This window comes from Abrus precatorius, unplaced genomic scaffold, assembly GCF_003935025.1.
Source record: "Abrus precatorius isolate BTA unplaced genomic scaffold, Abrus_2018 Scaffold9, whole genome shotgun sequence".
Lineage (NCBI taxonomy): Eukaryota > Viridiplantae > Streptophyta > Magnoliopsida > Fabales > Fabaceae > Abrus > Abrus precatorius.
Window position 1 is genome coordinate 22,112,196 of NW_020874439.1, and position 133,800 is coordinate 22,245,995.

Sequence of the window (133,800 nt, forward strand, 5' to 3'; positions counted from 1 at the left end):
CCACCAACACCACCATCCAAACTCCACCATCAGTAAACAATGAAGTTCAAAATAAGGATATTTTAGAAAATAGGAAAAATACGAGGTGCAAAATGTAATTCCATCAAAATTAATCAAACAGTACAAAACGCTATCTCCTTCTTTTTTGGTCTCAAAATGGTACCTAAAGCGGCCCAAACATAGGCCCAAAAGATTACTGCCCAATGCTACGTTGCATGTCAAACATACAACAATAGATTAAATTGTTGACAAAAAAAAAAACATTGAATTAAATGAAATGAGACATGAATGCTATATATACTACTCAAAAATTTCAAAATAAAATTCTGGATATATTAATCATTTATAAAAATTTATTTTTCAAATTTAATTTCTAAAAAAATGGTGAAATAATAAATACCAACCTTTGATTTCACCATTTTTGTTTGGTCTAAATTTTGTCCATCATTGTTTTTGGGGTTCAGCCCATCTTCAATTTAGGACTAGCATTCCATTAATTACGATATATTCCTATTTATATATTTTTTTATTTTCAATATTATTTTTATTATCACTTTAAATTTTCAATTTATAATTAAAAACATATTTAATGGTTTTGGAATAAGTTTGTCGTCAATCAATTTAAAGAGAAAAGAAAGAAGTATATGCCCCGTAATTACTTTTTCCCATGTTATGTATCATTCAAAAAATATTTATGACAAAAGCAAGCTATTCTTCATTTGCAATGCTTATTTGTATAAACTTGATTTTCTTATTTAAAAATATTATCATTTTTTAAAAATTGCATTATCTTACAAATTGGCTATAATTAATGTTTGGAAAACCTATCTCTTTTGGTCATAGTTGCGAGTTATATATAAAACGTTAGGGTTTAGGGTATTTGTCAAAATATTTTATGAAGGGGTTTTTTCTCAAAGAACATATAACAAATCTCTATTTATAAAATTATATATCAATATCAAAGAGAATATTGCTAGTTGTACAATGTCACATTCACAGTTCCTTTGATGACCGAAAATAAAGGTAAATTAAATAATCTTTATCTTTATTTTTCCATTTACTTAAGTTTTGAATCAAAACAATTAAATGACCAATCCACACACACATGTATAATCTTTCACCACAATACTATGAAAAATGATTAAAAAAATTCCGATAGTTTGTAAGCATCTATTCAACCGATTGGCAAGTCAATGGAGCTATTTTTTTTTTTTCAACTTTAATAGATTTATATGAAGAAACATAAATTTCCACAATCAATACATTAGGAGCAAAAGCAAAGTAGCCAAAAGAAAAATGACACAAATAAAAAAAAAAAGTAGTACATAAAAAACGTTAGACCACTCAAATGCAATGAAACTCAAAGACCCCCCACTCCATCTTTTCCCATAGTTTGAAACTTTGAATTAATGTAGTTCAAACCTAGTTTCCTATAGAGACATTTTACTTCATTATTTTACATAGTTTTGTTGGAAAAACGGCACATGCAAAGCCAAAAGACTTGAGTAAAAGAAGAACACTGTAGTCGCTAACTCTTGGCTTTTTCTTTCATTTTCTAAGCAACAAAGAGACAAACATATATAGGGGTCTTCTAGGCGTCAGTTGTGGGTTCATTTTGTGTACTAAGTTGATTGCATCCTCAGAATGAAGGAATTTTGGTTCAACGAGGCTTGCATGCATCCAAAGAAATTGCTTATTTTTACAATGTTAAATTAATAGTACAAGTTCTTTGAATTGGTCTAGGGATCGATGAGTGTATTTCAAGATGATATTGTGGACGTTGACTTGGAAATTAATAGTACAAGTTTATAATTATTATTATAAACACGTATGACTTTTGGTCTTTGTATAGGTTAAGAAAGAGCTGGACTCTTTAATTTCAATCTTAGTTAAAATTCAATGAACAATTTGCTTTCCATTTTTTCCTAGCATATTTCCTCTTAGAAATTAAAACTATGTAGTAGTACTCTAACATCTCAATAAGATTTTAAAAAATAAGAATGCATATGGTTATCGTTTGAAACATGCATCTTGGAGATATCTTTCTAAGCAATTGTATTAGGTTCTTCTGTGTATGTGTCACTGCTTGTAGTGTGATATCACTGATCACAAATGGTATTCTGGGAAAATTAAAATGCAAAAACTGATGTTCTACATCTTACTATATATTGATAATAATAGTTGAAATTTTGGGCAATTATTTTGGGGCGTAAACCATAATGCATGCAAGAATATAACATCCACAGAATCAAAGAAAAATTTTGACTGGAGGAGTAGCTAGCAACGTTTTCTTCACTTCCTATAGTTTTATTGGAATGGCAAAAGCAAAGCCAAAGGTCTTTTGTAAAAGAACATATAACTTGCAAATTCTTGGCCTTTTTTTGTTTTCTAATGGAAAATATTTTGTAGGCAACAAAATAAGACAACTAATTAAAAATCATCTCATTTAATTTGTCAGTAAATTATTTATTCATATATATAATAGCAATAAATAATAGATAAAGATCATGTCACATTTGATTTTCATTTTAAAATATATAAATAATGGCGAAACTGCTTTTTTAATTTAGTAAAAAGATCATAGACAAAGCTAAGGATCTCGCTGTTCAAAAGTGGAAGACAAAATTAATTAATTAGCACCATTCACGGTTCATTTTTGTCTGATTTGGAGGCATTCATTTAATTATTAATTTAATTTTTTATTTAAAATTAAGTGTCATTTTAACAATCTTTTTTATATTAAGCGATATTTTAGAATTTTAATGAAATATTGATTATTTTATTCTAATTTTACCCTGAATAAATTATAAATATATTAATTTAAAATATTGTGAGTTGAATTTTCAGCAAACAAATAAACAATTAACAAGGATAATTTCATAAAATTATTCTACTAAATTAAGATATTTATTACTTTTCTTAGTCTTTAAAAAAATAACTTTAAACGATAACCAATTTGAAATAGAGGAATATATGATTGCATTCTCAACAGGGAAAAAAAAGTGTGGTTCAATATATTCAGCCAACGAAATTGCAAACTACTTTGTCTACTGACAATAAAAGCTATTTCTTTGAATTGGTCTTGTATGAATAAAAGCTACTGACAATAAGTGATTTTAAAAACAATTTTTTTAATGTAAGTATTATTTTTATTTTCTTCTTAAAAATAGTCTTTTAAAATTGTTTTAAAATAAAATTTTTAAATATTAAAAATAAAAATAAAAACAAACAAGTGGTTAGTTTCGAAAGAGCTGGAATCATAAGTTAACTTAATATTTTTATTAGTCAAATAAATTATAAGTTAGCTTAAATGATTAATTAAGTACATTCTAAGTGATTATAACTAATAAACCTTTCACAGATTTTAGAGTTTGATTGGTTTGTTATTGAAAAATTCTAAAATCAATTCTAAAAAAAAAATAAGAAACAAAATCGTCAAACTTACATTATAATTTATGCCAACAAATAAATTATTATTGAATTTATTGGGATAAATTATGTTGCGTTAATTCAATGTAAATTCAAATAAAATCTTAATTCCACTGTGAAATAAATCACTTTTTTTTAGTTAATGAGCTAATTTTATAAATTAATTATAGTAGAGCATTGATATTAGTAAATGGATTTTTATGTTGTATCGTCATTCCTTTATTTTAAAGTTGATTTGTTTTTTCAAAAATGTTGTTGAAAGTCAACTGGGCACATGCAGCTAACATTTTTTTTTTATTGTTTTTGAGTACTAATGCTTGAATTTCTTGGGAGCTGGGAATAATTTTTACATTTTTTCAATGATAAACACACTCCATTTATATCTTCTAGACTGCATGCTTATGATATATATCGATGAAAGTAAACTTTCAAAATATAAAATAAAAACGTTGTTGAGAACCTTAATATATATACATCAATCTTTTTTATTTTTATAAGAACTTCGTACAATTATATATGTATGTTTTTGAAAAGTAGATCAGCAATTAATCTATAGGTTTTTCAACACGAAAAAAAATAAAAAATTTGTGGCTGGTGATAATATTGTTACCTCAAAATTAACCTAGAAGTAATTTCACCCTGAAATATGTAAATAAAATAAATTGTCAAAAAAGTAATGGTTAAAGTAAACCTTAAAACTGTAAAAGAAAATTTGTCACTAAGTAGATCTTTATACTACTGATGATTCAAGTGATAAATAGGTTGGTGTAAGATCAGTAATTAAAAAGTGCACGCAATTTAAATAAGGAAAAGAAAAAAACTTTAAACTAGAACTAATTTCATACTTAAAAACATATATAAAAGACAATAATTCAAGATAAAAAAAGTGATGAATAAATATTAAGAAACTTAAATCTAAATCACTCCTAAAAGTTAACTAATAAAAAACAACTATTCAAACTATTTTAATGCATACTTCTCATGCCACTATTTACCATGTGAAGTTTACAAAATTCAACATTTATGAATGATCTTACAAAATTAAATAATTTAATATTTAAAATACACCTTTAATAAAGTTTAAAAATATACATAACTACTAAAAGTTAAAGAAAAATATTTTTACTAATAGCAGCTTAATTAATTACTCGAAACAACTAGAACTAATTTTACGTTAAAAATAAGAAATTGGAAAAATCAATTTGACAAAAAAAAGTAATTTTTTTCACTTATGTGATGCATTTAAATACCATGCTTTTTTCGCTAGTTAATTTTTGAAGTATATGATTAAAATTTTAATTTTAAGTAAAAATAGCTTGTTATTAGGAGAGATGAAAAATATTAACAATGATCTTTGAATCAAAATAAAGAGTTTAAATTTGATGCTGTTATTTCACTTTTCACTTTTTTTTTTTTTTTTTACTAATGACTATTATTAATGTCTCTCACTTCCTCTTTAAAATGTTCATATATATATATATTTCAAAATTTTAACCTTAAACGTATTGATCCAAGGTTTAAAATATTTTTTCATTGAAGTAATATATATTAGAATTATTATAATTTTTAATGTATTTTTTTTATTTTTAATTCTTTAATTAATAATGGAAAGATCGAGAAAGATGGTCCCATGTGTTGTTTTTCGTGGCAAGTATCCAATTATACTAATCTTGTAATTCTCGTTGACTTTGACTTAAATAGGGCGCACACAGAGTACACCGCGTAATATCCTGACCTATAACCCCACTAAAATTATTAATTCTATACAGAGTCTTGAAGGCATTGTGCCTACCACTACCTTGCTCTCCTTGTTAAATGTTTATGAAAATATTACATTTATTTTTTTAATTTTATAAGCATTAAATCTTTAAAATATAATTTATTATATTATCTTTTAATTTATTAGCATTCTTTCATTTTACATAATGAAATATAATTTTTTTTATTTTTTAAATAATAAACACTTTAAAATAAATTAAATTCTCTATAGGTTTTATTGAATAATTGAAAGTAAATTATTAAAGACTTATCTTTTGATCTCGAATTTAAGTTTTAATAAATACAATTATGATAAATATTCGAAAGGAAAACTTTATCATAGACAGTAATTTTACTCAACTTAAATACGATTATTTTTAGTAAATAATATTTATAGTTTAGACTAACAATTCTCTAATGTTTCAATTATTATAAAAAAAAATTCAAATATTTATTCAATTATTACGAATACTTCAACTTAACATATTTGTAGGTAGTATTTATTACTAAATAAAGAGTTTTTTATATTCCTTTTGCATTGCACCCAAATTTATATACTTGTGTTAAAGACTACTGTTGCAAACAAAAGCAGATAATAAGAAATATAATTGAAAAAGAAAGAGATAAAAAGAAGTGGGAATGAGAATTAAGAATTAGTTTGAAAAAGAAATGTGACTCTTCATTACATGCACTAATCAATAAACATAGCGTGAGTATCATCCTAACGATACATTCTTTTAAATAATGCTTATATACAAGCTAATTTATGGCTAAGAAAGGTTGTGTAGAGACAGTATCTCTTAAGAATAGTCCTAAACCACCAAACTAACTATATTGCCGGCTAAATTACTGCAGAAGGAGACTTTAGCAGTATAAATGATTATATGGAACTCATATTTGTCATCTTAAGCAAAATATGATACAACAAACAATGATGCCAATGTCACTGCATTTTCCTTTAGTATTGCTTGAGGTCCTTATTGCTGTGGTTCTGATTCAAGCTCAGGATCAACTAGGTTTGGTTATGAAAATTTGAAGAGTTGTTTAAAGTTACATTAATATCATGTATTAAAAGAAAACTCTTTGTTTCTATCTCTCAGGATTCATAAGCATAGATTGTGGGCTACCTGCAAATTCAAGCTATACTGAGAAGAGCACGGGCATATTTTACATTTCAGATGCTAAATTCATAGATACTGGTGTAAGTAAGAGTGTACCACCTGCAGAGAAGAGTAATCATCAACAGCAACTAGGAAATGTGAGGAGCTTTCCTAGTGGAGTGAGAAACTGTTACAAAATAAATGTAACCAAGGGTTCTAAATATTTAATCAGAGCTACTTTCTTTTATGGAAACTATGATGGTCTAAATCAGGTTCCACAGTTTGATCTTCATCTTGGGGCTAATTTATGGGACACAGTGAAGTTCTCTAATGCATCACTCAGCACAATCGATGAGATAATTCACACCCCTTCACTAGATTACATACATCTGTGTCTAGTTAACACAGGCACTGGGACTCCATTCATTTCAGCCATAGAATTAAGGACTTTGAACAATGCTTCTTATGTCACAAAACCACCTGCATCATTAGCATGCCTCCAACGATTTGATTTAGGTTCCACCACTAACTTAGAGTACAGGTGAGTCTGTTGTATTGATGTATTTGGAAACACATTGAAAACCTGTATATATGAATTCAACACAAAATTTATAATCAGTAGTGCCAAAGTAAACTTGAATCTATGACCAGTTAAACATGAATTCAAATGCACCCTGATAACATGGTTGGATTCACGTTTAAATAGGCATGGATTACGTTTACTTCAATTAACTTCTGTGTTGAATCTAAGTTATTTTTTTACATGTTTCCAAACTTGCACTGAATCATATTAGCTCATTTATATTACGTGCCTACTTCATATTTCATTTTGTAAATTAATATATCAATCATAAAAAAATTGTGGTATAGGTATGGATATGATGCTTATGACCGAATCTGGATGTCTGTTGCTTCCAAAAGGTGGTCACAATTAAGCACCTCACTTAGCTCTGGTGATCTTGCTGAAAATGTCTATAATCTACCAGCAGTTGTCATGAGCACTGCCGCAACACCACTGAATGCTAGTTTTTCCTTTGAGCTCAATTGGGATGCGGATAATGTAAATGACCAATACTACATCTACATGCACTTCAATGAGGTTGAAAAGTTGGGACCGAATGAAACTAGATCATTCAGTATCTCCCTTAATGGCAAGTTTTGGTATGGACCTGTGATGCCTGTATACCAAGTAGCAAATAGCGTATTTACTACAACACCTTTGACTGGACTCTCAAGGTATCAATTTTTGTTATATAAGACATTGCTTGCTACCGTTCCACCCATCATCAATGCCTTTGAGATTTATAAAGTTACAGATTTCTCACAATCAGAAACTGAACAAGATGATGGTATGTTGTTGATCTGAACTTATGTTTTTCATTCAATGTCATTTGTGATTTAAACCATGTATGAATTGGGTTGAGATTCTTTTTGAAAACCAAATATTAGTTGATGCTATCACAAACATTAAGAGCATTTATGGGGTGGCTAGAAATTGGCAAGGAGATCCGTGTGCCCCTGTGGCATACATGTGGGAAGGTCTAAATTGTAGTTTTGATGGTGATAACTCCCCAAGAATCACATCCTTGTAAGTTTTCTATTCATAAAATAAACCATTCATAAATTCATGAACTCCTACCATCAACTGATGTTATATTTGGAAATGCAACCAGGAATTTGTCTTCTAGTGGACTAACCGGGCAGATAGCATCTTCAATCTCCAAGCTCATTATGCTACAATACTTGTGAGTACTTTATTTCATTTGGTTAATAAAGATGGAACCAAATACATTCAATTTTTACTTTTTTTATCCTCTTGAAGATTCAGAACTGTTAACAAGGATCTGAATTTCTTCTTTCAGAGATTTATCAAACAATAGCTTAAGCGGGCCAGTACCTGATTTTCTAACACAACTGCAGTCACTAAAAGTCTTGTAAGTTAAACCGTTATGGGTGCAATTTAATTTCCATGGTTATAAGAAGAGAAAAGGGTGTCATATTTGTCCTATTTTGCAGAAACTTGGGGAATAACAATCTTACAGGTTTAGTCCCAAGTGGACTCGTTGACAGATCAAAGGAGGGTTCTCTGTCATTGAGGTTAGTACACCTCAAACTCAAGGCTATGAATTCACAAGACATTTAGTGTTGAAGATGATTGTAACTTCATTTCTTTATTATACCATTATATTGTAGTGTTATTTTTTTGGTCCTGATCATATATGCATGCTGCATGGAACTAAAACTCATACTACTGATACTAGAAATATTGCCATTTCCTTCACGGTTTCATTTTTTAGCAAAATTATTTCTAAGAAGCTTGAAAATAAGAAGTATCAACGAAGGATATTCTTGTGAATTGTGATAATAAAATATGACTGTTGCCTTGATCTTATTCTCGTGTTAATAATGCTAGCGTGGGGCAAAATCCAAATCTATGTGAACCTGATTCATGCAACCAACAAACAGATGATCATAATAAAGGGAAGAAGAAACATAATATAGTTATTCCGGTAGCAACAGTTGCTGGGATTCTGGTGCTCCTAGTAATTGTAGTTGCAGCTATCATCTGTGGCCTTAAAAAGAGAAAACCACACGGTAAAGCCGCTGTAAACTACCCGTTACAATCCTTTTTTGGTTAATCACACACTTGCTGATTTCATTGTAATCTGTAAACATAAAATCTTTTTCCATGAAATTAGCATCTGTGACCATTGATGTGGATCACATTACGCCAAGTGGATCACAATTTGAAGTCAAACAACGGCAGTATACGTTCAATGATCTTGTTAAGATCACCAACGACTTTGACAGAATTCTTGGTAGAGGTGGATTTGGAAAAGTTTATCATGGATATATTGATGACACTCAAGTAGCTGTCAAGATGCTTTCTTCATCCTCAGTACGAGGATATGAACAATTTCTAGCGGAGGCAAGTTGTCATTACTTGCACAAAAGTTTCTCTCTGAACTCAACCAAATCTTTGGTTGGCATGACATAAAAGTGTCCTTTGAATTGCAGGTTAAACTTCTGATGAGAGTTCATCATAGAAATTTAACTTCTCTTGTTGGATATTGCAAAGAGGAAAACAACATAGGACTCATCTATGAATATATGGCAAATGGAAACCTGGATGAAATTCTTTCCGGTATGTACGCTCACAGCTTATTCTTTTTCATTCAATCAACTTACTCCAAAAGCTTCCAAAAGTACTAAAAGGGCATTTGAAAGAAATTATAGGAATTTTATAAAAATAACTTATGACTCTTATAAACTACTAATTTTAATAAATTACTTGGGAATTGGTATAACTTGTCAAAATTATTTATTTTTAACTTATTTTAATAAATTTCATGATAAAATTTATTTTCATAAACCTTCTTGTAATAAGAGTTTATTGAATAAATATTTAATTAAGTTGCTTACACAAACTCAGTTGTATAGGAAAAAATAGAAGGGCAAAGTTCTTGTCATGGGAAGACAGGCTCCAAATAGCACTGGATGCAGCCCAAGGTTAGAAAGAAAAATAAATACAAGAATTTCTCCTTCAATCCTTTGATTCTTCCCATCTATTTATATTGAGAATTTGATATCAGGACTGGAATATCTGCATAACGGTTGTAAGCCACCAATAATCCACAGAGATGTAAAAAGTACAAATATTTTACTAAATGAAAAATTTCAAGCAAAATTATCTGATTTTGGCCTATCCAAATGCTTTCCCACTGATGGGGGCACACATTTGTCCACTGTTGTTGCTGGCACTCCCGGATATTTGGATCCTGAGTAAGTGCTTCACTTATATAATTTACGGTTATATCATTTAAATTGGAAAAGCATTCTACATGATCCTAAGATAAATATCAATAATAATCATTAGTATTAAAAGCTTATAAAAGTTAAAACAATCCTCACATTACTAGCTTTTCAGATTGAGTTAACCCCAAATTTAATGATTAAAAAAATTTATGAGAAGTGGACTAAACTGTATGATCTACCTTGCAGCTACAGCATATCAAACAGGTTGACAGAGAAAAGTGATGTTTATAGCTTTGGAGTTGTTCTTTTGGAGATAGTCACAGGTAAACCAGCTATAACGTCAAAACCAAATGATAAGATTCACATAAGTCAGTGGGTTAGCTCCATGCTTTCTAATGGAGATATAAAAAACATTGTTGACTCAAAATTACAAGATTTTGACACTAGTTCTGTCTGGAGAGTTGTTGAAATAGGCATGGCTTCTGTGTCCATTAATCCTACTAAAAGGCCAAGCATGAGTGATGTAGTCAACGAGCTGAAGGAGTGTTTGGCTACAGAATTAGCTCGAAAAAATACTAGTTGTGACACTGAAAACAATGATTCAGTTGAGTTGGTCACTATGAATTTGACAACTGAATTTGGTCCCCCAGCTAGGTAGTAGTGTAGTCCCTTCCTGATGCTAAAATAGTTCCTGTATGCTGTGGTAGGTTTCTATTTGCTAAAATAATTTATTGCAGTTATTCATGCTCCAGTTCTTGGCAGTTTTTTATTCAGTGGACTACTTGTTCTTCTGTTTTATTTTGATGTTCTGTAACCAAGCAACTGTACTATGATCATATGTATAAGCTAATATGTTTGCTTCTTTTTCTTTAGAAGTGAACCTGCTCAAGAGGATATCTATTTGTGAAACTTGAAAAATTTACATATAATGTTCTTTCACTTTCACATAAATATGAGCATAAATGATGCAAAGGATATTAATGTAACATATCCATTTCATGAAATGGATTATGGTTGATAAAATGAGAAATCTAATCTGTCAATGTCCACCATAATCTTCATTTTTGTAACCAAACCTAATATTAATTCCTTGTTATAAAATTAATCATGAAGTTTCTTGCCGCCAATACATTGTGAATGTTATTAATGTTACAATGAGTTGGTGTCAGCTTACTGAGGAACACTCATACAGTAGTCAATGTATTTATTGGCATATATGAAAAAAATAGTTTACTTTACATGTGGACGAATTTTTAGTGTTAACTGTTCTTTTTAGTGTGCATTATCCACGAAGAATTGATGTTATTATGTATTGCTATTTTGAAATTTACTCATTAATTAAAAGGTGAAATGTATTTCATATAGACGAAATCAACATTTGTCGTAGAAAGTTTTTGCCTTAAGAAATTGGATTTGCTCATCGCAAGAGAATGAGAGCAGAATACATTATACATTCTTTCTTAATCGTTTTCTTATTGCTAATCTGTTTTCTCATATTTATTTGGGGGTTTTCAATCTTTGTATGTCAGTGTATGAAAACAATAAGACATATTTTTACGGATATATTATTTTAAGGCTTTAGATTAATGCTATTACATTTTTACTTCTAGTTTTTTATTAGTCCTTAACTCTCTTTTTTAGCACAAACTTGTGAATTTGATGAATAATACTATAATGAATAATAACTCAAACCATTAACAATATCTTTAACACACTATTATTAAGTGATCAATCTTACATGATTTTTATTAAATTATAAGTAAAATTTACATAATTTACTAACTCAAATTTCACTAAATGATAAAAAAAACAAAAATTAATGATATATATATATATATATATGTAGCCGAACAGGACAATGAACTAGGAACAGCTTAGCACAACTGTCTGAATTAAGTCAAATCTTTGCCACTTGCAAATGCTTACAAAAAATTGAGTTAGCGAGAAGATTTGCAACCTCAGCTTATACAATAGGTCATTTGGAGATCCTTTTTTGATTGGAGAAAAATAAAAAAAACAAAAAGATTAAAAAAGGAGACAGATCAAAAGCAGAATAATGTTCCCTTTCACAACAGAATGTCTAAATTCAGCAAGAAACCTACGATAGCCTATTTTGATTGCATGTTATTTCTCTTAGTTTAACATATAATGCACCGATGTGAATGGGAAAACATCATATTCAATATTTATAATATATTGTAATAAATTTAAGTGACTAAAACTGTATATAATGAATACACTTTGATTTCTGTCCAACTTTTTTTTTATGATTATTTATTTTTTACCTGATAAAAAATTTAGAGACGTAATTTGTAAAAAAAAAAAAACTTTCTTCTAAATCTCTCCTATGTATAACATAACTCTAAATTTAATATTTGTAACATAAGACGGAAATGTTTTCAATATTCTTAGAGTATGTACTCACTTTTAAAGTAATTAAGATACCTAATATGTATGGTTGTATATATATATTATTTTTTAAAATAAAAAGTAAATGAAAAAAGGCAACTATAAGGAAGTAAGTGTTATAGAAATACCAAAATTGACTCCATACACAAAATCTTCAGGGTATGATCTTGAGATGCATTTTAACAAACTAAATGTCAGATTTAGTGGTAGATTATATCTAATTTTGTTGTTTATATTTTATTGAAGAAGGTTTTTTTAACCCGAAAAGTTGGCTGATTTCAAATCAGTCAAATGAGTGAAAATTAGTGTTAAGATAGAGATAAAAAAAAACTGACTAGAGTTTATTGTTGTAGTTTTTTTTTTTAATTGTATATTTTTATTCAAAAGATGTTTTTAATTGAATAAAGGTCCAATAGAAACTTATAAAGTTCGATATAAGAAGATTGCTTATAAGTTTTTTTTATAGTCACTTATAAATTATTATTATTATTGATAAATTTTTAATTGAATTTTTATAATTTTTTTAGAATATTACTTAAAATAATATATTAATATTAAAAGTATCTATTAATTTATAATTATTTTAACCATAAACATGACTCTTGCGATAATCTCTGCCCATAAACATGTGTACTCGTCATAACTAAGAGTGTATTATTAGTAATTTTTAGATAATTTTCTTTTACTTTAATTATCTTCATTCTATTTTTATTAATAAAATATTAAAATTTTAAAAATTACACAATATTTTTTTTTATCATATCAAATATAGTTGGCCAAGTTGGAGAATCAACATCTTCTTCACTCTCCCACTTGTGAAAGATCACAAAAGAATGAGCTCACAAAAACATTTTCAAGAGAATTATTTATTGACATTTCCTTTTTATATATAAAAAATAAAAGAGACAAACCAAACTAAAAATCCACTATTCCATTTCACAACAGAATTTCTAAATTTAGGAAGGAACTTAACTAAGTATTATATCCCCTTTTGATCCAATCAAGGCCATGCTTTCCCCCATAACCTTCAATTCCAATTTCCAATTACAATTTGAAGAACAAAACAAGCAATCACTGGAAAAAATCAGGAGCAGGACCCACGCACCTCAAAACCCTACACAAGTTGAGTTCAGTGAGTCTCTTGTCTTTGCTGTTTTTAGTTTTGAGAGCTTGGAACTACAAGAACAAAACCCAATTCATTTTCGTTTATAATGTTTTTATTTTAAAATAACCGATTAAATTAAATGTTTTTAGCATATAAATCACATTTAAAAAATTTATATTAATTGAAAATGATTAGATGAGAAAAATACTTAATAAAACGACAGAGGACTCGAGACAAAATTAAAGAGTTGGGGTAATGTTGGTAATTTACAAATGAACAAAACGTAGAAATGTTTCTTAAACAAAAGAGACAAAATTTCAGCTGAAAATACCACATGCTCATACATTAACAGTGGCACAAAGACGTGCTTAATGAAGATATTAGAACAAATTAAATAACCATGTTTGAAGACAAAAAGCACAAGACCCCCATCACGTTTTGTTGTAGCCATCGTTGTCATAATCATCATCATTAACAATATCATTAGTTACATTAATATGTGAAATTTTTTGATACGTTTAAATAAGACAGAGTTTATAAATATATAGTATTGCTTATGACAAACAGTGCTGCCAAAAAAGAAGAATATGCACGTGCTGAGCAATGTGTTTGGAGTGATTTTCAAGAGCACGCGTTGGGTTGAATCAAGGAGACAGGACCACTGACTAATGCTCTCTAATCGTAAGGGAATGTCTCTTGCATTGGTTAGCTAACAAATCACATTAATTTTTAAATTTTCTTAAGGGTCTCCAAGAAAAATGCGCCTAATATAAAACTAACTTCAACTTTCAAGTCACAATCACTTTCTAGCCTCATCTGTAATGTCTTATAATTGCTATGCCTTTCTGCATGCTAAAAGTTAATTTAATTAAATTCATCTTTCATTATTTTCACTACTTCTTTTTAACTAATCAATCTATGAAAGAAAATGCAGTGAAAGTGTTAGCATGATAAATAAAGAATTTAATTTAACTATACTAATATCGTAAAACTGTCATATTAACAAGAATAGTTAATTTTTATAATAAGTAATATAAGAATTATATCTATAATTTTTTTCTAAACTACATGTATTTTCACTAACGATGATCATATTCGTGATGGGTAGGATTCATGGCAGTGGCAAAACTCGCTTCCCATTATTTTATAAATAAACAACGCTGTACCCAAGAAGATAAAAAACAAAGACCAACATTTGCTCGTGCATGGTGGTGCACTAGATTAATTATGATAGAAACGAGAGAACATGATCATTATGGTAATTTTAAACAAGTCACTGATGATTGATTATACTGAAGAGAATTACAATACAATGATACATGTCAACAATTAGAATTTTCCTGCAGCTTTGGCTAGAAAACGAAGATCAGATATGTTAATCATTGTGTTTGGTAATGAAATGATTAGAGGTCATTCATTGGTTATTTGATTTGACCCCATGACAGAAACAAGCATTTCAACCCTGGGAATGATGAATGTGGCTAAGAGGTGTTTGCATGGGAAATGAAGGGTTGAAAGAGAAAGCAATGCTAGTAGGAGGACAATTCAATGCATCAACTTTGTTTCCTAGACTTTCTAATGCCTTAACTTGTGACCTTAGAAACTTGAGATAGTTTGCAGCCTCATCAAGCATGGATGCAGTGTCCATTTTGCTTCCTCCAGGCACAAGCTTCTGCAAAACCCTAATCCTCTCACTTATTCTCTCCCTTCTCTGCCTTGCAGCCACTGTTTGTGGATCAGTTGATATCCTCACATTCTTCCTCTTAGGCTTTTCAACCACTTCCAAGCCCAAGTTCACAGGCCTAAATGCTGCAGCCCTATATATCATTTCCTTCATTTGTGCTATGGCCTCTGGATCAGGCTCTTCAATGGAACAAGACACGGATGAATTTGGTTGCTGGAAATTGATATTTGATGAACAAGAACTCCTATCCCATCTGGGTTTCTTGCATTTTGGTGGATTATTTGAGATAAGCTTGAAACCACCTTCAATAGAAGAATTGTTAGCAATACTGAAGCAGGAATCACTGGCAGTGGCACCAACTTTGATCATTTCAGCTTGATCATTATTCCTCTTTGAACAAATAACCTTTGATTCTATTTCTTTTCCTTGATTGACATGTTGATCTGAAGAGCTTTGAGAAACTGTTTCATCAAGTTCATTAACTGGACACTGCATGTCTTTGTTTTTTCCATTGGAAGCATTACTCTCAGATTCACCAGTGGAAGTTGCTGCACTGCCATAACTGAAGTTCCATAAGTTTCCACAGTCAGACAAAATCATTGAAATTCCATCATCTTTCACAGAAGTGTCTGTGTTGCTGTTTGTATCTGAAAGCAAGCAATCAAAAGACTCAGGAGAGAAAGCACCTTTCCCATTTTTAGAACCATTGATGAGTTGTTGTTGTTGTTGTTGTTGTTGGTGGTGGTGGTGGTGGTGGTGGGCCATGTTGAAATCTGGCATGTAGTTGCTAATCAGGTTCATATTGTGAGGTCCATTGACTGATAGAGATGGGCATGATTGAGATGTTAAAGCCTCTCTCCAACTGGCTCCAGCTCCTGATTTCCCTTCCATGGTTGATGCATGCTGTGACATATTTGTGTTTGGCATCACATCAATCATCTCTGAAGTGGTAGCATCAACTGACTGATAAATCACTCGTTCAGAATTTGCATATGCATGACATGTTGGAGCCTTTTGCATCTCTTGTAGTTGATTAAGAACACTTGAACTTATGTTGGGCATGGAGTAGCCTCCTTCAAAGTCTTGTTGCTGAAGAGTACTCCACAGAATTGGTGTGTTTGTTGCAAGTTCTGAGGCATCCCAACTTAAACCATCCATGGATGATTGTAAATTCTGATGAAACTTGGAGTAGAAAGTGATCCTTGCTACCTGTCATGTTGAAGACAAAAATAATATATCAGATGAAATAAACAGACCAAAAATATTTATCCTAGTACAAAAATAAATATTTACTTCAAGGCTTTACCAGTTCTACTTGTAGATCCAACAGCTGCAAGAACCAGAAAAATATCCCAATAATTAACAGGATTAGAATCCTTAATTGTTTGGATCTTCAATGTCAGAAACAAAACAGAGGATTGAGCACAGGTTTTTTGCCCAATTCTGTTGTTAGCTTCCTTCTTCAAATTCAATATGGTGAAAACTCTGATGAAGTGAAAGTAAACAACCAACGGTTATGTGAGAATGGGCAACTGAATTTTGAGTTCTGAAAAGTACAAGAATACAAGTAGAAGAAGGAGAACTTTTATGCAGTTTTAAGGATAGTCCAGATACATTTAACAAACTGGAAAGAGAATTGAAAGTGAGATAATATGGTTAAGGTTGTACCTTCAGCTGCCATAGAAGACCAGAACTGATGCAGTGTGTGTTATGGAGAACCTTGTATAGGTAGGAAGAACAAAAGGTACATGGTTTTATAATAAAACAAATATTGGTACTTGTGCAATTACGTCAGAAAATTTATATAATAAATGAGCACTAGAACATGAATATGCGAGAAAAATAGAAAAGGAGAGGCTATTATAATATGGTTTTAATTTAACAGTTTAGAGCAGCATAGTGTTTTTTTATAAGCTAGGTGGGTCTGTTAAGACTATTTTTGCAGATGGGGAGCATGAGACTTCAGAGGGTATTTTGAATCTTAAATCTTAAACTGATTAAATATTTTATTGTATTCTTTTTAAGTGCGGAAAGCTGTGACCTCTTTTAGTGAAAACTGCACTGTAAGTGAAGCATCTTTTAACAGAAATACCCTCTTTACAAAAGCTCTCTATTAATCATGGTTTTAATCATAGCCACTATGTTTTCACTTTCTACTACAGTACTATATATATGTATGTGTGTGTATATATACAGAAGAAAAATATTTCTATATAAAAATTACTATATTCTAAGGATATGAGAATTATATCTCTATATAAAAAATATATAATATAATGTTATAGTCTATGGTAACTCCTAAAATTTGGTGCCAAATTAAATAATATATGAAGTGTATTATAAGTGTAACACCTGAAAAATTATTAGAAAAAACCACATACACAATCAGAAAAGATCTGGCTTACAAAAATATATTTTGTAGGATTGGTTCTTTTAACCTGATAGTGGAGAGAGCCAGAGAGGACATGAACATGTTGGCAGCAGTCAGATTATTAGATGAGAGAGAAAGTAAGTTGGCTATTCTAATGTGTCTCATCACATTGTAATTTTATCTTTTGCTTAGATTTATTAGGATTTCCAGAGATGTTGAGGGTGGGTTCTGCTGATTTCTGATCAGTCCTAACCCTATTGCTCCTTCACATGCACCCCATTATTAACTGTTACATGTTATATAGTTCAGTGAGTGGATTTCCATGGCATTTTGCTTAACATTGCTCATGTTTTTCTGATATTCAAGTCGTTTTTACGAATGTCAAACTACTAATTCTTCATCACTGAACTCGTTTGAAAGAGCAAACAAAACTTTGGAGAATAGGACAAATCCGCCACAGTACTATACAGGTATGTATCAGAGTTCGGTGATCTTTTATTATATTACATGCATATAATTTCAAAAATTATAAATATCAATCATTTATTTGTGACGTTTACTTTATGTTATTTTTAACAAGTTTGAAATGCATCATGGATTTATCCATAGTTTACCATTTAAAATGTTACTATAATAAGGTCAATAATCTATTTGGGAAGATATCAATGATTAGAGAAATAAATGCATTCACACATTAAACAACGTAGAAAAAAAATGTACTATCCACAAATATTAGATTATTCTAATTAGGATTTAAGGGATTTTAATATAACTTCAACTCTATTGTGCGTTTTGATATCGAAGTGATGTGAGTAAATAAATTTACAAGTATAATATAATTTTTTTATTTGCAGTTAAAAAAGCAGACACTATTTCATCTAGACAAAGTCATTTTATTCAACTTAACTCTATTAATTGATTATTTTTCAAAATTAAAATCCCGTTCTCTAATGTCAACAATGAAAACAATTTCTTATCAATTTTCAATATTCTTGGTTTTTGTACAATAATGTTCCCGAAGTTTCAGTCAAATATATTGTTGGGAAAAGCTTCAACTTTGTTTATATATATTAAAAGGATAAAAAGTAAACGTTAACAACTTACTTTTAACATATACTTTTAATTATTCAATAAAATTTATTAAAAATTTTAAAATTATTTTTTTCCTTACTCCTAAATAAATATTTTTTTTATAATTTTTATGTATTAGATAATGAATTGCGAATATTACTCAAAGTAAAAATCATACCCCAGAAAGCACTATTTTAAATTAATATTAATCTCATTATAAACTAATTTATCATTTTTTTAATTATTTTATAAAGTAAGAAATGAACAAGAAATGGATGAATCGGGAACCTGCATAGAATTCGGGCATTTGGGTGGGCCCTGGAATTGGGCCTAGTGGTTTGTCTGAGATCAGAATGTCAAAATCTCAATCAATGTTCTGTTCACATCATGCCGCATTTTTCTGCCAAACAGGACGTGAGCTGTCGGCTTAACTTGACGCCATCTTCTCTTGTCTTGTCGGCTCGGCTCGGCTCGGCTCGGTAGCTTCAATCATAAACGACTCGCACGTGAAGTGAACGCTCCTATTCACACGTGGAGACCATGGATTGGTGCAACCCTTGATGAGATGGTCTTGCTCACGTGGCATGAGATAAAAAAAGGGACCATCTCATCCATGTCATGTAATGTTAGACTTCGGCTTTAACAATTATGAAGTTTTCCAAATGTTACAAATTTATTAAGGGATTTTGTCTTATGTGATAATCGTGGATGCTGATTCACTATTAATAATTAAGCATATGTTATAACCCAATTTGTGATTGGTTCGTTGTCATCAACCCTTTAGCAACCATATCGATTATTTTATATTTGACATGTGTATTAAGATATGATATATGATCAAGAATTAAGATCATGTGAGAATCACATATCTATCGTTTATAAATTCTATTCGTGGGTTTAATGTGGCAGACAGATTAAGATATTTTTCAGATAAAAAAAATAAAGCTTTTACAATATCTTATATATAACAACTTGTTAATATGTATATATTATGAGATATAATTTGTTATAATACCTTCAAAAGTATAACTTACTAAATACTTATTCAAAAGGGGTGATGATATATTACCATTCAAGTACGTTAATATACATTTTATTTTAGAAGAAACGTTTTGATAATTTGTAATTTGAATTTACTAAAATACTAATGTGTAACTTACTGGTATAGGTTATATTTTGCAAAAAAAAAATGATGAATTAATTAAAATCTATTAAGTTTACTTATTAAATTAAAAATGGTTGGTAAAATTATTTGTTAAATTAGTTAATAAATATAAAATAAATTTGTCTATATTTTTAAGTAATTATATATAAATTTAGGTTTCTTAGGTCATTAATTTTGAACTCTCCTCATTTTTCTAAAACCGAATATTTTCTTAAACAAAAATATTATAATAATTAAAGTGAATAGAATAATAAAGAAAGGTTTTGTTACAAATAAATAACATACATTAAAGAGGACAGTAAATGAAGAATTGTATCAGACTATCAAAGATTAAAATAAAATAAATAAAAATTCTATAACATAAACGATTTTTTAAATGTGTGTGTAAGGACACGTGTTATATAAAGCATTAAATATATCTTATTAAAAATTTAAATTATTATAAAAGCTATGTATTGAAACAATAAATGTCTGCAATTTTAATATAAATTTTTTAAAAATTTTTTAATTTGTGTCATTGGACATACATTAAAAAATTATAGTATAAAAAATGTTTTGTTTATTAATAGTTCTATTTTAATCTAACAAGCAAGAATATAAAAAAATGCCATACTATTTTCACAAAAATTGTGCTACCAAGTCATTAGTTTTCTGAATGCTATTCATTCAACAGAAAGTTAGAACTCCGACCAAAGTAACTACTCATACGTCAGGACGAAAATCTACGTCTAATTAAAAGAGTAATGTTGATCTATATTATTTTTTTCCTATATCTTTTTAAATATCTCTGAAAGATAATTATTTAAAAAACAAAATATAAATAAATATAAGTGATTCCTAGATTAAAAAAACAGATAAATAAAAAATATCAATTCATATCAACTTTCTCTTTTCAACAATTGCAGCCAAAATTTTTAGCATTAACATTTTTGTTGAAAATATAGTTCAATTATTGAATGGCTGAAATTCAAAGTAAAAGGGTTGATTGGGTGAATATATATTGTATAAAGATAAAGTGATAAACCCAATCACAAACCAGCCAATTGTTGAAGACTTGACTCAAAAGGAAAGTTCAGTTGTACATAAATATTAATAAATAAATTGACTTGGCGTATATTATGACGTGATAGACTATGTCTATACATATGCAAGTTGTTTTACTTATGAAATTACGTAAAATTAATGATAACTTTAGGTAAGAGTTCTAACTTTAGACCAACTCGAGGCAAATATATTTGCTATAAAACCTTTGCAGAAAACGAAGAACAAAAAATTGGGAAAATAAAAGGGATAAAGACAACCGAACAAGATGAAGAACAAAGGAGAAAAGGACCATTGGACATAGACCTTTTTTTACTTATCCATGTAAACCCATAACCTCCATAAATGTCCCAGTTTCGAATCATTCTCAAACTCTTGAGAATTACCGTACATTGAATGAATAATACATATGAATTATTTGTTCATCTTTTTATTTTATTTTAATCATACAAACACATAAATATTACATTATTTTAATCTAACATGAGACTATTTACTTATACTTGATTTCAACACATTTATACCCTGTTAAAAAGTGTGAAAATATCATCATTGAATGAACAATGTGGTGCCCATTGCCAGCTCCTCCATATCTATATTGAATCCCTCCAAGATGTGCTAAACGTTGCTAAGGTAGCTATTGGTACAGAAGTGTGAATGAAGATGTCGGCTAAGGATCAGATAGGAAAAGGGGTGTGACCACCATTGTTGACAAAATGGAATTTACATCAACCATGCATGATTGAAAGATCAATTCCCCTCTTTTTCATGGCATTGTGTGCTTTCATTCCTGCACATGCATGTACAATAGGTTCTCACATTCAATGGCCTTAGGTCTACAACCAAATAAAAGACACTCTATCATCACTATCTCTTAGAATAAACCATCATTTTCTCTTACCTTTAATAGAAATGGTGGTTTTATCCTAGAATTTCCTAATCTAGCTTTGCCCATTGCCAATGCTCAAGGGTGATATGATGTTGACTCCCACGTGCACACAACGGGTCCACACAATCATCTATCTTTATCCTCTCTTTTTTTTTTCCCTATTTGTGTAATTTCTAGTTGTGGAAATTATTGATAATTGTTAATGACCATTACAATTATTTTGTACATCATTTTTCTCAAACTGATGCATACACGTGCCATGCACGCTATATATATTCATAATCATATGCTCACTTCATGCAACCTCCCATATGGTATTTTTTTTATTATTATTAGGATATAAAATACATTCAAGTTGTGATTCCTCTTATATCGAGGTACCATTATCAATTACATGGATTGATTTGTTTATAACATCTTAAACAATGGACGAAGCATCCCGTTTCCTACAACGTCGGTGTACAATTCAACCAATCTATAATGTGCCTTCTTTTTTCTTTTTCATATTTTTTATTCAAAATAATATGAATATGTTGAAAATCATTATAGAGATAACAAGGTGGGGGCATAAAACGGGCTCCACAAATTATACCCTTATTAGTTCAGTAAAATCATTATAGATTTAGTGTTGTTAGCATTCTTCTTATGTGAATCTTTTTCTTTCTTTTTTTGTGCGTGTGATTAGCACGTTTGTTTGAATCTTCTGTAAATTGCATGTCATCTCAATATAATGACTAATTGGAAGATTTGGTGGATATCTATAAGAAGATCGAAACCAAGAGTGGAGGAATTAGAACTAAAAGGGGGTGTAGCAACAGAGGTTTTCAATCTTAACTATATAAGCTGGCATATTCAAAAGGGATCTAAATCATTACTATATATAACTAGTGTAAAAGCAGCCAAACTCAACATGATACCCTTTTCTTTTACATTTCAAAACTAGTATTTTCATGCCCAAAGTCTCACTAACATCTATAAATGCAATTTTTTTTACCAGAATTAACTAATAATTTACAAGAAAATCGAAGGAGTTAAGCCAAACATCGGATCTTAGAATCCAAGGCTTGGCAAAATAAGGTGTTGAGTCCAATTCATGATGAAAATGTATAATATAGTATACATTATTAATAACAAAAAATTATAAAATATTAAATTAAAAACTAGTTATATAATAGAACGTTATTTTTTATTCAAAAACTAATTTTGAGTTAATAATATTCGCAACTGAAAACTTTTTAATTCCCATAAAAAGTATACTTTAAATTTTACATTGAAATCAACATGATGACAATAGCACTAGACCATGGCAATGCCTGCCTCCAAAGAAAAAGACCAGCCTAGGGTTATTGTGTATGGATTACAAAACCCAAATACAAAAATCATTTCGGACCAAAAAGTTCACCCAAGCTAGTGCATGGACTGCAGCATTTGGGCTTCTCAGACCTAAAATTTTCCTTTGGGCTTGTATCCTTCGGTCCTATAATTTTACTGTGTCCTTCAAAATCACCTGATTCAGCCCGTCTTCTAGTCTAGTAATTCAAGTCATCAGGCCATACAATTTCTGATGAATTTTTAAGCAAAAAGTAACTTTCGACCCAAAAAATGAAAAAAAGAAATTGAAAAGGTTTCATATGATTTTTTTATTTTTTTTTACAGTTAGAACTGAAAAAGATAAAAAAGGAATAAAAGAAAAAGGAAGTGTGGTGATCTGCTTTAGTTCAAATTAAAGAGGTTGGTAAATATGTATTGCGTACAATAAAAATAAAATTTTTGCAAACATATCCATTGTTTTACCCCAAAAACCAAAAACATGCATTGGCTTTAAAAAACTTAAGAAAAGTATAATTCTTTCTGAAAATTTTTGGTTAGTCCTTATTTTTTTTATCATAAGAAGAATGAATTTATTAATCCAGCGTTCGCATTTTCCATCACCTTCGTGAGCCAAGATTTAATAAAGCAAGATTACTATGGACTAAGATACAAATTCAGCCCTTTGATTATTATCCCTATCAGCCTTTTATAAAGGCTGGTAGGGAAAAAACATAATAAAAAAAATTAAAACAAAATTGGTATACATTTGGTTACATAGTGCTTACTTAGGGTCTAGATGAACGCAAAGTGTCTATCTGCCACCTAAGCAAAGAAATTCTCACGTGTTTCACACCAAATATTTATTAAAACTGCATGCTGATTATCTTAACCAAATTAATCACGTGTTAGTAAAAAATAGAAAGTTTAAACAAAATCAACCACAGTCTTCGTTTCCTCAAGGAGGTCATGTTGGAGAAGACCGAGTTTTTCACCCACGCGAGGAACAAGCGATTGTGAGAAAACGCACGTTACAAGGGTGACCCGGTTGGAGAGTGGCATGCACGGTAGGAGATAGCATATAGGAATAGAAGTGATGACAGTTGTGTTAAAACCTAGAATACGAGGAAACACGATTTTTAACGGATTTTTCGTGAAAGATTAGGCAAATGTAACATGTGGTAAGCATTAAACATGCACGCACCTTACCCTTTGGTTTTGCCTTGCACTTCGCCAAAGCCAAAACAAAGTGCATGAGAAAAGAGAGACTCGGTCACTGCATCTATCTCCAATCATCAATATTGAATATGCCATGTTACTCTCCCTCCTCTTATAGTCTTTCCCTCATTCTCCTTTTTCAATTCAAAAACATGGTAGGGTCACTCACAATGCAGGTGTTGCTGCTCTCTCAACTCAAAGGCCAACACTTTCAATTCTCTAGATATTTGGATATTTCACGTTTGTGGGGTCCTTACTACTACCCCATATTACCCTTTAGCTAGTTTGCTATCACTTTTTTTAAAAGAAAGAACGAAAATTGATGGTGGCCTCGTGGTTTCATGGTGGCCTTGTGTTCCTATTCAATCTATCGTCCTTCAAACTTGTTTTTTAATATATATTTTTTCTTTCTCTAAGTGTTGTTTTCTGTTCTGTGATGAGCCTTTATTTGTTGTCCTTGTTTACCTCTTAACTTTCATTTGGGTTCTTAAGAATTTTTTTTAAGTAAATTCATTCTTGGGTTTGTTGTTTGACTATCTTTGGTTTTCAGCTAAAAAGTTGTTCAATTTTTGAGAACTTGATCGGGAACTTGTGAATTTTTGTTTTTTCCTCTCATTTCTCATGTTTTCCTCCCTTTTGCTAATAATGTACAATCAGAAAAACTGTTTCTATGAAGCTGGTTGATCTTTTTGTGTGTTACACCATGAATAGCTCTAGAATTAAATGATTTATTTTGACAGGGTTGGGTTTTCCACCTTTTTTTGGCTAAATTGTGCCATCAGAACTTGTTTCTGTCGTGAGGATTTGGGTTTGTGATACTCCGGAAGTGGTTTTTTCTACTGAAAAACACATGTTCAACTGGCAATTTTCTATGAAAGAAATGAGAATAATGTTAGGTAAATTTGGCAGAGATATGAACCTTTTGTGAGTGGATAGTGTATAGAGAAGGAGGACTAGGATGAGGGGAGGAATTGATGAGGGAAAAGAGTTAAGCCCAATGTTTCCTAGGTTGCATGTGAAAGATGCAGATAAAGGAGGGCCAAAAGCACCCCCAAGGAATAAGATGGCACTCTATGAACAACTTAGCATCCCTTCTAGAAGTTTTGCCTCAGGATCAGCATCCTTGTTTCCTCTCCCACTCAGAAACTGCACAGTTCCTACTTCATCTAGCCACGTGAGTCAAGTAACTTTCTTTAAATTTTTACCTTTAATAATATCCTGTATCCTCTTATTTTTTTACTATTTTCATAGATGGAACAGAACTCTATTTTCTTCTCTCTTTACCCGATTCATAAGCTATATAGAGTACTATTAACTTTTGATGGAACTATTACGTTGAATAAAGGCATTAAGTTGCATGAATTCATGATACTACTACATAACATTGTCAACAACAATAGCCTTATAATCTTATGCCCTTAGAAGTCGGCTATAACTGCTACATAGCATTGTCACTAAAAGAAAATAGAAAATTTTCTGTTCATCCTTCATAGCCATTTTTAATTGTGATGATTGCACTGTACTACAGGTCGATAGCAGTCAAAGGATCCAATTATTCACCTTCAATGCATCTTCTATTCGGGATGAGAAGATTCAAGCCTATAATTCCAGAAAGATTAACTCAACCAAATTGACAGTGAGTCATGATCGATAACCCATGAAACCTACAATTATCAAAATTTAAATTTTTGCTCATGGTCATTTACTTACTGGTAAATGTAATTTGTTTCAGCAAGATGATTCCATTAATAGTAAGAATTCTCCAAAAACACTTGATGTTGAGGATGCTTTCTTAACTTCTGGTTCTGCCCTTGAGAAAAATTCTCGCTGTAGCATCATCCAAAAAGATAAAGATGAAGACAAACTTGCTCACAGTAATTTGAGATGTTCAGATAGAAGTCTAAGTTCAATAAATAAAGCGAATTCATTAACTGCCATAGAACTGAAGGCAGCAAAATATAGGAAGAATCAGCTGCAAGGTGAGCACACAAAAGTGAAGGAAGGGCATCCTCACCCATTAGATGGTTTGGATGATATGACAGATGCATCATTAATCTCATTGGTCAAAGGTAAAATTTCTAAATCAATTAATAAAGAGCATAGATCTTTGAAAGAAGAAATTAGAAGTATTTCAATAGATAGCTTGAAAACACTGCAAGGTAGCAGAGTCCATACACATGAAGAGCATGCAACTTTTGGTAACAAAATCAATTTAAGGGACCATCACATTGAGAAGCCAGCAGTGAGTGATGTCCACAAAAGTTCTTGTGAGTTAGAAATTGGTAGAAGGTTCTGCTTCCAGGGTAAGGAAGATGAGAATGAAGAAGAGTGCACGTTGGGTATGGATATTTCCCCAGACAATGTAGTAGGAGTTATAGGTGAAAAGCAATTTTGGAAAGCTAGAAGGATTATCATCAAGTAAGTTTCTCTGTCCAGCAACAAGTGTTTATGATTTGGCCTTTCTCTCTTTTCGATGAACTACTTATTTAAGTCTACATCTGAACCATGCTTAGTTTGTTACCGTTTCAATAAGCCCTATAAATTTCTGAAATTCTAGTGCATAGTTTTCAGTGTGATCCGTTCTATTTTTTGTTCACCTTTATATATACAGCAAAATTTTATAGCAATTTGTAGATATACATGGGTTCAACAATGCTATTTTAAACCTTAAATGATGTTTTGGGATTTCTTTTTATGGGAATTAGAGAAATTTTGTACAATGATGGTTTAAGATTTGTGACATTGGGAAGTTATCCCGTCAGGCAAACAGACTGATTATTTGAAGGTGAATTTAAAATGTGATGAAATCATAGTAGATGATTCATGAGATTGAAATAGAAAGAAGATCTAGACATCATGTCCAAGATAAAGAAATGCACTACCCTTTTTGTGGGCTGTGGCTAAGGATTCCTTGAAAATGGTCCCTTCATTCACTAAGTTTTGTTATCTAACTAGCCAAGCACCACTTACACTGGACTACGCTAACTTCGGGATCAAGTAGTACACATCTTAGGTCCTTAATTAATTAACCATCCTCCGTTGAAAATACACAAAAGCCTAAGTAACAATAATAACTTAAGGGAAAGCCTGAAAAACCATAACTAATCATATATTTACTAAAGTAGCCTTATCCTTAAAGCTAAAAATAGAGTATATTGGCTTGTAACAATCATGCCCAATATCAATTCATCAATAGAGTAACTATTTCTTGAAGTACTGATATTTCACCCATTCTCTCTTTTTTTTTTAAAAAAGGTTTTTTGTTTTTTGCTCCCACTTGGACCAGATACTAACATTGCTATATTCAGTCAACAGAGACTCTTCATCATTCAAGTGTTTGAGTTGCATAGACTGATAACGGTAATTGTCACAGATATTGTTGACTATTATGTTATTTACTCAGATTTCGCATGAGAAGCAACTAAATCATTTCTTAAAAGCAGGTGCAACGACTAATTGCAGGGTCACCCCATATACTACTTGAAGGTAACGTTACACCTAACAAGCCACCACCAAAAACATCCACACCAAAGAAATTACAATCTGAATTTGTGAGCGAACAACCATTCTCAGTTGTCAAACTAGACAACAAGTCTAAGAAGGCCTCCACTATTGAGCATGCTAAGAACAATGCAATTGGGAAGATTCCCATTCCTTTTGTCAACAATGTAAGCAAAGGCCATGAACATCAGCTATCAAATTATGGTCATCATTTTGGAAACTTTGCAATAGCCTCTCCAAATATAAATTCCACACAGTCTCCAAGCTATGTCTATCCACCACCAGGAAACCAATGGTTAGTTCCTGTCATGTCCCCATCTGAAGGTCTTGTATACAAGCCAATCATAGGGCCATGCCCTCCAAATGCAGGTTTCATGGCTCCTATATATGGTACAATGAGCTTCAATCCAGGAAGCAAGGATGTTTCAGATGCTCCAAGTTCTCACCAAAACTTTGGAATCCTTTCTAGTCCATCTTTACCTCAATTCCTGCCACCACAATTCATGCATCCATCTTCTGTATCAACTTCCGTTGTTGAGCATATAGGGCAGTCTAATGGTCCTGAAAATCACCACTCATGTGGAGAGGTTAGTTCTGCCATATTGTACCAAAGGCAAGGCTCATCTAACATGTCTAGTCAAACTAGTCAAGTCATGTCAAGAAACATTTCAACTCATCAGTCATTGAAAGATAAAGAATTGCAAAGAAGCACAGCTAGTAGTCCATCCAAAAGGGTGAAAGGAAATGTGCTTCCTTTGTTTCCGTTGGCACCAACATTTTGGCCATCAGGAGATAGTAAAACACAGGTTGAACAGCAGCCAAAAGTGATCAAAGCTATGCCTCATAATCCAAAATCAACATCAGAATCAGCTGCACGGATTTTCAGGTCAATACAAGAAGAAAGGAAACATTTGTAACTAGTGACTCACTAGTCTATCTCATGACATTTCCATTGATTTGAAATATTCTAATTTGACAATATACCTACCCTTACTCTCTAACATTGTATCTATAACCATTTTTGTCTGATAAATATACCCCACAAAATTGGTAATAATTTCTTAAGACTTTCAAGGAAGAAAGCACATGGGTGAAGCTAAAGCAGGATTGTAATAAATTCATGAGATGAAAGGAAACAAAAGAAACGTATTTGCAATTGTCCTGACCACTCGCACTTTCTCTTTAATTTTTTAAGTGATTAGTGACTTTAACTTATAGCTTACATAGTTAAGGTATTCTCATTTTACTCACATGAAATTAGTTTTTTCTCTAGATATATCTCATTCATTCTGATGATGGCATTGTTTAAGATTCTTTGGGTACCACTACCCCGCACTCATTCATGCTCATACAAACACTATCGATTAAGGTTTTGTTGAATTATTTTTAACTTCATAAAGTTAGCATTTATCAGATATTTATTAGTAAAGATAACATAAGAAAATAAAATATATCATACATGCACTAAAAAAGGTTGTAATTTATTAACACATAAAAATTTTAAGTGATAGAATAAATTGTTAATATAAACCTTGTCTAACAAAAATAAAATTATTTGTAAAGAATTTGAAGGTTTATGCTAACAAATAATATATTATACTAATATTTGTAAATTGATAATATACATTAGTGTTTTGTACTAATAAAATTATTTGTTATACTATAGATTATTATTACAAACTCAAAATATTTATACTAACAATTTATATTAATAAAAACTAATTAAACATTAAATCATTATCAATTGATAGCTTTTATATAAGAAAAAAATAAATAAAATAAAATTATTTACGTAAATTCATTAAATAAAATTATAACCCTTAAGTAATACGCACATATACTAATTTTAGCAAATTAGTAATATTAATTTTATAAACTGAAATATAACTTATTTGAAAAAAAAAGTTTAAATTTTAATTTGGTATAATAAATTTGAATAACTCAGTTCATTTATATCTTTAATTTCATTATTATTTTGAAATTTGTTTGAATAATTTATTATATTTATATTTTTAATATTATAAGTAAATAAAATGAAAATATTAATAAAGCGAAATGACATTCAAAATTAAGAATATTCAATGTTTTCAAATTTACACAAATTTTAAACGTTAAGTGATTGAAAATAAGTAAAACATACAATATTTTCATCTCTTACATAGGTAAGATTTCAAGCATCAATTAATGAACTAGCAAGTCATTTTCTGGCCGTTTTAACCAAAGAATCTTAAATTGAACGTTGCCATCATCACCACCAAAACGTTGAAGGAAAGTAAAAGAATAATCTGCAGAATACTTAATGGACTTAAAAAGTTTGGTGGTCCTCCAATTATACTACCTTGTAACAATATGATTGGGGGAAATGCTCCAAAGAAGACAAAAAAATAAAAGAAAATCAAACACTGACCCTCCAACAATTTACTTTCTCTAGAAACTGCTCCATTCCATCCCTAAGGAACTTATAGAAATTAAATATAAAATAAAATTAAGAATGTATCTTACTTTTGTTTCATTATATGTTTATTTAGTTCTTCTATTATATCCTTTTTATGCTACCATGTTAACAAATGAGCAAACAACAAATAAGGTTATTCTACTAATCAAAATTAAATTTTTTAAATTATGTCATAACATCAAATATAAATATTTTATTAAAATAAAATTTAAATTTATTAATAATTATACTAATAACACTTAAATAACAGTATGGGTATGGTGGTGAATTTTCAACCACAGCATATGGTGGTAGAAAACTCTAACAGCAGGACATAACGGCCTAGCTGAAAACGCCAACACGTGCCCCTACACGACACCACACACACATAAACGGGTAAAAAGTGAAAGCAAACGGCAACTGTATGGGCCGAACCGAACCCACCAAACCCAAAACGACAACAACAGCTTACACTCAAAAAGCAACAGACAAAAATCCAAGAAACTTATAATTAGGTTTGAAAGCACTAATGTCCCATGTTACTGTTTTTTGAACTTTCTCTTCCCTGGGAGCACCCGTTTCCACTTTCCTTAATTATTCAGAGCCAATAACACAAAAAGTGAAAAATTAATTAAAAATAGAAAACACTTAGCACGTTTTCTACACAGTGATGAATGAAAGCGTAGAGCTTGCTTTGATACACAATTCCCACTTCCATTGAAATCTGGCGCAATTCAAGAATAGGGGAGAAAAGTGTGAAGGGATCCACCACTTTGTTCCTCTAACGTCTTTGTTTGGCGTTAATTGAACTGTGTATATAACTTCCTTTAACATGGGATCATGGTAATAAGGTTCTCACGCTTCTGTGCTTATTGTCACGTTTTTCTTCATTCTCTAACCCACTGTTCCATGCCGTCCCAGAAAACAGGAAACTGAAGTTTTGATTTTGTTCGTAAATTTATGATTTTTCAATGATATGATCATGGTTGGTTTTGTGGGGAGCTGATTTTCTCTCGTTATTTGATGTGATCTCGGCCTTTGTTTGGTGGTTTGGTCTTATTTTTGAGATGGGTTGTGATTAATTCTCTCTACAAAGAAGGAAGGGTGCCCCGTGTGGTGGAATGGTATGACACGTTTGTTTTGATCTGATTTTGACGTGAAAAGTGAGGTTTTTGATGCGTATAAGGTGTTTGTGAGATTTGATTATGTGTGAAGGCACAGGAGTTACAAGATCCTAAGTTTGATTGGAAGAGAGCAGAGAAAAAAAAAACATGCTTTCGAGGTTGGAGGATGGGAAGGACCCTACTGCGTTAAGAACAAGTCCATCTAGGCCCTTCCCTTTGAGACTTTTGCAGTTTTTCTTGCTCTTTTTGGTTATTGGATTGGGTGCTTCGTTTCTTAGCATGTACATGATTAGGCATTTCGGTATTCATAATGTGACTTTGGTACAGTCTACGCTTAAGCCTTGCTTTGAGCAGCCAGCAACCATAGAAAGTTGGACTAGGCCTCCATCCAGTTTGCTGCATACGATGAACGACGCTGAACTCTTCTGGCGGGCTTCTTCTGTTCCTAGGATCAAGAGTTATCCTTTTAAAAGAACTCCCAAGATTGCCTTCATGTTCTTGACCAAGGGTCCCTTGCCAATGGCTCCACTCTGGGAGAAGTTCTTTAAAGAGCATGAGAAGCTTTATTCCATCTATATTCATTCGCTGCCATCTTACATAGCTGATTTTTCGCCATCATCGGTTTTTTATCATAGACAGATCCCAAGCCAGGTATAAGCGAGCTTTATTTTATGTAAATTTGGTTTTAAATGTTTTATTATCGATATGTATTGTCATGTGCTCAATTGTTCATTGGTTGTCTTTCACCAAGCATAGTTTGATCCATGTAGCCAACCCTGTGCAGTGGGAAAATGCTTCGTTGTGCTGCTGTGGCATGTCTTTCATCAAAGTTCTGTATTTTGAGCTTTAGGCCATAGCATTACCATTTATTTGTTGGCATGGCATTTCAACCCATCCACCCATATTTATTATGGAGTTTTGGGATGGGCACTAATTTATGGCCATATTAAATGATGGTTAGGTCCCATTCCTTTGTGTCATATATGATCAGTAACAAATCTCAATGGTTAGGTCCCATGCTTTTTTATGTCAAAAAAATGTTGATCAATATAATCCAACATGTGGATCTAGGAGTTGTTTTCTTATGCTAGAATAAGATACTATTTGGAAAATAAAAATCATAGTCCTGGTTATTCATATATGAATTATATCATGGTAAAAGGGAAATTTCTTTGCTTTGACCAATTCTATAGATTTTTCTTAGAAAGGAGAACATTCCAGCTGTATTTTGCTATTTCTATCCATATAATATGTTCTAGAGAAGTGGTCATTTTTCCTGGGATAATTTGACGACTGACTTCCTTCACAAAATTTATGGCTGTTATTTCTGTGATTCTGTACAAATTTATAACATGTAGCAATTAAAAAGTGATAAAGGACGAATTTAGTTTTTGAGTTTACAGTGCTCATTTATGCTTTCATACTTAGTTAAAAAAGAGGAGAGTTTTTTGTCATTTGTAATTTTTCACCACCTCTAGAAGGTTTTATTTTTCCTACACTTTTTGAGTTGTGGTTATGAGTGCTGAGTGCTGAGTGCTGACTATTATTGTATCATTTTTTTGGAGAGATCTGCATGTTTTAATAGGTTTTATACAATTTATTAAAAAATTGTAGTTGTAACTTTTTTTTATGAATTGAAATTATATTCAATGAAAACTGTTTCAATAGATTCAGTCTGCCTGCATTTTGTCTATACAAAGTATAGCATGTAGTCATTAACACAGATTATAATAGAAAGAAGTTTTTAGATCATCAGACTTCGTTTGAAATTGAAAGCCTACGTAGCAAATAATTTAGAAGAGGACATTGAAATGCAGAAATAACACTGACGGATGGACTAGGTATTTATTGATGGAAAATGGAAATAAAACAAATGTTTCTGAAATTGGATGTTTTGCAAATTATTACAAGCAGGGAAGTTTGGGAATTCATGATATGATAACTATTGGACCAGGGAGCTGGAACTTGAGAATTTCTGTGGTTGTGTGTGTGTGTCTGTGTGTGTGTGTGTGAGAGAGAGAGAGGGGGGGGCAGGGGAGAGGGGGAGGAAGCTGCAATAGCTGATTCATGGGTCGTCCACAATGAAACCATCATCACTACCTTCTCATCTGATATATATGGCTAGGGCTCCAGGTGGAGTGGTTGTGACTATGATACTTAGTTTTAGGGGTTATTTGACCTTTGAGTTTTAAGTTCACATATTCTAAGGGATGTGATTCACAATCAGGTACATGGCGTGTTGTGCTAGATAGAAATAAGCAGCTAAGCAATATTACTATTGATTTTGCAGTGTGTTAGCACAAAGTGAGTAGTAATGATCTATCATTCGTTATTGGAGTCCCATTCAAATGTAATACACCAATTGCTGAAGGAAGGCACAGGCTTTGTTTTCTTGAAAATATTTGTTTCTTCATAGTGCTATTCTATGGTTTTTCTTATTATCCAGCAATTCATCGGGAGAACATGCTTCAAAACCAAACCAGCTTGATGAGATATATAAACTCCCACTCCTTAAGATGCTCCTCAAATTGTGCATGTTTTTCAATTTTGAAAATGTGACTGCTTTTCAGGTTGAATAGTTTTTGTTTTCTAGAGATTTCTGATTATTTGTCTCCTTTGCAGGTGGCAGAGTGGGGAATGATGAGTATGTGTGATGCTGAAAGAAGACTTCTGGCTAATGCATTGCTTGATATCTCAAATGAATGGTTTGTCCTCCTATCTGAGTCCTGTATTCCTCTACAGAACTTCAGCATTGTGTACCGTTACATATCACGTTCAAAGTACAGCTTTATGGGTGCATTTGATGAACCTGGTCCTTATGGGAGAGGACGCTACGACGAAAACATGGCACCTGAGATCAACATGAGTGACTGGCGTAAGGGATCTCAGTGGTTTGAAATTAATCGAGAACTCGCGGTCAGGATAGTTGAAGACAGCACTTACTATCCTAAGCTCAAAGAATTCTGCACACCACACAAATGCTATGTTGATGAGCACTATTTTCAGACAATGTTAACCATTAATACTCCTCGTCTTTTGGCAAATAGGAGCCTTACTTATGTGGATTGGTCAAGGGGTGGTGCTCACCCAGCTACCTTTGGGAAAGATGACATCAAAGAAGAATTCTTCAAGAAAATTTTGCAACATCAGACATGTCTTTATAATAACCAGCCATCTTCCCTTTGCTTCTTATTTGCAAGAAAATTTGCACCTAATGCTTTGGGTCCTCTTTTAGATATAGCACCTAAAGTTCTAGGAATTTGAAAAATGCCTAGCATCTGGGCTGCATCTTTGAAGGAGCTGATTGGAGCGTGTTAGTTAGCTATCAGCTAACTCCATCATAGTCGTACAGTTCATCTCCTTGTTCTGCGAAAATTTTGAGTTGCTCCTCTAGTGTTTAGATGTGTAGGACATTGAATCTAAACCACATTTTATACAAGTCGTAGCCAAATTATTGACTAATATTTTATTGGATTACTTCTTAATTAAATAAATATTTTAGTTTCAGATATCCTTTTGAAATATGTCTTGCCACTAAGAGTTTCCTTTTCTTTTATGGGAACTATATGATCCACTATCACCAACAGTTGGATATTATTTTGAGGCATTAGGCATTTGGGGAGTTTGATTCTTTCAATTGGCTCTTCCCTCTGATCCATATTTATGGCATGTTTGATTTAGTTCAAAGTTGGGAAAATATTTGTCTATATTTATATTTTATGCACATCGCCAAATATATTGAAATATCTTAAAACCATAAAATAAATAACTAGTAGTTACAATTAATGTGCTGGCTTATATTAGGTGTGCTTAAGAATTGAGGGGGGAGGGGGCTTAAAAAATTATAATACCCATTTAGTTTACGTAAAATTAATTTTACACTATTAAACATAATTAAAATACACATACAAATTAATCTGAATTACATATTTTTATTGGAACATGTGTCCTTTATTGGAGTGCAGAATAAATTTTTTAATTATAAAACAGACAAGTCCATAATTTAGTGATTCAAAGCTTCACTTCCAAGTAAAATATTTGCATCCTATGATTATAATTGTATTTTTGTAATTAAACAGTACATGAGAATAGTAAAACAAAAAATAATTTCTTCCATAATCAATTTCATTTATTCAAAATAACTCAATTTTCAGTTTCCTTTTTTATTTTGCATAATAAAAAGTTTTTCCTGCCACATTGTCTTTATTATTCCCACTTTGTCACAAGAAATAAGACTACGTTCCCTTTTTATTATCAGTTATAGTTCATCATGAGATTTCCCCTCTACCACGGCTATGTCATGCTGATGTTTTAAAAGATAACTAGCAGCAAATGATGCATGAAGTGCAGCCCCATAAGGAAGTCCATCTTCGTTGATTCTGAGATAGGGTGAGTGTAATGACTGAAGCGGTTCATGGGAAGCATTCTCCACTCCAAGAAAGGCGAAGTAACCAGGAATGACCTTTTGATAGAATGCAAAGTCTTCAGCTCCCATGATTGGTGGAATGTCAAGATTAACTTTATTGATTCCAAGCAAACTCCTAGCAACATTACCAAAATGCTCGTGCAAGTCAGGGTTATTTACGGCTGGAGGATAGAATGGTTTTTCTCCATCAAAGAAGTTGACAGTTGCATTGCACCTTTGCACAGCAGCTTGACCAATGATAACCTGTATAAATGAAATAGCCTTAGCCCCTACCACAAATGCAGTGGCAAATACAGTATAAGTGCAAGTATTTATCTAAAACAAACAGCTTCTTTCCAGGATTAGAACCCATGACCTACTAGCCACAAGGCAGCACCACAATTTTACTCTTATGGTTGTGTAAAGTTTCATCCTCAAACTCTTGATTTGGGCTTTGACTTGACTCAACTCTAAAAGCTATCTCATACAATGAGGATTGTCTTAACCTTTATAAACTCTACTCTAGTCATATTTGTAGTTGATAAGGATCTCATACCCCCTCACACTTAAGATTCAATATTTGGAGCGTGAAAATTGTAGGAGTGGTTTTTAATTAATTGCATTAGGGAAACAGCAGCGCCAGTTTTTTTTTTTTCTAGTCAAAAGTGGCACAATATTAGATACCATCTCAGCACAAACCAATAAGTTTGTCAAATGTCAACAAAAGGAAGAGGATCTAGAAGATTTTGGCCCCATTTTAGTAGGATGGGGTTTTAAGTATCTATGTGCACTATGAAGAAAAGCTACCTTACAAGAATTTAGTTCCCCAAGTTTGTGTAACGATCTATGCATCTACTTTCAGTTAGGTTGATTAGTTTATTGTATGACAATGATTAAGATACAAAACATGATGTAAATGTGACATTTGAGTTGTGTTTAACTTCCTCTTATAATTATACAAGCTTATAATTGAACCTATGAAATACAGTATAGCTTATTAATAACTTAAATAAGTATTTTCATTTATAGGAAACTAACCAGTTATTCATCATGTAACATTCTCTCTAATACCCAATAAAATCATAATCAAGCAATTGGGTTTAACAACCAAAAGAAAGAAAACAACAGATTATTGTGAGGTGATGATGTGTATTAAAGAAGAATTCTTAATTACAAAATTTCAGTTTATGCATATAAAATGAATATATTCTTCTAATGTGACATACCTGCTCAATGCGCTGTTTTAGTCGCTCAAAGCTTTTTCCAGAAAAAGCTCGGAAGGTGCCACCAATTGTGACATAATCTGGAATAACATTGAATGCACCACCCCCTTGGAACTTTGCAACCGTCACAACCTATGGACATGATTTATGCAAGGAAGACACAGAAGATTATCACCATAAACAAGGAAATTCATTCAGGAGACAACCCTTTTATATCTTTAGATAATAGCAATTATCACATACACAAGTGTCCACACACACGTACACACGTCCAAATCAACTGGGTAAAAGCTCTAATAAGTTCTTCATTTCAAGCAACAAAGCAGGTGAAAATCTTCCATTAATAGGTTGCAATCTTAGGGTCTGCTTATAATTTCCTTTCATTTCCTCTTGTCCTTTCTGATTTCGACATACAATTTCAGTGAACATGCCAATGACAAGCTGAATGCTTAGCAATTAGCAATTTTATCATAACCATGGATTCAGAACATTGTAAAAACTTCTCGATTTCAGCAATAAAATAAGTGTAAGTGATTAGATCACAAGGGAAAAAGCAGAACTATGTCTTAAACCACAATCACCTGGGAGTCTAGAGGATCAGCCTCGCGAGAAACAAGGTGTTGTAAGCTAATAATCACATTAGAAGCTGCCAAAATAGGGTCTATAGAATGTTGAGGAATAGCTGCATGACCTCCCTTTCCACTTATTGTTGCTTCAAATGAACCACTTCCTGCCATTATTATACCAGTCCTAGAGGCCACTTCACCTACTGGAACGTTAGGTGCCACATGTAATCCAAAGATAGCAGAAACATTTGCTAAGGCTCCAGCATCTAAAATTTCCTTAGCCCCTGCACTACCTTCCTCTGCTGGTTGGAAAACAAGAACAACAGTTCCCTATTTAGACAACAAAATAATGATTTATCAGGTATCCATTAGATGATGAAGACAACAGAACAAGACAATCCAGAGAAAAGTAGCAGACATGAGTGAGTATCCTGGTATACTAGAATATAACAGCAATTATTTAAAGCATAGCATTACATTACACAGAAAAGAAACGGAAATTAAGAAGGCAATAAAAAACAGCAAAACCTGTATCTCTTTTTCATGCTCTTTGAGAATCTTTGCAGCACCAAGAAGCATAGTAACATGAGCATCATGACCACAAGCATGCATCCTTTCAGGTACTTTACTCTTGTGCGCCCACTCCACCATTTCCTAAGGATAGATACAAGAGCATCAAATCCATAGAATATAGGACAAAAAATTTAAAAACTTGAGGAAAGGAAAACATAACTCTTGTTATCTTATCCTAACCCCACCCCCCACCCCAAAAAAAAAAAAAAAAACCGATCGTAAATAAATAAGAGGTATGATGAGCCTCAGTCCTGAATTAAGTACTTAAAAATATTATATTTTTATTTAAAAAAATATTTATATCACTGAAAATGTGAAAATATAATAAATATATTTTTTAATGAAAATTGATCAAGTTAACATTTTTTAAAAATCAAAACTCCAGTTCAAGCATATGCAAATCATATCAGAGAATAATATATAGAATTTATCTAAACCTGAATGGGAAGAGCATCCATATCAGCTCTTATGGCAACAAAAGGTGAGCTACCTGTCCCTATGAAGCCAATAACACCAGTGACTGCAACCGAGTGATTATAGGGGATTCCCAATTTATCCAATTCATCTCTGATCAGTTTACTAGTCTCAAATTCCTTATAACCTAGTTCAGGATTCTCATGAATCTTCCTTCTGATTTTGACCATCCAATCAAAAACATCAGGCTTCTTGGCAATGTCTAGAAAGTTTATGGAGAGTTGGGTTGAGGTGAAGGAAGAATCAGTGGATGAGAAGATGGGTGTTACTGCAAAGAAATGTAGAACGATGAAGAAATGGAAGCATTTCAAGAACATAGTTTGGCGTTTGAGAGAATGAAAGGAAGAAGAACAAAGTGTACTGTCTCAAACACCAAACAACATAGTTTTTGTTTTCTTAGAATGGTATGTCCCACTTCAACCTGTTTCACCACATGCGACTCATGTTTTATAAATGAATTTTAATATTTAAAAAATAAAAATGCTTTTTACAATAAGACTTTCTAATTTAATTTTCTAATCTGTATAGATGATTTTTAATATTTAGAAATTTTAAAATTAATTTTACAAATTTTTTATTTGAAATATATTTTTAAGATGTATGTATATTTCTGATAAGTAAAATTCTTAGATCTGAGATTTATGCAATATTATATATAATAAGAATATGAGTAAATATACCAAGTTCTTATTAAAAAATTTAAATTAATATGATTTTATATATTGATATTGTTAAATATTTTAATTTTAAATAAAATTTATTATTATTAATTTTTATTATATGTACAATCATATATTACTTTAAAAATTATAAAAATCTTAAAATATAATTTAATTTAAATATAATAATGTAAAGACATTCTTATCTAATTATGAATTTGATCTCAATAATAATTTATATAAAAATAATATCTATGTATTTTACTTAGTCGATAATGTATTAAAATTAAAATTATATTGTGCCTATATTATTATATTATTATATTATTTAATATATTTTATTCATTAATATTTTTACATTTTAATTAAATTATAAATAAATTACTCTTAATTTTATTTTATTTTTATAATTTTAAAATTAAAATTTAATAATTTATAAATATAATATATAATTAATTGATATAATCTTTAAAAATTTGTATAAATAAAATATATAATATTTATTTTATTCATATTTGAATTTTAATATTTTTCCTTTATAAATTTAGATAAACTAATAATATTACACATCTTATTATATTTTTATCAATTATCAAATAAATTAGATTTATTTTAAATATTAAAATATAAACATTGACAAGATATTAAAATTTAGAAATAAAATTTAATATAAAATTAGAAATATAATTAAAATTTTTACAATTATTTTATATTTTTATTTTTAAATCACATTAGATATGTTGTTTTTTATTTTTTACCTTTTTCATTTATTAATGTTAAGTCTTTGTTTTATTTTTATTTTTTTCATCGACTACTGTGTGAGAGAATCGATATACATGTTGAGAATATATTAAATTTAGATTCTCTCGTTCTAACGGGAATTAAATTGTTCAATTTATTTTTTTTAAATGAATAAGTGAAAATAAAATTAGATAATAAATTTTAGTAAAAACTTATATATTCATTTAACAAATTTTATAATTTTTAGCCATTAATAATGATATTTTAGTGTTTTTAATAACCATCAAACTAGATAAAAATAAATGAAGTGTTGCGTTCAAGAACAAAATTTGTGTACTTCCTTGTGAATTTTAAAACAAAAGAGGATTTCTATGCTAAAATCAAATATGTTGAAACTTTATTCTATAATTTATAAAATCACATGGGTAGGCGTGGCCACATGGCACGCGATGCACATGTTTATATAAGTAAATAATCTTTTGAGTGAGAACATGTTAATATTAAGTATAAGTTACATCTTTTAATAATTTAATTTAGTGTATTGTTTAAAATTTAATCTTTATTTATATTTTAAATTCATAAAATATATTAAAAAGGTAATATAATTATGTATCTATTAATTTCAATTTTTTATAAAATTAATTTATTCTTAAATTAACTGTTTGATCAGTCAGTCTTATAATTTATAAAAAAAATTATCAAATAATATAAATTTCTAAATTTAATATGTCTAGTCGTAATATTTTATTATCACGTTTAATAGTAATTACGAGTGAACTCACCATATTATATCTCTCATTAATTGAGAATATCCATTTCCCAAGAAATAGCATGTGAGTTGGGATGTTTCAAAGCTAAGGGTGAGAAATATACTAATTACCTTCTTATTTATTCAAATTAACATGTTGGCAAAAGCATGATATTATTATGCTCCTTTCACTCTTTCCAATATTAAATATAAGCATAAAATAATCAAATTATATTTATTAAAAAAATTAACTAATCTTATACAATATCTTTAAATTTATTTAAAACTAAAATTAGTTTTTAATATATCACCCATAATATTTATTACATAAAAAAATAAATTATTTAAAAGTTAAAAAGGTTGTTAATGTCAATATTGAGAATAAAAAATAGATTAAAAAATTTAAATTAATAAAAAATATTTTAAAAATAAATTTATTAAATAGTATAAAGTTAATCAAAATTTACTTATATTAAAATCATTATACCTTAAGTTACCTTTGTTTATATTTTATACGGAGAGATTACAGTACGATGCAAAACATCATATTATTACACTTTTGAGATATGAGAATTGCATAGAAATGGAATACACTAAAAGTGAAATAAACTTTTGTAAGACTTTTATTTTAATTAATACATCTTCTACAGCTTTTATTTTATATTTGATACATATTAAAATGATAAATTAAATACATTATATTATTTATTTACTTTTAATTTAACTATTAAAAAATAATAAGATAAAATTATAAAAAAAATTATTAAATCATATCAATTTAACCATCATAAAAAATAAATAAATATCACATGCTGTTTTTTTTATTATTATTGTAATTTTGTTATGTGATCTGTTGTATTTTTCTAATGCATTATAACATAGCTGTAACGTGTGAGGGCATATACAAGTCAAAAGTGCCTATACATGTGTATATATATTGTTATACAACTGTTATTCATAATAAGAAAATTTTAATTGATACATCTTCCACAACTTTTATTTTATATTTAATACATATTAAAATAATAAATAAATTATATTAATTGAAAAATCATAAAAAATAAAATAAATATCACATGGTGTTTTTTTATTTTGTTGACCAAATATACTCTCAAAAACTATTAACAATCCAATTACAATTCATTGTGGTACTTGGCATCTAGAATAGGTACATCTTGGGAATATTTTAGAAGATAATTAACAGCTAATGAGGCATGAAGAGTAGCCCCATAAGGAAGAACATCTTCATTGACCTTGAAAAAGGGTGTGTGCAGTTGCTCAAGCCTTTCATGTGAGGCATTCATCATTCCAAGCATGGAAAAGTGGCCAGGCATAACCTCTTGATAGAATGAAAAATCTTCAGCTCCCATCAATGATTTCATGTCATGAACTTTATTGATGCCTAGCAAATCCCATGCAACATTCTGAAAATGAACATGCAAGTCACCATTGTTTATAGTTGCTGGAAAGAAAGGCTTCTCTTCTTCAAGGAAGTTGACCGTTGCATTGCACCTTTGGACACTAGCTTGCCCAGTCACAATCTACATAAATGAATCACCCTTGTAAAGCATCAAAATGCAGTACTTTGATTACAATGTCTCTTCAAGATTTTGTTGAAATGGTATTGTTTATTAATTTTCTGTTAAATTAATCTATAGGTTCTATAAGTATTGGATGACAAAAAACAAAAAAGATTATTGTATGTATCAGTTTGTGCATCTAAAATGAAGTTATCTTTCTCCGTAACATACCTGCTCAATGCGCTGTCTTAATTGCTGAAAGCTTTGTTTAGAAAAAGCTCGGAAGGTGCCACCGATTGTGACAGAATCTGGAATAACATTGAATGCAGAACCTCCTTCGAATTTTCCTACTGTCACAACCTTTGGGGAAATGCTTTTCATTAGGATCACAAAAAAGGATTGCAAGTACTTCCTAAAACAGAACAAATCTCTCTCCATTTATTGGATGATTCATTAGAAAGAAACAAAAGCCATGCATTTCACGTATAATTTAAAGAGAGTTCTTTAAGAGTTGGTAGTGTTATTTATTAATTAAAAATGATATTTTTTTATTCAATAATTTATAATATATTTTAATTAATAAACAGAGGAATATGAGTAACATATTTCAGTTATTGACTAAAATATATTAAAAATACAAAGATATGAGAGAGAGAAATTAAATGAAAACTTAAAAAAAAAAGTAAAATTTACATAATCTTTATAGTTTTTAATCTATTTAACTAAACTGAATAGTTACAAAATGTTCTAACACATGCACAATCACCACATTACCCAACTTCTATCATTGTCATAGAGTTAAAGGGAAAGAAATGAAGTTAAAGCAAATTTACTTGGGAGTCTAGAGGATCAGCTTCACGAGAGACAAGATGTTGTAAGCTAATAATCACATTAGAAGCTGCCAATATGGGGTCTATAGAATGTTGAGGAATAGCTGCATGACCTCCTTTTCCACCTATTCTTGCTTCAAAAACACCACTTCGTGCCAACATTAGACCAGATTTAGAGGCTACTTCACCTATTGCAAAGTTTGGTGTCACATGCAATCCAAAAATAGCTGTAACATTTTCCAATACTCCAGCATCTAAAATTTTCTTAGCCCCTCCACCTCCTTCCTCTGCTGGTTGAAAAACAAGAACTACAGTTCCCTGTTTATACATCAAAACAATGAAATTATCACATATCGAAAACAACATAGCAAGTTGGCCAACCTTTTTTTCTCTTTTCATTTTTATTTATTCTTCTACTTTGTGTTACCAAAGCAAAAACCAAGAGAAAGTTTTTTCTTTTAATCATCAGTTTAATATGTATGCCATATAATAGATAGTCATTTAATAAATTTATAATCTAGCAAAATAGGAGGTAATGGTAGCATTATTCAGATGTACTTTAATTAACAAACACCATATAAACAGAGCACATGTTTGATTTTGACATGATCGGAATTATATAACAAAAAGTTCACGTAAAACAAAGTATACAATTGTTAAGGGAGCCAAATTTATGAGTACAATGCATTTTGGAAAAATCTTTATAAAAATAATTAATATAAAAAATAAATAACTTTTTTTTAATAAATTAATAACAACTTATGTTTTTTTAATAAGTTTTTTTTAACTTTTCTAAAATTTAGAATTTCATTATTTTTAATTAAAAAGTTACTTATTATTCTGATTTTTTTTTTCAAGAACTTCTTTATAAGATTACTCAAATAAAGCAGAACATAGCAATAACATTATATAGAAATAAAACGGAAACAAAGAAGGCAGAATAAAAAGTCTAACTTGTATTTCTTTTTCATGATCCTTGAGAATCTTTGCAGCACCTAGAAGCATGGTAACATGAGCATCATGGCCACAAGCATGCATCTTTCCAAGTACTTTACTCTTGTGCTCCCACTCCACCTTTTCCTAAGGTTAGATATGGTAATACATCAACGTCAATTAAAATTAGAAGAAAGCCAAACAAAAGAAACAAAACTCTATTATCTTGGCCCAAGATAGAACCAACCCATTAAAGTTTTGAAATCATAAAAAATCATACATTATCTTTCTTAAATTTTATTAAAATTGAAAATTTATAAAAATGTAATTAAAACATTTTTGTTTTTATATATTTCAAAAATAATTTATATCGTTAATTTTCATATTTTGGTAAATAATAAACAAAAATCATCTAACCTGGATGGGAAGAGCATCCATATCAGCTCTTAACGCAACAAAAGGCGACATTCCTGTACCTATGAAACCAATAACACCAGTGACTGCAACTGGGTGTTTATAGGGGATTCCCAATTTATCCAATTCAGCTCTGATAAGCTTACTAGTCTCAAATTCCTCATAACCCAGTTCAGGATTCTCGTGAATCTTCCTTCTGATTTTGACCATCCAATCGAAAACCTCAGGTTTCTTGGCTATGTCTAGAAAGTTTGTGGAGAGTTGCGTTGAGGCGAAGGTTGATGAGTATATGGATGTTGCAGCAAAGACATGAAAAATGATGAAAAAACAATGAACCCAGTTGAAGGAACCCACCATGGTTACTTTGAAAGAGCAACAGAAGAGTGAGAAAATTGATGTATCAGAGAATTCAGAACGTGAGGGACAGAGAAATCTTAACGACAAACTTTCATAGGAAGTGGCTAAGGAACTAGCGTTGCTAATATTCTTTAAAAAATATAATAAATTTTTTACAAAATAATGTATATCTTCTTTTTCTTTCCATTAAATATAATAAATAGTTACAAGTACTCTTTTTTCTTATACAACAAACAATTTTTCTAACTGAATTTACTTTTTACAAAAATTAATGTAAGAAACTAAGATGAAACTTCCATATAAAATGGCCTTAGGAGATATTTAAAATATTATAAATAACATATAAAAATAGTTTGTAATTTTTATAAATATTTTAATTTTTTTAAAATAATCTTATAATCATTTTTAAATAAATGTTTAATCAGTACCCAAACACATTCTTAATATTTATAATCTATCTCTAATCTCTAATCTATGTGTATGCACAACATAAACGATTCTACAATTACAATTGGGTGGTGAGACTGTGAGGTTTTAGTAGGAAAAACTTCAATGACATATTAATTTTGGCTTGATTTGAATAAAATACATCATGGTAGTTCTACGTAACTTTCGGGGGGGGAAATATACCTTTTTCAATAGTTTAAAAATTAAAATGAACAATTTTGTTAAACTAAACAAACTATAAATAAAATATTCAAAAAATAGATTTAATCAACTCTGAAAAAGTTATACTCATAATTTTTTTGTTTACTCTATATAAGAAAATATTATTTTTATTTTTTGAAGTTATAAAAAGTATCAATTTTTATTGAGTTAATTTGGTTTAGGAAATTAATTGAATATTTTTTAAAAATATTACAAAAGATTACAACTATCACATTTTAAAATTGCCCAAATTTTTTGGTTAAATAAACTGGTTACCAAATTATTTCTTGGATTTTTGGTTGAAACATCTATTTTTCTGATTCAATTTTTTAGCTAGGAATCGTAATAAAAAAAAAATGTTAGGTCTCCATCGACAAGTACACATAAACTAACTACATCCGATTAGAACAAAACAACTGAGAGGCCTTGCTTTCATTTATTTTTAACATTGTTCAACATATTGTTCACTAATAAATTATAATATGAATATTTTATATAATAAAAATAGATAAGAGAATAAAAAATTATTTTCTAAAGATAAAAGTTTAAACGATACTTTTTTAATTAGGTTATATAAATAAAAAAATACAGAATTTTTTTAATATGATTTTTTACCATGTTTAAAATTGTGTTAAAATAATAAGTTATTTTCTGTTCCTAAAGTTATGATCATTTTTTAAAGTTTATTGGTCATTAATAGTTTTTATTTTTAGTCGACAAACAATATAATTTTTTTGAGGTCCTTAAAAATTATTTGATAACAAACTAAAAACATATATTATTTTTATTAAATTAATAAATTAAAAAGAAAAATTAAAAAACAATTCTAAAATATTTTTAAAGCCTAATCAAGACATATTTAAATTCTTAAAAATTTATCATACTAATTCATATTTAATAAAAACATACATGTATTAAATGACACCAATCATATCAATGCTTTGTATAAAAAATGTAATAAATAAAAATAAACGATTAAGCCTTTTAGACAACATTCGTTAGTACGGATAAAATACTATTTCAAAACAAGTTTACATATCCAAATCGGCTTGAAATGTTTATATAAGAACCAAGTTTAAAAAAAATATCATATATAAGAACCAAAACCCTAATCAAACATAACATAAAACACGTAAAATTTTAAAATCATATATTGTACCTCACCGGCTTATAGAAGGTCAAATCCCTCCCACCAGCCAAGCAAAAGAACATATAAATTGACAAATTTTGATGATCGGTGGCTCGAATATAATTCTTTAGAGGACATGACAGGTACGTATGATTTGATAAACAAATCATCTTAGTTGATATAAACATTGTTTCAATCAAATAATAAGATGACTCAAAATGAAATTTTGAATATATAGGTTAATAAAACGAGGTTAAGAAATTTTTAATTTATATTTTTATTATTTAAAATAAAAGCATATGCCAATTGATAATATATATTTAAGTAAGAGTGACAATGAAAGTATTTTTCTCCATATATCGTTGATTTAATCCATTCACGTTTCTATTAATAAAACCTATCTGTTATAATCCATAAAATTATTGAATACAATAAAATTATTTGAATAAAAAAAATCTATATGGATCTAATAATTAAGAGAATGTAAGAATGATTGAACTCTTATGAAGATGTTGAGGACCAATCTAGTTATCAAATATTTGGAGACAACCTAGATACTGCAAGTGTTTGAAAACAGCGAACGTGTGTTTTGGCATGGACACTCAGAGAGTGTCGAAGCCCTATCATGCGTTTTAATGAATCAAACATGATGCAGCACGTCCAAAGCATGCTTAGATGTTAGAGAAACGTTTTGATATTTTAGCTACCAATTTTAATCGGTGACTATTTCGGTAGCTAAAAAAATTAGCAACCGATTTTGATATTTTAGCCACCAATTTTTTCGGTCGCTGTGCTGGGTTATAGTTTGTCACCCTTTTGCTTCATTCTCAAACACTGCATTGAATTTGTCTAACTGTTAAGTTAGATTGTTGTGGAGATATTAGCTACCCAAAGTAGCAAAAGTTCATCTATTCGATGTTGATAGGTTGAAGGTTTTGTTGAAGGGTTGTTACATGCATGCCCTTTGCTGTGGATATTGAGTATAAGCAATTGTGACAATTTAACAAGTACTGGAGTCTCGGCTCTTGTTAGGCTCAAATGGGTTGATGTAGAGGTCAAAATTAATTTAAAATATTTAAAGTTGAAATAAAAGTTTAAGAATGAAAGCGAAGAAGAGGGGGTGCTGATAAGAATGTGATGATACCGATAAAAAAATTTAAAAAAAAAAACCTTAAAATGGTGGTAAATATGTGGACTACATACGAATTTAAAAAATAAAATTAAAAAAAACATATTGAATTAGTTTCTAAAAATTTGTCACAATTAGTCGTTAAAAATATCAATATATCCCATATTATTCCTAGGCAGAATTGGAAGATGGGTTGCATCACATTCGTTTCTTAATTTGTTCTTCCAAATCAAAATCTCAAATTTTTTTAATGTTTTATAAAAAGAGAAAAGGATTAATGGAGGCTTGAAGAAAACTAATCCCACTTATATAACTTTTCAGACGCTATTATTTATTTAAGTTCACTCATACGAGATTGCATGCTTTAAGGATAAACGTTGAGATTACTTTAATATATTTGGGTGGCATGCATGCAACGATCATCTTTCTTTTTCCTTTTAACGGCTTTGTATGCAGAGCCCATTATATTACAATGGGTTTAATTTCTGACACAAGTTCAAGTTAACTAGGCCCACTTTGAGTCAGCAGCAAGTGCCCGTGTTATTTTTTAATGGGTTATTATACTTTTAAACAGGTACCAATACAATTTTTTAAACATAATGAAAAGTAAAAAATTATTAATTCAAGATTAAAAGCATTAATAATATTATATTATAATTTTAATAAAATACATTATTTTTTATAATGTGTTTTGATAAGTTAAAAAAAAAACATGTTTATGTATGCTAAAAACACAGCCAACTAGGAGGAATGATAAATGAGATATGATGCAAGTGATATGCATTGGAATCCAATAAGAGAATGAATTGGAAGCCGTACCAATCTATTTGCTGTAATGATTAAACAGATCACGAAAAAAGATCAGCCAGATAATTTTTACTTTTAGGACGAATAATATTACCATAAATTGACTTTATATTATAAAATTATACTTTACAATCTTTTTTTATAAAAGGCAAGTAAATTTTTTTTAAAGAAAAACTCATTATCATAAGTATTTCAATAATAGGGGATTAACAAACCAAAATATCGATTTTAATTAAAACTAATAATAATATCAATAATTTAGATCGAATGATTATTAAATAGTGATACTATGGCAGAGTACAAAAAACCTGAAAATTTTGTCTGAATCCTTGAACAAATTTCGGTGGAACGGTGGAATTTTGTCCCTTTGATATTTAGCTTAGTCCGGATTAAAATATTTATTAAATATTAAGACATCTCACTGTAAAAAAATTAATTGATTTTTCTAAAATTATATGTATTATTACATTAATTTTTTAAAACTTTTAATCACAAAAAATATTTGATAGCATTTTTATCATCAAATTATTCTATTAGAAACAAGTATCAATATTTCAATTTTCCATAAGAATTAATATGTTAAAATTAACTATTTTTATTTAAATATTTGATTTATTACTAAATTATACCTTAAAATATTATTTATCATTTTATATTTTTATGAATATTTAAAATTTTGAAAAAACAATAATAATAATAGTAATTTAAATCTTAATTGTTTTTAAATATATTCAAAGATTTATAATATAAAATCATATGTAATTTTAATAAAAATTAAATATATTAATAATATTAAATATTATAAGTTTTAATAAAAAAATTATTTTTATTCATTTTTGTCACGTATTTTAAAATGTCCGTTAAAAAAATTATTTAAACATTTAAAAGAACTTTGTGGTGAATAATTTTTTTTTCAAAAAATCACAAAAAGTATAAAGCATGCACGTGGACAACACCGTATGTTGATGTTTGTGTGTCCCTCTGCAGAGCTTCTTGTCGAGAATGGCCGTTTCATAGGACACAACACCTTCCTCAAACTCAATCCAATTCTCATCGTATTTTCCTTCTTTCTGTCTGTTTCCTTACCACGTTTCTAGTTTGTTTTTATCATCACCGCTTCCATAGAAATTCTCGTCATTGACCCCACAAGATCCCCTCCCCCCCCCCCCCCCCCCCTCTCTTTTTGCACCCCTTAGGGGTAGTTTTTTCAAACAGAAACACCCATTCCATTCCTCTTCAAATTTCTTCATTTTTATGCCATTTTCTTCAACCCCTTTTTCCCAAAAAGGGATATTTCTTCTGCCCATTTGAAGCTTTGTTTTGATCCTTAGATTTGAATTGTTGAAGAGGGAGGGAGTGGGGTTGTGTTGTTGTCATCTGCCTTTCTCACGTGCATTGGGTCACTGTGGTTGAAGATGAATGAGCAGGGAAATGAGGAACTTGCATTTGAAATTGGGGTGGTGATTCCAAGGAGAGTGGTTCAGGAAAAAGATGAATCCTGTGACTGTGCTCGCGTCATTATAAAGGAGTTTGAGAAGGTGGGGTTTGTAGTTGAGAGAGTTATTGGCATTGCAGATGAGTTCGTCAAGGTTAGGTTTTGTCAATGCTCAAACTCTCTATGTTTCATTCTATACGAGTCACTTTCATACAACCTCATTATTTACAATTAAGTGGCAGGAGTGTTTTTTTTTTTTTTTTTTTTTGGAAATATGATTTATGATATGCAAATGTTTCTTAAATAGTATTTTCCCTTTATATTTTTATGTCTCTCAGAATTTCCATTGCATGGTGATTGGTGTTTGTCTTCTGAAGTTAATTCTGGTTCTATTTGTTCCTTCTTTTTCCTTTTTCCCCCATATACCAGAAGAAGAGTTTGAACTTTGAACAAGAATCTTTATTGTTTATTCCTAGGTCTATGAATCTTGTGGTTTTACTCAGTTCTGCATGTCCAATTTAAGTTTTTGGTTGAGTAACTGAAACTTAAATGTCATTTGTTTAGTTGGCTGCACCTTTGGAGACACTGGGGAGGGCTGCAGCTGAACTACAAATCAAGAAACGGACTCATATTGGTATATGAAATCCCCCAAAAGGGACATGTGTTCTAATTATTACTATTATTTGAGTTCACTGTGTCAAATGGTGCTAACTGGAATGTGACTGATTGTGCAATTCTTCTGTTTATGTTAATGTGTTTTGTTCTCAATGCCAGGTATGGACTTGCAATTTGAGGTGGAAGAGGTTGAAGCTTTTGTGAAACAACCTGATGGTTCTGTTTTCAGTTGGTGTGAGCGTTTTCAGTGCTACTGTCACTTGATATATGGAATAGTGAGTTTTTTCAAGCTATTAATTGTCTCTACATATCTAAATCCCTCTTTATTGGATTAGGTATACTTATTAGCTAGGTTCACACATGCCACTTATTGTTTCATCTGATTAAAAGATTCTAGATGCTTAGACTTTCTACTTTAAGAAATTCTTATGAAATTGCATTCTTTATTGAAGAATGAACAATAAAATTTATGGCTTACTATCATGGAATGACAGTCTTCTATTAATTCACCTATTGACATGTCTTGAACATTTTGGTTCTATTGTAAATTGAATTTTCAGGTAAACAGCAGCATGTCCGCCAAAACCCTTAAATTTGATGGAAAAGAAATCCATTGGGAAATTGGGGAGAATCTGCTTCAGAAATTGGAATCAGAGAACATTGTTAAGCAAGTCTTTCCTTTGCATGGTGTTTTTACTCACATGTGCCATCATTTTTTTCTTTAGACTAGTGTGACTTGAAACTTGAACTAATATTGATTTTGGTTGATAGATGAAAAGAAGAGAAAGAAACTTCTCAGAAGTTGGGCACTTCATTGGTGGGACTTCACTAGTCAGCCAATAGATGAAATTTATTCATATTATGGGGCAAAGGTGAATGTGACTATAACTCTATGAACTTTATAATATAATTTGAAAATGATGTTGTCCATTCTCCTTATCCCATGAACAAATGAATAATCTGCAGATTGCAATCTATTTTGCTTTTCTGGGAATGTACACACGGTGGCTGCTCTTCCCTGCAGCATTTGGGCTAACTTTGCAATTCATAGATTTTGGGTACGTCAGTCTGTTTGTTAGTGTCGGTTTATATTACCACTTATTCTTTAGTTTTACATCTTGTTAAATGGTTTTATGACTTTTTATTACATTTTAGGTCTTTGAAATTAGTAGTGCTCCCAGTTTTCTTCATCATGGTCATACTTTGGGCTGTAATGTTTTCTCAGTTCTGGAAACGTAAAAACGCCGCTCTTTTAGCCAGGTAATGTTACTTTTTTACTTCTTTGGGATCAGTACAATCACTTTAACTACTTCCCTTGCCGGGTTTTTCCATCTGCCCTCACACCTTTGCTCCATGTTTTGGTGATGCAGATGGCCTATTAGCTCTGCAGTTGCAGCTGATCCAGGGTACAAGATTTCGGGAAGGAAGGCCAGTTCCCTACAGCCTCCAATGGAACTCATAAAAGTCTTTGAGATTGATAAAGCAAAAGGGAAGGAAGTGTTCCAGAGATATGAGTGGTTTGGCCGTCTCCTGCGATTCAGAAATGATGCGATCATTATCTTCAGCATCATATGCCTTCAGTTACCATTTGAGTTGGCATATGCTCATCTTTATGAAGTTATTAGTTCTGATATAATTAAGTAAGAATCTGTGACATTCTTTTCTGAGGTTCTACTTTGTACTGTTAATTGAATATTCTGTTTTTTCTTTTTTTGAAATTTCTTTCTATGTGGCGTTCAGCTATTCCAATATTTCTATGATGTTCTTTTGTTCTTGAGTTTCAACAGAAGGATCATCTGTTCTGTTCATATAACTATTAATTCTTGCAACTTTTATTTTCTCATCATCTTCTCTGAGATATTGTTTACTATCTTGCAGAAGGATTTTGTTTTATATGTCAGCCCCTTAGAGTATTGATGTGACTATGTTTTTTATCCTCATTTTTCCTCTTTTAACTCCTTAGATGCAATTACCTTACTTTAGCCTTGCTGTTTCTGTCAAACTAATGGCTGCAAACTCCAAATTTTCTCTTGAATGTACTATTTCTCTTTGAATACCTGTCATCTTTTCTGTTGTGTACTTTTTGCTGGATGTAGTTCATTTCGTGATTCTTAAATGCCAATGTGAACTTTCTTCCTGTTGTACCAGAGAATATCAACTTGAAATTGGGATCATTTTGTTTTTCATTAGTCCCACTCCCATAAGCCTCTTGTTCATCCATATAAAACTCATGAATGCTGTTTTTGTTAGTACCAAAATAACTTGGATTTGGATCTTATTAGAAGGGACTCGCTTGTTTCTACTAAAAGATCTAAATCAGTACTAAAAAGTATCTTTTGTTAATGTTAGTCATACAAATTATTGTAGTTGGTTTTGTCCAATATTTGATTAATATGACTCTTGTTTTAAATGTTGGGGTTCAGGTTTGGGCTCACTGCTGTTTATCTTTTCGCCATTCAGTATATTACCAAAATCGGTGGCAAAGTGTCTGTCAAACTTATCATGTATGAAAATAATGAGAACACAGAAAAACGAGCTGACAGCTTGGTCTACAAGGTAACAATGGTGAATGAATAGGTCCCACATTACATTTTTTCCTTGCACTAAACATGGAACTTAAAAGGATTATTTTCTCGTGCAGGTATTTGGCCTCTACTTTATGCAGACATACATTGGAATTTTTTATCATGCCTTGTTGCACCGTAATTTTTCAACTCTTCGCAAAGTGTTGATTCAGCGACTCCTCCTATCTGAGGTTGAACCTCTTGTTATCTTTGTCTCTTCCTTCCCTTCTTTTCCCCTTACATTTTTACTTTTGCTCCTCTCTTTAGTTTTGGATTTTTCATTTAATTAAGCGGAGTAAAAGCAAACAGTTTTTCCAGGTGTTTGAAAACTTGTTGGAAAATTCATTGCCTTATCTCAAGTACAGCTATAAAAAGTACAGGGTTCGGTAAGCCTTTTTATTCCCTTACACATGGATTATGGTAGGTTTACTTTGTATACCGGATATTTCCACCATACAGTAGCTAATTTGTCTTTTGTTTGTCCAGACACAAGAAGAAGAAAGAGAAAGGAGAATCAACAGATAGATTCCAGTTTAGTTCTAGAGTAGAGAAAGAATACCTTAAGCCTTCGTACTCTGCTAGTATTGGGGAGGAGCTTGAAGATGGGTTATTTGATGGTACTTCTGAATTCGTTGTATTCTGAAAATTCATCTGATATTCAATTTTTGAGCTCATGGAATATAAGTAATTTCATTTGGATATGCATGTGTATGAAGTAGTTAGATCTTACAACTGAAAGGGCTTACTTTCTCATCATGTTCTAGAAGGCATCACATAACTGACATTGTTTTATTAATTTAACCGAAAATCCCTTATTGCAGATTTCTTAGAGTTGGCATTGCAGTTTGGAATGATTTTGATGTTTGCTTGTGCATTCCCACCTGCTTTTGCCTTTGCTGCTGTGGTATATATGCTTCTGGCTATCTTTTGTTTTTGTTTTGACTTGCCTTCACCATTGGTATAAGGCTCTTTAATCCGTTTTGGACTTCTGTAAAATATTATGTTGTTGACAACTTAGTCCCTCCCTTTTCAGAACAACATTATGGAAATCAGGACAGATGCATTGAAGCTGCTAGCAATTTTGAGGCGGCCTGTTCCTCGTGCCGCCGCAACAGTAGGAGCCTGGCTTAACATATTTCAGGTATTTATTTACCGGCAAAGTAGTTAAAATCCTGATTTGAATCATAAAATATTTTGGAAAAATATTTTGGAAGTCTCATAGATTTAAATCATGGATAAATTCCTAGTTAAGTAAAATCATTGTAAAATCCCGATTTGAATAGTAAAATTCCTCAAATCATGGGATTTCACGATTTCACTTCGATTTTGAAAATTCCTTGCAAAGCCTCTTTTGTTGAACCCTTCGTAGTTGACTCCTCTTTCATATATCTCCTTTTTATGGAATCCAATTTGCCTCTAGCAACTTTGAACTCTAACATCATTGTCAACCTTCAACAGTTCTTTTAGTGCGTGCAGCCTGGTCTGCAACTAAACCCAGCAATGTGCTACTGCTCTGAGTTTGAGTCTAGTGCTACTGTTCTTGTATCTTTTATGTTCTGGTCTATTTTTTACTCACGTCAATGCATTACATTCTTATAAAATAAATTATGATTTGTGATGCTACTTTGTTTAAGTGTTTTTACTTATTTGAAGGTTTTTTCCCTTTTATAAAATTTTATGATTCGATTTATGATTTTACAATTTTCACTTCTTTACGATGATTTTAACTACCTTGTTTACCAGACTTTAGAAGGTTCTTATCAATTATTTTGGACGATCCACTTCATATTAATTATAAATAGAACACGTTTACCAAATAAACAACTATATATATGGTAGGTCCATCTACTGAAAATTTCAGCATACAAGCTTTTAAGTTTTAATTGTGAGGCACCTGGTTAAGAATTAATTGCCACTGTCATTAGATGCTTGTATTACTATGTCTTTAAACATCCAATGCTTCATAAGTACATTCTACTCTTTCATATGTCACACAATTAATTATACTTGGTTTTCATTTCATACTGATTTGAGGATATTCTTCATTTTGCAGTTTCTCATTGTGATGTCTATATGCACCAACTGTGCTCTTTTAGCATGGCTATATGATGAGGAGGGAAAATGGAAAATAGAGCCTGGACTTGCTGCAATTTTAATCATGGAGCATGTCCTCTTATTGATTAAGTTTGGTTTCTCTCGCTTAGTTCCTGAGGTGATAGCTTCCTTCCACAATTACTCCTCCATTTCAAAGATAGTATATGAGATAACAGTTTATGGTACTGTTTTTCTTTTCAGGAACCTGCTTGGGTAAGAGCCAACCGTGCAAAACACACTACACAGGCACAAGATATGTGTTCTAAGAAGCTTTTAAGGACCATTTCTGGAGGAGACAGGGCTTTTGAAGAGGAGAAAAAGTTGGAATGATGCTTTTCCACCTCTTCATTATCACTTCACCACGAGAAAAAGAAAGCTTAAGCTAGATTGTTCTTTTTATTATCTCAGTTTTCCATGGCTGATTTGTATATTAAGAAGGGATTTTGCTTTTTTTACCAGTTTTGTCCTCCCTCTTTTGTGCTTAAGATAACTTTTTATATAGCCGTATAGTTTAGTCCTCCCTTTGAATTGTGAATACAAAAGGAACTAGTTACTTTCAAATTTTGTTAGTGTTAGTGAAACGAAGATTGTGTCTTTTGTTAGAGGCATTTCAACTTCATTATAGTTGTAGTACTCAGTGACTCGGGATTGCATTTTATGATTTTTCTTGTGTGGTGCATCTCTTGTAAATCATTATACTTTGGATTATTTATTCTGAAACGAAAGACGTACTTTAGTATAATTAACACAACGTAAATACTATTTTTTTAAAATTACTGTATTTACACAATGATATTGGATTAGAGTATACACAACGGTGAATTGGTGGTAGACAGACAACAGTACACATCAAATGTAGCACAAACCAATGACAGATATTGACGTGTCCAAAATATATAAGTGTGGCAAAGGAGTATTTTAATTATTTGATTAGGATACGTTTAGATTGAAGATTTAATATTTGGTATTTTTAACTAGTCTGTATATTTTTGTGTAATTCACCATTTCATAAGGGTATATATGCAGTTAAATGGTAGTAGTTTATTTATTTGACATGGAATTGATCAAGATCCAATTTACAAACACGTTGTCTTTTCAACATCAAAATTTTATGGAAACTCACATTGGAAAAAAGAACCAAGCTAAAATGAAAATACAGTTCATGTGCTGCAGAATTTATATACATTTCACCAGTTCCAATATAGTTTAGCAATTCAATCTAATTCCAAAAATTTACAGCACGTCTTTATGTCATTGTAATTTGGTATTCTACCATCAGAATGATAAGGCATGATTCTTGTCATTGCAATTTGCAGATTTGCAGGGATGTGAATTCACTTCCCATTATTTGATCCACCTTGTTTCTGACAAACATATATACAACAATCCCCCCAGTAACATCAATACACAAATTCTCAAGGCTACAACGACTTGATGTAATGTTCTTCCATTTACCAAAACCCATGTTTGTTAAATGTTCCCTTAGATAACAAGTTATTCCATCAAGTTGAATTTGTGACTTTGCCATGAGAGTTTCCAAAACGGCCACTAACCTGGCGTGCATATGCAACAACTGCCTTAGCCCACCTCTTGATCTCGGCCTTCAACTTGTTGGAATCCATGTCTTTTAGCTGTTTCCCTGGCTCCATAGACACCTCAACTGAAGAAAAACAACGATCAAAACGCCTCCGTTTTGCAGGTTTTTGGCTCTTAAATTTGGCAATGGCATTGCCACCATTAAGAGACATAGATTTCGTTACAGACATGGCTGCTGTTGTTGATCCGCAGCCAGAATAGTTTGTGAAAGCTATGAAGCACAGTGCCAAAGGAGCAATGAAACTGGACTCATTTATAAGGCTAGCGAATTACACCGAGACAAGTTACATAGTATTCCAATGCGTGTAATAATATGCTTTCATTGACTTTAGACTTTGTCAACACTTTTAGGAAGGATTGCTTAGCAAGTTTAAATTAATTAACATCTTATACCATTCTATATTTGAATTTGTTTGGTTCCTTCTTTTTTTCTTCCGTTTGTTTGAGATAAGTAATTAGAATTATTAAACAAAAGCTTAAACCTGATTATTTTGATTAGGATGAACATAGTTGTTTTGAATATAAAATGCAGCACAAAGGTTGGCATCAATAGGAATAGTTTTTACCCTTCAAATTTTGATATATTCCGTTCTGTACGAATATACCAATGACAAAAACGGAAAACTTCTATGCTAATAGTAAAGACCGCGTTAACTTAACTATGAAGAATAATTAGAAGAATAATAGACAGTTTGATTGTTGTACCGAAAAGCTAATGCGTATCAAATTCTTCCGTGGTTGGATTTGAGAGGGCTCTTGATTCAAAACAAACATAAATAGTTTGAAAATTATAAATAAAAAAACTATACATTAAAAAAGTTAATATTAAGCCTCAAATGGTTTAAGAATATTGTTAATTTGTTATTGTCACGTATGGACGAGCTAGCCAATCCTTGGGCCTAATCAAAAGAGGACTAACTGTTACCCAATACCCATTTACAAGATTAACATTCAGAGGTAAGGAATATGCAATCAAGCTAAAAAAAACCAACAAATTAGTTTGAACTCAAATTTTAAAACTCAAATCTAATATTCTTGATATACCCTTGGTTTGGTGCGTACCAATGTACCAAAAGTTCTCAGTTGTTCTGTTTAAGCCGTAGAAAATAAAGGTATTTTCATTGCGTATCCGTTTTCCTTCTCTATAAGCCTTTCAGGTTTTAACGATAGAAAAACTTTACTTTTTCATGGTGTATCCCGGCTTTTTCATAGTTGAAGATCTAAACAAGTCAGGTTATGTTATGCTTACCCCAAATTAGAATATTTATGCAGCTTTGTGTTTACACTTTACAATGTTTTAACACTCAATCTTCACGCCAACTTTGGTTTCAAGGAAAGGTCTCAAAAAACTGTTCATTAGGCAAAAATAAAAGAGAATAGTAATGAAGTAAAATGCTCTTCTCAATCAAATGTTTCAAAATTAAGGCACGAATCATCCCTCTTTCGATACCAACAGCCAGCTACTCATTGTCAGTTGACTTAAATCAACAACCATAAGGCAATTATACCAAGACAAAAATCAACCAGGTTGAAATCTATAACATGCTAGTTTAAGTTTATATTGAATACTAAACAAATAATTTCATTTTAAAACATGACAGGAAATCTAGACTGAAGTTCTAAAAACACAAAAAAAGAGGGAGCAAAACGACATTTGAATGCAATCTAACTTTTCTCAATTCACTTCCTACCATGGACCTTCACGGCCTGCCTATTCCTCTTCTTGACACCAGACTTGGCAACTTTGAGGCTTCTATGAACAGCACTCAACCTTGCAAGAGCTGCCTTCTTGAGATCAGGCCTGTAGTAATTATTTGCCACCTACAGCACATTGCATCATTAGGAAACATAAATCAGACAAAAGAAGCTATAAGATATAATGACGTGACACCTCCACCATATTCGTAGAAGCAAGAATCCACAGAAAAAATATGAACACCGATTGAGTGAAAATATTGCAACTGGAAGTATAGGAAGAAAATGATTACAAATTAAAACATAAACGAGACATACATAGCCAAATCAATTAAGAGTAAAAACAGACTGACAGTCTGAGGACAAGCCAATTAGGCTTACTAGTGGGAATTCATGGGAAGAAGCGACGTATTAGTCAAAATTCAGACCAAGATCAAATATAATCAAGATAATTAGGCTGCAGATATTTGAGCAAGAAAGGCAATTCCCTTTATTAACAACATCCGGAGATCAAAAGAAATAATTCATGAATTTATGAATGATGGAAGCTCAGAAGCCAAGCGTAACAAGTATATTTCATTGAAGAAACCCAACAGAGGATTCTTCTTACATGTTAGAGGCTCATCACCACTGAATCTTGCTGCTAAAAGCCCAAAAAGGTTTCATTTCAACTTTAAAAAGACACATTCCCAAAACATCCAGATCCTCACCAAGACATAACGATAATTAGGCTACTGATATTAGATAATGATAAACCATCACAGGAAAGAGAGCCAATTTCCTTTAATAACATCAGGAAGTGATCAAAAGTATAAATCCATGAATGAATTTATAAATCATATAAGCTCAGAAGCCAAGCGTAACACATATATTTCATTGAAGAAACCAAACAAGGATTCTTCTTACATGTTATAGGCTCATCACCGCTGAATCTTGCTGCTAAAAGCTCAACAAGGTTTCATTACAACTTTAAAAAGACACATTCCAAAGCATACACAAATCCCAACAAACCATCTTTATCTTTTAAAATGAAACCATCGCCAGCTGGGGATGGTGGAGTTCAGACACAGACATAAAATGGTAAGGACAAGTTCAAATTGACATTTAAATATAGCAGCAAGGAACTCAACTCACAAAAGATATAAATTCAAATCTACAAAGAAGAATAAAATAAACAAGATCAAACAGATATTTAAGATAGGAATAAATCAAACTTTCAGAAATAAGAACAAGAATATCCCGCATCATTCACATGTATCAGATGTTAACCTCCAAGACATTTATTGAATTTTTTTTAAAAAAAATTACCTGGTTTTCAACAGCCTTTGCCATCCTCCTGAACTCTTTCTTCATCACAGATTTGTGAAGCAAAGCAGCAGGCTTGTTCTGCTTCTTTGTCTTGGTTGTAGCCAACAACACAGACAGATCCTTACCCACAGGCTGAACAGTAACAGTTTTCTTGTTTGCCAAACCTGTCATGCCAGTGTAAGGAGAAATTCAGCTACAACCAATTAAAACACATGATTCAAATCATAGAAGTTTAACAAATTAAATACCAGCCCAAGTCCTATCTCAATAACACAACAAACATTCTCACTTGCTTTGATAGTGAAGTAAATATTACATTAAAAAATAATAATAAAAACACTGGCAACTAAAAATTTAATTTTTCAATTACCCATTTTCAAAAATCATTCAAATTTCTTTAAAAAAAAATTGGGTGGGAGGGGAACATACCAGAGTACTTGAAAGAGTTGAGATTGTAGAGATTGTTGCTTTCTCTGCTGAATTGGACGCTCTGAGTGCCCCTTCCAAATTGTTTGACCAAAAAAGAGTTGTTTTCCTTCACGATCTCCCACACGAGTTGCCCAGGTACTGTCGCCATTTTCTTCTTCACCTGCAACTCGCAACTAGGGCTTTGCTTTAAAGACTTTGTATTTATATATAGGACAATGAAGAAACCCTAATATATCAATCTAAGTAAAGCGGGTTCCACAAGTTTAACCCATTTATCCGTTTGCAAGATCCGGATATTGTGGGTCGGATTTGGATCTTGTTATTACTATTAGACCAGGATCCCGTGGCCCATTAACTATGAACTTTACTATTTTTTAACAAATTCTTAAAACAATTGTCTCACATCTTAAATAATTATTAATATTAATTTTAATAAAGAATATGTATAATAGATAGTAAAATTTAATAGTTTATTCAAAAAATATATAAATATTTTTAATTTTTAAAATATTATAAAAATTATAACCATTTATTTAAAAATAATATAAAATACACTTTCAATATGTAAATATGAAATAACTAAAATAAAGTTATTCATATTATAAATTTTATAAATAAAAATAATAATATTTTTCAGATCATTTTAATTAAAAATAATTTGGTTAAATGAAAAAATATAAGAGAATATAATTATTTCATATAAAAAGAAAAATATAAAAAAATTATATTTATTATATTACTCTTTGATTTTGTCTAACTAAAATTTCAGATAAATTCAAAAAATTATCTAGCTTAAGAAAAATTATAATTTCTGTAATATTAATATTTTTAATAGTATGTACATCACTGAAAGTCTTATAATAAAATATAATAAATAATTAAAATTTTACTTAAAAATATAAGTATAAAATATTATTAATGATTATCTTAACAATTTTTTTAAAAAAATTTCATACCCAAATGAATGTAAAATAAGTATCTTTTTTATGTCAAAATTGACATAAATATTTGTTAATATTAATATAGAAATAGAAAATTTATTATAATTTATTATAATTAAACAAAAATTACATTTATATAATTTATTTAAATAAATAATTTTAAAAATTTATAATACAATCATTTTTTGTCTAAATTTGTATCAATTACAAATTTATAATTCATAATAAATAATTATTTCTATTTTTAACATTATACAATGTAAAGTTTTTATATATAATAATTCTAATAAACTTTTTTTAAATACAACATAAATTTAATAATTATACATTAATTATAATTTAAATTTTTAAGGTATTTAAAGTATTAAATAATAGTACATAAATATTTTTAATAATCAATCATAGATTTTGTTATAAATGCATATTGAGTAGATACAATAAATTTTATAAATATATATATATATATATATATATTTTTTTTTTTTATTTAAATAAAAAATTATGATAATATGATTAACTTAAAATTCTTTTACAATGTTAGATGTACTCACTCCAACATTAACATTTGAAATTTTAGACAATTTTCTTTATTATTTATTTAAACAAAAAAATAATTATTTTATATTATTACTTTTATTTTATTTCACCTACAATGAAAATTGAAATATTTTTTGTAAATAATAGTATTTAATTAAAAAATATCACAACTGTTATAAAAATAAAAATTTAATAATTAAATTTTTATTATTTATATTTTATTTATTATTAATACATTTAAAATATCTTAAAAGAAATATACTTATGAACATGAAATTTTATTATTTTTTTCAATTATTTTTAAATATTTTTTATAGATTTTAAAATAAGAATATCAATTCTCTTACATTATATGTAACTTTATACATTCTAAATTTTAATAATAAATTTTACATATAATAATAAATAGATATAGTCAATTTTATATATAAATAAATAAATAACAACTATTTTTAAAAAATTTTAACATGTTTACATTTCTTGAAACTGAAGATCTTAGTTTACTAATTGATCTAAGTTTACGCAACGGTGATCTAATTTGTTTGACATTATAAGATTTTTTTTCTTCTTTTCCGATTCAATTTGTATCTTCTATGCCCAACCTAGGTTTTGCCATTCAATGAACAAGAAACTACCAACTTAATATATGAATCTTATTACAATTCCAAATTGTACAGTTGTTGTCATCAGTATCCTTTACTGGGGCAAAACATGCACCATAACTTCAAACCAACCAAAAATAAAGAAAATTAAAGGTTTAAATATTTATATAATTTTTATTTAAAGATGTACATTTAGAATAATAAAAAAAAAGGATTAACAACAAAACAACTATTCTTTTTCGTCTTCTACACGTTAGTTAAACATAATCACATCCAGAAAACAACTTATTAACCACTTGCGCTAATGAAATAACACCCACAATAGAGAATAAACATACACAACAAAAAAAAATGCTAATAATCTTGGCAACTGGCATATATATTGATTGCAAAACAAGGTTCCATACAAACACAACAAAAATGAAATGGTGATTGATCCAAATGTTCTCACAATTGCAATATACTTTTGTTTTAGCCTTCTAGGATTCATAGAGGTGACTTTGAAATAAATTATGGAGTACAATATGTAGTTATTGAACCTCGGAAACATCCTAATTCATTACTTTTAAAGAACCTAATATCAGGTCAAATACCTAATACTAGACCATCCATCTTTACACCTCATCCAATGTTACATTATTTACAGAGCCAAGAGAAGCCTCATATGATTTAACTCCTACTAGTTCTACATGAAAATGTCTTGAAATTGTACAGAAGATTCAACCTTCATGGCAGAATATGGGGGGCTTGCAAACTGTGCATATAGTTAAAAATAAGTAGATAATATTATGGTCTGCATAACTATACCAAAATCTCTCAAATTACCAAAGAAGCAATTCTCCGCATCATCCATTCATTGGAACTCCTTTCCAACAACACAAGTCATGGGTTGGATGTTGGCAATGCACGGTGTGTCGACCGCGCCTGACCACTCACTGCTTCATTTATCCTACTGAATACTACTTTAAGGGGAATACAAGCTATAACAGGACCTTTGAGCTTATCTACCACTGGTTTTCTCTCCTCTTCTGACTGCCTGTGACCAGTCAAAGAGGATAACTTCCGAATCTTTTTATTCAACAGCCCAGATTTTTTCATCTTGGAAGATTTACCTGATGAAAAACGTGATGAATTTTTGGAATGTATTCTTCCAGTTACCGAGTTTGGCTTGGCCACACGATAGATGTCACCAGCTTCCATGTCACATCCAATGCCACTCAACATGTTATCACAATGACCTTCCTCCAAAACGTCAATTGTCAAAGGGTGTCCAATAAAGGCTTTGCCATCCAGTTTACTCACAAGAGAAACCAAAGGGACATGTTGAGGCCGGTAGCTGGATTTCACTTCTACCTTGACATCATATAAGGAAGCATCGGAACAATAATTTCTTCCAGGGAAATCTGCTGTTTGATATCTGGAGTTAACAGTGAACCGCGAATGGCGATAAGGAAGCAATCTTTGAGGTGTGAGAGATCCATCAGGTGATAGCTTTGCCTCTGCTGTTGACCCCCTGATATGCTTGTTCAAGTCCCGAAACCCATCCAGTGGGCCCTCAGCAACATGTTTGCTCTTAACCTGAGAAGTACAATTGAACGAAGCATTCGGTGAACCCAAGCCATTCCAATCATTTTTCTGACCGACACCCTGAGAGAATCCATCCGAGTTCCCAATTCCTGGCAAATATGCACTGGATCGATGGTCCATATCCACATATTTTCTCGAGACTTGTTTTCTATTTTTACCGGTGTGTCTTGAATTCCTTTTTCCTTTTGACTGCCACTTGGAACTACCTTTGTCTGCTCTATGGCCAACAATATTGTGACCAGCAGCTGAACTGGTACAACCAGGCTCATTCTTTACCTCATTCAATGACGGAGCTTCAGATTCACTAGCATTACAAGACTGTTGTCCCAATGCACTAACTTGAGGCTTGCCAGCTGAACAAGAAACCAGTATGGACGCCAATCCTGGCAAAAGAAATTACATCAGTGCATGTTAATTATCCAGTTCACGTCCTTTCAACCACAACATCCAAAAAGACACAGTTGCAGTATGGGCATGGCTAAACTGAAGCACAACAGATGAATGTAGCTTAACTATATTCTACTGCTTTCAACAAAAGTTAAAAAAAAAAGGTTTTATTTATTAAAGACAAACAGATGGGAATGGGGAAGGAAATAGCATGGATATCCAAACCTCAGGAAAATAACACAATCACATACACAACTAATATATTTACGGTTATTCTACAGCTTAACAATGCAACTTTAAACAATCAGTTTGTAGTTTGTACTTTCTACACATAATATTAGGACATAAGAAAGCAATAATCATGGAAAACCAGACAAAAGCATGTCACAATCTCACCGGGAAGGGGGACTAGTTATACACTTTTTCAGATCAATTTATTCCTGCACCACAAGTATCATGAGTGCAACTTGCACAGGTGCAAAAGTGAAGGTCAATGAATCCAAGATATTTATTTCCATAGAAAACAACCATAAAACCATGTTTCAACTTAGCTCATTCAACAGTTATTAATCATTATGCATGATCACCATGCGTCTTCCAGGCTCCACATTCAATTTCCATTCCTCTTTTTCTAAATTCCATGTTCTGAGTAACGCTTCATAAATTATACACCAAAAACCTAAATCTATCACAAAACCAAAAAGGAAAATTAAAATATTGGGGGGAAAAAGAAAGAAAACAATAATGTATTAGTGAGGAAAAGGGGATAATAAACTGCAAGGCACCCTGATGACAATTGTAAGCATTGTACATACTACATAAGGAAGACCCTAGAATTCAGAAACTGTAACATACCTGGTGTATGTTTCTCCTCCCCTAGAACCCCAACAAATGGCACATCAAATAATTTATCAGAAGAATCATTGCCAACTAGCCCTGGTATGCCAGAAGTCTCACTCTCCTTGACCCTGTGATTGATTTGGGAAGCATCATTACCATGGTCGTGAACAGTTAATGAAGTCCCATTCTTACAAGCAGCCTCAGCATTATCTGAATTGTGCGTTGCCATTGGAAAACTTTTCTTTCCATCATTAGAATCTAATCCTGAAATCCTTCCATCAGTTACCCCACATAGTGGAGAACTGCTTGAACTGGGAAGCTGATCACAAATGACAGGAACAGACACCATGGCTGTACTCTCCAAAACCTTTGTTAAAGGCCGGCGTCGATTTTTCCTTTTCAAGAGTTCATGAGCATTTCCCACTTGTGATCTCTTCCTTTTCAGTGTTGAGGAATAACCTTTGCCACCATTTACAGAGGTTCCATTAGCCAGGCAGTTCCCTGCAGTTGAATTGTTGAGTGAAGCACTAGCTTGCTGAACTATCTCAGTTGTACCCATACCATGGACCTTTCTCTTTGACACTATACCAATGCCCAGGTCCTCAAGTCCTCTCATTCGCTTGACTCCTTCAGTTCCGTCATCTTCTGAATCATTGGGTGTTCTTCTCCTTCTTCCCTGCACAGATTGCACCTTTAAAGAACCATTATGATTAGGCTCTTCAAAAGATATACCAGATTGTGACAACTCTGGAGCTGAATTAGAATTGTCTTCAGAGTCACTCAGATCATTGGTCATATCGTCATTGTCATCACTAGAATTAGATATGATTGGTAATTCTCCAGCTGATCCTCCATGTTCACTCCCAGGTTTATCTAATCTGGAGCATAAGTTTAACGGTTCCTTGTCCAGGTGAGCGCTCTCTAACTCAAGAGCATGAAGAATAGCATCCTCCCTGCGAGCATACTTCACTGCCTTCTTGTTTGAATTAGCAGCAGATGCCTTTGCCTTCTCAATACATTCATCATACTCTCCACAGCGAAAAGCTTTTACCCGCTTCGACTTTTCAAGATTATACCAATCCCTATATCACAGAGAAGTATTTCCAATATCAGTCTAACAAAAATCAATCCTTTTTAATAACTCAACAACAAACAGATTCAAGAAATACATTTCCTAAGCTTCACCTAAGAGGAAACAATGACATTTCTCTTTTCCACCTTTTAATACCTTGTACAATTTTAAATAGAGAATACCAATGATATTTATTTTTAGGGTTTAAAAGCTCCATGGCTCAATGCCCGCAAAGTTTCCCAACAAGACAGAAAAAGAACACACGCTGAGAAAACAATCCCATCCCATTATAGCTCCAATGACATATACCACAAACACCAAAACGCGTACAAAAAAACATTTTAAAACAATGGTGCACAACATTAGCATAAACCCACACATCTCGTAAAATTAAAGAAAAGCTTGTCAAAAACATCCCAATCCATTATCTGGAGTGAAAACAGCACCTCAGCAAGGAACTGTCCCACCTCCCCCCATAAAAAACAAAACCAAAACAACAATTATATCAGTGATCAAACCAGTTTCATATAGCTACAACACCGTCCAGTTAAGGACACGTTTGGTAAACATGAAAAATCGGATTAAAAGAAAGTTTTAGACCAGAATATCAGCAAAGCATCAAAACAAAAACCATGTCCTAAAATCATTTTGCAAATTTTTTTATAAAAAAAAGAGCTAAGAAAATAAGAAGAAACACTCACACGCTTGCATCCTCACGACCTAATAGCTTGACAGGAGTACCCGATCTCGGTGAAACCAAACAACTCTCAGACAATTCATCGAGACCCATTATCCGACCCGGCCACCACGACCCGTTTCGCCGTCGGACCCATACCAACCCACCCACCGACGCATCGATTCCGTTGATATTCGACTCTCCGGAACTACCCATTTCACACCCAAAGAAAAAACCCTTAAAACTTAAACCCCTTTTGAATAATAATAAAAAAAAAAAACAATCTCAACGCGCCATTGCAGAGCTACCCAAGTTCAGAAAGGGCTCAAAGTTTTCACTTTTGCGCATAAGAGGTAAACCCCACAAAGCCTAAAAGCGAAAGCTCGGAGAAAAGGCATTAAAAATGGGGAATTTGTAATGGTGCATGCAAGAGAAGGGGGGAAAAAGCATGGAGCTTGATGGGGGTAGAAGATCTAAGAGAAGATCTAATAATAAGCTGTTGGTGTGTGAAGAGTATTTGACATTGAGTTTGGTTTTGTGTTGTTTGGAGTTTGGTTGCGCTGTGATTTCATCAGAGGGTCGTGGTCATCCGTGGCAAACACAGAGGGTACGGACACCAGAGAGAGTGAGAGAGTGAGTGTGTTGTTGTGAGGGTAGAGAGAGAGAGAGGGAAGCGGTTCTGAAAAACTAAGAGAGAGAAAGAGAGAGGGGTTTGTTCCTTGTTTGGATCAAAACGTAACTTTTGGTATCTTTAGGCGATGGCCCATTAGAAAACAAGAAGCAAAGGGAGGCACTGAGGGGATGTGTTCGTTTTTGGTGTTTTGGTTTTTTCAAAATTATAAATTAAAAATATTCTGTATACGGTTCAATGTATACGTTTTCTCAGGTTGTCAGCATACGTGTATTTTTTTTCGTCTTTAAGAAATTGTTTGGGATAGAACTTTCTGGAAGGGAAATGAACATAGGGTAATTTTTCTTTCTTTTTAAGTTCATTTATTATGTATTATAAAATAAAATAATAAAAATATGGATAAAATTAAGATATGATAAGAGAAAGATAAATTCTAATTTTATTATTTGATGTATATCATTAAAATAGATACTATTATAATATTTTTTAATGTTAGAATTAAATAAAAAATTATATGTATGTGACAAAATTATTTTTTATTAAAATTAACATATTTTAAATTTTTTTTAATTAAAAATTTTATTTTTAACATATATGATTAAAATTTATGCATATATAATATTAAATTTAATATTAAATTGTATAATTTTATTCAATTTTTATAATAAATTTTTTTGAAATAATAAATTATAATTAAAATTTTATTTTAAAAAATTTCATCAATCATTTTTAATATTTTTTCAAAAAAATAAATTTAAAATATATTTTAAAAATATATTCATATAAATTAGGATAATTCAACCAGATAAATAATTGGAAATAATCAATAAATATTGATTACAAAATATAATAGAATAAATCTTATTGTGTCATTGTATCCTAACCATTAAACAAACTATTAATTTATCAGAATTATATGTTATTATAATAATAAATAATTAAAATATATTTATTTAAAACCTCGAACAAGAATTACGTTATGTAAACTTTACATCATTAACTCTAAATTCCATATCACCGTATCATGTAATCTTTTTCTCATGTTACCTTCCTTGTTATAAGAAAACATCGTGCAAAATTAGGATAAATTTATATATATAAAAAGCAATAGCAGAGACTATGTTAAAATTTAATATCGATATTTATAAATATTAATTTTTGAATGATAATAATGTTTAGAAAAAAATTTGAATGATAATATATTTTAAGAGTATTTTTAAATAAAATATTTTTAAATGGTTAAAATTTTAGAAATTTTATTTTTTACATCGTGTATTTTTAATTTGACATTTTAAATAAATTTCATGATTTGTTTTTTATTTTATTTAATATACTAAAATAATTCATTACTTTTAATTATAATATTTAATATTTTAATTTAAAAACATTTTTTAATATATTTTATAAATAATTGAATAATGCCATATAAAGTGTCAACAAATATTTAATTTTATACATTTGTAAAGTTGAAAAATAAAGAAAATGTAGAGATCAAAGTCAATGATGAAAACTATTTAAAAAGAAAATTAAGATATATATAGCATGTGTGTGTTGTGAAAAAAAAAAACTCATACATTGTTAATCGAATGTTTAGTTAAACATTATCATGATTTGAACTTAAATATTTAACACAGTTTATGGTTAATTTTGAAAATGGTATACAGGATATTGAATTAAATGTGTGCCAATAGGTTATAATAATTTACAAAATAAATAAATTAATTAAGATTATATATAGATAAATTATTTATTTATTTTATGCAATTTAAAATTAGTTAAAATTTGTTGAAATGATAAGTTGTCAATTAATTTATTGTTAAAAGTAATTATGATGAATTTGTAAAAAATATGAGTTTTTGAGTGAGTAGCTTTAAAAAAATATTAAAAATATATAACAATGTTTGAAATTTAAGATATTTTTAAAATTGAGAAAGTCAACTTAAACAAAAGGGTAAATAAGGAGTTTGTAAATTTTAACGAAATTGAAGGTGGGATGAAGATGTTAAAATCAAACACACAAAGGTCATGGATACAAAATGAAGAAAAACGTTGACTTCATATAGATCATTCACATGATATTTAAGTCATTTTCATGTAAGCGAATATAAAGAGTGTTAAACCGCAAAAGTAATGAAAATTTCTCTTTTCTTACATGTAAATTAATATTTATTTATTAATTTTTTAATAAAAATTAATTAATAATAATAATTATGTTGCTATCATTGTTCTTTATATAAAAAATTAAAATTATCATATTAACACTTAATAATTTTATTCCATTTAAAAAAAATCACTAAAAAAAATATATAAAGTTAGTTTGTATACAAACTAAAAAAGTATTTATAAGAATAAAAAATTATTTTTTATTTTAATTAAAATACATTAAATATGAAGTATTTAATGCATTACATTAATAATATTAGTTTACCAATAAATTATTTAAAATATTAAATGCTTTATAAGATTCTAAATTAAAATATTAATAGTTTTGAATATTATTATAATTGATATATCAAATATTAACTTAGTTATTAAATAATTAATTTTATAATTTTTTTTCTTTTCAATTTGTAGTTTTATGATCCACACTTGTGAAGTCATATTCACCGGATAAATTCTTAAAAAATATTTTTGCTTTGCTTTAAAAATAATAATAATAATTTCACACTTAAAATTACCTTTCATTAGTATTTTAAAGAAGTTATATTTATTTTTTGAATTTTTTTTAAATGTAAAAATAGTCATTGTCCTTAAAAAACAAAAACAAAAACATTACTATTAACTACTTCAATTTAATAATAATAATATTAATATATATATATATATATATTTTGTTATATAATATAATTTATAACTTAATGTGTCTTTAATAGAATATGAACAATTTGATAATATTATTAATTTTCAATAATAATATATTAAATATTAATAAAATATTTAATTATATTAAGTATATTTTTTAAGTGTTATAACACGATTTTTAAAAATATTGATTACATATGTAAATTGGATTAATAATAACTTAATATGTATTATTATTATTTTTTAAGTTATAATAGATAAAAGTATAATTTGTATTTTAAAATTGTCTTATTTAAAAAGAAAAAAAAATATAATTTTTAAAAAAAGATTCATTCATTTTAATGAGAGTTTAAAAACTTCATAATTATTACATATGTTATATATTTTTTAAAAAAATTATTTAAATACTTGTTGCATAAGATAAGTCTAATAAGGTTGAATGTAAATTTGTTCAAACAAAACGTAATAATTTACTATTGACTATTGAACCATAGACAACATACTTAAAAGACTAATATTTAATTTGATTATTATTTTTTACAAACAACAAATATTAATATCAATAAAAACTAATATTAATTTTCCACATTACTTATGTAGACCTAAACAATTTGTTATATATTTCTAATTTAAAAAAATCCTTAACAAACAATAAAGAGAAACATACAGTAATAAATTTATTTAAAAGAGCTCAAAAAATAATTTAGACTCATAAATTATTTATGCTTTATTTTAATAAATTTATTATACGACTTGTAATTGTATTTATATAAAAAAATAAGAATTTAATTATATGTCATAAATTGATACTTTATTTCATAAATATTTACAATATTAATTAATATCTTATATGTATATATAATAAGTATTATATTAACACAAATAATTTTTGATAAATAAAAATATAATAAATAATATATTTAAAAATAAATATTTATTATTTATATCTTAGACTTAAAAAACATTGACAATTATTTTTTATAAATAAGAAAAAAATTAAATTATCATTTTAAAGAATTAAATAAATACATATTATTTTAAAACTAAAAAGAAAAAGAGGTCGGATCTTATTACTACTCGTGTCTGGAATTGCTTGTTAAAACGGACCGTTTTAAGAGAAAGTGTTTCAGTGATTAGGTCTTGTTTGAGCTAGCTGCACCCTACCCTTGTAATGGTGCCGTGACACCTCTCTCTCTCTCTACACATCTCACTTCACACGCATCTCCCAATTGACTTTCAACCATGGCTGGTACTCATTCATTCTCATCTTCTATTTTCCCCTTATACCATCATTTGCAGATTTATCATATTCCGTGGTTTTGGTTGCAAACTTATTTTCACCCAAATGTTGCTGTTTAGCGATGCGATTCTTCGATATTTTTATCAAAATTTTGACGATATATGAAAAAGCATCGAATGGATTGTGTTTGGACAGTGCATAAATTACCAAAAGTGTTGTAACTACTGGTTTACTTAATTAAGCCTTATTTGACCATGTGTATTATGCAGACTACAAACAAGAACAAGATATGGAGATTGAAGCATTAGAAGCTATACTTATGGATGATTTCAAAGGTTTACTATATTTCTTTACGTCATTTTATTGCGTATGCGTTGTGCGTGCTAATTTGCTTCTCATTTGATTTTCCCACTGCGAAATTAGGGTTTAATTTTTTGTTTGTAATTTCATGGTAGAAATACATTCGGGTGAAAGTGGCCTAAGTACTTCCAATCGGTGCTTTCAAATAAAAGTTGCTTCACAGGTAAATGTTCCTCATTCTTGTAGTGCAGTTTCTCATGTTATACTTTTTTATTATTGTTTTTTGTCTGAAGAGTTTGTTTACTCGTCAGACAGTGGGGCTATTTTATCCATATAGCTGACCTTGCCGAGTTGAAAGTACTTTTGTTGTTGAAGTTTGTGGCACGGATAATTATGACTGTTGCTCTAATGCAGCTTATTTTACTGAGAAGTCAATTTGTGTTAATGTTATTGTAATCCATATATTTTGATTAGTAGTTTACTTTTGTTTTTCTTATTTAATAAAAAAATTTCTATTATTGAAAGTTAGAGCAGAACATTTTCTTCTTGTATGTGATGTTCTGAAACGCTACTAAATGATTTGGAATAATATTAATGTGTTTTTTGCTGTAAAATATCTTGTTGAGCACAGTTTGCTGGAGTTTGAGCCTTAGAAGATTTAGAAGTTGGGTTTTTTCCAAGATTTTCTATTACTTTTCCTCTTCCTTTGATTTATTCAATGTACATAGGCAACTGAGATGTCTTCCACTTCAGATAATTTGACAGAGAGTTGCTATTATATTTATCTGAATGTTATTCATTTTTACAGGATGATGAGGAAGATGGGTTAATCACTAATCCAGGTTTATTTTACTATTGGAGATTATTTACTTATTTTTCTACATATAATATTCTGATGCATAATAAACAAAGTACGTGGTTGATATTTTCTTTTTGCAGCTCAACTGGCTTTAATCTTCACACACACAGAAAGATATCCTGATGAACCTCCACTTTTGAATGTGAAAAGGTCTATTGCTATCATAATAATCTAGTCTTTTATATTTTTGTCTATCTGTCCAGTTAACGTCAAGTGCACTACATATGTTTATTTATTTTCATTATTATTCACTAACATTAAGATGCTTTTGCTATATTTAACCCATACTCAACAGTTTGCAAGGAATACCTGCCGAAGATTTAAAGATTTTGAAAGAAAAACTACAACAAGAGGTGGTCTTTTACGATGCAGTTTTACTGTTTAATGTTTGGACAGATCTGGTCTTTTTGCTATCTGTGCACTGGTTGTCATCCATATTGAAAGACATCACCTTAATGCCATTCTGAATTTAATGTTTCCAGTTGTTATATCTGTTTTTAAATGTGCACAATGGCTGATGGTTGTGGAACTCTAGATTTGTTGTGGATATTTGTCAGGTTATGGAAATTTTGATACAAAACCTGTGTTCCACAGGCATCTGAAAATCTTGGTATGGCTATGATATACACACTTGTTACCTCAGCTAAAGAGTGGTTGGCTGACCGGTTTGGTGAAGACTCTGCTGGTGGGAGTGCTGAAGCAGAAGAGGCTGCCAAAGATGATGTAAGACTGTCTTCTATTTTAAGAATTTTTTAAAGAGTTTTGGTTAGTTAAGTGCCTTCTACATTACAAGGATATATATATATATATATTTTTAAATTACTGAACATTTGCTAGTAACTAAGTGCACACAGTGGAACTATTGGAATCTGATAGTATTCAATATGGGTATGTATATTTAGCGTGTGTATGGAACTGTATCAGAAAGCTAAAATATGTGCATTTAGTAAATGCTACTCAGTGTAGCTTCTGTTCAACATGGAAAAAAATGTGGATACCAAAGTGCAGCTTATCAAAGGTCACTAGGTCAGTGCTAGCTGCTGACATTTTCATTTACTGGAACGTTGTTTAGCAGAGATTTTTCAGAAGATGTAGGTATTCAGTGCTTGTATATATGGAAGGAACAAAGTTTGGCTGCTTGAAAGGAGAAAATATATGCTTGTACATCTTGGGCAGCATGTAAAAGTGGGGACAATTATGGAAGGGTGGTAGTCAACATAGACATATTTAATAACAGCACTGATATGATCAAAGTCCAAAAACATGCTATAATTTTTTTACTTTGAAGGAAAGTAAACATTTGAAGAAATTATTCTCTATAATATATTCAGTTAAATAACAACTCTTAATGATTATTATTCCTACATGTTAAATGTTTTATTATCAGACTCCCTCTTTTTTTATGTCTTACAAAAGTTTTTCCACTAGACTGCACATGGTAGATTACCTTATAGACTATACATTCATTTTTATGTATAATTACTTGTTATCTGTTTTAAATTTTTAATGTTTTAAAGGATGATCCATTAGTTCATAATAATCGTATTAGTAAAGATAGTAGTGGTGGTTTGCCTATGTTCTGATTTTCTTACCTGGTCTTCATTTTAAGATGAAGATGTTTTTTCTAATGTAATATTTCTTTTTATTATTTTATACACTTGCCTCTGAAGTTGTGTTGACTGTTGAAAAAGTTGCCTGACAATTTTTTATCGATCCAACATTTTTAGATAGTGATACCCCATGGGGAACCAGTTACTGTTGAAACATTTTTGGCATGGAGAGAAAGGTTTGAAGCTGAACTAGCACTGGAACGAGCCAAGTAAGCCCCTTGTAGTTGTCTTATTCTATGGTACACATTTCTAAATCTCTTTGTATCTACAATTTTAAAATACAAAGGTTTCCTGTGGACTGATGAATCCCCATGTGTGACGTGTTTATCAATGGGGGTAGAGGCTTTAAAAGCATATGCCTGGCAGGTAGAAAATAGATACAAAAGGGGGGTCGTAAATTTGGAATGTGGCATTACAATAATGAGAAATTTAGAAACACTCTTTTGAACACTCATGTGATTGGTCCATTTTTAAAAAAATCCAAGTGTTTGTCTCATAAATTGATATTTTTTAAAATCTACTGACTTTTTAAAATATTGACCAATCACAAGAGATGTGTTAGCAAGAATGTATTGCTAGTATTCCTCTTAGCAACAAATAATGTAATAGAATTGGGTGATATTTTAAAAATATTAGTCAATCTCTAACAAGTAACTGTAAAGTTTAATAGCCTGAAGTAACAAGTCCCTTTTAATGCCGAAACAATTTGTCCTAATTTCAGGCTAATGCCCGAGTCTGCCCTCACAGCTCCCAAGGAAAAGAAGCTATCTGGTAGACAGTGGTTTGAAAGTGGAAGAGCGGTACTCTGCTATCCTTACTATAGTTATAACTTGATGCCTTAAATTAATATTTTGTGTTAAATGTTCTACAATTTAAGCATACAATTTACTGCTTGCAATTAAGATAGATGTTGTTGAACCATAAATTGTTTCATATTTGATTAAAAAGAAACCACTACGTGCAATTAATAATGTCTGAGAAAGGTCCCGTGGGCTGTAAAATTCCATGTTGCCCCCAAGATGAGACATTAAATGTTGAGCTAATTATTAGAAAGGACCCCTGGGCTGTAAAATTTCTCTGAAGTGGCCCAGTAGTCTCTACTTCACTTCCTAACAAGACTATACAATGTTGACCCCCTATAAATGAATCTCACGTAAAATACTTCATAATTAACTGCAATCTTGATTTTTGGGCCCTGTTTTTGGTTTGTGTACAGAAAGGTGCAGCTGCTGTCGCTGAGGAATCTGATGGGGAGGACGAGGATGATATTGACTTTGATGATGACAATTTTGAAGGTCTGTGTTTATGTTTATGTGCGTGTCTACACACGCATGTCATTTCTTTGAACAAATGTTTTCTTATTTGTAAATAATGATAAAATACATGTTTCATGTGTCATGGCAGATGATGAAGAGGATATGCTTGATCACTACTTGTCTGAAAAATCTAATCCATTTGTAGAGTCTGGCACGAGAGCTAGATAAAGTGCGAATGCAGCATTATCCGGCAGAGATTTACAGTTTGCCTCGCTGAGTGAGGGAGTTTATGTCATCCTTTCTAGGACAGGAGGATTTGGTTTTATGATGTAATCGAAGGTAAAATGTAGAAGCGTTTGATATGCGACATTGTATTTCACCTAAACACTTTGATATAAAAGAAATACTTTTTCAGCAGTCGCATCCATGAATTGTATGAAAGGAGTTTCTTATGGATAAAACAACTATATAACTCAGTTTGAAGTATAATAAATAAGATGAATTTGTTTCACTGTGTGTATCTATGTAGTAGCGTCCTGTAAGAAACTAAGAATACTCTTCTGCCCTTTTGACCTTTTATGAATTTGATGGTCTTCATTTAATACGCGGCTTTTAAATTTATGCCATTCACATGTAATTAAGGAAAATGTTAATCTTAACTGAAAAAGCAATTAAAGTTAGTAAATTTTTTTAGAAAGGAAATTAGTTAGTATACTGAGAATATAAGAGTAATAAATGTTATATTTTTTTTAATAAAAAAATTACTATTTATAAATATTTGAATTCAACTTTAAAGGTTGACATTTACGAAATCGTATAAAAGTTGTTATCAACCAACATGTAATAACTCATTTTGGATTCGGTACTGAACTCATAAAAGTTGAAAGAAAAAAAGTTGTTAACCCCCCTTAAGAATTTCAAGGAGCCTAAGTTGTTATCAACCAACATGAACAGTTATAAAGAAAATGTTGCTAAGTCTTTGAAAATATTATTTGTCATTCAAATTAGTTCTGATGTTAATTATTGTCAATTCCATTAACATGAGAACACATGACAAGTGAGAAGAAAATAATAATATTGTGACAGACGTTTTTATACTTACATTAAAAGTATAAAATCTTTTGATTAATTACTATCAAGGATGGTAATATGTGCTGAGACTGAAACTAATCTTATTAACCCATGAAATAAATGTGTTTTGGAGAAATAGTATGCAGTACTTGCGAGAATGAGATTTTTTTTTTCCATCGCATTTTTTTTTTAAATATCTCAATTTTCAACATTTTAGTTTTTAAATATTATTAAATACGTTAACAAATTAGAAAACCGAAAAAAAGGAGAAAAGATTCGTTAATTATGGTATGAGCTTGATTGTTTTTGTCTCTCTGTGTTTCTAAATTCTTTCTTCACAGTAAAAATAAATTGCTGTCATTCAACCTCATTTTCAGGGTATAAGAATTCGTGTGAATTGATCGTCAAGAGTTAAATAAAAATGCAGTAAATCGAGTATCGATTGAGAGAATTCGCATATAATATAAACTAAATTAAAAGATTTTGTAATTCTAGTCGAGCAATTAGGAAGTGAGTGAAATTTTAGATAGACTAAAGATCTTGGGCAGCACTTAAATTTGGGAATTGTCTGCTAATGTAGAAAAACCTAATAATAATACTTCAAATTTACCTGCAAAAACGATTGCTAAGAATAGAAGGAGAGCAAACGATGCCCTTAAAAGATACAATCCATGTATTTAATAACATGATTGGTTACTTAAGTTCAATTTTTTAATGTATTCATACACACCAATTAAGAAAAAAATATTGAAAAACATTTATTCGACATATAAAAATATTCAATACTTATGGTTTTAAGTAACTAAAAGCATTGAACGAGATATATTTTATACTTCATAAAAAAATTCTTGACTTATATTAGAAAAACCGTAAGCGTAATTTGGAGGTCTAAAAAATATTGAAATACATACCATTTACAGGATCTTTTGAGGGAAGACTTCTAAACAATAAGGATATTCAGTTTAGATGCTAAACTTTTATTTCTAATCTCAACATCCAAATATTTCTCAGTTTGGAACAAGCATCAAGCTGGGTTTAATAAGCCAAGGACAATTTCTCCTTTTTCTTGGCTATAATCATGATGCCCTTTCTATTATGAAACTAAAATCTTTCCTCTAAATATTTTTCTTTTCTAAGTCTAAATTCTTATATTGCATATTATACAAGGAAATATGCTTTGACAATATTGTGACATCTTTTCATTGACACTCTGGTTTCAGCATTGATCCTTGGCTCGAAACTATATAGTGAATGCAGATTTTCAACCGTACTGGTAAATATCAGTATTTGGATGCATTCAAAACTTTGCAATATCAACTTCTATACAGAACCCTGATCAGTCATAGCTTGAGCAATGGTTAGAAAGGCAGAGATGACTGCTCCATGTACCAGAGCCCTGACATAACAAGCATACAATATTAACTAAGCGACATATTAGAAAAAAGACATTTCATGATTAAGGATCATTCAAACAAATCCATTGCAAGGGAATTGCACCCACCAGAACCTACACTTGCCATTCTGATGACTGGTTACCCAAGAATGTGTTTATTTATTAGATCAAAAGTTAATACAAGGATAAATAAAAAAGGCATTTTAATTTTATTTTTTTTAATAATTGAAAAAATTTTCTCACAAATGCCAACACACTATCTTGTTTGTAGAATAAATCTGGTCAATTGTCTTTTTAATAAGATATATAGCTGATTAACAGCTTTTAAGACAGTAAAAGTATGATTTTCTTTGCAATTGCTCGTATAAGAATCAGTATCATGAATTCATGATCACTATAATTCTTCAAAATGAGCTCAGAACATGAAGACATCATCACAGGAAAATCATATATATGGTTTTGAGGGAGGACAGCAAACTGAAAGCGGGAGAAGAGGAGAACTAAAAAATTTGGATGCCTTGCAATGTTGAGGAAGAAAGCACTTACTCAGGGTCTTCTTTTTGATAACCAAAATCAGTTGCAGCTTTGATAGCTCTCTGATAAGTCTGTTTCATTGCTTCCTGCCCAAAGTAACAGCAAATTTAAAGACAGAAGTTGGTATAAAACAGTATGCGGATGATGATACCTACCAAAGTACGAAAGAAAAAATAATTAAACATGAGTAACTGTCAGTTTCCACAGCCGTACCTAAAAATTATCAACCCCACCACACCAGGAAAAAAAGAGAAGAAAACCACAAATACAGGCACAGACATACACTTTATATTGTATTCCTCTGCACACAATAAACATAATTTATGGAAATTGTACATTTCTTTTCAAATAATGTGAAAGAATACAAGTTTGACTCAATTTGAATACGAAAAAGAGTCAAAAAGAAAATGGAGTACAACTAGTTAATAAAAAAACCTAGCAACCATTTACAATTCTTAAAAGGCAAACTATATGATTAGTAAGAGCAATTGGTTTCAAAAAACTACCTGCAATTTAGATTCAAAATCCTCTGGCGACCAGTGCATCAAACTGCATTCATGATTCAATTCAAGTTCTCCAGCCACAACCTACAAGCAAGGAAAAAAGAAAATTAAAGGAAGGTCCATCCAAATGAGTCTAATGATGATGCAGAATCTGCCATAAGTTAAACAGAAGATCAATTAACTGATGCTAATCAATCTGACATAAGCCTATGATCATAGTTCCAATTTGAATTTTTACATTGCGAAATGATAAATGTTTAAATAAGCCTATCCTGGCAAGGCTTAACTAGAGATTCTAATGGTTTCTATCTATTTAGTTGTTTTGCGTGATACCATAGCATAAAGACATCAACGCATTGCTGAGTGCTAACCCAATGAATTTATATAATTAGAAGCAATTAAATCATCATCAAATGAAACCTTTCGGTTAATGATGGCATTATTTTAACAAGTACAATAGTGTGGGAGTGCACAAAGCTCTCATCATTGTAGGGGCTGAAGAAGGTCAGATGTACACAAACTCTCTCTCATGGGCAGCAAGAGTGTTTCCGTGACTAGAACCAATAACCATCGGTTGACCAAAAAACTTATCATTGGGCCAATGCTTGCACTCGTCAATTTACCACGGACCCAGTAAATATTAGCATCTAATGAAGACCAAATACATCAGCAAAGTATTCATTAAACAATGAATTCAATGCCTGAAATATGGGGGGAAATTGAGGCAAAGGAAAATGAGGTTAAATTCAACACACAAGGACCCAAAATAAGGAAACTACTACATCTCTTTTTCCATTTGTCTCTGTCTCCATGCCAACTGATACCTAATAAACAAAATATAATGCAGAACTAACTATGCATCAAAATTCGCAGATATGGTGGATAAAATTTTCAGTTTGTTCATGTTACAGTGGCAATGTGTGCACAATATACATAGGAAAAATAAAGTAAAAATCTCACCCCTCCAGCCCCAGCAGCCATTGCTGGAGCCACAAGAACACTAGCTTTCCTCAGAACCTGAACTGCCTCAGGGGTACAAGGCATGTTTGAACCTAGGATTAAAAAATTAAAATGTCACTACCATTAATATATATGAGAAAAGGAGGAATATGTATATATACACAGCATCTTGCAAGAACAACTACCTTCTACGAGTATACGGCAACCTGAATTAACCAAATTAATGGCATCAGTTTGATCAATTTCATTCTGTGAAGCACAAGCAAATGCAAGATCACACCTTTCACTCCAGGGTTTTGCTTCATCATAATATTTGGACCGAGCATAGGTCTTTGAATAGTCTCTATATATTGGCAATTTATGAACAAGGACCATAAAATTTTATACAATAGGAAGCACAAAGTATAAACAGATGACAGAAGTTATACAAACCGCAAACTTCTTTGTTGAGCTTTGATGTCTCTCAAAAATGATATTTTCATGTAGTCAAATCCATCCTCATCAACCAAATATCCTCTAGAATCTGACAAATGCTTTTGTTAAAAAAAAAACCGGTATACTCCTCGAAAAGACCAGGATATATGAAGGTACTCAAAATTATATGAGAATCCTAGTTTTAATTACTACTATTCTTAAGATTAAGATTATAAAAAAAAAAAACACAAATTTTCACTCTTTCTAGAATTACCTGATACTGAAATGGGAAGAGCACCATAAGCAACTAACTTCTCTAAAACATGCATTGCAATCTTTCCAGAACCACTCACAACACATCTACAGGAAATAATAAATTAGAAGAGTATCCCAAGATCATGAATGTGCAATGAATGAATTGGTAGCAAGTAGCAACAATGCTTATGAAATGGTCTAAATTATAATAGAAACCTTAATCCTTTAAGTTCTTTATTCATGTCAGAAAGCAAAAGCTGGGCAAAGAAAACCTGCAGAGGCATGACAAACTTATTAAAATTTTTAACTTGGAACTATAGATGCACAGAACGTTTTACGATGATCTTCTGGGTAACAATGGATGTGTATGATACATGCACTTTGTCATGAAATGATGAGTTGGCAATAAATCTAGAGATTACTCTTCTTTTTTATTAAAGGGCTGGACAAGAAATTGAAATGACATACTGCATAACAGAATATCTCATGGAGAAATACCAAAAATAGGGAAAGAAAATGGAACGTTATTTCATGCATAATCACTCATATTTTCTCATCTCACCATATGTCCACAGGGAGTAAGAATGAAAAGTTGAAATTACCAGCCCATAGCCAGTAGCTTCAGGTCGAAGACTGGAACCAGACCAAAATATCCTTGGCCCTGTAAAGCTTCCCTGCATAAATAAGGCATAAATATGAAAAATAACCAACAGAAAAAACCCTAATTGTCCTTTCTGCCACAATGCCTACATAATCATTACCTCAAAATTTCATGTTCCTAAACTGATATGTTACAGACTGCACTATATACAATGCATATTGTGTGAAATATGCATTGTGCAAAGTAAAGCAATGATCCCCAAGCCCATGGACGCAAAAATATCAGCAAGCAACAGCCAAGTTTATCCTGCTAGGTGGGCCCCATACTCCCACTTTTTCCTCATGTTGTTAAAGCAAATTGACATAATTGTACTTTAAAAGAGATAAATTAAAGATTAAAAGAAATTACCAACATCACAAAATATGTAGACAATAATGCTTAACATAAGTTTGAAAATACAAGATGTCATGCGTTTGCACTACCTAATCCTTTTTTCTTTGGCCATTGGGATTTATTCTATTGATGTTATTACATAAAGTGCATTAAGTCTGCAATATTCAGAACTGAGATGTAAAGGGGGAAGCATATAACGAAAAAAGATAAAATATTAGTATTTCCACCAAATAATTAGTTAAGATTTAAGAATATCAAAATTACCTGAAAATGACCAGCTAGACGTCTATATTGTCCAAAAAGATACCCCATTTCTCGAGTACCAACACCCATTTCCTCTGATGGAAGGTCCTAATAGGCATCCATCACAAGAATAATAAGTAAAACAGGCCCTTAATGTGAATAGGTTAAAAGATGCAGAAAAAGAATCTGCTTTGAGTTACCTTGTCGGGACCCAGGTAGCGATACATCTCACTCATGAAACTTTGGCAAAATCGCATAATCTGCCAGCTTTTCAAAGTAATATTTAGTACCTATAAAAGCACTCAAGTAGAGATAGAGTAAGTTAAAAACTCGCCTCATTATCACTTTTTCCTTTTGGATCAAAATCACTTCCCCCTGCTGCTCCTCCTAGTTTATATGGTGATAAGGCATTCTTTAAAGTCTGCAGGGAAGTGTTGTATAAAGTGATCAAATACAGATATGCATCATGGAATATGAACAAATAAAGCTTTAAATCTTTAGTATTATATTACTCAACCAAATTAAGACCTTATTACTAGTATAATTAGTATTTTGAGCAAATAAAGGTTTTCTGTCCCAATCATTATATTTTCTCACGTCATGTAGGTAGACTGCACAAGATCTAGGCATCTTAGAAATATTTTAATGATCACCATAATCTTTATATTATAATCTTTTTAGAAATATGGCATTGAGTATTGAGTTTCACATTTTTTTTCCATGATTGGAAGACATGAACGTTGAAGGTCTGCTTATCAAGTGTATATATACACGCATACATAACGCGTGTGTAAAAATACATATTCGAAATCAAACACATGCATCTTATGCTGATATAATAGGTGCCCAGAAATCCTAGACATATGTTCTAAGATATCCACATCCCAAAAGCCACCATAACAGAGTATTTAAAAGAACTCCAACTTTTACCCTGCCCCCTCCTTATTCCATGGTATACTCTCATCATTTTCATTTATTATCTTTCTGGCACTTATTCTCTCACTCTCTCCCTGTTCTGTTTTTTCAACCCGCTTCTTCAATTCTGTGTGAACATGTATATGTGCAAGCACATGTGTTTGCTAATTTATCCTAACATCTGTTCACAAGTTTATCCTCTTTCTAAAAACAGAAAAAAGACTCTGAAATACAGCCCTGATCTTGATGTAAAAATATAATATTAAAAGAAAAAGGTGGTTCTACCACTCTCGTGATGAAATGTAAAAAGTGTATAACTTACAACCAAACATAAGGGGTTAAGAGTTATAACTTAGGCTTTGTTTGGGAATTGGTTTTTGGGGGGAATGAGAAAAACTTATGTGATAGTTATCCTTGTTTGAGAGTTTTTAGATGAGAAGACAAGGATTTATAAACCATAAAAAATCCTCTTAATCTCATGTTTTTAAGTTCTCCCAATTTAAGAGGTCTTGTATTAACCCTCTTTCCTCCTCCCTTACTTTCAAATTCTTTCCTTTCCTCACCCTTGAAACTCGCAAACAAAGTCTTAAAGTTCGCCCCCAAGAAAAAGAAAGAAATCTTTCACACATGCAGCGCATTTTTGTGGTCAACAGATAGCCTAAAGGCTTAAAGAAAAGCATATAGGCTTCCAAGTCATAGACAAAAACGTGACAGAATAAAAAGATACCAAAAATGTCATTAGTTCTAGGAAAAAATGTCATGTATGAATACCGAAGATACCCATAATACCTGTTCAAAACCAAGGAATTTGGCAATACTTAAATTCATTGATGGATGAAAACGTATACCACCCCTACATGGACCCATTGACTGGTTAAATTGTACCCTAAAGCCCCGATTAACATGTGTCTCACCCCTATCATCCACCCATGAAACTCGAAAAATAATCATTCTTTCAGGTTCCAACAAGCGCTCCATGATGTTAACATAACTGAAACATGAAAATATCAATGAGATGCATCCAACACTAAAGCACTGGCTTTGTGATTTGTAGATAAATAATATATAATCATTAACCATTTGAATAAAACTCACTGAGAATTTTTTGCTATGACTCTTTCAAGAGCTTGAACAGCCTCCTGGACTGCCTGAATGAATTCAAGCTCATGAGGATCCATTTTTAGTGTAGCTTCAAGAATTGATCCCGCCGTTTTTGACATGGCAACTTCAATTATAGAATTATCAGACAGTATCCCAGAATGTTAGCATTTTTATAAGAACGAAGAAGACCTCTTATCATTTCCACGTATTATTTAGTGCATAGATAACAAACATATACTCATTTGAAGAAATTGATGTAAAATGTAAAAATATATGAAATTCTATCACACAGAATTAGAGAAATGAGCTGAAATTTGCTATAGTAATGATAATCTGAAGCTTAACTAACAGATTAGAATACATATGATGCACTTCAACTGCCAAGAATATAGCAGCAACAATAAACAAATACAGATACAATCTATACTGTGAAAATAGATGGCAGTCTATACATAACGCATTTAAAAGTGGGTATGCCACAGAAACAAAAATATTCATAGCAGGCATTAAATCAGTGAGGGAAACAAGTAAAATGGTTGTATGTCAGTTATTATAGCATGCTGAGATGGCTAACCTTTTACATAAGTGGGTTTGTCGACCACACTTTTTTCTTTGGAGGCCATTTGAAGACGGAGAGCCTCTTTATGAAGCAAACTATTATTGTGTTCTTCCAGGGCACTCATCTGCATATTACGACTGCCCTCATTCCCATAAGGATTTCTTCTATGCTTCCGGCCATACTCCCTGCAGACAGAGCAGAAAATCCTTGGAGTCCCATCTTTCAAATCAAGGTAAGCCCATTTATAGGTGTCTGCCCATTCCTCTCTCCATCTTTTAACAACCTTTTTCTTTCTTTTCACCGGTTGGGTCTTCGACATATCTTGCTCATTGTTTGGAAGCTGAGAAACCATCCCCATCTGCTTGCTCTCACCATGTTCTTCTGCAGAAGATTCCCGCATTGGCGCGCCAATTAGAGTAGGGCTACCAAATGAAGGATCATCCTCCCCAGGTCCAATTTCTAGATCAATCTCTTCACCAATCTCTCTCACGACCAAGTGATGTCTCTGGGTTTGCTGAATCAAATTCATATCATCCATCGAGGAATTAATTCCTACTCCACTTGTTGGCAACAACATTCAGCATGACAGCCCTCTCCACTAATCTAAAATGCTTTGACTTCTGTCAAGACAAACACACTGACTGAACCACCAATTTACCTATTCAGAGTTAATCAACCAAACAATCAAACTCATTTACACGATAAAAGTTTGTTTGTGACATCTGGACAATTCAGCTTCACAAAATTGCTTGACTTGAGTTGGAATAAGTAACTTTAGACACACAAGGCATAAACCAACCTTCCACTCCACTAGAAATTAGAAGAACGGTGTCTAGAACAGTCTTCAGTTCTTCAAAACCACAATAAAAAAAAACAAATCCCACACATGAATAACAATTCTAGTGCTCAAACGAAATAGCATAGCAATTGAACAAAATCCCTCAAAACTTCCCTCAGCCCAAGATTTAGCTAGCACCCATTAAAACTCCCAATCTTCAGCAAGCGATGGAGAAAAAAAAATGTTTTTTTTTTCCAACGCCACAAATCATAATTAAATTTGCAGACATACCCAGAACCTGAATTTGATCGGTGAGCCAAAATACCTTGAGAATTTGAACAAAAGTGACAAACTTGAAAAGCGAAAATTATAAGCATATATCTACATATCTGAGACTCTACACGTTTGGAGAAAGATGAAAGAGGGAAAATTGCAGCAGTGAAATGGAAAAGGAGGAAACTTTAATTTGAATTGGAGGTTAGGGAGTGTAGGGTGATGATGCTAAGTGGAGAAAACTAAGTATGCGATTTAAATGATTGTTTCAGGGACTGTTGGTTTTGGTTTTTTACGAAATCGAAAGTGGGGGAAAGACGAGGAGTGAAGAGTGACGAGGATGAACGTATCATGTATGTGATGTGATGTGATGTGGATTGTGTGTGATCATCACTATGCAAACAAACCAAACAATCTTGGCACGAACGAGATTTGATGCCAGAAGAAAACAAACTTTTGTATCTTTCTAATTTCTTTAGGATAAATTACCCTTTATCCTTTAGCTTGGTTTTTTTAATTTATGTATTATATTTTTCGCTATCCCCAAATCCCTTTATGAAACACTAAAAAAAAAAAAAATCCCTTTATGAAAATAAAGTACTACAAAAGTGTTGGAGTTTTTTACAACAATATTATAAAAAATAAAAATAAAAATTCAAATAGAATGTAGGCCATTTTAATTATTCAACTAGGAATCAAATTTTGAGTTACTTTTTTTTAATTTTGTTTCACATTTTTATATAATAAATTAAATATTATTATTTAAATTATATTTATATTTTATTAACATAAATATTTATAAATATTTTGTTAGTTATATATAATAAAATAAATTTTATTATTTAAATTATGTTTATATTTTTATATTATTTAAAAATGAAAAAAAAATATTAATTTTAAATGTTTATTAAAATATATTTGATATATTTAAGATAATAAATAATATTTTTTTTAAAAATAATAATTAAATTTTTAAAAATTAATTAAAATAATTAAATAATAACTAAATTATTTTAGATAATTTTGTAAAATTAATTAAAATATTAAAATAATAAGTATATTATTTTAGATAATAATGTTAATGCTTAGATTATTTATACTTAAAGAATAATAAATATATTAAATATTATTCTATTTATTTATTTATTTAAATATGTAATTTTGACTTAATATTTTTAAATATTAGTATGATAAAATGATATTTTGAATAAAAATTTTATTTTAATTAAATTAGTTTTTTTTAAATGACATTATTTAATATTATAATTTTTAATACTCTAAACTCTAAAACTTTACTATTATAATTTTGAATAAATTTTATTTAAAAATAAAAAATTTATTTTTCAAAAGTAAATAAAATATTAAATTATAGGTTAATTATTTATAATTGAGACAAATATTTTGAAATTAACGTTTTTTATTTTACTAAGGTAACATTGATAAAGACAAAGTTCATTAATAAATATGATAACAAATTCATAACAATATTAATAATTAACTATCTCCGTAATGATGATCAGTTCCACAACGAGGACAACGTCTATAACGTGGTGGGTTTCGTTATTGTGGTTGTTGCTTTGGAATTTCAGGATAAACTTGTGGAAGATTTGGATCATCATGAATGTTTAATTGTTGGAATGCATTTGATGAATTACTAGGTTCATTAGCAAAATTCAGTTAGTAAAGAGACTGCATATAAGTTTGTGCTGAAGATGGAGTTGTAAAATCAACTCTAAATAAATTTGTAAAAAAATCCTCCAGTGTTATTGCAAACAAATGTCTTGTCTTAATTATGTTTGCTTCTAGCGTAATGTTCGGAGGAATTGATGCAGTCTCGTGATACGACGGTGTGGAAGTCGTACTGATTTCAAATGTGTTGGTAGTTCTTAGTTGTTAGTCGCTCCTCATTGAATCTTGTAGTAGTTGTGGCACAAATAAAAAATAGATGGAATTGACAATGTACCATTCTATGTATTTTTGTGTGTGATACAATGGGCCTTACATTGAATGACTTGTTATTGTCAGCTAATGTCTGTTGTTCCATATCTTGATCCATTAAGCATGTCTTGTAACTCAATTTTCACCCTGTCTTCCTCTTATGTCAATTTTGTGGAGGTCATTCAAATGATTCGGTGGAGAAGAGACTTCTTGGAAGAGACGAAACTGTAATTTGACTCTATCTGTTTAGTGTCATTCAACAATTGCAAAACATAGGATAGCGGTACATGAAGTTCACAGTTGGACATCTCTATATGCTTTCATGGGATTGATGTTTGCAAGTCTTGATATAGCGCTCATAAAAACTACAAATATATTTAACTTTGTTACTTAAGATGATGTGTAAAAGATAAGAAAATAATTATGAAAAGTTACCTGATTAGCTTGAATGTGATCAAACATTGATTTGTACCTTACAACATCATTGTGAGGTTTATTTCAAAAGTTTAGTACTTTACCCCGCTTCATCTGCACACGAGAGGGTATGTTGGTGGATTACTAGAAATTGGCGCAATATATGACATGTGATACCATGCCCAGGACATTAACAGTGATGAGCAACCACCCATGGTTTTGCTACCAACTTCTGTGGCTCTGCACATTTCCTTGTACAACATAGCTAAATAAGCAGAACCCCAACTATATCGTCTTATTCTTATAAGATTAGTTAATAAAGCTAAATACATAAGATGTACTTTGTTGTCTGTTTTGTCAAATATCAAAACATCTCCAATTAAACCCAGTATATAAGCCCTACAATGGGCATTAACTTCTTCTTTAGATGGTTCTTCTAGTAATGGCAACATGTTGTCTCTCAGCCACTTCAGTTTTAGCATAGAACAAATAAGTGACTCTCCCTTGACTGGCACGATACCAAGATATGTGTCACACATTTCCTCTCAGTCAAACATTGTCGGACCAATGACTAGTAAATCATCAACTCTTAATACAAGTTGAAGTGCAACAGCCTCTAGGGTTATGGTGCACTCCCCTGTTAGAAAATGGAATATGTGAGTTTCAGGTGTCTACCTCTCGACCAAAGCTATTATCAATGCGTGATCTACCTTCAGATGCCTTAGCTTTGCTACTTCAGCAAAACCAAGTTGTTCAAGTATAGGAACAATTAGAGGACTGAGTTCTGGCATTGAATGACAAAAAGATGAAATCATATTTTCAGTTTCCTACAGTTATTAATAAATTAGTAACATTATATGTAGAATATTGATTTACATATTCAGTTAATAATGGTAATGTGTAAAACTTACCGTTCTTCCAATGAAGGCGTACCTGTGTTTGTTTTGCTTCTAGAATAACATTTTTAGTAATGAGAGCAAAGACAGAGAGAAACAAAGAACAAAGATGGATACAAGTTTCAATTAAAACATGTGGCCTTGGAATCTTAAGAAGTCACTATCCATTAGTCTGCGTGAATGGAGAAGTCACTATAGCTTAGTCTGTGTGACTGAGAAGTCACCATCCATTAGTCTGCATGACTGAGAAGTCACTATCTCTTGGTCTGCGTGAATGGAGAGGTCACCATCAACTCGTAAAACGTGGTGAAACATTGAATGACTGAGAATCTAACGTTACCATTATAAATAGCCTTAGAAGGTGTTCATTTTATTCATTCAACCTTATAAGCTTATTCCTTGTTCTTGTGAACCTTCTCCTTCTGAAAATATCTTCAATCTATGTCATTGTTCACTCTGATGGTGCCATTAACCAATGTCCTAATTAAGGAGTCACGTTCACCTCACTGTTAGCGAAATTAGTACATCTAAAGAGAGGAGTGACTCTACAACGGCTCAAGAAAGTCATCCACACAAAACTTAACCAAGACTCAAATGAAAGGGTGATAATCATACATTTTCGTTACCCAATTAGACTTGCCCCAGGAGTTAGCAACTACACATGTGTTGAGTTGAACGATGATGAAGACGTCGAGACACTCTTCAACATCCATGATTCAAATCAACTTCAATCACGAGATATGATATGAATTCTAACCCTCAGTCCTACACACAACTTTTAACTGGTCCATTCATGGACCTCAATGAAATACCCTCAGAACTATTTCAACAAACTCTATCCTATCAGCCTCTTGAAAAAACTCTCATTGAAGAACATGTTGTTGTGGGTCTTCTAATCGAAGTTTTTGATCCTTTTAGCGTGAATGAAGATGAAATCTTATCTCAATAGCAAGATGATGAAGAAGACTCCCTCCCACTTCTAAATATTCCACCATCACAACCATTATCATTATACAACTCACCTCCACATTTTCTAGACTTTCCCACTCAAATACAAGAACATGACTCTGAGTTTGGCCATGTCCTTGATCGTGAAATAGTATTGTATCCACCTGGAACACTATTTGTTGGCTAGTGCTTCCTAATAAAAGAACAAGTGCAAGACGCCATAAATAGATTTCACATTGTCAATCATTACACTTACAAGGTGAAGATGTCAAGCAAAACTAGACTTGTTGTGGAATGCGTTCACAACGACTGTGTCTGGAAATGTCGCGCTATATTACGTAAGAAAGAGCAACACTGAAAAATAATGAAGCTTGAAGTGTGCCACATATGTACTTCCCTACTCATTTCACAGGATCATAACAAGTTAGAATCACGAATGATTTCTCAAACCATTCGTGAAATTATTGAGACTGATCCATCCACACCCATCACAACCATCTTAGCCCACATAAAGTCCATAAGGGGTTACACAATCAAATATAGAAAAGGATGGTTGGATAAACAACATGCCATTGAAAATATCTTCGAAAATTGGGAGAAGTCATACCATAAGTTACCTAGACAGTTACTTGCAATGCAACTGTATATTTCAGACTTCATCTGAAAATTGAATACACAACCGGTATACAAGAGTGACTTGCTTGACGAGGGGAATGTGTTCTTCAAAGGGTTGTTTTGGACCTTCAAGCTATGCATTGATAATTTTGCCTTCTACAAACCAATTGTTCAAGTGGATGGAACATTTTTGAATGGCAAATACAAAGGGACTTTATTAGTGGCAGTTGCGCAAGATGGCCGCAACAACATAATTCCCATTGCCTTTGCTGTAGTTGAAGGTAAAACTACCGATGCATGGTTCTTTTTTTTAAAAAACTTAAGGAGGAACGTAACCTTGCAAGAAAGGTTGTGCCTCCTTTTGGACCGTCACAAGGCCATAAGAAGTGCATACTTCATAAATGGAAGTGGTTGGACAGAAAATAATTCTGTCCATATAAATTGCATTAGACACATTGCACAAAACTTCATACGACAATTCAAAAACGTTGTACTAAAGAAAAATGTTGTCAATATGTATAATTTTAATTTTTTACATACTTTATGTTATCATTAATATTTTATATAATTGCTTAGCTAGTTATATTAATTTAATTTGTAATATTTGTTTCCAGCATATGTTATGACTAAACCGAAATTCTTTTACTATTACAACATAGTAAAAGATAATAATCCTGAAGCTGCACAATAGTTGGACAACATTCCAAGAAAAAGATAGACACTAGCATGGGACAACAGACGACGTTGGAGACACATGACAACAAACCTAGTGGAGTCAATCAATTCGGTCTTGAAAAAAACTAGAACTCTACCAATTTGCTCCATGGTCATGACAACATACACCCATTGTAATAAGTTCTTCATTGAAAGAAACAGGGAAGTAGATGCAATGATTAATGCTGGACATATGTACTCAGAGGTTGCAATTAAAGCAATTTAAAATACACAGTCAAAGGCGAACACTCATAGAGTCATCATCTTTGATAGAACAAAAACTAAATTTTTAGTCGAAGAAACGCAACATCCGACAGAAATTTAACACGTAGAAAGATTTACAGTACGGTTAGATAAAATGTGGTGTGATTGTGGCAAGTTTCAAAAAGTTCACATTTCATGCTCGCATGTACTTGCTTCATGCTTACATGTACACCACAACTTTGACATCTACATATCTTCATATATACCTTACAACAAATTTTAAGATATACGAAGGTCAGTTTGGAGAACTCGGACATAAAGACTATTGGCCACTTACATAGGCTCAACTTTGTATCCAAATCCAGAACTGAAAAAAACTTCAAAGGGTCGACTCAAGTCCAGTAGGATAAGAACAGAGATAGACATTAGAGAACAAAATAATCGGATAAAAAATTATCCTTATTGTCATATTCCTCGTTACACAAGGAAGACATGTTCAAACATCGCTTAAGTTTCTAGTTCCTACCACTGATTTATGTTGTTGTTATTATTTTGAAATTTTCTTAATATCATTTTTAATTTTATATATGTCATTGCAACTTTTAAATTTTTAGTATTTGTAATTTATATTAAATATATAATTATATATATAATATATCTGCATAATATTATTTAATTATGTTTATTAATATTAATATTATATTTTTTAAAATAAATTATTATTATAATTTTTATTTTTTACAAAATATAATATTAAATAACTAAAAATATAATTTCAGAATATAATATTAATATCATTTTCAAAAAATTAAAATTATATTAAATAATATAATAAGAAAAACAAAAATATTATTTATTATTTTAAATATGTCAAATAAATTTTAATAAACATTTAAAATTAATATTATTGTTATTTTTATTCATTTTTAAATAATATAAAAATATAAACATAATTCAAATGATAAAAATTATTTTATTATATATAATTAACAAAATATTTATTTTAATAAAATATAAATATATAAATATAATTTAAATAATAATATTTAATTTATTATATAAAAACATAAAATAAAAAAAGTAACTTAGAATTCGGTTCCTGGGTTCCAAAATTGTTGTCCAAAATTTAGCTTTAGTTGGATAATTAAAATGGCTTCCATTCTATTTGGGTATTTTTATTTTTTTTATAATATTACTGTAAAAAACTCAAAGTGTAGTACTATAATAAGTTAAGTAACATAAAAAAATAAATTAAAAAATATAAAATTGTAGAGGATAAAATATAATTTTTTATATCATTTAATTGAACAATTCTGATCTACTTTTTAGTTAAATATGTATATATTTTCTCTAAATCAATAATATGCTAGTGAGTTTTCTTTTATGTATGGTATAAGTCTTATTAAATTAAAATAATTTTATTTAATAAAAAATTTAAAATATATTATATATTTAAAAAATTGAATTAATTTATAAATAAAAATATTAAATATTTTATTATTAAAAATAAATATATTATTATATTAAATAAGACTAAATTTTAAAAATTAAAATCACAAAATTAAGTAAATTTAATTGAGATGCTTGTAAGTCACTTATTTCACTAAAAATGTAAATTGATCGATAAACTCTTGGTAAATACTCAACTTTATGATATAAAAAAAAATTAGTCATTGTAACTTTTTTTTAAAATAATTATTATCTTTCTTCTATTCGTTTTGTGACTATCCAACTTTAAGAAAATATATACCTAAATAATAATTTATAATATTTTAAAAATTAAATAAGAAAGTCATATATTTAAAAAATCAAAATAAAAAAAATGACATTTTACTGAGAGAACTTATATAGGTGATAATGAAACTAAATTTTATTAAATATGAGATATTAAATTAAAAATTATAATAATTAAAAATACCAAACACATTTAAATATTTAATTTCATCCATAATTTAAATTTTTGTATTATTGAAGCAATTTATGAATTTGAGGTAAAATGAATAAATACATAAATATGCCTTTACGATTAAAAGAAAAACATAAGTTAATATTGAATCCGGTTGATAATTTCTTCATGTTGTTATTAGTATCATTATTATCATTTTATTTAAATGTGGCTTTTTATAAATTATTTTAACGTTGTCAACTTGTCATACATTAATTTCAATCAATTAAGTATATTTTATTATCTAAAGTAACATTGATATCAAATATAATTGAAATTATTATACTAAATAATTACATTTGTAATATTTTATATTATAGCAAAAGTAATGGTAAATGGTAGATTAGGTTAATATTTTTTTTTTTGTTCTAAAGATCACTCCTTTTTTTATAACATCCACAAAGCCAATCAAAGTAGAAAGACAAAATCAAATGATAGATAAGGCAATCATTAGAGTTAAAGGTAGACTGATAAAAAAGACAAAAATATTTTTCAAAAAAAGTTTAGTGGCCTTTAATTTAACTAAACACAGGATTCACAACGAGACATTATCACGCCATTTAATCCAAGTAGTCAACTCCACCAAGTGGGAAAGATTATTATTAAAACTAATCGTATCATTATTCAGATGAAACAAGAAGGAAAACAAAATGATGAGGGGTGCCAATGAATCACTCCAAAAATATTACTCAGCTTCTCTAGGCTTGTTCAGACTGAAGCACGCTAAACTAGTTAAACGATAAGAAAAGAAATATACAATTTATCCAGTCATGTAAACAAAAAGAAGGTCAGGCTAGGAAAAAATAAGCCAGACCTATACCCAAAAGCAATATACAAAATTTTATTTATATACAAATATACGGCTCTACCAAAATTAGTATTAAAAGCTAGTGCAAATCCAACTCACACAAGAATTCATCTACTCAACTACGCATCACGTATCACCCAAAAGTGCTAAGCTTGATAAATAGGCTTCAATTTCATGTATATAGTACTCTACTATTTTCATTCTTTAGTATACCACTCTGCAAAGTCTTTGATCCTTTGCTTAATATTCTGCAAGAAGTGGGAAAAAGAAGCGTTAAGCGCATAAAAAAAGATAAAACATAATAATGATGGGAAAAGACAAAAAGTTAATTACAAAAACAACAATCAAGCATTATCTTACTGCATGGATTTTAATAAAAATAAAATTCCAGATCAAGGTTAGAGAATATGTAAATGATTACCTCCAGTTCATGGTGAAGCACAACAAATATTTTCTTCAATCTCTTGTGTCTCTGCAGCTCACATCATGCCGACACGTTTAGAAAATATATACTAAATACAAGGAGAGCTTTACGATTTTAGTAACGCGTGAAGCAGTTAGAGAAAAGATTGAAACACGTCCCATATCTCAAACACAAACAACTAATAAAAAGATGAACCAGAAATTTGTTTAACTTTAAACTCAACCAAAATTGCATAAAGAAGAACTAAACAACTATCAGCCAATAGCACTGCTGGCAATGCTATATCAGGTTGCTATTTAAGATAATAAGATTAACCAGCTTAAGACATCCACATGAACTAGAGGATTCCGTTTGTCTCATGCACAATCACTATCAATAAAAAAGAATCCCTTCAAGATTATCATATATGTGACTAAGACAGTGCAAGTATTTTTAAAGATCATCATCCAAAACAGAAAGGGGGGATGGATTAGATAAATGGGGTTAAAGTACAAATAAAAATTTAAGAAACTGTTGAATGCAGAACAATAATATATTAAAAATATGATTTTTCCAACATTTGAGCTCTATATAATCATAAAAATACTGTATGCATGGGATGGTGCCAAATAGAACATACCGGTCCACAACGTCGATAGGATTCTCTGATCTGCTCCACAATTTCGTTACATCTATCACCTTTAGCACATTTAAATTCGTCGCCTAGTTTCTGAAACTCATCCCTACAAATTATGGGTAGGATGTTGGACAGAATATCAGACAAGTAATGAAACAAAACATCCATTGTAAAAGCGATGAAAATTTGATTTGTAAGAGGATTTACCTGTAACCGTCCAAAATCTTGTGCAAGGAGAGGTAACTATCATATTTATCACGATACTCCTGCACATATTCTTTATATCTAACATTGCATAGGAAAAAAACACATCAGATGCCAAAAATCAAGTGGTTAACTCAATGGAAGAGCCCTATCACAACATCAATCACTAGAACAACAATAAAAAATTAAAATAAATAAAATATAACTGCTTACTGGGAGTAAGTCTTTATAGGTCCCCTCAATTCAGGTTCATCCTTTTCGTACTTTGAATATGAGCAACTATTTTCATCTGAAGATGATTCTCTCTTCTTCTGATCACTAATATTTCTATCTGCAAACACAGAATCCTTTCCTCCATCAGCCATCTCTTCCACTGAATTAGGTGTCTGTCTTTTACTTTCTTTCACTGGGTAGGAAGCCATTCCACGTCTACTGTCTTGTTTAGATGCATTTGCAGACGCTCTTCTGTTGCTTTCACTGCGACCTTCCAAATCAATATCTTGGCTCACCCCAGATTCATTATTTCTAAATTTACCACTCATTTCTGCCAATTTGTTTTGAGCTCCAACTTCTGCATGATCTGCTTTTAAATGTTGTGAATGAGTCTGCATAACTCTAGAACGAGATCTTGTTGAATCTTCAAAATGATTATCTGAGTTCTTTTTATTTGCGCTTTCCGAATTACTGGGAAAACCAGAATTTACAAAGACTGAGGATTGCTTTCCAGAATCTGAAGTTGCTTTAGATGAAGGTTTTACTTTAGTAATATCAGAATTCCTGTCCTCTGACATGTTTGCTTTGATTTCCAAACGTTTAAACGAATCTTTTTGTTCAAATTGTTTTGCCATGTGAGTCTCATCAGGTGTGGACTCACGAAATTCACCCAACTCCAGGTCTGAAAGCTCTCTTTGAAGTGATTTATCAAGACCAAATCTATTCTTGTCTTTAGGTGATGTTCCCAACTGTGACTGCACACCTTGTTGGCCTTCCTTTAACTTACCAACCATTTCACCTTGTTTTTGGTAATAAGAATCCATGGATAGTGACTGTTTACTTCCATCAGTACCATCCCTGGAATTCCTGGGGACTTTTTTATCTGTGGCATGAATATCTGCATTTAAGGCATCTTTATGGGATTTATCTTTCTGCACAGAATAAACTTCACGTGCATGAAAGCCTTTTCTTGAATGTTTTTTGCCATGCCTTACACTTTCACCTTTTTTAACTGATTTTTCTAATGGGTAGGAAGGGTTTCCGGGATGAGTTTGATCCAAGGACCTTTGATTTTTTTGGGGTAAATCTGAACTAGATTTTCCAGGAAATGCTTGATTAAATCCTTTCTGTAAGCCAACACTGGAATTTCCTTGTTTATCAGCTCTGTTCAACATTTGCATCTGGGGGCCCTTACAAGTGTCTTCAGTAAATTCAAAAGGAGACAAACTCCGAGAATTCTCAAATGTCTGCACATCCATTCCAGGAGAAAATGGTTCATGAGTCAACTTTCCTGCTTTAGATCTCTTTGTACGCTCAGATCGCTCATCAGTGCTCCTCACATCAGAACCCCTCCTACATTTACCTTTGGATAACCTATAGGAGCTGTCAGACTGCTCATGCCTAGAGCTATCCTTGACCTCATTTTCCCTTTCATCAAACAAACTCCCAATATAATTTTGGCGTTCCTGGAGCTGTTGATAGTCAAGTGAAAAAGGTTGTGTCTCTTCAGCATATTTTCCACTTCTATTGGAAATGGTAGCCATAGGTAGAGCCATTTCAGCCTCCTGTTCCTCCGGTATGTCCTTTTCAATTTCAACTGCATCAGATTCATTACCATTCTGCTTCTCATCAATCTCAGGAGATTTTACTGGAACCTGTAAGGTCATCCTTTGGTCAGAAGCTTCTGGTTTTGGCTTTGGCTCTTTTTCATCATCACTTGTCATAATATCTACATCCTCATCAGAGCCCTCAAGTCCCTCCTTACTACTGGAAGATGCATCACTTTCACTGTCACTACTACTCCCACTCCCTGTTCCAGCAGGACTTCTGCTTCTGCTCCTACTATGGCTTCCACTGTCACTTCCACTATCACTGCTGTCACTTTCACTGTCACTGTCACTTCCACTATCACTAGAGCTGCCCGCCTGCCCTTCAGGTGAAGTATGTTGGGCATCAACTTTTTCCAATGTGTTTGATTCTTCTTCCACTTTGGATTTTACTTGAACCATTTCCTCCAAATCATCATTTGGGACTTTCTCTTCACAGCCTCCCTGTGGAGCTGATGTCTGATCATGAAACTCTTCACGAGCAGGTATCTGGCTACGATTGTCATCAGGAGAACTGTAAAATAAAAAGTACATCTTAAATGTATGAAGGGGCTCATAAAAGTGATGCACTTGCAGTACCAGCATATTATAATATTGTTACATGAAAATAACAGGTACCTTCCACTTTCAGTCTGTGGTTTCTTTGAGTTTTCCAAATCCATTCCTGGTTTCAAAATATACCTTCCTGGGGCCTGGTACTTTGCAATCTGATGCTCAAAATTAAATGAAAAATTAGATCACAGGTGTATCATAAAACAATAGTCTCAACAGATTCTCAGAACCCACCACTTACTTTTTTAATAATTGGCTCAATTTTCTTTATGGAATTTGGAAGTGTGTCTCCAACAGCTTTCTCCAAGGCCTATAATCAAAGGGGATAAGCAATTAAATTAGATTAATTAAATAGTTAGAGATATTAAAAACAAGCCTAAGAAAAATTATATACTGGATTTTATGCAGCACCTTCAAAGTCATTCCATTAGGTTTATCCTTAAGAAGAGATATTAACATGCCCTGCAAATCTATTGGTTTAGATCCACTATTTCCCTTGCCTCCTGGTGTGTTCCTCATAGCATTGTTTGTCCTTGTAGGGATTTCTTTCTCAGAGACAGCATTAGTATCTTGCTTGCCTGTCATTTGTGATGGAAGAGCATCCTCAAAGCTCTTAGACATATTTACAGCCCCCAGTGGAGAGGATGAAGCAGCAAAAGGATCTGGTGGAGATGGAAGAGGAGAGGATTGTCTGCCCTTGATAGTAGTACTTGTTGAAGTCAATCCAGATCTATGGGAAGATTTTGGGGGGCCTCCAACTATAAACAATGTTCCAAGCATTACAGATAAACTACATGAGTTAACAAAAACTTATCGGAAGGGGTGTTTCAATACTGCTAAGTTAATATTGATTAAAACTTTGTCGGAAAGATGTAAATTTAATCACCTTGAAGGGTTTCTACTTTCCTTTTCTTAAGTGCAGCCTCTTTCTTTTTATTGTAATTCTTCCAAGGTGTAGCTGGACAAGGGAAATGTAAGGCTCTTTGGTAGAATAATTCAATATCAACAATATTAAACTAAATACAGCAGAACTGGAAGGTTTTAGAAGAACAAAACAGAGTGGTCATCAGCAGATAATCATGCCTAATATCATCACAAAAAATTTTCAAGGTGCTTATCTCCAGGACATAACACTTAAAATATAAGTGAAATAAGATTCTTACACCTTATACCTTACTTGCTTTTTGTTTTAGTCCCCATATGAAAAAAATTTTACAAATTGGTTCCCACTATTTATTGAAGTTCTAATAGAGTTAGTATAGTTTTAAGGAAAGGAGCAAAACACAAATGCTACATTATGTATAAAGGCAAAATGTAAAATTTTTATACAGAGGGACCAAAATGAAGTGCAAATATATGAATTAAAACAAAAAATATTGTCATGTATAAACTAAATTTAACATCAATAAATGGCTGGGATTGATTTGAAAATGATTTTTCATATAAGGATAAAAATGTATGATTTTTCTATGTGCGGACTAAAATAAAAGTGGTACCAAATGTAGGGACCAAATTTATAAGTAAACCTAAAATATAATAGGAGAAACTAACCCATAAAGTACAAGAAGAAAAAGAAAAATTACCTTCAACAGCTGCTAATGCCTTTATCTGGCTTTTCATAGACGGGTTCCCAGGCTCTAAGACAATGGCTCTGTAGTAAAGAACTTAAATAAATGAACAATTGACCAAAACAAGAAAACATAAAGGAGATATTCTTACATCATAAACATCACTGTATGAAAAGTAATATGAGAAGAAAAATCATTGAGCTCCAAGAAACCTAAGCAACCTATTTAGTTAATAAAAGATACAGATGAGTTAATAAAGATTTTAACTCTAGAAATAGACTATAGTCTAAACCAAGAAACTCTTGTTAGAGGCCAAATGGCTGATTATAATATCACCAATAGTTCCTTTACTTTCTAAAAAATAAAGCTTTAAATGCACATTATTGACATTGTATATTGTAAAATTACATGGCAGAAATTAATAGAATAGTACCAGAAGGGTAGAAAAACAATAAGGATTTACAGTCACTCCTATCCTTGGGTCTGAACTGTGAATCAAGAAGATTGTAGAGCCAAGAGGAAAGGTTACAACAAAAACAAGAGGAATAAATCTTCTCTCAACTCCAAGAATTCAACATGGCCTTTCTACTCACTCCACTCCCATAAATAAGTACCCCAAGAATTGCTCTTCCTGTTTCTCTCCCTCCCTCACCCCTAATTCTGTTAGAGCTCCCATTGAACAATTCAGTTAGAGGATGCACCTAACTGACTGCTAAGATAACTGTTAACTGTTGAGTTGTTAGTAACAGAAAGTAACCCAGAACTGTTCTCCTAAGTTCACCCCTATTTTGTGAATAATACACCAACTAACAAAAACCCATAACTCATCTCAGTACCTAAGTACAAGTAATCCATTACACTTGTACCTTTTTTAGTAATATATGTGATGAAATTCTGAAGCAACTAAAAATCATGACAATCATAGGAAAAACATATAAAAAATTCACCATCAGGACTCTAAAACTCAGCTTCAATATTATTACCCTAGTAGTTGCTTGAAATCTATACATGCTGATCTATGTATTGATTGAATTTTATTGCATGCCTTCAAATTTTGAGCATACAAGGGCAACACTTTGAGAGCAACTGCTCCATTAGCGTCCATCTAACAAATATATTAAGATTTTCTAACAGAAATATCATGCACATTTTCTTATAAATGCATATCAAATCCAAGCAGTAACAAATTACAAGGAAAAAGACTGAAGGATAATACAAGATAATAGCAAGTTGAAGCCAAGGTTTTCAAAGGGCGAAGAGCATCAAATAGTGTGCATAGTGACATATAAGGAATATCCAAATAACAGCTACATACTTGCGAGACTTTAGCTTGCGTTCAGCTTCCTCCGACCGCATTTTGACGTGATTCTTGGTTGACTCATCCAAGATACGCTGCACATTCAGCTTGCGCCAGGCACATCCTGATTCAACAAGCAAGCCACTTCCATCTTCGCCACTTTGACGCTCTTCATAGATATCGCAGAGGTCACCAAATTCCCTCGACCAGGTAAATCTGAACTCCTTCCCACCAACATCAATAATCTGGCACAAACAAAATAACAGGCCCTTCAAACTACAAATCCAAAATTGCTTAACAAAGAGGCCAGCATACAGAAACAAAATATAGTAGACACAAACTGTGCGCAGAACTAACCTGCGATGCCATTCTAATTTTAATCTCGAATAGAAAGAATATAGATTATTCCACGAGTTAGTAATTTAGTATATCATTGAAAATTGTTTCAAATTAAGCACAATATTCAACAGATAGTTCTTACTTCCTGGCAGCACTATTATTAACACTGTTCAAGACAGAGTAGTGTTAATATAGATTCGAGCTCAGTCAATGAATTTCACAATATACACACATAAGCATAATTTCAAATTCCGTGAACCTGAATCTATATTGACATTACTCTTTACAACGTGTTTTTTGTCCTGAAAACATATCAATAAATTCAAACAAAAAGCGAGCATCACTGAAAACCAAAAATAAATAAATAAATGGAAGTGTAGTTCAAAGAGCAAGTTTGCATTTGATTTGACAAACAACACTTGAAAGTGAAGGGTCACAAAACTAATCAAACGCTATAAGCAAATTCGAGTGAGAAACGTTACGTTTCCGTTGGGATGGTTGGGGTTGGGGTCGAACTTCATGCGCGCGGTGCCGCCCTGTGCCTCCACGCGCTTGATCTCCTCAACGAGGTCGGGTGCCAGCCTTATAATCATAGAGAAGGCGAGGGGATTGCTTCCGGCGACAAGGTTGAAGGTCTCTTCCACCGCCGCCGGCGCTCCGCGGGCGGCGTTGCGGTTGGAGGCGCCGAGGGAGAGACGACCGGCGGGGGCGGATGGACGGTGAGGCGGCGGAGGCAGGGGAAAAGAGGAGTGGAGGCGCTTAGGGGCGGCGCGGCCCAGTTTGGAGGAGGCTCCGCCGTACATGTTGGGATTGCCCTTCCTTTGTCGTCGTCCTCCTAGCCTATGTTGAAACCTACCACTTCGTGGAATAACACCAAAACACCACAATAATAATAATAATAATAATAAATATTTTTCAAATTTGAACAGAAATTACTTATACTTAATTATACGTTGATGGTATTATTTATTCATTAAAATTAAAATTTTATTTTAATAATATTTAAAAATATTAATATAAAATTCTTATTAAAATAAAACTCTAAGTATTATAAATAAACAGTATTAATAATACTATTGCATATAAATTTTGTGGTTTTGTTATTTTTTTTCTATCGTAATTTGATTTTCGTGTGAGGAAAGAATTTTCGGTCCGTTGGAAGTATCTATTTCTTCGCTTAAAATCACGAAATTTGAGTCAATTGTGTAACAATCTTTGTTAATATCAATTCTGTTAACTTACCGGACTAAATATTTGTTTTAATAAAATTTAAAAATTGGACTTTTTTTTCTAACAGTTACAACAGCTATCCTCGTTTTTTTTAGTGTATAAATATTTTATTGTGTTTTATTATTATATATATTCTCGGTCTACTGCATATTTATTATTTTCAATATCCATCTTTTAAAAATGAGAGATCAAATTGCAATTTTAAAAAAATTGAAAGATCAGATTAATTTAGAAAAATTACAAAAATAAGTATAACTATACTTAATTGAACAAAAATGAAACGTTCACTGAAAAAATACGTAAAACAAATAAGAGGGCTTGGATGCATTCTTAATAATAATAATAATAATAATTTTTTCATATTTATAATAATTTAAAATATATCTAAACTTTAAATTTGTTTTCAACATATTAATTGTATGTTTTAGGTTTATTATCATTTAAAAAGGAAAAAAAATCTTAACAATTTTAAATGATATTAAATTCAATTATGTTAATTTTAAAATCATATTAAATTACTGATAATAATTAAAAAAACAACAGTTTAGATAAGATTACACTTTTTAAAAATTTAACTCAGTATGTGATTTGTAATAGTCATGACTTTTGTTAAAAGGAAATATAAATAAACAGATTTTAAAAATATATGAAAGTTATGGGATAAAATAATTTTTTTTTTCTACTATCAAATACATGATCAGTTGGTAAAAATTGTTCTGACTTAACTTGTTATCATAAATTTGAGTTCTAGTTTAACCCCTAATAAAAATTCGTAAATTTTAAAATATAAAAATATCATTTTTAAAACTAATAAGTATATTATAAAATTTTAAATCATAATACAATGTTATCTGGCTTTGATAATAAGTTGAAAAGTATATTTGTGACTTTTGCAGCAAAAAAAATATATTTGTGACTTCATTGGAATAACAACCACTTTTATAAATTATTTTTAACTTATTTTAATAAGTCTCTCAACGTAACTTCTTAAATTAATTGTAATTTATTCTAATAAATTACATCATTAATTTTTGTTTTAAAAACTATTAATATAAATTACAAATTAAAAAAACATTTTATATATAAAAAAACTAATTTACGTTTAAAATGATCTCAAATGTAATCTACATTAATCTTTTAAAAATTATTTTCCTATTTTCATACATGTCATGATATATGTTGAACAAAATATTAATGATTTACTTATTTTATTTAGAAAATAGAAAAACGTTTTTAAACTACTTAATTATTATAGTTTATTCTCAGTTATTGGAGTATGCGTTTATATTAGCTAAAAATATATTATTTTAATAATACATTCTATTTATAATTAAATATTGTAGCAACTGGATATGTAAAATATTTGTTATGTTTTTTTAGATGTATTAAGTGAGAAACATTTTTAAAATAATTTGTTGTCTTTGAATCGTATAAAAAAACGTTTCTTTTTGGGATGAAATTTCGAAAAGAACGTTATGATTTTTTGTGTAATAACTAATTTTATATTTAAAATAAATAATTGTTAAGGATTAATTAATACTTTTTAAATTATAAACTTCAAATTTTACTTATCCAAAATAAATTATTTATTTTTCATATAAATTATTATTAATATTTCAGAGTAATGTTCACAATGTTTTTATATAGATCAAACATAATTATAGTAACGTATAGACAAATTTTCATGCACGTTTGTTATGAAAATAGGCAATTGATTATTATTGTGATTTCAAATAAAATTTAATTAGGTTTATGTTGAGAAATTATACTATTACCAAAATTTTACCTGGGCAATTCTCAGTGGAGGTTTACTCCACTAAATGATATCAATTGTATGATACCTTTAAAAAAGACAAAAGGGCTTGTATGTGTTTTATTAGTTTAAATAATTTAATAACTCATGTGAATATGAATAGAAATAGAGTGATGTATAAAAGAATGTGAATTGTGAGCACTTGAACAAATATTAATCAAATGATATTTATTTATTTACCTTTTAAACACAGTTTATAATGCAGAAACAAATAAATGAAAGTCTTTAGATTAACTCTAAAAAGATAATGGCAAAAAATATGTTGCATGTGAATTAAATACTCGCCTTAATTTTTAAAACCGTAAACATTGAACAATTTAGTCATATATTTTAAAAAAATTTCACTTTCATTTTTAATATATATATCAAAATATTTTATTAAATAACAACACTGTCTTAAGCTTCGTTAGGGAATTAAGTATATATATATTCTCTACAAAATCTCTATAAATTAATGATTTTGTATTTCTCGGATTAAAACTTTTTTTTTGTTAACTCTTCTTTTTTTGTTATTCTTTAAATATTTTTAATTTAAACAAAACATTAAACAATGTAAAATATTTTTCATGGCATGTAAACAATGATAATATATAGCTTTTTCTGAATAAATTTCAAATTGAATCAAAGTATATTAATAACAAAAACACAAGAAAATTCTTTAAAAATTAATATATAAGAAAAAGACACTAAAACACATGTCGTTAACAGTCTCGTACGTAAGTTTACATTTATCAAAAAGAATAAATTATTTATTATCCATTTATTTAAAATCTTATACTACACCTAAAATAAATGTTATCAGCTTGTTGAGTTGAATTAATTTAAAATTTGAAAGATGATTGATGTTATATGTAGATATTCGTAATTGGATTGGTTATTTGAATATTATTAGTTGACAAAAGGTTTGTCTGGATGGAATTAATTAACAAGGTGGAAAATAGTAAGATTTTTTTTTATTAAAAATAATAAATAAAAATACTGATGAATCTGTGATTCAATGTGACAGAATTTGACCGGTGATTTAAAAAATAATTATAAAATGAGTAAAATCAAGTATATTAAAGTTATTACTATTATTTATTCAAGGTCAAACAAGCTTATGTCAGTAGATTCATAATTTTTTTAAAACTTAGATATTTAATTATTATAGTATTCTTCGTAAAAAAATATTATTATTATTTAAATATTTTGATCTAGACCTAAAATATTATTCATTTAAATATATATAGTTAAGAATAAGCTTAACTAATTGATTTATGTGTTTGTGATAGACAGAACTAACATGTATTGATTTAAATATTTATTAGTTTTAATTTATCTTAATAATTTTTTAAATGAAATATTTTCATAATTAATGATAAAATGTCCATCTTTATAGTTTTTTCAGGGATTTAATCTTTAATCATATTATTATTGTTGTTGTTATTATCTTTATTTTTTAAAAAATAGTTAATATTCAAAATTTAAAATTTTGTACACAGAAATTAATCCTCATCATTTCAATATTTTTGAGGTGGCGGAGGCTGATGTAAATGTTGGGTACGCGACGTGCGTCGGGTGTCTCGGTGACGGAACCCGTAGCCGTACCCGAATCCGAAGAGAAAAAAAAAAACCCATTTGGGCCATAAACTGGTCTCGCCCCAAATATAAAAGCAAAACACAGAAAAGCCACAATAGCGTGTTTCGTTTCGTTTTGTTTAGTTTTGCCCTTTCTTCAAGCCAAGCTCTTCCTTTCTCTTTCTTTGTTCCTTTCTTCTTTTCACTCTCTTCCTTCCACCATGATTACAGGTCAGACACTCTTTCTCTCTTCGATTTTCATTAATCTGTCTTCCTTTTTCCTCTCTGCATTCATCGTCCTCATTTCGGTGTTTTTTTTATAATTTTATTTACTTGTGTTTTGTTTTTTTAATTTCTTTTGTGTATTCGAAATCAAAGAGATGCGGCGTTGGTAATATAGGGTTTGTGCTAAAGGAATAAGAGTTTCTGCTCATCGGGAAATTCTAACGGGATATTGGCTTTTTGAGCTTGATTTACGGTTTCCGTTTTGAGATTATTGTAGTTTGTGTACGCTAGGATGATTCGAGGTTCGTGGTTCGTTACTCTTTATTATTTGTTAGTAAGTGTTCGTTGGTGTGTTGGAACTCTGGAAAGTAGAGATGTAGCTGCATTTAACTTCTCTTCAAGTTTAACTATGTCAGAGGAATAGAGAGGAAACTATGCTGGCAGTTCAATCGCTGTTAAATGTTTTTCATTGTGCTTGAAGGATTTTCTTGTTTTTTGTCTCTAAAGGGTGTTAGCAGTGAAATGAAATTGATTTTGAGGACAATTGTTGAAGTCCTGGTTAAGATTTGGAATTCCGTTTAATAACTATAGTGTTTTTTTTTATCATATATACATACACACATAGATGTATATATATGGTTCCGATACTCACTACTGATATTTCTCTGCAGTAAGCGTAAAATGGCAAAAAGAGCTCTTCAAAGATGTAGAAATTGACACTACCCAGTCCCCTTATGTTTTCAAGTGCCAATTGTATGATTTGACTGGCGTGCCTCCCGAAAGACAAAAGATTATGGTTAAGGGTGGTCTTTTAAAGGTAAGTAATTGTTGAAGTGTTACTAGTAAGCTGTAGACAATGAGCAAAATTAACCTGACCATGCTTCATCTGTTTTGGTTTTGATATTTCATTTTTAATAATCAGTCAGTCAGGGGGAGTGGGCCATATAAACGATTCTGGTATAATAAGTTGGAATGAACTGTGAAGTTGTTTTGAATCACTTTTTTTGTGCTTTTCATTTGTCTTGCGATGCAGGATGATGCTGATTGGTTGACTTTAGGAGTGAAAGAGGTTAGCGGTGCTATGACGTGCTTTCAGGCTGTTCTACTATACATGTCATGCGCCCTTTTATTTAAATGATCGATTATCTCTTTTTATACAGGGTCAAAAGTTAATGATGATGGGAACGGCTGATGAAGCTGTGAAGTCTCCAGAGAAGGGAACTGTTTTTGTTGAAGATCTTCCTGAAGAAGAACAAGTAGTTGCTGTTGTAAGTTTTGACTACTTCATAAGCTGCAAAAGTAGTTGCATTTGTAATTTTGATGAAGTGTCACTTGACTCACTTTAAAGTCTATAATATAATTCATTAGTATCTTAACTGATGTATAATCACTATTTTGGAAGCTTAAAATAGTCCCTTACCGTCTTATCCACATCAGATTTTCTATTTCCCCAATGGAAGTTATTTAAATTGAAGATATTCTAGAGTGAGTCAAAGTTCAGCGAGTCTAGTTGCAGCCCAGTCCTCATATGTTCTTGTTTCATTGGTCATTCCTTTGTACACAACATTAAATTGATTCTCCAAAGATCTACATGATATCAAATTGGTCCTTCAGTGTCGCATTTTTTGGCATCAATTTGGTCCTTAAAATGACAGAAATTTGGTCCTGGAAGGATGAAACTGATGGAGTTAATTATTTGTTATTGAATGACTTGTCAATTGTATTCCATGGACAAATAGGGGGCCGGTATGGTGTCATGTATATCTTTGGAGGACCAAAACAGGCAATCTCTTGAAAATATATATTCAGTCTAATAAAATATAATGCTATCAGGTGGCCCTTATTATCCAAAGAATGTTGAACTTATTGTCTTCGTTTGCTTTCTACTTTTGCTTGGCTAAGTCATACAATATTTTTATTATTTGGCATTTAATTTTCTTTTCTTTCTTTTGGATCTGGGTGGGATCTGTGTGATGGATTGGTTATTTCAGGGACATACTGCAGGCCTTTTCAATTTGGGAAATACGTGTTATATGAACTCAACATTGCAATGCCTCCATTCTGTGCCAGAGTTGAAGTCAGCTTTGATTAAGTAAGTCTTTTCTAAGGAAAAACAAGCTTTCATTTTTATTTGCTGTATTTGAGGCTGTTATTTGATGAACAATTTGTGAACTTTCTTGGAATCAGGTACTCACATTCAGGACGAAATAATGATGTTGATCAGTCTTCTCATATGTTGACCATTGCAACCCGTGATTTGTTCAATGAGCTTGATAAAAGTGTCAAGCCTGTGGCGCCAATGCAATTTTGGATGGTACATTGTATAACTAATTATTTATCTATTTTTGTTAATTTATATCTTTACTTGATATGATGTTTTAGAATTACATTTTTTTGTGAAAATTCTATAACTGGTTCACTGGCACTGGTTCTTAATCAGTTGATCAGTTTTTTTCTTTCAACCAATTTCCAGAGTTGTTCAAACTGGTTTCTTTTCTAGTTGAGTCGGCTGGTCTGGTTCAATTTTTGTAAAAATATGGTAAAAATTGTTATTGTTTTTCAAATAAGTTTATTTAATTAATATATAATACAAATATCATGTCCTTTTATTTTTATAATGCACCTTGTTTGTTTCAAGTCATGTTTGTGTTTGTGCTTCATAGGTTGTGACTTGTCATTATTAGAGTGTGGTTTTACAAATATATTGATGTTTATCCTCTGCCACTTCTGTTTTGCTGCCTTTATGTCATTTGTAAACTTTTTTTTTTTCTTAATTTTTTTAATGAGTTTTTTTTTTCTGTTCTGCTCTTGCCCCACTGATTTAGGGGATGGAGAAATAATGTTGTCCTGATTTTCTAATGCATTTTCCAGGTATTACGGAAAAAATATCCTCAGTTTGGCCAGCTGCATAATGGTGTTTTCATGCAACAGGTTTATCCATTGCATACCACTTTATGGAGTTTGTTTTATTGCTCTAGTGAATTTGTATACTTACCAAGTTAATTTTTTTTGTCTAACAGGATGCTGAAGAATGTTGGACTCAACTTCTATACACACTTTCTCAGTCCCTCAGAGCCCCTGGAACTAGGTAACTTTGTGACTATTTCTTGGTAACTGAATTCAATTACTGCAGTATCTTATAATTAATGTTCATTACTTGAAATAAAAGGTGGCGGACTTAAACTGAATTATTAAAACAATTGATATCTATTCTCTATACTCTCTGTTCTTGCTTCTTGAGATACTGTCTGGTCAATCAAGTGCAGTTCAAAAATACCATTTCAAAGTGGTCTACTATGTTTAATAAACTCCTGATTTATACATTGCTCATTATTTTTCACCCATTTCTTTGCATCCTGAATGTTAGTTTCTATATAACAATTTTATGCTTTAATTTTCAGTGAAAATCCCGATGCTGTGAAGGCACTCTTTGGCATAGAACTTATTAGCAGGTATTGTCTAAGACTTCTCCACAATTGTTGGCTACTAATGTGCAAATAAGTTTATTATATTCACAAAACTATTCTGTGCATAGTTTTTTAGTTCTCCTTTGTAGAATAGTTCTTGGCTACTAATGAAAAATCAAGTAGATTGTTTCTTTTCTTGATTCTAACTTATATATGTCTCGTGAGTCTGGGGAAGGCCATGTGAGAAAGAAAAGGTAAGAAAAAAAGAACGAAGTAGACTGCATGATGCTTTAAATCATTACTCTCATTTCATGTTTAACAATTCTATTAATAAAGCTGTCTGTAAGACACATACTCAAATATTTTGTTATTACTACAACTTAAAAGATTAAGATTTTATAAAGGATCTATAAATATATAAAAGAGTAACATTTTTATTCATTTTACTAACACACACATGATAGAAGTCAATGTACTTATTTCTATTTAAAGATTGAAAGGATAAAAAAGGATGAAAAGTCAAGTAAGCTGAAAGAAATGAAAAGGAAAATGGAAAAAGTTAGTAATAGGAAAAAATAAAACTTAGAAAATTTGGAAGATTGCAATGTTGCAATAGAAATGGAAGAGCTTTTATATTGTATACAGAATGGAGTACAAGAGTGCATTTTTTATTTTTTTTTGTGTTTTTTCCGTTTACATTTTGGAGAGGTGAACTAGCTAGGCTGGAGAGGCTAGCCAGGGTTCATTTCCCAATAATTTTTAGGACTATATTTATGTCCATGACACTGTCAGTCATTTTGCTGGAGAGATTTTTTTTTTGTGTTCTATACACATCTGTTTCCTTTTGTAGCTTTGTAGTCCTTGCTTTATGGTGCATTCTGATTGGTTCAATTAATTATAGATCAAAAGAGAGAACTTGCACTTATTTTTTGTAGTCTATTAAAAATGCTTATTGATGCTCATGAGATTGTATCCTTTTATGTAGTCATATTCTATTGGTGATTTGATATTGTTAGGATTCACTGTCAAGAGAGTAACGAAGAAAGCTCAGAAACAGAATCTGTTTATTCACTTAAGTGCCACATATCACAGGAGGTTAACCATTTGCATGAAGGACTAAAACAAGTACGTGCTAATGCGTTTCTCTTTCCGTTGACATGTGTCTGTGTATGTGGGTCGGTTGCTTACTTAGATGATGTTATTGTCTTGCAAGTCTAGCCCCCTGTTTTCTTCGTTAAAGCTTTGTTGCTTGATCTGTCGATTCTGTCCATGTATTCTCCCTACTTTGTTCCATCCTCTTTCCCAGTTCATTCTCAGATTTTACTGATAATTGTCTTGATAAAGCTCTACAACTATGCCAGTGACAACGCAATATATCTTGTATTGCCAAAAAATATTTAAGCTTTATAATTAATTTTTGTATGAATTTTTTTTTCTCCTGTTGCTGAATAATAATTGGCTCTTGGTTGTTATGCAAGATCCAATTTTCTCTTGCATCAATACCTGTGCACATATGTTCCTGATTTGGTGTGGAGGTTTTAGCTTTAACTTTTGGGCTGGGGTTGTTGGGGGGATGTTAGGCAGAGGTGTTAGGTTGGTTCAAATATGCACATGAACACACCAAGAAAAGGATATAAACAGTAGATTTTATTGGTTCAATTTCCTGATTAGAGATAATTAACTTGTTAATGATGTTCTAACAGTGGTCAACGTGAAACAGCATATTGGCGTTATTAACTACTTGTTTCTTACTGATTTGGAATCAGTAGTATTCTTATGCCTTTAATCCATTGTTTTCAATTTCCTTCATAAATTACTGGTAAATGAAAACTTAATTGTAGTTGGACATTATTTAGGTCTATCAAATTGTTTAATTATATTATTTCTCCCATCCCCTCCCCCCTATGATGAATATTTCACTATTTAAAAACTTTTATTAACCTAGCAGACTTTTGTAGGGGTTAAAATCAGAGTTGGAGAAGGCTTCCCCTGCTCTGGGCCGTAGTGCTACCTACTTGAAGGAATCATGCATCAATGCCCTGCCAAGGTTGATATTCTCTTTTTGGATATGAAATGATTTTTCCTTGGATTATTATTTTTTTCTTTATTTCCATGTGATTTCAGTTGGAGTACATTTTAAACTGCACATTTTCAAGTGCCCTTTGTTTGGATAACTTGCACAAAAGATGTTATTATGAGACCATTCAATGCAACTTGATGAAGCATTTGAAATCTGGAGGGTTGACTATATATATGTGTATGTGTGTAATGATTTTGATGTCAGCTACCAAATCAATCCAAAAGTTTAAGCTGCTAAACGTGCTGGTTCTATGAGTGGAATACTATTGTGGTTTTTATCTGTTTATTTTTTCTCATTCCATGTTTACCCACACGATATGGTGCCAAAACCATACTAATAAACTATATCTTTATTTAACTATGTTTTTGTATCCTGTTAAAGAAAATGGTCTAGATAGGTATTGTTTCTAAATTGAGTCCGCCAAGACATCTTTCTTCAGTTTAGAGTATCTATTTTGGCTGCGCATTTATATTCATACGATTGGGTGTGGATAGTGTTAAGTAACAATCACAGTTGTGAGACCTTCATTTATTTTTTCTAATACTATTAATATAAGTTTTACACCTCTAAGAAATTCAATGAGAGTTAAAATATTTTATGGTATTACTTATGATCTCTCTTACGGGTCATAATTTAAATATTGGTCTGATTTATGACATGATTGGATTGCCTATTTCCTTGTTGAGTTTTATTTTTTACTTTGTTAATTGCTTTTTGAGGGGTGCGATTTTCAACTTTTGTCTTTGCAAGGTACTTGACTATTCAGTTTGTCCGTTTTTTTTGGAAGAGGGAATCCAACCAAAAGGCTAAGATTTTGCGGGTAATGATCACTCTTTCTCTCTTTATGGTAGATAAAGTCTGTTTGGACAAGTTTTCCTTGGAAGGTTTTGTTCGCATTCTAAATGTTTATTTTACAATGTCATTGTGTGCATATCTCAGAAAGTAGATTATCCTCTGGAGTTGGATGTTTATGATTTTTGTTCAGACGAACTTCGTAAAAAATTGGAAGCTCCTAGACAGGTTTCTTCTTTGTTTAGACATTTGAAAACCTTATGGTTGTTTGTAATTCAAAAAAATTCTGCCGTGTAAAATGTGTGGCTCTAATTCTTATTTGGATATTGTACCTTCAGATCCTAAGAAATGAAGAAGGCAAAAGACTTGGTCTGAAAGTGAATGAGAAAAGTTCTGTTCTGAAGGAAAATGATGTAAAAATGTCTGATGCTGAGGTGAGGAAACAACCAACCATAACACCATGGTTGATATGCAGTAATTGTAATTTCTTCTGTGATTGCCACGTTGTTTGCTAGCATAAGTATGTAGTAATTCCATCCCGTATTTGATCCATAGAATTAGGAGTGGAGCAACAAATTCCATTCATTAGTGTGGTGAGGTTGGGATTTCATGCTCCATGGAATGATATGTAATCATTTTGTCCCATACATATGCTACTGAGTTTTGGAAAAAAAAAAAAACCGTGTCTTTTTAATTTGTACCAACTTCAAATTATCTTTTATAAGCAAAATTATAAAACAGCCATTGCTTTCTTTGGACACAATTTTTTTAATTTTAACTAGTTGAAAAGGAAACCTAGAATCATTGCTTCAATAAGTTAGATTTGTTTTCAGATTTAGGTTGATTCCATGTATCAATTATAAAAGTGGTTTCATACTAGGGTATCGAACTGGGAAATGGGAATAGTCATTCTATTACAGTCAATTCCATTCACCATTCCACACACCACATGCCTCAGTGTGCATAAATAATCATAATCCCTATACCTTGTGTCTTTTATTGATCCAGGGATCATCGAATGGAGGGGAGCCATCTGTAGTTCCCATGGAGGAGGGTAAAAACCTGCAACATTCTTGTACCTTTTTTTTCCCCTACTTTTCTCAATCCTTTCTACTTTTTACACTGCATACTCTGTCTATAGGTGAAAAAGAAACACAGATGACTGGAATTTATGATTTGGTTGCTGTATTAACCCACAAGGGTAGAAGTGCTGATTCAGGACATTATGTTGGTTGGGTCAAGCAAGAAAATGGTTGGTTCTCGGAAAAATTGTGTTAGTAGTATCTGACTATCAGTCCTGGTCTCGTTGAAGCAATAATATTTATTTCATTGTTGGCAGGGAAATGGATAGAGTTTGATGATGACAATCCCAAACCAAAAGTAGAAGAAGACATCACTAGACTATCTGGAGGAGGTGAGGATATACAGATTAATTTGCGGTCATGGATAATATAAAATTAGTTATTAATACTTCTATTTGCCCTCTTATCGAGGAGCTAGCATGAGCTGACATCCGGTAAAAAATCAGCAAATTTAGACCTTGACTTTTTTTTCCCCCCTTAATCGATTACCCAATTTGTTATATCTTTAGCTTTTGATTAGGAAATAATTAATATGTTATATTTGTCTCTTCTAGGTGATTGGCATATGGCGTATATAATCATGTACAAGGCTCGTGTTGTATCTGTATAATTCTTACGAAGAGCCCATTTGGTGTTTTACCTCAGATTGAAGGATTGTGGAAAAGAATGGTGTCCGGGTCAGTTTATTGTACTCTTGAGGTTTGATGCATGTCAGTATCTATTTGTTTTAGGTATTGTATTTTTTTTAAGGATGTATAAGAATTTGAATTGAAGTATGCTACCTTGGATTCTCCTCCCTTTCCTCGACTGGGTCCAAGGCAAGAGGCAGTTGACTATCAAGTTACATTTCTATGATGAAGCCTAATCTATTTCAATGAATGAAACGCAAGAGCAATGCCATTAATGAAATCCTTAGTGAACAGATAATTAAGAGTTGCTCCATTGTTTATGACATACAGGCTGAAAACCTGACACCAACTTATTCATTTTGATTATGTTACTTGAATCACTTTTACAATATCAAAGATTTTCCCCCCCTTTAGCTTGACATTTTATACATTTTATTTTGTTTTCAATTAATGGTAACGGCAGAGTTATTAAACTTGGATCGCCTTGAGCGGGTGAGGGTGTGCGTTTCTTTTTAAATAAAATCTTTAATTTTTAAATAAAATTATGTGTCTTAATAGTATAGGTTGAAGAATTAATAAATAATAGTTTGTTTTGAATTTTTTCGTGTTTAGGTATTAGTTAGTATCAACTGTATCTTTTCCATCATTGATCAATGGTGGCCACAGGGACACCATGTATGCGTAGCAAGTTTTGAAATCACGATGCAGAGGTTGGGTTTATTGTTGAGTATTCTGTGGGATGGTGGCAAGAGTCTTAAAAAGGCCGAAAAACCAAGGCAATCGAACAGATAATTTCATGAGAAGAAGTATAGGAATTCGTGGAATTGTTTGTTAGAAATTATATTTTAATTTTGTTTTAGTTATTTGGTTAAGATTATGAGAAAAAAAAATGTTTTAACTTTTTGGCTGGATTTTATTGTCAATATTTTTTTTTCAAAAAACTTGAAATTATGAGCATTTTTAGAATAAAAAGTGCTTATAATTGTAATTAAATGGTAAATTGCTTTTATTTTCCAAAAATAAAATCACGGCGTATACATTTTTCGAATAATTGAAACAAAAACAGCTCCAAAATTGTCATTAATTGTTTTTGTATTTATAATTAGATGAAATTGATATAAGGGAGTTGATATTTTACGCTAGCTATTTAGGAGTTTTTTTTTTCACACAACAAGAGTATTATTAAATAAAATTTTAAAGTAAACAATAAAATATTATTGAATAAAAATAATACCTTTTTTTTTGTTAAGTCGCGTGATTTTCTTCTAGGCTTTTTTGAAATGTCGATTTATTATCAAATCAATTTATTATTAATTGTGCTGTTGTTAATAAATAACTAACTATATAATATATAAGGACTAAAAAGGAAAAACATCAATGATAAAAATAACAAAAAATTTACAACTATCATAAACAAAATCCTATTTTTATCTGTTCTCGAACGTGAAAAAAAAAAATAGAACTATTGTAAACTAAAGATTGTTCTTCTATTGTTACAAAAATCAAAATTGAAAATTTAGATTGAAAATATAATCTCTTGCAAATACTAAACTTCTAGATATTAGCATAATGCTGATGAGTTGACGAGAAGTGAATATTATTATTTAGTTAGACTAGCTTGGGAATTTAAAGTTTGAGAGTCAAATCAAGTCCTTCTACATCTTCTTTCACAAGCATTGAATGAGAATTAGGTTGGCCAAAATTCTCATCAAACACCTCTCTGCTTGCATTCCGAGGTCTTACTGAAAAATTCCTTGCTTGATCAAAATTCTCGTTATCACGTAAAAGCTTAACAGTCAAATCAGGCCCCTCTATGTTTGCATTTAGAGGTCTTGTTGAAGAATCGCTTGCTTGATCCAAATTCTCACTATCTCGTAAAGGCTTGACATTGAAATCGTGTCTCTCTAAGCTAGCATTTTGAGATCCTATTGGAAAATTGCTTGCTTGACCAAACTTCTCATTGTCACATAAACTAGGATGTAACAAATGTGGTTGCAACCCTAAATTTTGTGGTCTTCCACTAGATGTAGTAAAAAATACAGATTGATCGGATTTGTGGTGTTGATGAAATCCACTCCCACCGGCCATCAAAGTCTGCAAGAGATGCAAAGTGGGTTGAGAACGATTCATAATGTGGTGCCTTTGCCATGGATCATCACAAGAGTCATGTTTTAGTTGCATATGAGGCCATTTATAGTCATGAGGCTTAGTTTGATGAAACCCCATTGTTCTGCCACCAAATCCAAAAGCTTGATTTGAAGCAAAGGTGGAATAATCAAGCGATGAGTCTTTGTAAGCAGAAGCCATGCTAAGAATCTTTTGCTTTTTTGCTGTTGCTCTTTCATCCTTGTGGGCATTTTGATGTCCACCCAAAGCTTGGCTATTTGTGAATTTCTTATTACAAAACTTGCATAATAATTCTATTTTTCTTGGCGGTGACTCGCTTGATGATGTAGTAGGAGCTTTTCCATGACTGCTATCAATTTCCATGTTCTTCTCCATTCTGTCTTGGCTACAAAGATTGCTTCCTGACTTGGAGGGTTCTTCCTCATCAGCATCATGCAACATAATATTGCTCTCAACGCTTTCTTAATAATGGTGCACCCCTATTTCCACTACTTTTATTTCATTAAGTTTCTGTTATATACAAGTTTCTAATTATATGGTGGTTTTGTTTGGCTATTTTGGCAACCTTTTCTTACTTTAGTTATCGGAGAACATATCTTAGTTGTGATGAGAATTATCCTTCAGATATTGATGCACGTTGCTTCATATTGTCTTCCAATGTAGTTACACAAACTCTTGCTAAATTACGTATATACACTCTAGATTTCCCCATTTTAATAGAATAATCCTGTTAAATTTCAAATTTTTCTTAGTTAATGATATTCGATATACTTGATTATCAGATTTTGATCTAATTTCTTTTTATTCTTATCAGATGCTGATTTCTTTTATTAACTAATACATACATACATACATATATATATATATATATATATATATATATATATATATATATATGATATCTCAAATTATGTCATAAATTAATGTTGATAAATTAAATTTAAATATTTTACATGTTAAGATTTAGACTATCCTCTAAAAGTAAGATAACATTAATAAAAAAAATAAAATGATAAGATTTAAAAATTATTAGTAACTATTATGTATTATCTTGGATTACATAATTTTTAAAAATAATAAGAATTAAATGATAAATTTATTATCAATATCCTTATTCTATGATGTTATTATCTTCTAGAACTTATAATTGATTTTTTTTAAAAAAAATTTAATAATAAATATATATATATAGGTAGGATTTTCTCAGCATAAATTTAAAAATTCTCACATATAATTTGAATTATTTCATTTAATTTATATTTAATAAATTATAATTTATTATGACTATTAAATATAAATTAAATAAAAGGTTCAGGTTAAATAAAAAAAAATACACACATATATATAACTTATTTAATTGATTTTATGTAAAATTTTATACACACATACTAATTTTTGTTAAATTAAAAGTTCATCTAAAATATATCAAGTTTATAAATTTATATAATTTAACAAATCTTTGATATTTCATCAATAAATTTACTTTTAGTATGCATAAAATATTTTTTTAAATACAAGTAAATTTTAATTACAAGATTATAAATCATAAATATTCAATTTATCTAAAATAAAATATAAATAATCATAAATTTTTTTATAAAACTCAATAATTAAATTTATCAAATTTATAAAAGTTGTTAAAAAAGTAAGTATTTAAAACTTACTGTTAAAATAAATGGATCCATTTTATTTTTAAATACATTATCTCTTCTTTTTTTTCTTTACTTTCTCTTTTTTTTACATTAAAGTCTCTAATGATGTATTCAGTTTTTATTTTTTTTATTTTATTTTAAATTAAGAGTACCACAATCTTACTTATTTTTATTAATATATTTGTGCATTAATAGTAATAAAAAAATTAAAATTATTTTTTAATGTGCATTTAAGAATATATAATTGAAAAATAATAAATAATAATGTTTTAAAATATAAAATTAATATTATTATATATTAAATTCAATAATATGATATAATTTTAAATAAAATTTTATAAATATTAAATTTTTATTCTATATCTTCACGTACACATTCAAAGAATTGCAATAATATTAGTAATCTGACCTTTCCTACTTTGACCAATTTATATTCAATAATACATCGAACTCTTTGACTGCATTATTTAATTTTAATATATTATTGTAACCAAATCTAACGATGTTGTTCCGTTTTTGAATCATTTATAACTAAAGCATCTCTTGACCAATTTGTTTTCAAAATGTACATTGATTTGGGTGTCAATATTTGCAAGTGACGAACGCAACGATATAATATTATTCAGTTTTAAATACTCAAACAAAATATTTGCAACTGACAAATGCAATGTGTGTATCAATTATTTTAAAAAATATTTTTAACGATATATACTATTCGTGAACAGTTGCTTCGCTTCAGTACTTTGTAGGATCGGGTGCGTGATTCCCTCCTTATCTGCAGGTAATTCTCTTTCTCTCAAAACCTTAAATTTCGGAACTTTCTGGTGTTTCTATCTGATATTGATTCACTTTAAATTCTCTGTTTGCTAAACATCATCTTCAAATTTCTCTGTTTACCACTTTTACGTTCTACTGATTCATGATCTGTGTGAGGTAGGGGTAGGTTAAACTCAAAAGTTCAATTTTTAGGGTTGCTTTGTTTTTAAATTTTTGAGCTTTGTATGAAAAACTCATCCCTGATAAATTTTAAGCCCTCAATTTAAGAAGCTGCAAAATGATTCAAAAGGGTTAGTTTTGCTGGAAAATCAGTGATAGAATTAAGTTCTTAATCTTTCTTTGAACCCTCTATTGGTAGAATTTTGTTAGGTGCATCGATAATCCTTGCCCTTCCTCACACCCCTTATAAACCATTTTGATTCATGTGTTGTAGATAAATAGTACTTGTTCTGTAGCACATGCATATGATTTTTTAACAGTCTCTCTGACTCTGAGCCAAGTGTTTTTTGCTGTTGTAATCGCTTTTAGGCAAGTTTGTAGTTAAGGAATGACGCAGGACCTGATATCAAATTTGCCCAAAACAATCCTTCATGACATTCTGTCTAAGCTGCCAGAGAAGGATGCTGCTAGGACAAGTGTTTTGTCCAAGGTGTGGGCAGAAACATGGTCGACGTTTCCCATTTTGTTGCTTTGTGATACTAAAATAGTAGGGGTGTTTTCCCAGAGCCCGGAAGATTTGATGAGGAAAAGAAAGACCTTTGTCGATTATGCGATGAGAACATTGCTAAGGTTCCATGATCAAGGCTTAGCAATCAAAGAATTTAAGATCAGACTAAACTGTTTTGACTTTCAGGACATGTCCCAGGATTTTGATCTTTGGTTGAAGTTGGCTAGTGAAAGTCGTGTTGAGGTACTGGAACTTTGCCTACCTGAACTGGGTGAGCAAGGTCAGAACCAATGCTATATCTTGCCAACAGGTGTCATTGAAGCCAAATCGCTTTATAAGTTGGTGTTGATGGGGGCAATCAGAGTTGATCAAGCATTCCGCAATCATTCAATCAAGTTTTTCTCTTTGCGAGTATTGTCATTGTGGCTTGTCCTTTCGGGAGATGAAAAGGCAATTGAGCATCTCATTTCTTGTTGTCCTTTGATTGAATATATAACTTTGAGGTGCCGTTTTGTTCTGAACCGTGGTAGCATAAGTGGCCTGCTCGAGTCCAGGACTTCTAGGATGACATCAATAAGCATGCTTGGCCTGCCAAAGCTCAAGGAAGTTGATATTCAAGGAATACAGGAGGTTAAGGTTGATGCTCCAAATCTTGAGAATTTCTGTTTTTGTCCTGGTGATTTGCATGCACCTTCCAAGATGAATTTCGACAACTGCAGGAATTTGAGAGGGTTAAATTTATGGTCATTGAAGAGCAACAGTATCACAGACAAGTGGTTTCTTGATCTGTTTCATAAATTTCCTTTCCTTGAGAGTTTGAAATTTGTCAATTGCACGATGTCTGAGACAATTAATATTTCAAGTGTTCAACTCAAGGTCTTGGAGTTATCAAATTGCTCTAACTTGAAGGAGGTCAACATTGATGCTCCAAATTTGTTATTGTGCGGATATTTTGGTGCTGGTGCTGCAACACCTATTATATCTTTTCTGAAAAGTTCTAGTCAACTGAAAGTCAATGTTCTGATTCACATTGATTATGCGAATCTTACGAACTTCAGGGAATTGATCCAAAACTTCAAACCTCAACATGTTTTGGCATCGCTTACCCTATTTATCCATCAGTCAATTATAGTAAGTATAAATTAACCACTTGATTGGTTCATTCCATTTGCATATTTACTCATTTGTTTATATGTACCCTGGATTGTGTAGGATGACTTGAACTTAAATGTCTTGCAAGTTTCATCCCCTCCACCAAGCATCAAACACTTGGACATACGTGGTGTTCCGAAAAGTAAAACATATTTGCCCCTTGTCAATAGTTTACTTTTGAGTTGCCGCCCTGCAACTATTTCATTGAGCTTGCATTCTTCTTTCTGCAGCAGAGAATTCATTGAGGTATTTCACCCTCTCCAATGTTTCTTTTGTATCAAATAGTGCTTCCAATTGTGAGACTCATACAAATGATGAATATATCCTATCAGATAGAAGAAGAAAAGTTTGTCTTGCCATTTTTTTCATTTTATATCTGACATGTTTTATCATGCTTTTAACGTTTTTATGTTTTCTAACTATTCGTTATTTGCCTTAAATCTACAGCTTTTCTATGAGACGCTAATGGATAGAAAAGAGGACAAATGCTTTTGCCGTTCAGGTCATACTAAGTGTTGGTGGCATGGCTTGAAGGATGTTAAAGTCACAAGCTCTGTGAAAACAGATGAGAATGTTGATTTCAAGACCATGCTAGATGCATTGCCAACTTTTTCAACTCATGAAAGTATTAGCTTTTGGTTAGAAATGTAATATTGTTGTCATCAACTGATAGACATGCTTATTAGAAGTTTGATATTGCTACAGAATAAGATGTGCATCCTTCTTGTTTTATTTGTAGGTAACGAAAGCTCCCCTATTAGGTTGCCCTTCATGCCATATAATGATTATTGTTGAGTGAAAATAGAAAAGAAGAGGTCAGAAAATGCTTAAAAAAAAAAAAAGAGCAAAGAACCAATTCACAATTGACATTGATTTGGGTGAAAGTAGTAGTACTAGTATTTTGTACTATTTTGCTCAAAATAATCGGTTAATGATGCAACTAAATCAATTAACATGTACCCCTTTGAGCCTTTTTCAGCTAAGAGCTGAGCTCCAGCATTTGCCAATTGATTCTAACAACACTTTAGTTTCTTTCTTGCATTGGATTTCAACCCTTCCCTATTCTATTGCACAATGGTACACCACTTTATCTTAATTATGCAATGAAAAATGCTGCATGGTACAAAAGAGTTGATGCACTCATTTTTCTTTGGCACAAGGCCTGTCAATCACAGTAGAAAAGGGTTCAACAACTTTTAAGCGACTGGCCAATGGTCATGCATGGCAGACAGCAGATTCTGAGCGTCGTGACTTTAATTTCAAATTAGTTAACTTAATGATATGACTCTATCTATGAATTGCGTGATTCATCTGGTAACATATTTTGCAATAGGAATAAGGAAGTTGATCGAATTTTCATGATGACTAGGTGGTGATTCTTTGTGAAAAAAAAAAAAAAAAGTCAAATCGAATCGTGTAACTACATGCCATCAACAACAATAAAAACACAATTCAGAGTATTTCTCATACACTTATCCTGTTCAATGATTTTCAAAATATATGAATTCAAAAAATTTAATAATTCAATCGTGTAAAATATTTTAAATTTTAGATATATTGTGCAGCATTAAACATTCTTAAGTATATTACCTTTTAGCTAAGACTTGTATTTTATTTAATATATTATATGTTAAATAAAGCTATCGAGTATTAATTAGTTTTAAAATTATAGAAAATTTTATAAAATTAATGAAAATTTACAATCTAACATTTAAATATACAAAATTAAACATTAGTAAAAAAATTTAATTAAACATGTGTTAAAAGTATATTAAAGTGCACAAAATCAATAGAAAACAGAGTTATCCCATAGCAGATTCGACCTCCTTAATGGGTGTGTTTATAATGCCGCTTCCACGGTCAATGACTTTCACTAGAAACATGAACTGTGAAACAATTAGAACTGGTTGATGCAATTGTCTTCAAGCAAGTTGCAGTAACATATACATTTCCCCTTTTAGCAACCTTAAGTAGCATGGATTTATGAGATGATTTACTTTGTATTTGCATACTTGTGTTCTAGTCAAAAGTGTGTTATAGGGATCATTAAATTAGTTTCCATGTTTGGATTTAGCAAAAACCAAAATAGTAAAGGTAGACCCTGTGTCCTTCCAAGCCTTAGACAAAAAGACTTGAAATTTTCATACAGGATGTGTTTTGGCAGATTCGATATCAAATCCATTGCTTTAACTACAAGTAGATTTTTGCAGCAAAATTAATAAAAGCTCGTTTTCTTGTGGCCTGTTTGTTTCTGCCTTTCTAACAAAGTTAGACCAAAGTAGCTTTTTTCCTCCTTGCAACAAAATTTAGGATGCATTTGAATGTAATTATTTAATATATTTTTTTAAAAACAATGACTTGTAATATAAAATTTATTGAGAAAAACTGAAAATAACTCATTATGATAAGTTATACAAAAAGGTCTATTAAAATAAGTTGAAAAACAGCATATGAGAGTAATAAGTTATTCTTTATAAAATGTTTGGGGAATCAGCACTGGAATTCTGGAAATAGTTGTTGATACAAAAAATCTGGAAGGAGTTGCTATAAAGTTAAATAATAAAAAAAAAAGATGGTCTAATTTTATACAAATTCTATGAGTGTATTCTAGTAAGGCTTTTCAATTAACTGAAAATTTATTTTGTTATCCGAAAAATATGTTTAATAACACCTTTTGCTTTCTTTTCTTTTTTTATCAGAATAGACATCTGATCATGGTTAAGCACACCAGGCCTAAATTCATAGGCCTTGATTTAATGGGCTTTATGTCAATACCCGAAATGCATTAGAAAACTAAACATGTACATTGTAACAAATTTATATTTTAATTAATTTTTCAATTTAATTACTTCGTTTACATTTTTATTTATTGAATTTTCATTCATTTTATGTATTTTTTTTAAATTTTTAAGTTTTGAATATTTCCAATCATTTTTTTATTTTCATGTATTAAAATAGTTTTAACAAATTAGCACATGGTATTTTTCCAAATTTATATTTTAAAATAAATATAAAATAAAACATATTCATTTTAATAATTTATAAAACAGCTATTCATAATATATATTAATCTTAAACATAGAAAATAAAAATTAAATTGTCATACAATATTCATTAAGTATTATTTATTTATGAATTTTATTATCTTTTAATCTTTCATACATACAATATCTAACTTTTCTTTTAATTTTTATGCTATTGGAATTTATAAAATAATAAAAACAGTAAAAATAAAATATTTTTAATAAATTAAAAACTTTAAACTTATTAAATGATAATCTTAAAAAATAGTATACAAATAAATTTTAATTAAAAATATTAACATAAAAAACTATAACTGCACTGTATATCATTGGACATACGTTGCACAAACATAAACACTAAATTAAACAGTAATCCAATCATCTTTTGTCCATTGGAAGGTACATTGAAGCATATATTTGAAGGCCACTTTGGGAGAGGGACGTCACCTTTTTCCTACATGATGGTGCATTGTCAATTTCAAACCATGTCATGTTGAATCAACACCAAAACCTTTTTTGTTTTTAAGGCTATAGCCAACTTCATCTTTATTCGCTAGAGAATTTTTATTTAAAAAAGTGGGAAATAGATGTTTCCTCAAGAAATTTTTTATTTTTATTTGTCTCAACTAAGTGATACTAACATGAAAATTTAGCCTCCAAAAAGTAGTACTTTTGGGAATATGTCAAAGTCATAAGCAATCTAACATCTAGCAATAAAATAAAACGTAAATTTCATGCTTCTCTTTTCCTATTATGGGGTCACATGTGTGAGGAGTAAAATATTTCATTAACTATAAGTTTAGAAAATATTCATTTGAGCACTTGCTTGTGTAGAAAATTATTAAATTTGATGTGTTATTTGTTTCTTAAATTGGAGTGTGAGTTAATTGCATACTTAGCTTATCATCAATAGTCATTATTACATACATGTGGGCCTAAAATACTCAATTTTGATCTATAAATGACAAAAATCTCCATCCCATTTGGCATATTCTTTTTATAAGCAAGCACTTAAAATTCTTGATATTTTTTTAATCAAGAGGTTTCTTATATTGTTTATGCAAAACTTGACCTCAAATAATAATCAGTAGCAAAAGATAATTGATTCATATTATAATTTGACTTAGTGAGAAAAAAGTGAATTTATTATTTTAATGTAATCATATGAGTTTTAATCAATAATAGAAAAATGTTGGTAGTATTACATTAAAATCATTTTATTGAGGAAAAAAGAACAATGTTATAGGGTTAGACTAAACAAGAAAATGTTTTTATTAGTGGGACATTTCATACAACAATTTCATCAATGAGTTAAAAAATCAATGAATTTGGACAGTCTTTCCGGCAAAGAAAATTCCAAGAAAAGAATTACGACAAAGGTATACAGAAATTGGGAAAATAATTATTTTAGTGAAATAAACAAATAGTCTCCATGACCTTCCAAGAATGTGGTTTTCACTTTTTCGTCCTATTGTACTCCAAATGTTTGCTTGGTCACGAAGATAAAATAAAAAAGAAAAAAATGCAAAAGAAAGAAATAAATAAAATAAAGAAACAAGACCAAGTAATTAGTTTAGGCTTCTTGGTTAATGATTACTATTGAGTGGTTCTTTTTAGATAACTTACAACAGAATCCCAAATCCTAAACAAAAAAGTGTTGTCATGTTACAAAAGTGGAACACCCCATGGCCACCCCATTGTCAAAGACAAATAACTGTTCATGCAAATGTTTTGGGATGGGGTTGAGTGCAAACACTGACCAATACCCATCACACAATAATACTTGCATATTCTATGTATTCACCATAAACTATATCATATATGCAACATAATCTTAAGAAGGTCCAAATTTCCAAAATTTTTCATTAATTTTTTTATTGCAAATCCTTAGCCGTTTGATCTCCCTCTATGGCCCACTTTTGGGTGATGGAAGATCTGAGGAGTGGTTTTGAAAGAATATCTGAGAGAGGAAAAGGCAAGGGCATGGAAGTAATTTCAGACAACCTCACCTTAACCTCTTTCCATCAACAATTTCTGGTCCTTTCACAAGTACTTTGTTAATTAATGAAAAATTCAATCAGTCTAAAAATTATTCTCTAATATCACCCACTTTCACGACACAGCCATCACAGACGTCAGATGTAAGGGACATTTTCATTGTCACCACCCCTCAGAATCCAAACAAACTTGGCACTTCACAGAGTCGCGTGACAGACACGTGAGGTTATCACGGACGAGGAAATTATATATTTACGTACGAAAAGAACAAACAGAAACCTATTATTGAGAGAGAGAAGTAGACAGAGAAGAGTGTGCGTGCGTGTGTGTTTTTTGCATCTCCAAACCCAAAGAACCGTTTGCTCAGCCATTTTAATCCCCAAAAAATTCCCATTTTTCTCCTTTTAGAGAGAGAAAAGTTTGAGGTTGCAAGAGAGAGAAAGAGAAAAAAAATTGGCTTTTTTTTTTTTTTTTTGATTGGGTGTTTCCAATGGTTGAACTGGAAATCCAAAGAAGGGTGTGAGAGAAGATTAGAGAAAAAAATTGCATCTTTCTTTGATGGGTGTCTCTGAAACTATGATCTTGTGAAAATCCAGAAAGGGAATCTTCGATGCGCGCTGGTAGATAGAGATTGTTGGGATTTTCAGAGTACCGTTGATTGAGAAATGAACGGTGGCGATGAGGTTGTGGCAGCTCCGGCGGGTCCACCGCAACCGCTGGAGTGGAAATTTTCTCAGGTTTTCGGCGAACGTACGGCGGGGGAAGAAGTTCAGGAAGGTAATTGTTCCTACGTTGTGTTGTTGGATCCAGTTGATGTGTTGGGATTAGGGTTTGGTTCCTTACTCTCGATCCGTTTCGGATCATGTTTCATTGTTCCCTTGTTGTTTTGGCTTCTGGGTCATTGCGTGATCGGTGTGTGATTGTGAGGGTCTTGTTTGATTTCTTTCTTTTTGGGTGGGGTGAGGGTGGAGTAGTGGTTTGAGGTCAGGTTTTGCATTGTGATTTTTTTTACTTGATTGGATTGATGTGAGTGTGAAACTGAGCTGTTAGACTTAATAAAGGTGGCTTTGGCCTTGGATTTTGTGTTTTTAGGTTGTGCTTATGTTGCAAGCAGTTCTTTTTGTGGTGAATTGGTTTGTTTAGTTTTTCAACGTGAGTTTGAGTGCTTGGTGTTAGATCTTAATGTTGTGTAGCTTCATGAGTTGGGGAAGTGGTGATGTTGGTGTTGTCTGTGGAGTGGAAATTCTCAGCTGATATTTTTAAGAATGGGTGTGTGGCATGTTTGTCTGTATCGTAGAGGGAGAAATGCCATTTTCTGTCAAAAAAAGAGAACACAAATATATGTTGATCCAATTGAAGCAATGTCTTCTATGATAGTCAGATATTTTGTGTTACCATCATACTAAGGTAGCATTTGGAATTTTGTATTGGATACTGTTGAGGGGAGAAATAAGAGGGTGAGTGCATTCAGGAGAGGGAAGAAGAGTTAGCATTTTTATTTTATGAAAATGCTAATTCAGCATCGTGCTTCCGGTGAAATTAGTTTTTTTTGCTAATTCATACTTTTAGTGCTGCAACTAATAGCGTATATGGTTTGGAAACATTGTCCCCCAACTGAATGTCTTTGGTTGAGATGACAGAGCTTTGTCCTAATTTATAGGTTATGAGTGATAATTGAAGAAAACCCACAAAGTATCATTGAAGTTCAATTTCCCAACTCTCACCAAAATTAAAAACAAAACAAGGACTCACAGAGCAGATGAATGCTTGATGTTTTGAACGGAGTGTGTAAATGGATTATGACTGAAACATTTTCATGTAATCGTTTTTTATATGAGGGATCTAAAGATATGTAGTTCTCTTGGAAGTTTTATCTGTTTGGAGTGGCATATTTGGTTCTACATTTGGATAGTCTTGGAAACTTTTTACTTAATAGCTCACAAGTTTATGGTGATACTGATAGAGATTTGGACTTGGAGAAGGACCTGATTTCTTTATGCACAGAAACCATCTGCTTTTTGAAACCAGTTTAACTCACAGTACACATGCAGTACTCACACCAAACTGTTACCAAGATTTATTTCATGATTTATGTAAGGTATTAAGATACTAGAAAGAACAGCAATTTCAACATGGGTCTTTTGAACCTAATGGGTTCCTACTGGATATTTATTCTCAGCATATAGATTTCATTCACTGAATTGTCGAGCTTTCAGTTGTGGAGTGATTGACATAATTGAATTAGCTTTTGTTGCTGGTTAATGTGTTAGTTGCCTAATTGTTTACCCAAATTTCATTCTACAGTGGATATAATTTCTGCTATTGAATTTGACAAGTCTGGTGATCATCTTGCTACTGGTGATCGTGGTGGTCGAGTAGTTCTCTTTGAGCGGACAGATACCAAAGATGTAAGTCTGATTTTAGCTTCTGCATTTTTTGATAACCAAACTTAGTTTTGAAAAATTCCATGTCATATACTTAATATTGTAATATCTCTATGTAACATACAGCATCGTGGATCAAGAAGGGATTTGGAGAGGATGGACTATTCAATTAGTAGGCATCCAGAGTTTCGTTATAAAACAGAGTTTCAGAGTCATGAACCTGAGGTAATTTTTGGTCACTGTTTAGTTCTGCCCAAACTGATTGCAGCTCCAAAATGTTAACATCTAAGATGTATGATTGATGTTTCAGTTTGACTATCTTAAGAGCTTGGAAATAGAAGAGAAAATTAACAAAATCAAATGGTGCCAAACAGCTAATGGTGCTCTATTCCTTCTATCTACAAATGATAAAACCATCAAATTTTGGAAGGTACAAAATGAATGCTCATTCATGGGATGCTGACTGTTGTTTGTTTATTCAATTTATTTAGGGAAGGCGCATATGCTTACTTTTTTGTAGACCTATGTTTGGTTTCTTGTTTTACATGCTTTGATAGTATATCTGTTTATGGAGATGTGTTATAGCTCATGAGGCTCATCTATCTGGGTTCTAGTGAAATCTGTTGCATGGGCATAGCCTTTAAAAACAACAAATTATACTTGAAACACTGGTTACTATATATTGAACCACTTTTTCAGTAAACCAGATTACTGTTGCTCTCTGCACTTTGATGGTGACTTTTTAGGGTGCATGTATGTGTAAGCTGTTTATTTTAAAAGCATACTTTCTTAGCACTGCTTTCTTTTAAGTACATTGGTTGAAAGTTGAAACATTTTACAATTCAACATGTCATCATAATGTTTAGTTGATTATGTGATTGTTATTTCCATTGTAAATACATTAAGCAGACAGTTTTTTGAGGATAAACAAATATGAAGATGGCTGTGCTGTTCAATAAATACCGGTGGAATCTGCATTGAATGTTTGCTTGTGCATATATTGAAAATGAATCTGTTAACGTGATCACATTTCCTTTAGGTTTTTTCATATGAACTAACATGAATGATCTGTCTCAAGGTTACTTATTCATAGTTTGTCCTTATCTGAGAGTTGAACAGGTTCAAGAAAAAAAGGTGAAGAAGGTTTCTGACATGAATGTTGACCCTAAAGCAATGGGAAATGGCTCTGTTGCAAGTTCAAGTAATTCCAGTAGCTCTAGGCCATATCTTGCAAATGGAATATCTCCAGATGGATCATACAGTTATCTGAGCAATGATTTCTCATTTCCACCAGGAGGCATACCTTCACTTAGATTACCCTTGGTAGTTGTGTTTAGCCCTTCCAATTGATTTTTTTCCCCAATATTTATATCCAGGGATAAAATTTTAGTGTGATTTTTTTACTGTCTTTTAAGAAATTGGTCAATTAACTTGAAAAGACAAATTCAGCAATGGTTATGATGGATGATAGATCTAGCTCCTGTCTGAACAGAGAGCCACAGCTTTGCTTTATTTATATTTATTATGGGACAGGGGTTCAAATGAGGTTCTAGTCATGACCTTTTCATATACCATGATATAGCTTGAATGTACATGGCCTGCTACATCTATTCCTGGTTGATTTCATCATGGTGCTTAAGATTGCTTTTCTTTGTCTAGATATGGTAATAAAACAAAAAAAAGTATGCTTTTTATTTTTTTTAATAATTAGAATTTCAGAAAAGATGTTAAAGAGCAAAAGCATCACACTTATAGTTGATAACTGAAGAAGTCTTTAAGGAGGCATAGAAAAAAAAATAAATCTCTATATTAAGTTTGGAACACTCCTATACTTTACTAGTTATTTTTCATATCATCACAGATATTTTAAGCCCTCCTGTATAGAACCCTTCACAAGGAAAGTGGAAAAAGAGTAAGAAACAGAACGAGAAACATTGTGTCTAATTTTTTATTTTGATTGTTCCATGTGTATTTTAGTATACAGTGCAGCTAGTTTTCAAACCTTGACATTTACTTGTTTGAGACTTTGTAGGGCAGCTAGTGCTAACGCATGGGTTGTAAAAATGTAGGTTACCAGCCATGAGACCAGTTTGGTGGCTCGATGTCGTAGAGTATATGCCCATGCTCATGATTACCATATTAATTCTATTTCAAATAACAGGTATTTTAGTTTTTGTTATTGTGTACTGGATCTTTCTATCTAGTAAATTTTGGGTGGTGTTTACGAAACCCTTAGGGCTCGTATTGTAGGCAGTTCACTGCCAAATCTTATTTTTGTTTTTTAATCTTTATTTTTCTCCATTTAGTGTTGATTTGAAAATGTTAACTAGTTTTCTTTCTGAAGAGTTGTTTTATGTATGCCTGTTTTTTTATGCCTTTTTTTTTTGTTTTGCATGCTTTTCTGAAATCTGATCAAATTTGGAATATGATGTTTCAAATATCTGCTAGCGATGGAGAAACTTTCATATCAGCTGATGATTTGCGAATAAATCTTTGGAACCTGGAAATTAGCAATCAAAGTTTTAACATTGTTGATGTAAAGCCTGCAAATATGGAGGATTTGACTGGTAAGTTTTCCCTGTTGTATTTTTATGCTGTGCTAAAAATGTTCCTGTTGGTGACTTTGTAAAATTTATCTATTTAAACTTAAATATAGTATCATATGTATTGGTGGTGGGATTGCTCTCCAATGGAAATATATAAAACAAAAGTATAATTCCAGTTTCTGAGATGGCAGTTTTAGTTATTGTCTATGGAGATGAAATTGATGGTTGCATTGAAAGTCAACAACAGTTACTGATGAAGTATAACACGGGGCAATTTTGGTTGGAATTTAAAGTGAAGAAGTGTTAACATATAAGTTGTACTTATTTGAGTATTGTTTATTTGCATGTGTAGATCTTTCTAGTATGATCCCTGGGTAAATTAAAGGTAGATAATAGTTTGAATGAAGGTTCATTTGGTGTATGTCTTGGCAAGGGGATCAGAACCAGGGTTTCCGGTTATCTTAAAGATAGGTGACAGTTGGACTGCAGAAGGTTCATGGGTGTGTATGTCTTGGTAAGCGGATTTACCTGCAATCAAATGGAGTTTATGATTGTTTGGTCGCTGCAAACACTATTTACAGTATTAGTGCTTAAGCTTGATTGGTTTGAAGAAATGAAGAATCAACTTGGGCTTTTATGGGGTGATTTTTTAATTGATGGATTCGATTGCTCCACACAATCAGGCAGATAGCAATATGTTGTCATACCTCATAAGTCTGTACTTCTGTTTAAAGCAAAGCATTACACTAGTATGAAAAATGAGGCAGATAGCAATATTTTTTCATACATCATAAATCTACAAGGATGAGGAATAGAATCCTTAATCTTTTAGTATGAAAACTACATTTTTCTACCAAGCAATATTGAAGCAAAGATGCTGAAATGGTGTGCCTATGATGTTGTGGTGAGGTAACAGAGGGTTCAGCATCTCTTGCTGATTATGAACACCTCTGGGGTCGGAGGTGAGTCTCTGGTTCAGGGGGAAAGAAAACAGCCCTGCAATCTAACCTGCTCACTGTGATACTAAAGCAGAAATAATTAGAATGTTAAAAGAAATAAGAGTAACAACTCTTGTGGATTAGGTTTAATATATTGAACCTTTTTCCTAACTATTTTCTTATTTCTAAGGTATTTTTTTATAGTTTTGGTTGAGCCTTGACCTTGGATATTATTATCACAGAGGTTATAACATCAGCAGAATTTCACCCTACACATTGTAATACATTGGCATATAGCAGTTCAAAGGGTTCAATTCGTCTTGTTGACTTGCGGCAGTCAGCATTATGTGATTCTCATGCCAAACTGTAAGCTCATCTTTTGCTCACATTTTTGTTTCCCTTATGGCTTACTCTTAACAACTTTTGAGATGATTGGTAAAAATAAAGAAAAACAGATTATTTGATTCCTTCTTTACAAGGGCTAGAAAATTTGCCGATGAACAAAAACATTTTTATGTGTCCTATTATATGTAGACATCTATGTGATTTCTTATGTCTTATGGACTCAATTAACTTTTGTACAGATTTGAGGAACAGGAGGCCCCTGGGTCCAGATCATTTTTCACTGAGATCATTGCTTCTATCTCAGACATAAAATTTGGGAAAGATGGGAGATACATACTTAGTCGTGATTACATGACTCTAAAGGTTTGCAAACTTTATTATTCTCAAATCCAAGCTTCTGTCAATAAAGCTTGTCTTAGTATTTTGGATGGAATTACTTCAAATTTATTGAATTGAATTCCATGAGATATGGGTATTGGGTCTCAATGACAAGATTCTTGCTTAGGGTAAAAGATATCTCAAGTTCAATTAGATTATATGTTGAATTTGGTATTTCTTGGAATTCATTGGTGGTGGTGGTTGATATCCATGAGCCTATGTCTCTGTTCAATTATTATTTAATTTATGACTTTTTGTTCCTTGGATCTTCAATTGCTGTTGTTGGGCAGGCCAAGCATGCTATGTCAATTTATTTTTCTTTGGGTTTGGATAACTAGTGCTTGTTATGATCTAAATCCCTCAAGTCTCAACTCATCTTTACTTTTGTGTATCAGTTATGGGATATCAACATGGATTCTGGCCCGGTTGCTACATTCCAGGTTCACGAATATTTAAGGCCAAAGGTTAGCTTCTTCTGTTTAGATAAGTGATTAGCCATGAATTTCTACTGCTTTATTGAGTCAGTAACTTGCTTTTTCATCTTGTTGCCAGCTTTGTGATTTATATGAAAACGATTCAATTTTTGATAAGTTCGAGTGTTGTCTAAGTGGTGACGGATTGCGTGTTTCAACTGGTTCTTACAGGTCCGTTTCGTACTTGATGTATCTGTGTTTCTTTTATTGTTGAGTCTGTGTCTTACTATTTTGTTTCATTTGATACCAGCAATCTATTCCGTGTGTTCGGTTGTGTTCCGGGAAGTACTGAGGCTACTACTTTGGAAGCCAGTAAAAATCCAATGAGGTAACTTTATAGTGAAGCCCTAAAACCAACTGTGGTTTACATACATTGTAGCTGCTGTAGCATTTACATAAACACTTTCGTGTCCTCAGACGTCAAGTTCCAACGCCATCAAGGCCTACTAGATCGCTGGGGAACAGTATAACGAGAGTTGTAAGACGAGGTCAGTTCTCAACTTAACAACCTTGTTCTTCTGGTAGTATGTAGTCAACACTTACAATATTTTGGTAATCTTGAACAGGAGCGGACAGCACTGGTGTAGATGCAAATGGGAATTCTTTTGATTTCACAACAAAGTTGCTGCACTTAGCATGGCACCCAACTGAAAACTCGATTGCTTGTGCTGCTGCAAATAGCTTATACATGTACTATGCTTGAGGAAAGATGATTATTGGAGGACATGCATTTGCTTGGTTGACCTGTTTTTGGGTTGCTGTGGAAGAAGGCTTCTTCTTGTCCCTTCTAATCAACCATTGAGTTGGAGGCTACATTAACTCACACACTACAAGTGCCCTTGAAAATCTTTAGCAGAAGCTTTTTAAAAAAGGATCCAGAAGTGGCTGTTTCAAAATTCCTGGGTAGGAGACCTTATTTTTGTTTCTGGATGGGCAGCATCACTCTTTTTTTTGTTTTTCAATTTTCCTCCTTCCAACCCTAATATTCTTTCCCCCCCTTTTTCTGTATCTTCTTATAAAAGAGAAGGTGCAGTCAATGCTTCATATTGTGTTTGGCTTGCAAATGAAGAAGAAAATGTGATTGTAGCTCTCCTACAACAAATACTAAAGGATGTTCAATATCTGCCACTAGGATAAAAGATAAAATGTAGTAGTTTTCTTTTTGCTCAGATATCTTGTGGGATGGAGCAGTTGAAACCTGCAGTGCATCATTTTTTCATTGATTATATTTGTGTTGGGAATTTATTTTGATAATGTTTCAAAAGTCCAATTTTTGCTGCTCTTGGTCAATTTTGTGTAAAATGTAAAAGAACTTAATAATTTTAGGTTTCAATGATGTAGGATAAACTTGGATTGATTGTCTCTGCTACAAAATTTTGTTGGTTTTATCTCTTATGCTTGAATTTTTGTTTTCCCCTTTTGCCCCGTCATAGCTAGCTGTCCTTAATGTGTTGACATAACATATATTTTGGATTTCCTTGGTATTTGGTAGAATGACAAACCCAAGTATAGAATGTTGTAATAAAACAGATAACACGTTCATGTCTTAATGAAGTGTACCTTAGTGAGCTTTTGGTCTTCACATATATGAAAAAAAGATAAACTTAGTTAGCCCAATTATTTTACATTTGTGAT

General features: G+C 31.1%; 15 protein-coding genes and 2 non-coding genes across 28 annotated transcripts; 8 read left to right on the plus strand and 9 right to left on the minus strand.

The window, feature by feature from the left end:
- The first annotated feature begins 6,112 nt into the window (after positions 1 to 6,112).
- Positions 6,113 to 10,734, plus strand: LOC113849011 (probable LRR receptor-like serine/threonine-protein kinase At1g05700). The gene is given in 13 exon segments (XM_027478533.1): positions 6,113 to 6,203; positions 6,288 to 6,828; positions 7,158 to 7,636; positions 7,737 to 7,875; positions 7,961 to 8,032; positions 8,150 to 8,221; positions 8,304 to 8,384; positions 8,701 to 8,882; positions 8,987 to 9,216; positions 9,306 to 9,432; positions 9,729 to 9,799; positions 9,802 to 10,070; positions 10,290 to 10,734. Coding segments are annotated over 13 exon segments (2,760 nt in total). The 5' UTR covers positions 6,113 to 6,118; the 3' UTR covers positions 10,702 to 10,734.
- Positions 10,735 to 15,013: 4,279 nt separating this feature from the next.
- On the minus strand, positions 15,014 to 21,844 carry LOC113851018 (transcription factor bHLH87-like). Its single transcript, XM_027481509.1, has 3 exons — positions 21,791 to 21,844; positions 16,548 to 16,571; positions 15,014 to 16,450 (listed from the first exon to the last, which is right to left on the minus strand). The coding sequence occupies exons 1-3, from the start codon at positions 21,842 to 21,844 to the stop codon at positions 15,014 to 15,016; spliced, it is 1,515 nt and encodes a 504-aa protein (XP_027337310.1).
- A 2,517-nt stretch (positions 21,845 to 24,361) lies between these two features.
- LOC113850169 (ELF3-like protein 2) lies at positions 24,362 to 28,958 on the plus strand. Of its 4 annotated transcripts, XM_027480574.1 has the most exons (6): positions 24,554 to 25,478; positions 25,833 to 25,940; positions 26,037 to 26,373; positions 26,464 to 26,722; positions 27,613 to 27,664; positions 27,748 to 28,958. In XM_027480574.1, exons 1-6 carry the CDS (start codon positions 25,263 to 25,265, stop codon positions 28,720 to 28,722), a joined length of 1,947 nt encoding a protein of 648 aa, XP_027336375.1. In that variant the 5' UTR covers positions 24,554 to 25,262; the 3' UTR covers positions 28,723 to 28,958. The 4 variants fall into 4 exon arrangements, with proteins under 4 accessions (XP_027336374.1, XP_027336375.1, XP_027336376.1 ...); XM_027480573.1 differs by having other exon boundaries at positions 24,362 to 25,478; positions 26,037 to 26,722; positions 27,748 to 28,928; XM_027480575.1 differs by lacking the exon at positions 25,833 to 25,940 and having other exon boundaries at positions 24,561 to 25,487; positions 26,037 to 26,307; positions 26,374 to 26,722; positions 27,748 to 28,928.
- A 1,817-nt stretch (positions 28,959 to 30,775) lies between these two features.
- On the plus strand, positions 30,776 to 35,587 carry LOC113849474 (glycosyltransferase BC10-like). Of its 2 annotated transcripts, XM_027479404.1 has the most exons (3): positions 30,889 to 32,014; positions 33,986 to 34,068; positions 34,150 to 35,587. In XM_027479404.1, exons 1-3 carry the CDS (start codon positions 31,511 to 31,513, stop codon positions 34,625 to 34,627), a joined length of 1,065 nt encoding a protein of 354 aa, XP_027335205.1. In that variant the 5' UTR covers positions 30,889 to 31,510; the 3' UTR covers positions 34,628 to 35,587. The 2 variants fall into 2 exon arrangements, with proteins under 2 accessions (XP_027335204.1, XP_027335205.1); XM_027479403.1 differs by having other exon boundaries at positions 30,776 to 32,014; positions 33,986 to 35,587.
- Positions 35,372 to 39,022, minus strand: LOC113849473 (IAA-amino acid hydrolase ILR1-like 4). Its single transcript, XM_027479402.1, has 5 exons — positions 38,568 to 39,022; positions 38,086 to 38,211; positions 37,573 to 37,887; positions 36,995 to 37,123; positions 35,372 to 36,032 (listed from the first exon to the last, which is right to left on the minus strand). Exons 1-5 carry the CDS (start codon positions 38,919 to 38,921, stop codon positions 35,622 to 35,624), a joined length of 1,335 nt encoding a protein of 444 aa, XP_027335203.1. The 5' UTR covers positions 38,922 to 39,022; the 3' UTR covers positions 35,372 to 35,621.
- A 2,794-nt stretch (positions 39,023 to 41,816) lies between these two features.
- Positions 41,817 to 44,895, minus strand: LOC113849871 (IAA-amino acid hydrolase ILR1-like 4). Its single transcript, XM_027480087.1, has 5 exons — positions 44,453 to 44,895; positions 44,057 to 44,182; positions 43,106 to 43,420; positions 42,504 to 42,632; positions 41,817 to 42,293 (listed from the first exon to the last, which is right to left on the minus strand). The coding sequence occupies exons 1-5, from the start codon at positions 44,804 to 44,806 to the stop codon at positions 41,886 to 41,888; spliced, it is 1,332 nt and encodes a 443-aa protein (XP_027335888.1). The 5' UTR covers positions 44,807 to 44,895; the 3' UTR covers positions 41,817 to 41,885.
- A 4,585-nt stretch (positions 44,896 to 49,480) lies between these two features.
- LOC113849648 (anoctamin-like protein At1g73020) lies at positions 49,481 to 55,877 on the plus strand. Of its 3 annotated transcripts, none has more exons than XM_027479694.1 (16): positions 49,481 to 50,108; positions 50,519 to 50,588; positions 50,729 to 50,844; positions 51,130 to 51,256; positions 51,341 to 51,441; positions 51,536 to 51,627; positions 51,725 to 51,829; positions 51,940 to 52,209; positions 52,993 to 53,125; positions 53,211 to 53,324; positions 53,452 to 53,519; positions 53,620 to 53,750; positions 53,955 to 54,037; positions 54,167 to 54,274; positions 55,187 to 55,345; positions 55,429 to 55,877. In XM_027479694.1, the coding sequence occupies exons 1-16, from the start codon at positions 49,935 to 49,937 to the stop codon at positions 55,555 to 55,557; spliced, it is 1,980 nt and encodes a 659-aa protein (XP_027335495.1). In that variant the 5' UTR covers positions 49,481 to 49,934; the 3' UTR covers positions 55,558 to 55,877. The 3 variants fall into 3 exon arrangements, with proteins under 3 accessions (XP_027335495.1, XP_027335494.1, XP_027335496.1); XM_027479693.1 differs by having other exon boundaries at positions 49,541 to 50,108; positions 53,425 to 53,519; positions 55,429 to 55,743; XM_027479695.1 differs by having other exon boundaries at positions 49,541 to 50,108; positions 51,621 to 51,627; positions 51,742 to 51,829; positions 53,425 to 53,519; positions 55,429 to 55,743.
- Positions 55,878 to 58,225: 2,348 nt separating this feature from the next.
- LOC113850174 (60S ribosomal protein L28-2-like) lies at positions 58,226 to 60,466 on the minus strand. The gene is made up of 3 exons (XM_027480583.1): positions 60,256 to 60,466; positions 59,827 to 59,990; positions 58,226 to 58,644 (listed from the first exon to the last, which is right to left on the minus strand). Exons 1-3 carry the CDS (start codon positions 60,401 to 60,403, stop codon positions 58,504 to 58,506), a joined length of 453 nt encoding a protein of 150 aa, XP_027336384.1. The 5' UTR covers positions 60,404 to 60,466; the 3' UTR covers positions 58,226 to 58,503.
- On the minus strand, positions 59,063 to 59,152 carry LOC113851725. Its single transcript, XR_003502292.1, has one exon. It is a non-coding gene; the product is annotated as a small nucleolar RNA R24 (small nucleolar RNA).
- On the minus strand, positions 59,360 to 59,448 carry LOC113851726. Its single transcript, XR_003502293.1, has one exon. It is a non-coding gene; the product is annotated as a small nucleolar RNA R24 (small nucleolar RNA).
- Positions 60,467 to 62,689: 2,223 nt separating the features above from the next.
- On the minus strand, positions 62,690 to 67,729 carry LOC113849371 (uncharacterized protein At1g51745). The gene is made up of 3 exons (XM_027479244.1): positions 66,923 to 67,729; positions 65,165 to 66,231; positions 62,690 to 64,305 (listed from the first exon to the last, which is right to left on the minus strand). Exons 1-3 carry the CDS (start codon positions 67,111 to 67,113, stop codon positions 63,218 to 63,220), a joined length of 2,346 nt encoding a protein of 781 aa, XP_027335045.1. The 5' UTR covers positions 67,114 to 67,729; the 3' UTR covers positions 62,690 to 63,217.
- A 3,673-nt stretch (positions 67,730 to 71,402) lies between these two features.
- On the plus strand, positions 71,403 to 76,104 carry LOC113849625 (RWD domain-containing protein 1). Its single transcript, XM_027479656.1, has 11 exons — positions 71,403 to 71,579; positions 71,840 to 71,905; positions 72,026 to 72,093; positions 72,679 to 72,712; positions 72,810 to 72,879; positions 73,025 to 73,082; positions 73,324 to 73,452; positions 74,457 to 74,548; positions 75,061 to 75,139; positions 75,556 to 75,634; positions 75,744 to 76,104. Exons 1-11 carry the CDS (start codon positions 71,573 to 71,575, stop codon positions 75,821 to 75,823), a joined length of 762 nt encoding a protein of 253 aa, XP_027335457.1. The 5' UTR covers positions 71,403 to 71,572; the 3' UTR covers positions 75,824 to 76,104.
- A 1,496-nt stretch (positions 76,105 to 77,600) lies between these two features.
- On the minus strand, positions 77,601 to 86,030 carry LOC113849092 (NADP-specific glutamate dehydrogenase-like). Of its 2 annotated transcripts, none has more exons than XM_027478702.1 (16): positions 85,641 to 86,030; positions 84,553 to 85,195; positions 83,973 to 84,084; positions 83,667 to 83,868; positions 82,297 to 82,383; positions 82,163 to 82,222; positions 81,984 to 82,070; positions 81,328 to 81,399; positions 80,942 to 80,997; positions 80,745 to 80,830; positions 80,489 to 80,579; positions 80,242 to 80,399; positions 80,057 to 80,148; positions 79,100 to 79,180; positions 78,606 to 78,679; positions 77,601 to 78,062 (listed from the first exon to the last, which is right to left on the minus strand). In XM_027478702.1, the coding sequence occupies exons 2-16, from the start codon at positions 85,112 to 85,114 to the stop codon at positions 77,987 to 77,989; spliced, it is 1,896 nt and encodes a 631-aa protein (XP_027334503.1). In that variant the 5' UTR covers positions 85,115 to 85,195; positions 85,641 to 86,030; the 3' UTR covers positions 77,601 to 77,986. The 2 variants fall into 2 exon arrangements, with proteins under 2 accessions (XP_027334503.1, XP_027334502.1); XM_027478701.1 differs by having other exon boundaries at positions 83,973 to 84,102.
- Positions 86,031 to 94,032: 8,002 nt separating this feature from the next.
- LOC113848929 (dentin sialophosphoprotein) lies at positions 94,033 to 101,752 on the minus strand. Its single transcript, XM_027478358.1, has 13 exons — positions 101,373 to 101,752; positions 100,570 to 100,796; positions 99,270 to 99,337; positions 98,573 to 98,644; positions 98,098 to 98,444; positions 97,928 to 97,996; positions 97,753 to 97,841; positions 95,528 to 97,648; positions 95,318 to 95,395; positions 95,114 to 95,216; positions 94,492 to 94,542; positions 94,246 to 94,318; positions 94,033 to 94,199 (listed from the first exon to the last, which is right to left on the minus strand). The coding sequence occupies exons 1-12, from the start codon at positions 101,691 to 101,693 to the stop codon at positions 94,268 to 94,270; spliced, it is 3,597 nt and encodes a 1,198-aa protein (XP_027334159.1). The 5' UTR covers positions 101,694 to 101,752; the 3' UTR covers positions 94,033 to 94,199; positions 94,246 to 94,267.
- Positions 101,753 to 105,594: 3,842 nt separating this feature from the next.
- Positions 105,595 to 114,091, plus strand: LOC113848998 (ubiquitin carboxyl-terminal hydrolase 6-like). 2 transcript variants are annotated; one of them, XM_027478503.1, is made up of 19 exons: positions 105,612 to 105,721; positions 105,869 to 106,017; positions 106,387 to 106,532; positions 106,749 to 106,784; positions 106,876 to 106,983; positions 107,707 to 107,807; positions 107,903 to 108,029; positions 108,587 to 108,646; positions 108,736 to 108,803; positions 109,117 to 109,167; positions 110,139 to 110,247; positions 111,081 to 111,169; positions 111,953 to 112,022; positions 112,142 to 112,222; positions 112,333 to 112,428; positions 113,003 to 113,048; positions 113,136 to 113,246; positions 113,334 to 113,408; positions 113,631 to 114,090. In XM_027478503.1, exons 2-19 carry the CDS (start codon positions 106,008 to 106,010, stop codon positions 113,684 to 113,686), a joined length of 1,440 nt encoding a protein of 479 aa, XP_027334304.1. In that variant the 5' UTR covers positions 105,612 to 105,721; positions 105,869 to 106,007; the 3' UTR covers positions 113,687 to 114,090. The 2 variants fall into 2 exon arrangements, with proteins under 2 accessions (XP_027334303.1, XP_027334304.1); XM_027478502.1 differs by lacking the exon at positions 105,869 to 106,017 and having other exon boundaries at positions 105,595 to 105,721; positions 113,631 to 114,091.
- A 4,051-nt stretch (positions 114,092 to 118,142) lies between these two features.
- On the plus strand, positions 118,143 to 121,077 carry LOC113850229 (F-box/FBD/LRR-repeat protein At1g78750-like). 3 transcript variants are annotated; one of them, XM_027480674.1, is made up of 4 exons: positions 118,143 to 118,265; positions 118,790 to 120,059; positions 120,141 to 120,326; positions 120,528 to 121,077. In XM_027480674.1, the coding sequence occupies exons 2-4, from the start codon at positions 118,809 to 118,811 to the stop codon at positions 120,729 to 120,731; spliced, it is 1,641 nt and encodes a 546-aa protein (XP_027336475.1). In that variant the 5' UTR covers positions 118,143 to 118,265; positions 118,790 to 118,808; the 3' UTR covers positions 120,732 to 121,077. The 3 variants fall into 3 exon arrangements, with proteins under 3 accessions (XP_027336475.1, XP_027336474.1, XP_027336473.1); XM_027480673.1 differs by having other exon boundaries at positions 118,762 to 120,059; positions 120,528 to 120,808; XM_027480672.1 differs by having other exon boundaries at positions 118,780 to 120,059; positions 120,528 to 120,808.
- A 4,301-nt stretch (positions 121,078 to 125,378) lies between these two features.
- Positions 125,379 to 133,562, plus strand: LOC113848862 (serine/threonine protein phosphatase 2A 55 kDa regulatory subunit B beta isoform-like). 2 transcript variants are annotated; one of them, XM_027478232.1, is made up of 14 exons: positions 125,379 to 125,878; positions 127,406 to 127,509; positions 127,612 to 127,710; positions 127,796 to 127,915; positions 128,605 to 128,811; positions 129,555 to 129,646; positions 129,934 to 130,052; positions 131,212 to 131,335; positions 131,554 to 131,677; positions 132,088 to 132,156; positions 132,245 to 132,336; positions 132,416 to 132,493; positions 132,583 to 132,653; positions 132,732 to 133,562. In XM_027478232.1, the coding sequence occupies exons 1-14, from the start codon at positions 125,767 to 125,769 to the stop codon at positions 132,866 to 132,868; spliced, it is 1,548 nt and encodes a 515-aa protein (XP_027334033.1). In that variant the 5' UTR covers positions 125,379 to 125,766; the 3' UTR covers positions 132,869 to 133,562. The 2 variants fall into 2 exon arrangements, with proteins under 2 accessions (XP_027334033.1, XP_027334034.1); XM_027478233.1 differs by having other exon boundaries at positions 128,605 to 128,808; positions 132,732 to 133,533.
- Positions 133,563 to 133,800: the final 238 nt, after the last annotated feature.

What these genes read in the sequence shown, in the direction of transcription:
- LOC113851018 (XM_027481509.1), bottom strand. Translation starts at nt 21,844, where the DNA reads ATGGGCAAAGCTAGATTAGGAAATTCTAGGATAAAACCACCATTTCTA. An exon ending in AACCACCATTTCTATTAAAG is followed by an intron (nt 16,572 to 21,790) that starts GTAAGAGAAAAT and finishes TGGTTCTTGCAG; the next exon opens with CTGTTGGATCTACAAGTAGA. An exon ending in TGGATCTACAAGTAGAACTG is followed by an intron (nt 16,451 to 16,547) that starts GTAAAGCCTTGA and finishes TCAACATGACAG; the next exon opens with GTAGCAAGGATCACTTTCTA.
- LOC113850169 (XM_027480573.1), top strand. Translation starts at nt 25,263, where the DNA reads ATGAGGGGAGGAATTGATGAGGGAAAAGAGTTAAGCCCAATGTTTCCT. An exon ending in TTCCTACTTCATCTAGCCAC is followed by an intron (nt 25,479 to 25,832) that starts GTGAGTCAAGTA and finishes ACTGTACTACAG; the next exon opens with GTCGATAGCAGTCAAAGGAT. An exon ending in GCTAGAAGGATTATCATCAA is followed by an intron (nt 26,723 to 27,612) that starts GTAAGTTTCTCT and finishes TGCTATATTCAG; the next exon opens with TCAACAGAGACTCTTCATCA.
- LOC113849474 (XM_027479403.1), top strand. Translation starts at nt 31,511, where the DNA reads ATGCTTTCGAGGTTGGAGGATGGGAAGGACCCTACTGCGTTAAGAACA. An exon ending in ATAGACAGATCCCAAGCCAG is followed by an intron (nt 32,015 to 33,985) that starts GTATAAGCGAGC and finishes TCTCCTTTGCAG; the next exon opens with GTGGCAGAGTGGGGAATGAT.
- LOC113849473 (XM_027479402.1), bottom strand. Translation starts at nt 38,921, where the DNA reads ATGTTCTTGAAATGCTTCCATTTCTTCATCGTTCTACATTTCTTTGCA. An exon ending in TGGATGCTCTTCCCATTCAG is followed by an intron (nt 38,212 to 38,567) that starts GTTTAGATAAAT and finishes ATCTATCCTTAG; the next exon opens with GAAATGGTGGAGTGGGCGCA. An exon ending in AGCATGAAAAAGAGATACAG is followed by an intron (nt 37,888 to 38,085) that starts GTTTTGCTGTTT and finishes TTGTCTAAATAG; the next exon opens with GGAACTGTTGTTCTTGTTTT.
- LOC113849871 (XM_027480087.1), bottom strand. Translation starts at nt 44,806, where the DNA reads ATGGTGGGTTCCTTCAACTGGGTTCATTGTTTTTTCATCATTTTTCAT. An exon ending in ATCATGAAAAAGAAATACAA is followed by an intron (nt 43,421 to 44,056) that starts GTTAGACTTTTT and finishes ATGTATAAACAG; the next exon opens with GGAACTGTAGTTCTTGTTTT. An exon ending in TAAGACAGCGCATTGAGCAG is followed by an intron (nt 42,294 to 42,503) that starts GTATGTTACGGA and finishes TCATTTATGTAG; the next exon opens with ATTGTGACTGGGCAAGCTAG.
- LOC113849648 (XM_027479693.1), top strand. Translation starts at nt 49,935, where the DNA reads ATGAATGAGCAGGGAAATGAGGAACTTGCATTTGAAATTGGGGTGGTG. An exon ending in CTTTTGCCTTTGCTGCTGTG is followed by an intron (nt 54,038 to 54,166) that starts GTATATATGCTT and finishes CTCCCTTTTCAG; the next exon opens with AACAACATTATGGAAATCAG. An exon ending in CCTGGCTTAACATATTTCAG is followed by an intron (nt 54,275 to 55,186) that starts GTATTTATTTAC and finishes TTCATTTTGCAG; the next exon opens with TTTCTCATTGTGATGTCTAT.
- LOC113850174 (XM_027480583.1), bottom strand. Translation starts at nt 60,403, where the DNA reads ATGGCGACAGTACCTGGGCAACTCGTGTGGGAGATCGTGAAGGAAAAC. An exon ending in CAACTCTTTCAAGTACTCTG is followed by an intron (nt 59,991 to 60,255) that starts GTATGTTCCCCT and finishes CTGGCATGACAG; the next exon opens with GTTTGGCAAACAAGAAAACT. An exon ending in CAAAGGCTGTTGAAAACCAG is followed by an intron (nt 58,645 to 59,826) that starts GTAATTTTTTTT and finishes AATGTGCTGTAG; the next exon opens with GTGGCAAATAATTACTACAG.
- LOC113849371 (XM_027479244.1), bottom strand. Translation starts at nt 67,113, where the DNA reads ATGGGTAGTTCCGGAGAGTCGAATATCAACGGAATCGATGCGTCGGTG. An exon ending in GGTCGTGAGGATGCAAGCGT is followed by an intron (nt 66,232 to 66,922) that starts GTGAGTGTTTCT and finishes TCTGTGATATAG; the next exon opens with GGATTGGTATAATCTTGAAA. An exon ending in GGAGGAGAAACATACACCAG is followed by an intron (nt 64,306 to 65,164) that starts GTATGTTACAGT and finishes TTCTTTTGCCAG; the next exon opens with GATTGGCGTCCATACTGGTT.
- LOC113849625 (XM_027479656.1), top strand. An exon ending in ACTTATGGATGATTTCAAAG is followed by an intron (nt 71,906 to 72,025) that starts GTTTACTATATT and finishes ATTTCATGGTAG; the next exon opens with AAATACATTCGGGTGAAAGT. An exon ending in AAATAAAAGTTGCTTCACAG is followed by an intron (nt 72,094 to 72,678) that starts GTAAATGTTCCT and finishes TCATTTTTACAG; the next exon opens with GATGATGAGGAAGATGGGTT.
- LOC113849092 (XM_027478701.1), bottom strand. Translation starts at nt 85,114, where the DNA reads ATGTTGTTGCCAACAAGTGGAGTAGGAATTAATTCCTCGATGGATGAT. An exon ending in AAAGAACTTAAAGGATTAAG is followed by an intron (nt 80,831 to 80,941) that starts GTTTCTATTATA and finishes TATTTCCTGTAG; the next exon opens with ATGTGTTGTGAGTGGTTCTG. An exon ending in TCTTCCCATTTCAGTATCAG is followed by an intron (nt 80,580 to 80,744) that starts GTAATTCTAGAA and finishes AGCATTTGTCAG; the next exon opens with ATTCTAGAGGATATTTGGTT.
- LOC113848929 (XM_027478358.1), bottom strand. Translation starts at nt 101,693, where the DNA reads ATGTACGGCGGAGCCTCCTCCAAACTGGGCCGCGCCGCCCCTAAGCGC. An exon ending in CGCAAGCTAAAGTCTCGCAA is followed by an intron (nt 99,338 to 100,569) that starts GTATGTAGCTGT and finishes TCTTTACTACAG; the next exon opens with AGCCATTGTCTTAGAGCCTG. An exon ending in CCTATAAAGACTTACTCCCA is followed by an intron (nt 95,396 to 95,527) that starts GTAAGCAGTTAT and finishes ATGCAATGTTAG; the next exon opens with ATATAAAGAATATGTGCAGG.
- LOC113848998 (XM_027478502.1), top strand. An exon ending in CGCCAATGCAATTTTGGATG is followed by an intron (nt 108,030 to 108,586) that starts GTACATTGTATA and finishes TGCATTTTCCAG; the next exon opens with GTATTACGGAAAAAATATCC. An exon ending in GGCATAGAACTTATTAGCAG is followed by an intron (nt 109,168 to 110,138) that starts GTATTGTCTAAG and finishes TGATATTGTTAG; the next exon opens with GATTCACTGTCAAGAGAGTA.
- LOC113850229 (XM_027480674.1), top strand. Translation starts at nt 118,809, where the DNA reads ATGACGCAGGACCTGATATCAAATTTGCCCAAAACAATCCTTCATGAC. An exon ending in TTATCCATCAGTCAATTATA is followed by an intron (nt 120,060 to 120,140) that starts GTAAGTATAAAT and finishes TGGATTGTGTAG; the next exon opens with GATGACTTGAACTTAAATGT. An exon ending in GCAGCAGAGAATTCATTGAG is followed by an intron (nt 120,327 to 120,527) that starts GTATTTCACCCT and finishes TTAAATCTACAG; the next exon opens with CTTTTCTATGAGACGCTAAT.
- LOC113848862 (XM_027478232.1), top strand. Translation starts at nt 125,767, where the DNA reads ATGAACGGTGGCGATGAGGTTGTGGCAGCTCCGGCGGGTCCACCGCAA. An exon ending in AAATATGGAGGATTTGACTG is followed by an intron (nt 130,053 to 131,211) that starts GTAAGTTTTCCC and finishes TTATTATCACAG; the next exon opens with AGGTTATAACATCAGCAGAA. An exon ending in GTGATTACATGACTCTAAAG is followed by an intron (nt 131,678 to 132,087) that starts GTTTGCAAACTT and finishes TTTGTGTATCAG; the next exon opens with TTATGGGATATCAACATGGA.